The 144,179-nt window shown below is 41.7% G+C and overlaps 1 protein-coding gene and 1 pseudogene across 1 annotated transcript; both read left to right on the top strand.

Annotated features, from left to right (window-relative positions):
- Positions 1 to 12,903: 12,903 nt before the first annotated feature.
- On the top strand, positions 12,904 to 13,021 carry LOC124614181 (annotated as a pseudogene).
- Positions 13,022 to 35,747: 22,726 nt separating this feature from the next.
- LOC124613373 lies at positions 35,748 to 109,361 on the top strand. The gene is made up of 3 exons (XM_047142074.1): positions 35,748 to 35,989; positions 109,082 to 109,192; positions 109,249 to 109,361. Exons 1-3 carry the CDS (start codon positions 35,857 to 35,859, stop codon positions 109,359 to 109,361), a joined length of 357 nt encoding a protein of 118 aa, XP_046998030.1. The 5' UTR covers positions 35,748 to 35,856.
- The last annotated feature ends 34,818 nt before the right edge of the window (positions 109,362 to 144,179 follow it).

The following is a 144,179-nucleotide window of genomic DNA, read 5'->3' as shown; positions in this document are numbered from 1 at the left end:
GCCTAAAGCGACTGCAGCCCCACACCACAGTGTCATCAGTACAATGCACTTCGGCGAGAGCAGACCACTAGGCGGTCAGCATTACAACAGAGCGCGATGCAGGCATCCCTCAGAAAAAAAACAAGAAATAATGAGAAAAGCTCTTTTACAAATGTGATAGCTACACCGCAGTATGACTGAAGCTCCAAATACTCATCGTTATAAGCATTAATTACATAGAGAACTACTATGCGGTTATGTGTGCTTGAATTTCATAACTGACAGGAAGCATTCTATGTCTGCATAAAATGATTAATGGTAAAAACTTTCTCCAAGGTGTTGGTGTGGTTACTGCATATCACAGCCAAGCAGAGGACAGAGATGTAACATCTTTGATATAACAGGAAAGTCGAGCTGTAGCGGTTTAGTGATTCAACTGCTACATGCCTGAATCGCGACATGGATCAACAACAAGCCAACACCTCTGAACTCTACTTTATCAAGGCCAATACAGCTGATTCCACACTCTCAGACACAGTCATTCTACATACATTTTAAATGTAACATTCACAGAAAGGTATTAAACTGTAAACTGTGGAGCTTACATGCCAAAAAAGGAAAAAGAAAACTATATACTGATGCTTTCTTAATCATGACGAAAAAATACTTTCACTGCAGATTCTACAGGCTTCCAACACACAATGAAGTCGAGAGCTCACGTTTAACACAAGTTGTAACATGTCCATGTTGATGGAATGTCACACTCACCTTGTCCTGGAAGTAATTTTACACTGACAAGTCCACTAAATCACATGCTATTCAGTGACACTGCTTTTTTAGGAATATTTGTTGTAAGTTTAATATTAGATGCATCGTTTGCTGTATTTATCACTTTTTTTTGTTCGACAGATATCCATAAATCAACATTCTTTACACAACTAAGAAACATGCATTTGGAGAACCACAGAGCGTTTGCCATCCATGGATTATACAGTTCATGCCAACACTTCAAACATCTACCTCAATGAAAACATATTGGTTTGAAACCATTAATAGGGTAAAAGTACCCTGCTTCACTTAGAAAGTAACATTCTGAAGTGTCAGTAAACAATCTTGATGAAACTTGGCTAGAGTGTAGTGGGGTTGAAATAGTACAATATATATATTTTTTTCGTGCCCAATTTCACTTTTAAGGGATGAAAACTGTATAATCAGCTTTTGTAATAATCTGAAATTTTACAAAATACCCAAACACCATTATTCACAGTTGAAAAGTGAAAACTTTTGTTACAACATAAATTAAAGACTCTTTCAAGCCACAATCCTCTATGTGTAATAACGTTGGTTTCTGGAATACCGTTTTCGTAATATAAGCTACATACAATGTCCTGCTGGAGTATTTTCAACACACCTAATTAAAATATCTAAACATTCATTACTAGCTGGCCGCGGTGCTCGTGCGGTTCTAGGCGCTGCAGTCCGGAGCCGCGGGACTGCTACAGTCGCAGGTTCGAATCCTGCCTTGGGCATGGATGTGTGTGATGTCTTTAGGTTAGTTAGGTTTAAGTAGTTCTAAGTTCTAGGGGACTGATGACCTCAGATGTTAAGTCCCATAGTGCTCAGAGCCATTTGAACCATTCATTACTATTCTAATTATTTATTTCACTTATATTTGTTTTATGTTTTAAATTATTCTTTTATGTTTTACATTCATTGCTTTCTTGTTTTTTAATTTACATTACACATATGTGTAGCTTGTTAATTGAAAATAATGAGTAATTCATTATTATGATAGAAAATAATTACAATAATGATAATATGTAAGAAAAGTTTAACATATAACAGTTTTTTACACGACATACTTAAAGTGAACAAAATTTCTTCTTGTAGTATATACAACACAGAAGTCAATTAAATCAAAATTCAGCAGGATTTCAAATTGTTATTGGTGATCCTCTACATACCCTGATTTGTAGTAGGCATATTTCAGTACATTGGTAAACATTGGTGAAGAGAACTGTACTGTACAAATGACTGCAGCTTGATTATACTGTTTCTGAAGGGGAGATCAATATCATAATCATTCAACAAAACTATATACATGTGTGAAGATAAGATATTCATTACGTCACATCTTTCCATCAGTGGTAGTAGTCATTAGTATTCCTTACTGATAACAGCTCATGTTGATCATCTTTAATTGTAGGTTTTAAATTTCCATGCACAGCACACTCTCGCTGCATTTGTGCCTTGACAATGATGATGATTGCTGAAGATATCAGGTGTAACTATTTGGCAAGTTTAATATCTCACACCACACTGCTAAGCATTCAATATATTCTTATTCCACAGTATTATTTGACTGAAATGTTAGTGATTATGTGACAGCGAGTTCTATTTGCATGTTGATAGAGAATGTAAGTATAGTAAATGCATTAGCACATAAGTGTATAAAATTATGTATGTTGATCAATCTAATCATATAGTTTTTTCTCACTTTTTTTTGACAGTTCAGTATGAGCAGACATTCTAGGAAATGTAATAGAGATATTTCCACCAATTATGTAATAAATAATTATTACTTAAATATGGGTATATAATTTCCCATTCCAGAAAATAACTGCTATACTTAATGCCTTAACGAATTTTTTCTATAACGATTCTAATGCTGGGGGGGGGGGGGGAGGGTGGGTTGGGGATTTATGAAGAAACTGGGTGAGTGTTGCAAAATGGGTGTAATGTAGAAGAACAGTAGACAGTTTACAAATAAATTTTATTTCACATTTTTTGTTATATCATTTACAATTTGTATGTGTGAATTTCGTCCAAAATTCCATTTTTTAGCTATGATCATGGAACATGTAATTCCAATGTGAATTATCCACCGGCATTGAGTGGGTGGCTTGCCCGACAATACAGTGGCATACTCCACTTTTCCTCTGTGAACAGTGAAATATCGCTTTGCCACCCAGTGGACACTTCCTTATCTTTGTTGCCACAGTCATGTAAACTTCCCTGTCTGACTAGTACATCCAAGTTAGGCTTTTCTCGTAATTCCTTCTATAGTCTATACAGTGCTGCCCCTATACCAAAATTAACAGCATCTGCACCTTCAGCTGTTAGACATTAATGTATAGTGTTCACACCTGAAAAGAGGTGATGCTTAGTGTTCATACTTGGAAAAAAAATGTAATGCACTTAGGCTAGCCTACTGAAATATGTACATATGTGTAAAGGTTATATTGCAAAGTATCGTTTGAAATGGCAAGACTGCTGTTAAGGGTGCATCCTGCAATACAAAAACACATGTTCATTTAGTGGTGAAAGACACGATGTGCGTCCCATTTGCAATTCCACTGTAACACAAGTATGTAGGGCTACAGATTTTAGTGAGCATCACTGTCCTTATTTTCTGTTTGAGCGACATCAGGTAGGCCATAAAAGTATTTCATGCTGGGTGGAAGAGATCCTGGCAGGAGATTCATCGGTGGTCCAATGACACACGAATTGGCAATGTAGGTCACTATTCACAACAGTGATGATGGTCTGCGGCAGTGAGAACATTGGGTCATCATTGTGAGCATCCCCTATGTGTATTATTGTACTGTTTATGTTTAAAATGAATATATGAAAATGCATCAGTTCACAAGAAGGTCTAGAGCTTGTAAGGCCATTGCATGTCATGTCAATGTCTTGTAAATAAAAAGAGTGTTATTTAAATGTGTGTTAACTACATCTATTAAGTAGCATAACAACTGTACCAACTAGCTATACAGAAGTTATTGAAACTGGACATACTTTGACATAACATTTAAAAGTCATTGACTGATGCACTGAAGAAAGGAAAGGTCATCTATTTTAATCTTTAGTTGACCAATGAACAGTGCTCCGAAATTACTCGTAATTTATAAAATTTTGAAGTATGTTACACAGCGGAATCTATGTTTAAAGTGTTAGCGATCTGTGAAGAAGCATCAGAACTAAACTTATAGAATATTAGGAAAAGGAAAAGCTTAACTTCTTTTAAGGTGACGAACTTCGAGCGCTATAGCTAAACAGTATTTTTTTTTTAATTGAGTGTAAATTTGAACTTGGTGGTAAAGTTAATCATAGAATGTACAGCTTCGTGAACTTTACTTCCAGGTATAGAAGTCTGTGAAGTTTATTCATTAACAGTTTAAGATTAGAGGTCTATTTGACAGGAACGTGGACACGTGAATTTTAAAGAGTTCGAGTCTTACATCTCATCCCACATATTAAATGACATTGAAGAATAAACCGCTTTAAAGTTTTATACTTCAGTGTTGCTCAGCAGAGCTGTTAAAGAGTATTTGTGGCTGATCGAATTTTATCGACAAGATGTGTAATTGTTGTAGTGGAACAGAAAAAGTAATTCTTGCATGACGACGGTTTATTGAAATAAAAAAAAATACAGCCCCTTCTCAATCGGGCAGACAAAAGGCTCCTGCTATACACAAACAGAAACTGGAATCCATTTTCCATTAAGTAAGATATAAATTATTAAGATATAAATTAATTTCAGAGAAATTTTCGTGGGAGGTTTGGTTCCATTGATTAGCAAGGTAATTTCTATCAACGAAAGAAGCCTTTAAGAATACCAGCTAATTCATAACCTCTTATCTTATCCAGAATGCACTGGGTTGTCTATGGGTTACGGAAGACAGCAAGGCATTCAGTTGTCGGTGATATATCAAGCAAGAGAAAACACAGCCAATGGAGGAAGTAATTGTGTCTAGTATCGAGACACGACATCTTCTTGTGGCAACCAACGTGTACAGGAAATCACTAGAAGAGAAAAGGACTGGAAAAGATTGAGTTGTTGGCCGCTAGGGAAATACCGAGTTCGTCAGAAGGTCTGTAGAGGATGGGAATCATGCTTGTGGAGAAATCTAGAATTTCTCCAAGTGCAGTTTTAGTTGTGCACATACTGGGGGGAGGGGAGTGGGTTGGCCTATATGGGCAGTGACACGATGATGTCAGAATTCCAAGTGCGATAATGCCATGGTCTTGGTGCAATTCTCTGAGAGCAATGGTGTTAGGATTTCAGGAATTATGATGTCATGGACTTGATGCATATGTTCAGGTGTGATGAGGTCAGAATTCCAGCAATGCTGATGCTGATGTCTCACTAACCTCTCCACTAACAGCATCAGAAATTTATCTTTGGTTTATGTACCAGCAAACACGCTCATGTCTAAAGGCGAGACAGCTGGGGAACTCATTTCACCTGCACTCCTGCACAGAGAGCGGGATTAAAAATGTGGAGTGTCCAACATATCAGAAGAAAATTATATCTGAAGTTAGACTTCCTTATGACCACACAGAGTAATGGACCACCTGGGAGCCACTCGGCTGATTGTTCAGTCTCGTACACTTGGATAAGTTAGAAAAAGAACACTGGGAAAGTGCCCTCGAGGTTGTCAAATTCTGGCCTTCAAGCGTTTAGTATTTGTAAATGTTTATTTTTGTTCTTAGAGGAGTTGTATATTCATGAGTTGTATGTTGCTGTGTTCTGGCAAAGACCTATAAATAAATCATCAAGAGGAGCACAGGCATGGTTGAATCAGATACATGTATATGAAGTGTTTAATATAAAGCAGCAAATTCTCTACTTTTTATCTTTGGTTGAATTTTCCAAGGCGAAAAATGCTCCAAACTAAGAACTTTATTCAGCTGTGGTACTGCACTTTATCCATTTGGACGTAACACCTAGAACAGGGAAGTGTTTTGGGACCCTTCCTGTTCGTGTTGTATACCAGTGTTCATACCGACAATATGGAAAACAACCTCATACATTATACAGATGATTGGAAGTATCTGTTATGAAGTACTGTCTGGGAAAAGCTGCATAAATATTCATCCAGATCATGGTAATATTTCAAAGTGATCAAAGATTAGTAACTTGCTTTCGGTGTTCAGAAATGTAGCTTTGTGCCTATGACCATAATGTCAATGAGTCACAGTTGGAGACTGTCAACGCATACAAACATCTGTGTGTAACATTTTGTAGGGATGTGAATGGAATGATTACATAGGCTCAACCGCAAGTGAAGCAAGTGGCGGACATCAGTTTATTGGTAGAGCACTGGGAAAGTGCGACGTTCACAAAAGAGATTGCTTACAAATCATTTGTGCAACCTACCCAAGCACAATGCTCAAGTCTGTTGGACCCATATCAGATAAGACAGACAGGGGATATTGATCATATACAGAGAGGGCCAGGACGAATGGTCACAGGTTTGTCTGACACACAGAAGAGTGTCACGGAGATGCTCAAGAAACTGAATTGAAGGACTCTTGAAGATAGACATAAAATATACCAAGAAAGCCTACCTACAAAGTTACAACAATAGGATTTAAATGATGACTCCAGGAATATACTAACAACTCCCTACGTATCGCTTCAGTAGAGATCGTGATGACAGGAGTAGATTAATTACAGTTCATACAGTAATTTTTGCCGCGCGCTGTACGTGAATGGAAAGGGGAAAAATGTTAATAACTGGCACAGTGAGACGTACCCTCTGCAGTGCACATCGCAGTATTTTGCAGAGTATAGACGCAGATGACGTGAAAGTATTTTTAAAAGCTATAAAAAATATGTTGCAGATTAAATTGATGTTTATGTTTTGTAAAATATGTAAGAACATAGTTCAAGCAACAGTTAATTGAAGATAACCCCATTTCTGTGCCAGCTCACGTTGGACTCTTTCGCATTACCGTCGAACGTATTACTCGCAGGCATTACTATGTTCCCATCTCCACAATACCCAGCTTCGCCCATGCTGTACTGTCACACACATGCGGAGGGTGAGTCCCACCGCCACACCTTCACCTGCCTCTGTTAGGCCAAATTTTACTGCCTGACGCATGTAGTACTATCACCGTCAGAGGGTGGTACGGGACTACAAGTCCCACCGCCACACCTCCAAAGTGAATTGCAGTGACGCAGTCACTGCCCTGTGGAAATTTGCTGCCTCACCAACACAGCTAGACCGCAATAGACTGGTGATGCTGTATTGTAACATATCACCCCGGACTACAAGTCCATTAAAAAAAAAAAAAAAAAAATGCTGTATTGTAACATATCACCCCGGACTACAAGTCTATGCATTTTGTTAAACAATAGAGTATTCCGCTTCAGTGCTAAATTGCCGTTAAAACGCGCCCAGGGACCAGGGATAGATAGTCCCTATCCTTGCCCTGACAAAGGTCGCCACAGCATTGTTAGACTTACGACAAGATTGCTATGGTAACAAGCATTAAAATTTTCAGTCTATAAAACGCACTGTATTGGAATGCTCAAAAATGAGGTCGTCGAAAGCAGGAAGATCAGTGCGAAGTAAACTAAGGCCAGAAGCGGCTTGTAAAAATAAGGGTAAGCGGTAAAACACATAGAATCTGTACACTGTTCTATATCAATCATGTATGTGTTATACAAGGGATATTTCATAAATAATGCACAGGGTGGGGGGTCTAGTGAAGCAGGAGAAACAGCCCGTCGGCTTTGACCAATGACATCTTACATTACTCATAAATAATAATAACGTCACTTTCAGCCATAGATAATAAAACAGTTCTGTGTTCCGGATAAGCGTTATCATTGTACATTAAAATGATTGAATGTGATTTTAAAATAGATCGCTACATATTGCTCAAAATATTCTTCGTGCGCATTTATTTAAATTATTGGTTGTTTGCAATTCATTCGGTACTTAATTTCATTCTTAGTGATATTGAGGTAATTTGGACTATTAGTTTCTTATTTTAGGACAATTTTTAGTATCTCATTTTCGTTTGTAGGTATGGACTTATCTGTTCCGATCAACGTGGATGATTTGAGAGGGGCTATGGGCGTAGACATGTTGGCCACGATTTGCTTTTTACAAATATGTGGCCTCGTTGCCGAGTACGTTCGATGTCGTGAGTGCGGCGAACATATGGGCCTCACAAGTGTATCTCGTCGCCGTACTCACGACTTATTCGTATGGCGCTACAGCAAAGATCGGTTGTGACGGTCAATTAGACGAGGGACGTGGTTCGAAAAATCTAAGCTCGCCTTGAGGGACATTATGAAAATCATGTACTATTGGTATTTGAGATATCCTGTGTGGCTGTGTGTCCATGAATGTCGTGTGAGTAAGCGTACAGTTGTGCATTGGTACTCTTTTTGTAGGGAAGTTTGTGGGGAACACATGAAATATAGGGGGGCCGTTGGGGGAGCCGGATGTTATGGTCGAAACTGACGAGGCGCATTTTGGCAAAAGGAAGTACAACAGGGGGGGGGGGGGGGAACCTCCGGTGGGATTATGGGTTTGGGGGGCTGCAGTTTCAGATCAAGAGTGTGACGATGTAGTGTTGAAAGTAGTACCCACTCGAAGGAAGGAAGGAAGGAAGTTTTGGTTAGCTTAATTGAAGACCACGTTACAGAGGGTTCCATTGTAATTTCACATGGTTTTTCTTCATACAGGGATTTAGGGGAAAGGAGTTGTCAGCATCTCGTAGTTAATCACAATATTGAGTTCAGATCATTATCCACAGGGGCTTGCACAAATAGCATCTATAGAGGGTTATTGGTCAGTTGTGAAATCTCTTGTAGGGAAGGGGAAACGCAGTATTTCCACACTTCAAAGTCACTTAGACGAATATTCATGGAGGCGTAGTATTCCCCAAACATATCGCCCGTTTAAATGTTTTGTTAAACGTGTTGGGCAGATGTACCGTCCGAAATATGTTAGCTAATTTCACATTAGGATGGGGGGTGGGGGAGTGAATGTATGTGTCTGTGCGTGTATGTGGGTGTGTGTGGGTGTGGGGTTGCAATGTTTTGTTTGTTGTGTATGTGGGTATGTGATTTTTGTTGATGTCTTTCTAGGCGAGCTTCGGTTCTTTTAAGAAGTTCCCGAGTGGTAAGTTTTGTTTACCATTTTTTTCTTTTACTGCATTTGACTATTTTGACGTATTTCATTGTTGTATTACACCATTACGTATGTTTTCGTGTACTCTAGTACGTAACAGAAATTTTGGAGGTGTCGTTCTTCTTTCGTTTCCGAGCACTGGTATCAGTACGATTTTTTCGAATCCGTACCAGCAATATCGAAACGCCCGACGCAACTAAAATTTGTATTCCGTCCTTCAGTTGACCTTTACATTGGCACTACCTATCCGAAAAGAACGACATATGTAACACTGATGAGATTTACCTATATATGTCAACTGGAGAGCATGATACAAATGTTCTGTATAGCTATATAGCTCAACTAAAAGAATGGGATACTATTGTCATTGTCGTGATCAAAACTATAACTTTCAGTCGATACTATTAGCATCGAAGGCGAAAAGAAAAAAGAAACTGTATCCCATAGTGAAGTACGGGATACAAATTGTATATATGTCGTCTTATTGCCTTTTCAAGTAGTTCAACTGACACGGAAGGCAAAAACGTCAACATGTCAACGAAGTGTGAAGCTTGTGGCAGAGGCTCTGGAAGAAGATCCAGTGCGACTTGAGAAGAACTCTCTGAATCCACGGGAATTCCCACAACATTAGTATCCCGTATTCTTACAATTGCTTTGAAGAAGAGGAAAATTTCTGAGAGGTGGGTCCCACACTGTTTGACTGCTGAAGAATAGCAGAAACTCCTGGACATGGCAACCTTGCTCAAACGAGTCGACCGCGAAGTTCAAGGATTCTTGCATCGAACTGTCGCTATTAATGAAACATGGTTTAGAGACTCTGAACCGCAGTTGAAATCACTGTTCTATGAGTAGAGAGCTTCAGATTCGCCACGTCCAAAAAAATTTCGACGCGCTCAATCAAAGTACAAGCAAATGATGATGTTTGCTTATGATAACCAAGGAATCGTCATGACAGAGTCCTACGTGGAACAAATATCACAGCAGTGTATTATCGTAAATTCATGCAAAACTTGCACAGAAAAATGCACAAAACCCGGCCATAGTTGCTCAAGGCTGGGCCACTCGTTCTCCACTACAATACTCGTCCGCATATCGGCAATGTTATAGCCCAAAAATGCACGAATACGGATGGGAAGTGTTGCATTCTATCTACAGCCCGGACATGAGTCAACCAGACTTCGACTTGTTCCAGAAGTTGGAAAAACCTATACGTGGACGTCATTTTCTTCCCGTGGAACAGCTTTCTACCACCGTTATCCAAGCCATTCGATAGATGAACAGAAGAGGTGTGCTGGATGGAATAATAGAGCTTCCAAGACGTAGGGATTCAGTCATAGAGAGCAGGGAGACTATATAGAAGGACTGTAAAGAGATATTGAAAAAGTAAATAAAATAAAAAAGAAAGAAATAATAGAAGAAATTACGACAATCAACAGCAACAACTGGACAGAACTGTCAGAAAAAGTGAGAGAACTGATGAAATGAAATGTCGTGTGGCTAGGGCCTCCCATCGGGTAGACCGTTCACCTGGTGCAGGTCTTTCGATTTGACGCCACTTCGGCGACCTGCGCGTCGATGGCGATGAAATGATGATGATTAGGACAACACAATACCCAGTCCCTGAGCGGAGAAAATCCCCGACCCAGCTGGGAATCGAACCCGGGCCCTTAGGATTGACAGTCTGTCACGCTGACCACATTTTTCTTTTCTTTTTTTTTTTTCGCTGTAGTTCGTTGCATCTGCTCGGGGCGGACGTCGTAAGACATCCATTTACGTTCGTTGTTGATCTGTTAACTCAGTTTTTTTATTACAGAGGGCGCATTACCATCTGACCGAACTCGCTGAGCTACCGTGCCGGCATAATTTATTGTCTCCTCGTAGTTCTGCGCAGTTCAAACTGTACAGAGACATGCTAATGGGAGCGGTTCAGCTACCGGGGCTGACAGAGAACTGATAAAATTGGTGCAACCACCGAGGAAAAGGAAACATCGATGGTGGAACATGACATGCGACAGAGCCATAGAAGACAGAAATACAAGCGTGGAAAAAAAATGTAACCTCCACAGAAACACAAGGAAAATGGGAAAAATTCAACAGGATACAGAAAAACACTTCAAAAATCATCTGTAGAGAAAAAAAGAGGTTACGAAAACAGCAGATTGAAGGACTTCACTAGAAACAACACAAGGAATTTTTACAGAATGTTCCGTGAAAATACGACAGGATATCAACCTCCAAGCTTATGCTTCAAAAGACAAAATGGAACACTGGAGAAAAATCCGAAGAAAAACTGTGACTTATTAGCTCAATACTTTGACACATTACTCAACGTGATGAACCAAAACAGAAATTACAGTTTACAAAACCAGAACCTAACCAGGACTCCGAGCCCCCAACACACGAAGAAATAGTTAAAATAATAAAATCATTGAAAAATAACAGAGCGCCAGGAGAAGATGGACTGATAGCAGTAATATGGAAATTAGACCATGAAAACATTACACCCAAAATACACAGAATAATCAAAAACATCTGGGAAACAGAAAAAGTGGCAGGAGACTGGAAGTCATCCCTAATACACCCCCTCCACAAGAAAGGAGACAAAACAGACCCTAATAACCATGCAGGAATTTCGTTACTGTCTGTGACATACAAAATTCTATCCAAAGCGCTGTTAAATTGCCTAAAACCTCAGATAAATACACATGTCGGAGAATACCAAGCAGGACTCAAGAAGAGAAGATCGTGCAGTGAACAGATCTGGTGTCTGAGAACAATATTAACAAGTAGGCCTACGATTCCATAGAGAAACACTTTTCAATAGCGTACGCAGGAAGAAATGAAGGTAGACAACAAGACCAGAAAACTAATCCAGGAAATATTAACAAATACAAAACACAAAGTGAAGTTCATGGGAGAGATCTCGGGACCGTTCGAAATCAAGACAGGAGTGAGACAGGGAGATGACCTGTCACCCATTTTATGTAACGCAGTTTTAGAGAAAATAATCAGGACATGGGACAAAGGAGTCAATGGGGTAAAGATGGGGAGAGACAGAAATAAAACAATAAACATAAAATGTCTGGTCTTTGCCAATGATACAGCCATCATAACAAACAACAGAAAAGAAGCCCTAGAGACACTAAATCAAATCGCAGCCAAAACAGGACTACAAATTTCGAATGAAAAAACCCAGAACGTGGACACAAAATCCACAGACAGAAACCCATTGGTAAACAAAAGTACGGAAAGATAGCACAGGTAGAAAGTTTCAAATACCTGGGAGAGATCATGCAGGAAACAGGACTAAACTCGACAGCCAATGAAGAAAGAGTTGTAAAGCTACAAAAAGCTTACAGACTTACATGGAACTATTACAACAACAAAAAAATATTTTTTTAATTAATGCCAAATTAAGACATTACAAACCAGTAGTCTCACCAGAAGCCTTGTATGCCTCAGAAACGACAGTAATCAGGGGAAGAACGAAAATCAGGAAAATGGAAAAGCAAGAGAGGAAAACTGAGAAAGATCTATGGGCCAGTTCAGAGACAGGGGATCTGGATAAAAAGACCGACAAAAGAACTGTATAAACAGACAGAGACAATTACAGACAACATCATAAAAAGAAGGGCTAAATTCTATGGGCACATTTATAGGATGAACGAAAATAGGCTGATCAAGATTTTTAACATAGTGATAAGTAATGTGATGAAAACTAACTGGGCAAAGGAAACCATGGAAGACCTCAAGAAACTAAATATCTCCACAGAAGAAATAACAAACACAGAAAATACAGAGAAAAAATCAGAAAACAGAAATTCAAGGAAACACCAAAAGAGAAGCAACCAGGAAAGAAGTGGTCAGAAGAGATGAAGAAGAAACACAGTGAATACCTGAGAGGCTTTTGGGAAGAGAAAATAAAGAGACAAAAAGAGCGCTATAAAAACTGATCGTGTTTTAATGCTCTCCTAAATGGGGAATTGGCAATGGCCGTGCCGCAGTGGATACACCGGTTCCCGTTAGATCACCGAAGTTAAGCACTGTCGGTCGTGGTCAGCACTTGGATGGGTGACCATCCAGGCCGCCATGCGCTGTTGCCATTTTTCGGGGTGCACTCAGCCTCGTGCTGCCAATTGAGGAGCTATTCGACCGAATAGTAGCGGCTCCAGTCAAGAACACCATCATAACGACCGGGAGAGCGGTGTGCTGACCCCACGCCCCTCCTATCTGCATCCTCCACCGAGGATGACACGGCGGTCGGATGGTCCCGGCAGGCCACTCGTGGCCTGAAGACGGAGTGCTTTTGAATGAGGAATTAACGATAATAGTAATAATAATAATAATAATAAAATAAACGTGTAAGTAAAAAAATAGTATGCATTATTTATGAAACGTCTGGTACAATACAGGAAGAAGCAGCCTCGTTGACAATCTATTGTGGAGAAAAGCATCATAATGAAAATAGCTAACAGTGGTAAAAATTAGCACTCGCTGTAAAAAATTAGTGAGCAGGTATTTCTCATAAACAGTCGAGTACGATACTACACGACATTGTAATGTTCCTCAAAACTAATGTTGCTGGAAATCCATTATTTTTATTCATATCCAATTTCATAACCATACCTCATTATCACATTTTAGACTGTCCTAAAAATTTAATTTGCTGTTTCGATTCTGTTGGACACTGAATACCGAAAATTAGCCCTACTTGAAATTGTAGTTCTAAGAACAGGCGAAATTAATTGATTCTTTATTTGAGGCTAGTAATTTCCTGTCGAAATCTCTTCACACTTCCGTTGTTGGAGCCACGCTCAGCAGTAATCATTTAAAAGACGCTGGAGTAACCCCTAGAACAGTCCAAAACGTTACTCTATTCGCAGCAGTTGTCATCAGTGACGTAATATCTACAGTGGGTCCCGCAGTTCCATCTCTAAGTAGATGATCTTCGTATTCATTACAGTAGTGATGATGATGACAACGATATATGGTGGTATGGACGAATGACAGCACGATTTTAGCACCCATACTAAAATTTTATGACACCATTGTGAACAAATGTCGCAAAATTATTAAAACATGAACTGCACAGAAAACCATGAAGAACACCATAAAAACATGTGTACACACAAACACACAAAATGACGAAAATCACGTTGCCATATCTAAAACTTACAGTGAAAAGGAAAAAAGCAGTGGACAGAATTAATATAATACATCAGATAACTCCCGCTGGCTGATCGCTGGAATACAAGGGATGAGTGGGCAGCTTTACACATCTTCAGCTAAAAGCTTAGGCCGTAGACCAGACACTTTACAAAATTTTAAAGGCTTTACCACATTCGCATCATCGTTAGCTAAAATACTCACTGTGATACACACTCCAGAGGCATCACAGACTGTGGGGTAGCAAGAAGGGGGGTCTTCTCGCCAGAGTAAGAAGCCATTAGCAGACAACTCCCAATTTGGAAGCAGATCAGCATTCACTTCAGAAATGACCAACATGATGGATGCCTTAGCTGTATAGCTGGCTTCACCAACCACACCTTATTGTTCGTCACTGCCAACAACTCCTCCCTCCATAAATGTATGACTCCCTGACTCACCAGTGGAATGACAGCCTCCAGGAAAATAGCAGACTGTGTCATGTCATGCACCCTGTAGGCCTCCTTGATGGCTTGGTCTTCTTGTTCGTCTCTCAAAATTCCTACTCGCCCTGGTAACCAATGGAATGAGATCTGCTTCCCGTGCCATTGACAGAGACACAGGTGGTCGTGTATTAGCTGGACCAGTTTTTCTGCTGGGCACATGTGCTGCTATGATTGTAGGGCGCTAAGGGAATCGGAGCAAATGAGAAATGGTTTGCCCTGAAGAACCTCATCTGCTCCAGTGGCTTCAGGATCGCACGAGATCTGTGATAAATACAGCAAATTCGCGGGGAAGGCGAGTCATGAAGACAAGGATGGGGAACACTACTGAAAAGCCAATGGAGGCCCACTGTTTCGACACAATAGTGTACACAACCTTAAAACTGTGATGCCTTTGTTAAAAAACAGAGATCGAAATGTAATATCTGAAGTGCAGTCTTATAGCGCCAGGGATACACTTCAGTGATTAAGATATTCTCGCTTATTGTTCCGTCTCAGTTGCACATTATTAATTAGATTACGTGTTTCAAACACTCTGGATCATCTTCGGATCTAAAACAAAGTAAAACTAAATATGTAGCATCTAATATTTTAAATAAGTAGAAGAGAAATAATTGTACATAAATGTAGAATTTACCTAAGTAGTTGTGTCAGCAATCCGTCTTTTCTAACCAGAACCACATGTCAGAGTAACGTGTTTTTCAACTGAGGTCGAAGTTTTAAATAGCTGTAAGTCGGAGACAGGCGGAAGGTGAAATGGAGTGAGACTGATTGGGTGAGGGGAAAGAAAATAGCGAGGTTGTCGTAGGGATGTCAACAAGAGAGGTCGTGCTAAAATATAGAATATACACACATCAAAAAAAGTTTTGCATCACCTCGATTCCGAGAGTTCTGGAAACTGTACAGAAAACTGGAATATAGATGAACATAAACATCATTTCCGCTATTTTCATTGCTCATGAAAACCACTCATTGCATGTTGTACCACCATACAGCGAGACCTTCAGAGGTGTTGGTCCAGACTGCTGTACACACCGGTACCTCTAATACCCAGTAGCACGTCCTCTTGCATTGATGCATGCCTGTATTCGTCGTGGCATACTATCCACAAGTTCATCAAGGCACTCTTGGTCCAGTTTGTCCCACTCCTCAACGGCGATTCGGCGTAAATCCCTCAGAGTGGTTGGTTGGTCACGTCTCCATAAACAGCCCTTTTCAATCTATCCCACGCTTGTTCGATAGGGTTCATGTCTGGAGAACATACTGGCCACTCTAGTCCAGCGAAGTCGTTACCCTGGAGGAAGTCATTCACGAGATGTGTACGATGGTGAAGAGAACGTGATGCCAATCCTGAGCGGTCCATTTGGCATGTTGTTGGGCCCATCTGTACCGTGCTGCATGGTGTCGTGGTTGCAAAGATGGACCTCGCCATGGACGTCGGGAGTGAAGTTGCGCAACATGCAGCCTATTGCGCACAGTTTGAGTAGTAACACGACGTCCTGTGGCTGCACGAAAAACATTATTCAACATGGTGGCGTTGCTGTCTGAGTTCCTCCGAGACATAATCCGTAGGTAGCGGTCATCCGCTGCAGTAGTAGCTCTTGGGCGGCCTGAGTGAGGCTTGTCATCGACAGTTCCTGTCTCTCTGTATCTCCTTCATGTCCGAACAACATTGCTTAGGTTCACTCCGAGATGCCTCGACACTTCCCTTGTTGAGAGCCCTTCCTGGCACAAAGTAACAATGCGGACGCCGATCTAACCGTGGTACTGACCGTCTAGACATGGTTGAACTACAGGAAACATGAGCTGTGTACCTCCTTCCTGGTGGAATGACTGGAACTGATCAGCTGTCGGACCCCCTCCGTCTAATGGGCGCTGCTCATGCATTGTTGTTTAGTGACATCTCTGAACAGTCAAAGGGACTGTGTGTGTGTGTGATACAATATCCACAGTCAACGTCTATCTTCAGGAGTTTGGGGAACCGGGGTGAAAACTTTTTTTGACGTGTGTGTAATCATGTAAAAATTTGCATTGAAACACTAATAGTGTTGAACATTTGATACATAAAATGTAAATAGTATAAAACAGTGAAATTATAAAATGGAGCGAGGGGAGATTAAGAGTCGGGGCTGAAGGCCACGGAGAAGAGGGGGGAGGGGGGGGGGGCAGGAAGGGATAATGGTAGGGATGTTTGGGTTAAACGAGAGAGGGTCTTACAAAATTGCAAAACGTCAATATTATGAAGAAACATTCTGTTAATATGCCAGAATGGATGTATAGACCTATAAAATAGGGATAAAATAGTAGATTATAGAAGTGTAAATAAGGCACCAAAAACTGAATGAATAACTGAAGATATTTGAAGTGTGTAACTTGGAAAATATAAAGTCATAACTTCTTACTATGAAAGTATAAAAATAACATTGTATAAAGCTTTTTTTCGTAAAATATTAAAAATGTAGGCCTAGAACAATGGATGTATAAGTAGTGAAAGACATCAAGATTGTAAAATTACAGAAGTGGTATTATGTGGAGGAACCAGAACTGTAACAAGTGTCATTAAATTTTATGAATTTTAATAAACATTGGAAGGTCGAAGCCGTAAAAATATAAAAAAGGGAAACTATGTGCAGGAACTAAAGTTATAGCAAATAGGAGGTGACAGTTATGGTTAACTGCATATGCTTCTGCTTGGTGGCGTTCTAGAGCGCGCAGTTTTGCATTACGTATGGAAGCCACTCAGCGCACCAGCCTGCTGCTAGGACTGTGTGTGAGCTGATGCACTGTGAAATGTGACTACCCTCCCATCCCGATCTGAAATTCCTCCCTCATGTCAACTCTCCCTGAAGAGGTCATTTTAGCCCGAATTTTTAACTGTCTGGACTTTACACCGTTATTTCTATACCCAGTTCTCACCCAGTAATAATTAGGAGTTTTTTTAAAGGCATAGGACGTCAAACCGGCCGACTGGGAGCAGGAGAGGTACCACGCTACATTTTAAATTTCCACTGTCCTGATCACAGATCTGATTGGCTTCCATTATAAAATATAAACGTTTCAATTCCACAGAGCGAAATATATTGATGTCCGATTCAAGATTGCTGTGTAAAGAGGCGTGGCACAGCACTCTGGCACACTTAAGACCTAATAACTTGCGTTACATTTCCTCGAACAGCTGTGTTTTAGCCGGCTGCTGTGGCCGAGAGGTTCTAGGCCCTTCAGTCTGGAACCGCGTTGCTGCTACAGTCGCAGGTTCGAATCCTGCCTCGGGCATGGATGTGTGTGATGTCCTTAGGTTAGTTAGGTTTAAGTAGTTGTAAGTCAAGTGGACTGATGACATCAGATGTTAAGTCCCATAGTGCTTAGAGCCATTTGAACCATTTGAGCCATATGTGTTCATATTCTTCGGAAAGGTGTGCGCCACAAAATGAACTTTTTTTTTTAAATTTATTTTCTTTAAATTTTTAACTTCTTATCTCAAGCGCTTGGGAAAGGGGGGGGGGCGCCTCTATCAAGTTTTTGACCCGGTTCAGAAATATCTTAGATCCGGGGCTGCCTCTAAAGCCATTCTCAATTGCGAAAGTGTTGCCGGTGCAGGATTTTGTGCACGAACTGAACTCTCGATAATGACCTATAAATCTCGATTGGACTCATATCGGGCAATCTAGGCGGCCAGATCATTCGCTCAAATTGTCCAGATATTCCTCACACCAATCGCGAACTGTGGCCGGTGTAGTGGCGCTTTATCAACCATAAAAATTCCGACTTCGAATGGCTGCAAATGGTCTCCAAGTATCTGAACTTAACCAATTCCTGTCAAAGGTTCAATTGGACCAGAAGACTCAATCTGTTCCATGTAAACGCAGCCCATACCATTATGGAACCACTACCAGCTAGCACAGTGCCTTGTTGACAACTTCGGTCCATGGTTCTTGGAGTCTGTGACACATTCGATCCCTGCCATCAGCTCGGTTTCCCAGTAGTCTTGAGTCCCACCCATATCGTCGCGATCGCAGAAGAGGCACTGTAGGCTATGTCTTGTTGTTCGCAAATGTTAGCGGTATTCGCCTAATGCCAATTTTCGCCGTACGTCCCACATTGATTTCTACGGTTATTTCTCACAATGTTTCTTGTCTGTTAGCACGGACTACTCTACACAAACGCCGCTGCTCTTAATTGATAAGTGAAGGCCGTCGGCCATTGCGCTGTCCATGATGAGAGCTAATGCCTGAAATTTGGTATTCTCGGCACACTCTTTACACTGTGGATTTCGGAAAATTGTAATCTCTAACGATTTCCAAAATGAAATGCCGCACGGGTCTAGCTCCAACTACTATTCCGCGTTCAAAGTCTGTTAATTCCTGTTGTACTGTCATAATCACGTCAGACCCATTTTCACATTAATCACATGCATCAAATGATAGTTCCGCCAATGCATTGCCCTTTTAGACCCTGTGTACACGATACTGCGAGTACATCCACCTGTATTTGTACATGTAAATGCATATGTGCATATCGCTATCCCACCTCAGTGTGTTTCAACTTTTTGTTTTTGTAATAAGGTCATTTCATCATAACTTCGCTTTCACCATTGAGGTGTCAAACTGCACAGCAGACAGCTCTCACCATACAAGCAAGTTTGCGCTGACTTAAAGGGAGACGGAAGGCAATTTTTATCCCTATTCTGCCAATACTATTTTACCCTTTGAATAGGTACACTTTTCAAAATAACTATAAGTGGTAAAACAGTGAAATTTTTACTGCATATATATAACATATATGCCTCAATTTACACGTAAAATGAACATAATACCTCTTATGGTTTTGAAGAAAAAAATTGTTCTTTCACTACTATAATTTAACTTTTTTGTACATTAATTATTATGAAACAGTTTCTGATTGTTTGGTGGTTCCCAAATTACTTGTAATAACTTATTACCATCTGCAGTACAAAATGACCAAATTTCATGTTTCTAACCCCATTAATTTATCAATTAATGGTACCTGAAAGCAAAAAAAAGTAGTTTTGAGAAAAATCCATTTAAAGTTTAATATTACAATTCTGGTATAGTTATTGATGAGAATTACTTACCACTGATTTTTTCCTGCACCATACTGAGCATCATCTGAATCATACTGATCTTCTTTTCTTCTCTTGGTCCCTCTTCTTTTCTGTCTGCCTTCTTTTGTGCATTTTAAATTAGCAATATCTGCTTTGCGGATTCTCTCTTTATCAGTTTGCACAAAGAAGAATTTTGCAGTATTTCCACTAGATTTGATGTCAAATAATTCCAAAACATTCAGTCTTCTAGTTACACCATCATTGAAGAATAAAATAGCATCATAAACACCAAATTTGAGGGTTATAAGCTGAACAAATACAGTTTTCGGTAACCGGTTCCAAATGACAGAATTCATACATTCATTTAAATTTTGGGTTTTCCCATGAAGACATGTCTCCAACAAGGTCTCTTTACGAATGTCTCTAAATATGGGTTTAATTTCATTCATTACTGATGCAGGTAAAAAATGTTTGTGGTCATATCTCCTGTACTTGCACCAAGTATCAGGATAATTTAAGCAAAGACCGTGCACTGGATTTTCATTTGTGGAAAGCTTATGGAAAAAGAAAGTCCATACAGCTTTTTTCATGTTTTTTAAATTCTCTACATTTCTTCTTATGGCCAAGCCATAATAATTCTGTAATCTATCTATTTCAACATTTGTCAGACGACCTTTACCACCTATCTTCTTACTATCTTCCAATACTATTTTTGACTTTTCTTTCAATAATCTTCTCAAACTGGACCCCATTTTCTTCTGAACATGCCCAATGCATTCTAATTCAGAAATTGTGACATTAGGACCTAGAGTTGTTCTGCACATATCCGGTCATAAGCCTTGCTGTCACCGTCCCCAGATTGCACAGCGTCAGCAAAACCATATCGCACGAAAAAAATTTCGTATTTATATAAAACAAAAACTGTTTCACGCAGGAAAGACCAGGCATTTCAAATATGCTAAAATCTAAAAATCGAATTTTTTAAGCCCACTTGCCTTCCGTCTCCCCTTAAACGAAAACAACCACTCGTGACAAGCGAGACTCGGCACAGGAGTGAAAGCCAGGGTCACTGCAGTATACTCAACTACCTCGAGTAATCGGTTGAGACAAGGAAACTGCTCATCTAAAAGGGGCGAACTCTGAACGACTGCCTCCATCCCGGACCTGTAGCTCCGTATTCAAATCGTGAGACCCGAGGACTCCCAGAGTGCAGTGACGGGAGCGGAAGAGATTAACACAGGCGAGAAGATGTTTCCACAAATTTCCAAGCTGTATTCTACAGCAGACGTATTGTTGTTGTTGTTGTGGTCTTCAGTCCTGAGACTGGTTTGATGCAGCTCTCCATGCTACTCTATCCTGTGCAATCTTCTTCATCTCCCAGTACCTACTGCAACCTACATCCTTCTGAATCTGCTTAGTGTATTCATCTCTTAGTCTCCCTCTACGATTTTTACCCTCCACGCTGCCCTCCAATACTAAATTGGTGATCCCTTGATGCCTCAGAACATATCCTTCCAACCGATCCCTTCTTCTAGTCAAGTTGTGCCACAAACTTCTCTTCTCCCCAATCATATTCAATACCCTTATTAGTTATATGATCTACCCATCAATTCTTCAGCATTCTTCTGTAGCACCACATTTCGGAAGTTTCTATTCTCTTCTTGTCCTAACTAGTTATCGTCCATATTTCACTTGCATACATGGCTACACTCCATACAAATACTTTCAGAAACGACTTCCTAACACTCAAATCTAACAAATTTCTCTTCTTCAGAAACGCTTTCTTTGCCATTGCCAGTCTACATTTTATATCCTCTCTTCTTCGACCATCATCAGTTATTTTGCTCCCCAAATAGCAAAACTCCTCTACCACTTTAAGTGTCTCATTCCCTAATCTGATTCTCTCAGCATAACCCGACTTATTTCGAGTACATTCCATTATCCTCGTTTTGCTTTTGTTGATGTTCATCTTATATCCTCCTTTCAAGACTCTATCAATTCCGTTCAACTGCTCTTCTAAGTCCTTTGCCGTCTCTGACAGAATTATAATGTCATCGGCGAAGTTTTTATTTCTTCTCCATGGATTTTAATACCTACTCCGAATTTTTCTTTTGATTCCTTCAATGCTTGCTCAATATACAAATTAAATAACATCGGGGAGAGGCTACAATCCTGTCTCACTCCCTTCCCAACCACTGCTTCCCTTTGATGTCCCTCGACTATTATAACTGCCATCTGGTTTCTGTACAAATTGTAAATAGCCTTTCGTTCCCTGTATTTTACGCCTGCCACCTTCAGAATTTGAAAGAGAGTATTCCAGTCAACATTGTCAAAAGCTTTCTCTAAGTCTACAAATGCTAGAAACGTAGGTTTGCCTTTCCTTAATATAGCTTCTAAGATAAGTCGTAGGGTCAGTATTGCCTCACATGTTCCTATATTTCTACGGAATCCAAACTGATCTTCCCCGACGTCGGCTTCTACCAGTTTTTCCATTCGTCTGTAAAGAATTCGCGTTAATATTTTGCATTCATGACTTATGAAACTGATTGTTCAGTAATTTTTACAGTCCTGACAAAACTCTACCATCTGGTGAGCAAGATGTATGAGACAGGCGAAATACCCTCAAACTTCAAGAAGAATATAATAATTCCAATCCCAAAGACAGCAGCAGATGTAAACGCATAAGAAAACACTTCCTTACGTACGTTTTTATCTCTACTTCTATGCCTGGCACTTTTCTCACAACATTACGTAGTCCACTACCTGTCTGTTACAAACTTGTCTGATTTGTGATATTATCATCTAACGCATCATCAGTTTTGTTCTTTCCGACCCTGCGACAAAGGCACCGCTCTCTTGTGGTTTGCCGTTGCTCTGGCATTGCAGGCGGAATGCGATGAGGAATTTTCTTTTCTTCCACTGAAAACAGTCACTGTTGCTGCCTCTTATTACATCTTCCGATTTTGGCATATGTGACTTACTGTTCCGGCTGCTTTCTGCAGCGAACACCCCTATTAAGCAGACTGCGTGCTTCTCGAGGCCGTCTGCTTTCTTAGTTGTAGAGTTATCCCCAACTAAATCTGACTCTTCAGAAGCGATTCTGCTGCTTCGTTCTGTCGACGTTATAGAACATTGCTTTGATATTTTGGGACCTGCGCCCGTGAAAATATTTCTGCTCTTCCGTTGGACGCCGACAAATAACTGCATCAGTGACTCATTACTCTAACAATGCCCTGACGATTTTACACACTTTGCCGTTTTTACCCTTGGCCTCGTCCTTCAATGTTTACAGTTCTTCTTTCGGCCCTCTCTAAGTACCATATACAATTGATGCTTCCATTGTAACTTTCCTTCGATCAAAGAAAGATCTTCCAAGTCTGTCGTGAAAAAGGTATCCAATTCTTCCTCAGGATTATGTAAATTGAAGGGGTAGGGGAGAGAAAGGAAAGGCAAGTGAAGGGACTAACAATGCCGAAAGAACAGACATCGCACATTCATATAAAGTCTTCCTCAAGAGCTAAATCAGTGAAGATAGTGATGTTCCACGTTGTGATGTGATCTGGAACGCAGTCGACGTTCTAACTCATCCCACATGTATTCCATTGAGTTCTGTCTGGACTATGGGCAGGCCTGTACAATGCAGCAATGTTACTTACTTACTCCTTGGCGCTACTGCCCATGTAGGGCCTTGGTCTCTCTCATGATCGCAGTCCAATCCTGACGATTTTCTGCTCGTTTCCTCTATCTCCTGACTCCAATTTTCCCAAATGATTTTCCACATTCTCCAGACATTGTTTCCGGGGTCTCCATTTTCTCCTTTTGCCACCTAGATTTCCTGCGTAAACCTTCTTGACAGCTCTACGTGGTCCAGCCATCTCAATCTGTTACACTTAATTTCAGCCACCAAGTCAGAATTTCTATACAGTTCTTCCAATTCCTTGTTTCTCCTTGTCCTCCATTGCCTCGCCTCATACATGGCTCCAAAAATCTTTCTTAATATTTTCCTCTCCCATCATCTCCAGAGATCTTCTTCTGCTACAGTCACTGTCCATGTTTCTGAGCCATACATTACCACCGGTCTTATGACTGTTCGATAGACAATCACCTTCGATTTTCTGCTCAGGCCTCGTGACTGAAGGATCTTGATCAGGGCCAAGTAAGCTCTATTTTCTGCAGCAATCCTAGATTTTATTTCTTCTCTTATTCTGCTATCCTCCGAACCAGCGCTCCCAGGTATTGAAACTTCTCACATCCCTCATAATTGCCACCGTTCAACTTAATATATTTCCCCTTAACAACAGCATTTTTTTCTGGAAGCATAGAGATACTGTGTTTTTGTGTTGTTTAAGTCCCAACTGATCTGCCTCCTTTTCCAGTCTGCCAAATCCTACAATTTCTTTCAAACTTCTAGATAGCATACACACATCATCGGCATAAGCTAGATTTTAGTGCATGCGGTTAAACAGAGTGCCACCTAGGTTATCAATCTCCACCCTTCGCATCACTCTCTCCAACACTGTGTTGAAGAGTAGAGTGGATAATACATCACACTGTCTTAACTCTTGGTTGACCTCAAATTCCTTACAAAGTTTTCCACTACTATTACCTGGCATTTAGTACCAGTCTGATAAGTTTACTTGGGAATTCCATCTCCATTAACGTGTCATATAGCTTTTTCCTTTTAACAGTACCAAAGGCCTGTTTAAAGTCCACATAACGCTGGTGTGCATTCACATTATATTCATAACACTTTTCCATTATTTGCCTTATAATGAAGTTCTGTTCAGTTGTTGATCTGCATCGCACAGGATTAGCCGAGCGGTCTGGGACGCTGCAGTCATGGACTGTGCGGCTGGTCCCTGCGGAGGTTCGAGTCCTCCCTCGGGCATGGGAGTGTGTATTTGTCCTTAGGATAATTTAGGTTAAGTAGTGTGTAAGCTTAGGGACTGATGACCTTAGCAGTTAAGTCCCATAAGATTTCACAGACATTTGAACATTTTGTTGATCTGCCCCGTCGAAAATCGCGCCGTTAGTCTCCCAGTATTTCTTCTGTAATTGGTGCAAGTCTCATAGTAATGTTACTGTGGACAAATCATTGCCTCACAGAAACTGCGTTATGGCAAAGTGCATTTTCACGCTAATACAAACAATCATTGTCTCAGAACTGTTCTCTACTATATACAGCACACTTAGAATAAAATGTAGTTATATATAACCGCATTTAGCATTCTCTTAGGCTTCGTAAGCGAACCACACCTTAACCACAAAAAATACTCCCATGTCGTAACACCACATCTTCCCTACATTGCTATTAGCAATAGACATTATGGCAGATAGCGTTTCTAGGCACCTGTCAACCTCAAACCTTTCTACAGAATTTCCACAGGACGTAGCGTGATTTATCACTGGAAATCAGTCGTTTCCAGTCGGCTCTTTACACTAACTGAAGCTTCTCTTAGTCTGACGGCAGAAACGTGTGGCTTTTGTGATGCTCCTCGCCCATCGCACACCATACTTTTTAACTCCCTACGCACAGTGATTGTGTTAGCTGGACTCCTAGTACCACTTTGGAACCCACTAGTGACTTCTGCGGCTGATTCCACGTAAGACACTACTGGCCATTAAAATTGCTGTACCACGAAGAAATGCAGATGATAAACAGGTATTCATTGGACAAATATACACTCCTGGAAATGGAAAAAAGAACACATTGACACCGGTGTGTCAGACCCACCATACTTGCTCCGGACACTGCGAGAGGGCTGTACAAGCAATAATCACACGCACGGCACAGCGGACACACCAGGAACCGCGGTGTTGGCCGTCGAATGGCGCTAGCTGCGCAGCATTTGTGCACCGCCGCCGTCAGTGTCAGCCAGTTTGCCGTGGCATACGGAGCTCCATCGCAGTCTTTAACACTGGTAGCATGCCGCGACAGCGTGGACGTGAACCGTATGTGCAGTTGACGGACTTTGAGCGAGGGCGTATAGTGGGCATGCGGGAGGCCGGGTGGACGTACCGCCGAATTGCTCAACACGTGGGGCGTGAGGTCTCCACAGTACATCGATGTTGTCGCCAGTGGTCGGGGGAAGGTGCACGTGCCCGTCGACCTGGGACCGGACCGCAGCGACGCACGGATGCACGCCAAGACCGTAGGATCCTACGCAGTGCCGTAGGGGACCGCACCGCCACTTCCCAGCAAATTAGGGACACTGTTGCTCCTGGGGTATCGGCGAGGACCATTCGCAACCGTCTCCATGAAGCTGGGCTACGGTCCCGCACACCGTTAGGCCGTCTTCCGCTCACGCCCCAACATCGTGCAGCCCGCCTCCAGTGGTGTCGCGACAGGCGTGAATGGAGGGACGAATGGAGACGTGTCGTCTTCAGCGATGAGAGTCGCTTCTGCCTTGGTGCCAATGATGGTCGTATGCGTGTTTGGCGCCGTGCAGGTGAGCGCCACAATCAGGACTGCATACGACCGAGGCACACTGGGCCAACACCCGGCATCATGGTGTGGGGAGCGATCTCCTACACTGGCCGTACACCACTGGTGATCGTCGAGGGGACACTGAATAGTGCACGGTACATCCAAACCGTCATCGAACCCATCGTTCTACCATTCCTAGACCGGCAAGGGAACTTGCTGTTCCAACAGGACAATGCACGTCCGCATGTATCCCGTGCCACCCAACGTGCTCTAGAAGGTGTAAGTCAACTACCCTGGCCAGCAAGATCTCCGGATCTGTCCCCCATTGAGCATGTTTGGGACTGGATGAAGCGTCGTCTCACGCGGTCTGCGCGTCCAGCACGAACGCTGGTCCAACTGAGGCGCCAGGTGGAAATGGCATGGCAAGCCGTTCCACAGGACTACATCCAGCATCTCTACGATCGTCTCCATGGGAGAATAGCAGCCTGCATTGCTGCGAAAGGCGGATATACACTGTACTAGTGCCGACATTGTGCATGCTCTGTTGCCTGTGTCTATGTGCCTGTGGTTCTGTCAGTGTGATCATGTGATGTATCTGACCCCAGGAATGTGTCAATAAAGTTTCCCCTTCCTGGGACAATGAATTCACAGTGTTCTTATTTCAATTTACAGGAGTGTATTATACTAGAACTGACATGTGATTTCATTCTCACGCAATTTGGGTGCATATATTCTGAGAAATCAGTACCCAGAACAACCACCTCTGGCCGTAATAACGGCCTTGATACGTCTGGGCTTTGAGTCAAACAGAACTTGGATGGCGTGTACAGGTACAGCTGCCCATGCAGCTTCAACACGATACGACAGTTCATGAAGAGTAGTGACTGGCGTATTGTAACAAGCCAGTTGCTCGGCCACCATTGACCAGACGTTTTCAATTGGTGAGAGATCTGGAGAATCTGCTGGCCAGAACATTTTCTGTATCCAGAAAGGCCCGTACAGGACCTGCAACATGCTGTCGTGCATTATCCTGCTGAAATGTAGGGTTTTGCAGGGACCGAATGAAGGGTAGAGCCACGGGGCTAACTCATCTGAAATGTAACATCCACAGTTCAAAGTACCGTCAATGTGAACAAGAGGTGACCGAGACGTGTAACCAATGGCACCCCATGTCATCAAGCCGGGTGATACGCCAGTATGGCCATGACGAATACACGCTTCCAATGTGCGGTCACCGCGATGTCGCCAAACACGGATGCGACCATCGTGATGCTGTAAGCAGAACCAGGATTCATCCGAAAAAAAATGACGTTTTGCCATTCGTGCACCCAGGTTTGTCGTTGAGTACACCATCGCAGGCGCTCCTGTCTGTGATGCAGCGTCAAGGGTAACCGCAGCCATGGTCTCCGAGCTGATAGTCCATGCTGCTGCAAACGTCGTCGAACTGTTCGTGCAGATGGTTGTCGTCTTGCAAACATCTCCATCTGCTGACTGAGGGATCGAGACGTTGCTGCACGATCCGTTACAGCCATGCAGATAAGATGCCTGTCATCTCGACTGCTAGTGATACGAGGCCGTTGGGATCCAGCACGCTGTTCCGTATTACCCTCCTGAACCCACCGATTCCATATTCTGCTAACAGTCATTGGATCTCGACCAACGCAAGCAGCAATGTCGCGATACGATAAACCGCAATCGCGATAGGCTACAATCCGACCTTTATCAAAGTCGGAAACGTGATGGAACGCATTTCTCCTCCTTACGCGAGGCATCACAACAACGTTTCACCAGGCAACGCCGGTCAACTGCTGTTTGTGTATGAGAAATGGGTTGGAAACTTTCCTCGTGTCAGCACGTTGTAGGTGTCGCCACCGGCGCCAACCTTGTGTGAATGCTCTGAAAAGCTAATCATTTACATATCACAGCATCTTCTTCCTGTCGGTTAAATTTCTCGTCTGTAACACGTCATCTTCGTGGTGTAGGAATTTTAATGGCCAGTAGTATATTTTACAACCATCCTCCACAAAGCTCGATGGTCCCTGTCCGTCAGTTCATGAGATCTGCTTGGTCTTGGTTTTAGATGTGGTAGGTCCTTCATTTTTCCGCTTGATAACCACATCACCAACAGTCGCTCTGGACAGCTTTAGAGGCGATGAAATGCTTTAGAAGCGACAAAATGTCCTTGGTGGACTCAATAAGTCAGGTGACATCCAGTCACTAGTCCACCTTCGAAGTCACTGAGTTGTCCTGACTGACCCAATCTGCTGTTAGAGTCCACACAGGATACAGTGGCTGATGTGCAGTGATCAGTTTTCGTCCAAAGCGCTGTGTGGTGTCACCGCCAGACACCACAGTTGCTAGGTGGTAGCCTTTAAATCGGCCGCGGTCCGTCAGTGTACGTCGGACCCGCGTGTCGCCACTATCTGTGATTGCAGACCGAGCGCCGCCAGACGGCAGGTCTAGTCTAGAGAGACTACCTAGCACTCGCCCCAGTTGTACAGCCGACTTTGCTAGCGATGGTTCACTGCCTACATACGCTATCATTTGCAGAGACGACAGTTTAGGATAGCAATCAGCTACGTCATTTGCTACGACCTAGCAAGGCGCCATATTCGTGTACTATATGTCTTCTGAACAGATAATATTGTGAATCATGTACCGTCAAGAGCGACATTCCTCATTAATGGATTAAAGTTAAGTATCAAACTAATTATGTCCGCTTTCTGAATTCTCATTCCTTATCATGTTCCAGACCTCACGTAAGTATAGTTCTTCCCTCCTCACGCCAGCCTGCGTGAGCTAAAACGCGTGCATTTCGGCCTCCATTCATAACACGGTGTTGGCTCTTCTGCCAACACAATACGCTGGGCGAGGTCATACATTTGTTTGCTCAGAAGGGGCCATTTTCAGCCAGTCAACGACGTACTGCGGTGACAGAACAGAGGCGGACGCCCTGCAATCTTTCTCAACCGATTCTATGGAAACTATTCGGTAAAAAGATTCTACTTATAGTTTTACACGTCAGCTTCCTGCATATGCGCCCATCATTTTGTATAATGGACATAGGTATTGTGGTATTCGTGTTTAAGTAAGATATTCTGCGAAATTTGAAAAGTTTGCAATGGAAAACAGTAGTCTCTAAGATTTTGCGTTTGAAGCATATTACATAGTACGTTGCTGCGTTTGAAATTTAGTTAACGCATCGAAGTTTTCTTTAGACTTGGGAGTAGGTCTCCACCTTTCACCAATCTCGAGAAAATTGTTCTGATATAGCACACTCATTTGTGATCGCATGTGCCAGCGATAAGGTTAGAATGAAATCTTATATTTCATAAACAGTTTGAGGTATCTAAATGAGATTTTGGCAAGTTCAAAAAAATGGTTCAAATGGCTCTGAGCACTATGGGACTTAACATCTGAGGTCATCAGTCCCCTAGAACTTAGAACTACTTAAACCTTACTAACCTAAGGACATCACACACATCCATGTCAGAGGCAGGATTCGAACCTGCGACCGTAACGGTCACACGGTTCCAGACTGAAGCGCCTAGAACCGCTCGGCCTATCGCCTGCTTTGGCAAGTGATAGCATGCAAAGAGGAGATTATTTTTGCATGTGGTTATTATGCAAATATTCGTTATCTGACCTTTATACCATGAATTACATTTTTTCTCGGTGAAAGAATGTAAATTTAAAGGCTATCGATAGCTCGCGAAATGAGAAATGCTGTGTGTTTTGGAACAACATAAGTGAAGACATAAAACGTTTATTTTTGTGCAGAGGATGTGCTTTTTCATAAGCTATTGACCTAACTTTTCCACAGCTCCTCACTTAACACCGAGCGAGGTGGCGCAGTGGTTAGCACACTGGACTCGCATTCGGGAGGACGACGGTTCAATCCCGTCTCCGGCCATCCTGATTTAGGTTTTCCGTGATTTCCCTAAATCGTTTCAGGCAAATGCCGGGATGGTTCCTTTGAAAGGGCACGGCCGATTTCCTTCCCAATCCTTCCCTAACCCGAGCTTGCGCTCCGTCTCTAATGACCTCGTTGTCGACGAGACGTTAAACACTACCCACCACCATCCTCACTTAACAAACTTAATGACCCACTGTTGCCCGCCCAATTAGACGCGCAGTCCAACGAGCTGCTTCCCTAGCTGGAAAGCGTGCCGGTCCCCGGCACTAATCCACCCGGCGGATTAGTGTCGAGGTCCGGTGTGAGGGCCAGAAAGTGGATGTGGATGGTTTTCAGGCGGTTTTCTATCTACCTCGGTGAATGCGGGCTGGTTCCCCTTATTCCGCCTCAGTTACACTGTCTCGGCGATTTCTGCGCAAACACCGTTTCCACGTAAGAGTACACCAGAATTACTCTACCAAGCAAACATTTGGGGTTACACTCGCCTAGTATTAGACGTTCCCAGGGCGTCCACTGGAGACCGAACCGCACAGTAACCCTGGGTTCGGTGTGGGGCGGCGGTGGGGTGGGTGGACTGTTGTGGGGTTGTGAACCACTGAGGGCTACGGCGGGACGAAGCTTCTCCGTCGTTTCCAGGTTCCCGGTGTAATACATACATAATAACACACTGTTTCAAAACTCTCTCAAAAACACATCTGCACAACACGGCCGGCCGGGGTGGCCGAGCGGTTCTAGGCGCTATAGTCTGGAACCGCGCGACCGCTACGGTCGCAGGTTCGAATCCTGCCTCGGGCATGGGTGTGGGTGATGTCCTTAGGTTAGTTAGGTTTAAGAAGTTCTAAGTTCTAGGGGACTGGTGACCTCAGAAGTTAAGTCCCACTGTGCTCAGAGCCATTTGAACCATTTTTTTGCACAACACGTTAGCGAGGAGACATTGTTTGAACTCCACTGAGCTTTGACAAAAAAAGCAGATTTCAACATGTTTAAAGGAGAACTGTAAGCTTTTTTTTTCAAAATTCGCCTCTCACAATGCTTCTCTGACAGTTGCAAATGGTTAACAAGTTAAGCGAAAATAAGACGCTGCTTTTATTGCTTTTTTTAGCGTAATTCTTTTTAGGCACTAACCAAAACAGAGGCGACAGTACATCGTTTTGAATGGTCACCACGCAAGTCTGGACATGGGGGGATTGCACTTAATACAAAAAATATGAGCGTAGGCTTCAGTTTACAACTGCATTTTCCCTACAGCGCTTGTTCGCAATCCCCCCCTCCAACACTTACCCCATGCATGCCCTGTCGATTGCGGATCTTCAGGCCACGTTATTCAGCGCCCAGTTTTACTGCTTCACTACTGACAACCCTATAGTCCCCTCCTTCTGTACTATATTTCGTTTATCATAAGAATAAACCTGATGTAAACAAACACAAACGCGATGACTGGTCAGCAGCCGTAGCTCTCGTGCACTGGTGTTGTTCCGCTATTAGAAGCAGGTCCAGCGTATGTATTAGATATATTATTACGTAATTGCAAATGAAACTTTAAAGACATTCTAATGTATTAACAGCCATCAACGTTTCCCTTAATAATACTTTAGCTAAGTAATTTTTATTTAAAAAATCGCGTACAGCTACAGTCTCTGTCAATGCAACTTGTGCTCTGATTGTCTCGTTGTTCATACGTACCGTGGAAACGGATTAAAACAGCTTCCTGCTTCGTAGTGAATGGTTCAAATGGCTGTGAGTACTATGGGACTTAACATCTGAGGTCATCAGTCCCCTAGAACTTAGAACTACTTAAACCTAACTAACCTAAGGACATCACACACATGCATGCCCGAGGCAGGATTCGAACCTGCAACCGTAACGGTCGCGCGGTTCCAGACTGTAGCGCCTAGAACCACTCGGCCACCCCGGCCGGCCGCTTCGTAGTGAAACATGCGCACTGAACGCCGTTAATGGCGAGAAAGTAGTTGTTGTTAAGCTTTTCACAAGATTACAAAGAAAAAGAAATTAGCTTTGACGTTTTTGGAGAAACACGTAACAAAATTCAGGGAGTTTGACAATTTATGCCTGGCATAAATTAGTAGCGTCTTACATGGGTAAACATGCGTACGTGCGGCGGCGGTTTGCAACTCGTTGAGGTTTGTAATATTTTTTGTGTTCGGTTTGAATACCTAAATCGCTAAAATATGGAATTCATCAATTATGTGGTAATTAACTCATTCTTAACCATCATTTTTCAAGAAAAATGCACGTCCTCTAATTTCTAATTACCTGTCGCACGAAAAATTCTGGTTTTCACTGCAAATGCGTGTTCTTGATTACCGATATTTTATAAAAGACTGTTAAAGATTGTTGAAGTTAAGAAAACATTACACAACTGAATTTTTTGGAGAAAAATGAAAAATCAAATACTCTTTGTTTGAATAGGCTTTGTAGGAGAGGTGCGGTGTCACACGAGCCAAAGTGATAAGCGTCATAGAAACGTGGAAAACAATAATTTTCACGGCGTCGAGCACATGTACAGTGTGTACGCTGCATTTTCACAGTTTTCACCTTAACACCGTAATCTGAACCCAACAGAATGTATCTGGAGCCAAGCTAAGTAATTTGTCGTAATGAATAACAAGACATTTAAGCTGCCAAACGTACTGGAACTAACGCACAAAGCCCTGCGACACGTAACTGCCGGACGGTGGCGAAATGCAGAGCAGTATCTCATAAAAGAGGAGGTGGGAAACGTGTTTTGCTGGCTTGGGATTCTGTTGCTGATCGCCTCGTTGAACTGGAACAATAATGAAATGTATTCCTCGCAGTGCGATATGGAAGGAGTTCAGAGATTGCCAGACCACTGACTGTAATACCTTCAATATTTAACTACATGGTGAAATACTAGCAATGCGCTTTTACACCGTACGCACGCCATGCAGAAAAATTATCCTTGTACAAATCAGGAATTTTCACCACTCTTGACTTTAATTACAATACTTCGTTAGCTAAGATCGAGAGCATGTTATGTTTTCCGTCTGGTCACCTAAAAAGCGCATCGCCTGAGCTTTACCGTAATTATTTCTTTCTATTTAAAAATTAAATGACTTCATTGTTCTCTACTCGCCATTTTTCACGTCTTTACTAACACTGTTCACATCTCTGTAGTTTAGGTTGATTACTCGCCCGGCCAGTGCTGTCCAAGTTAAATGCGCCGGTACAGCTGTTGCCCCTTATTATCGCTGAGTCGATGTAGCATAACGCACAGCATGAAACGTATCCTCATTATCGTACCTGATTGTACTCGAGGCAGCTTGGCTTTCGCTCCACGTGAAACGAAACCTGTGACGAAACCCAATGAGGTTCTAGGAAACGCGAAAGAATACATAGTGTAATGTTTACATGAGGTTTATTCTTATGATGAACGGAGTATAGCAGGTCCACCTCTAGTTGCTTTTGGTGGTCACTTACGCATTAAAGAGGGGTGTGCGAATACTTGTGATCAGCTAAAGTGCGTGTCATTTACGACGGCGGCCGAGTTTAGCTTCGTTCTGCCCATCTGACGTCACATAACACAGTCAGCCAATGAACAGAGAACGTCGTTGCCAGAGCTTGACTGCAATGCAGACCACGGACGAGTGGCTTCAGTTTTAGAGACGTTCAGTCATAAATAAAGTAATTGAACAAAAGCAATGTCTTGATAGCAGACTTTCTTTTATAGAAAGTTTGGAAAAAGCATTCTTTATACCAATTGTTTCATATTCTATTAATTAATTAAACCAAATGTGGTGTCACCGCCAGACACCACACTTGCTAGGTGGTAGCCTTCAAATCGGCCGCGGTCCATTAGTATACGCCGGACCCGCGTGTCGCCACTGTCAGTAATTGCAGACCGAGCGCCACCACACGGCAGGTCTAGAGAGATACTGGCACTCGCCCCAGTTGTACAGCCGACGTAGCTAGCTACAGTTCACTGACAAATACGCTCTCATTTGCCGAGACGATAGTTAGCGTAGCCTTCAGCTACATTTGCTACGACCTAGCAAGGCGCCATAGCTTTGATAAGTAATATTGTGAAGCCTGTATCATCATGTTCTACAAATGTGGATTAAAGTTAAGTATTCCAGAAGCTACGTACTTTTCTTTATAGCATTCATTACGTATCCTGTTTCAGACCCCACGCCAGCTTGCGAGAGTTTGAGCGCGTGCCTTTCGGCTTCCTCTCATTGTGTCTAGGCTGTCTTGCCTAGACACAACACCAAACAAGCAATAAGCCTCCTAATTCAGGCGATAGCAAGGAAAGGTGTTTGTATCATTCTCACGAACTGCTTTTTCGCAATAAAGGACAGCGGTAATTGTTTATTTCCTGTTGTACTTCGACGAAACGTGAATAATTCATAGTCATACCAACAGTGTTTTTCGGTATTTTGCGTGATGTTTTAGACTCCTTCAGGCAAAGGTTTAAGATATGGCTGCGTTAGTGTAATGGTGAAGATGTTTGACTATAAAGCAAAATGTTTTGAGTTCAAATCTTGTTAGGTGCTTAATACTTTGTTTACTTAAAAACAATATCGAAGTGTCTTTTTTGAAATTTCTAGTTCTTTGTCTCTTCATTATAATCATAATAAGTTTTCGGTTTTTCTAATTTTGTCCTCCAATATTTCTTTTCACAGCAATTAAAAACAATGAGAAGGCACACATACAATATTCATGTTATCTGTTTTGTTTGTATATCTTCTCTTCCGCAGTCGCTGTTTCACTATTCATATTGAAACATATTCTTTGACACAGTATTAAAAGTATTATTTAGAGCAGAATTTCGGCTCGTACGTTGCCGAGCTACGCAATTCTCTGCTTTGCTGCTTTGGCAACATCATCATATTCAATGTTTTCGTCAACTGATCTATGTTTTGGCAAGTATTTGCTGTCCGTTGTGAGAAACACAAATTTTTTGCGCATTGCGCTCACTGACAATATATTTTATTTTCTATGTTTTATTATGTCCACAATTCAGTTTTGTGTACTTCAACAATTTTAATCAGAACTTTTCAGAAAAAAGTGAAATGACTCTGGTATAAATAAAACTTTTATTGCAGTCGCGAAAGACGGAATATTTCTCAATATTACATACGACACCTATCTGGTACTTAAATTAAATGAGATATTGTTATACAGTAAATTTTATATGAAATTTAGGTATATTGTCCACATTTCATTCTCAACATTGTGGCAACTAAAATCGACCATACGGAAAGTATACGATATGGACTTTTACCTCTGCAAACCATTCAAAATTTCGTGCAATGGTTTACTACATTTAATGCTGCACAGTAACTGCGTTGAACATCGAAACAAAATTAAGTAATTTATGGGGGGCAGGTATCAGTCAAGAAGATGTGTAAAAATCAAATTTTTTGGACAAATAGTTTTTGTGCAATCGAGTGATAAGTGTGTCAAAGAAATCGGAACACCATGTGTCAGTACAGGCGAGCAGTGCAGTGATGACAAAATCGCGCACAGCGAGGAATGCGGGGAGCACGTCTCTGTAGCAGCGAAAGGGTTGATGCGGCCATGGTGGCTTTATTTCGTAAACTGCGCGCTCCCTCCTAAACGTAAGTTTGCAAACAATACTATACTACGACGCTGTTTCTCTTGGCGCGTGCAACTGGCAACGCAGCAATGCGCGAGCCGCCAAGATAAAAGAATTTAACTATAGTGTACATCGAAACTGACGACCTGTCCGCGCCAGTGTGTGGCCTGCGGCCTGAAGCCCTAGGAAGCCGTCTACCGCTGACGTCACGTGTCTTGCAGGCCCCGGGCCGGCGGCGTACGCGCTGCCCGGTACGGTGGGGCTGGAGGACCACGACCCGACACGTCACCGCGCGCCCGGCTACACCATGGCCGGCGTGCAGCAGAGGAGCTACGAATCGGTAGGGCCCGGACCTGCGCACGGCGTGCCTCAGGGCATGACGAGGAACGGGCCGGCGCCACACGTCGGCGTGCCCATCTCCGGACCCTGGACCATTCTGCGTGAGTAGCCGCCACCAGTCTGCACGCACTCTCCGTACACCGAGGTGACACAAGTCATGGGATATCTCCTAATATTGGGTCGAACCTAATTTAGCCCATTGTAGTGGAGCAGCTCGACGCAGCATGGACTCGAGTCATTGGAAGTCACCTGCAGAGATACTGAGCCGTGCTGCCTCTATAGCCTTCCTCAATTGCGAAAGTGTTGCCGGTGCAGGATTTTATGCACGAACTGAGCTCTCGATTGTGTCCCACAAATGTTCGATCGGATTCCTGGAAAAAACAAACGAATACGGAGCTGGCACGCGTCACCTCTTTATAGATTTCAAAGCAGCTTATGATAGCATAAATAGAGAGCAGTTATATCAAGCTCTAGATGAACTGGGACTCTCTAGAAAGTTGGCAAGGCTGGTGAGAATGACAATGAGCGAAACACAAGGTAGTGTAAGAATAGGAGGAAAGATGTCCAAAACATTGAGTATTAAAAATGGAGTGCGACAAGGGGATGCATTGGCATGCCTTCTCTTTAATGCCGCCCTGGAGAAGGTGATGAGAAACGAAAACCTTCTGAACAGGGGAATGATCTTCTATACTACACACCGGAAGCAGCTACTAGGGTAGCAGAGTACGTGTAGCGTGCACACAGGGGGTTTTTTTTAGGTTAGAGGGACCCCCCCTTGGGCGAAACGATAAAATACCTGACGGCTTACCAGAGAGGACATTATCATCGTTGATAAAGAACGTCCATCCTCAGAGACCAAAAACAGGAAAAGTTAACGTAATATTGGTAAACTGCAGGAGTATCCAGGGCAAGGTTCCTGAATTAGTATCTCTTATTGAAGGAAATAGTGCGCATATAGTATTAGGAACGGAAAGTTGGTTAAAACCGGAAGTGAACAGTAACGAAATTCTAGACACAGAATGGAATATATACCGCAAGGATAGGATAAACGCCAATGGTGGAGGAGTATTTATAGCAGTAAAGAATTCAATAATATCCAGTGAAGTTATTAGCGAATGCGAATGTGAAATAATCTGGGTTAAGTATCAAAGGTGGGTCAGATATGATAGTCGGATGCTTCTATAGACCACCTGCATCAGCAACCGTAGTAGTTGAGCGCCTCAGAGAGAACCTGCAGAACGTCGTGAAGAAGTTTCGTGATCATACTATTGTAATAGGGGGAGACTTCAATCTACCAGGTATAGAATGGGATAGTCACACAATCAGAACTGGAGCCAGGGACAGAGACTCTTGTGACATTATCCTGACTGCCTTGTCCGAGAATTACCTCGAGCAGATAGTTAGAGAACCAACTCGTGAAGCTAACGTTTTAGACCTCATAGCAACAAATAGACCGGAACTTTTCGACTCCGTGAATGTAGAAGAGGGTATCAGTGATCATAAGTCAGTGGTTGCATCAATGACTACAAGTGTAATAAGAAATGCCAAGAAAGGAAGGAAAATATATTTGCTTAACAAGAGTGATAGGGCACAAATCGCAGAATATCTGAGTGACCACCATCAAACGTTCATTTCTGAGGAAGAGGATGTGGAACAAAAATGGAAAAAATTCAGAAATATCGTCCAGTACGCCTTAGATAAGTTCGTACCGACTAAGGTTCAAAGCGAGGAGAAAGATCCACCGTGGTATAACAATCATGTACGAAAGGTACTACGGAAACAAAGAAAGCTTCATCATAGGTTTAAGAGTAGTCGAATCATAGCTGATAAGGAAAAGCTGAACGAAGCGAAAAAGAGCGTAAAGAGAGCAATGAGAGAAGCATTCAACGAATTCGAACATAAAACATTGGCAAACAATCTAAACAAGAACCCAAAAAAGTTTTGGTCATATGTAAAATCGGTAAGCGGATCTAAATCCCCTATTCAGTCACTCGTTGACCACGATGGCACCGAAACAGAGGACGACCGAAGAAAGGCAGAAATACTGAATTCAGTGTCCCGAAACTGTTTCACTGCGGAAAATCGTAACACGGTCCCTGACTTCAGCCGTCGCACGGACGCCAAAATGGAAAATATTGAAATAAACGATATCGGAATTGAAAAACAACTGCTATCACTTAGTAGCGGAAAAGCATCCGGACCAGACGAGATACCCTTAAGATTCTACAGTGATTATGCTAAAGAACTTGCCCCCTTTCTATCAGCAATTTATCGTAGATCGCTGGAAGAACGTAAAGTACCTAGCGACTGGAAGAAAGCGCAGGTCGTTCCCATTTTCAAGAAGGGTCATAAATCAGATGCGAATAATTATAGGCCTATTTCGCTTACGTCAATCTGTTGTAGAATAATGGAACATGTTTTGTGTTCTCGTATTATGACGTTCTTAGATAATACAAATCTCCTTCATCATAACCAACATGGATTCCGCAAACAGAGATCATGTGAAACTCAGCTCGCCCTATTTGCCCAAGAAATTCACAGTGCCGTAGACACTGGCGAGCAGATTGATGCCGTATTCCTGGACTTCAGGGAGGCATTTGATACGGTTCCGCACTTACGTTTAGTGAAAAAAATACGAGCTTACGGAATATCGGACCAGGTTTGTGATTGGATTCAGGATTTCCTAGAAGAAAGAACACAACATGTCATTCTTAACGGTTCAAAATCTGCAGATGTAGAGGTAATTTCGGGAGTACCGCAGGGAAGCGTGATAGGACCTTTATTGTTTACAATATACATAAATGACTTAGTTGACAACATCGGTAGCTCCGTGAGGCTATTTGCAGATGACACGGTTGTCTACAAGAAAGTAGCAACATCAGAAGACTCGTACGTACTCCAGGAGGACCTGCAGAGGATTAATGCATGGTGCGACAGCTGGCAGCTTTCCCTAAACGTAGATAAATGTAATATAATGCGCATACATAGGGGCAAAAATCCATTCCAGTACGATTATGCCATAGGTGGTAAATCATTGGAAGCGGTAACGACCGTAAAATACTTAGGAGTTACTATCCGGAGCGATCTGAAGTGGAATGATCACATAAAACAAATAGTGGGAAAATCAGGCGCCAGGTTGAGATTCATAGGAAGAATTCTAAGAAAATGTGACTCATCGACGAAAGAAGTAGCTTACAAAACGCTTGTTCGTCCGATTCTTGAGTATTGCTCATCAGTATGGGACCCTTACCAGGTTGGATTAATAGAAGAGATAGACATGATCCAGCGAAAAGCAGCGCGATTCGTCATGGGGACATATAGTCAGCGTGAGAGCGTTACGGAGATGCTGAACAAGCTCCAGTGGCGGACACTTAAAGAAAGGCGTTACGCAATACGGAGAGGTTTATTATAGAAATTACGAGAGAGCACATTCCGGGAAGAGATGGGCAACATATTACTACCGCCCACATATATCTCGCGTAATGATCACAACGAAAAGATCCGAGAAATTAGAGCAAATACGGAGACTTACAAGCAGTCGTTCTTCCCACGCACAATTCGTGAATGGAACAGGGAAGGGGGGATCAGATAGTGGTACAATAAGTACCCTCCGCCACACACCGTAAGGTGGCTCGCGGAGTATAGATGTAGATGTAGATAAATCAGCGCAGATACTGGCTTACGCAGAAGACATAGATGTAATAGCAAGAACCCAAAAAGCAATGGAAGAGACATTTACAGCTCATGAACAGGCCAGTAGGAACATGGGGTTAATTATTAATGAACAAAAAACAAAATATATGACAGCTGTAAAGCACATAGAGAAAATGTGCCAAATGCAATATCAATGGGCAATTATACATTTGAGAGAGTTGAATATTTCAAGTACCTGGCCTCGATAGTTACACATCTAAATGATACCTCCTATGAAATTAAGCAGAGATTAATACTAGCCAACTATTTTGCCCTAACAAGACTTCTATCCTCAAGGCTCCTGACTCGTACCACGAAATTAACTATGTATAAATCACTTATACGACCAGTGCTTACATATGCCTCTGAAGCCTGGAGATTAGCAACTAAAGATATTGAAACACTGGATGCAGTTGAAAGAAAGGTACTTCGACGAATTATCGGCCCAATCTGTGAAAGAGAAAGATGGAGGAGGAGATACAAGCATGAGTTGTATGTCATATACAAAGACCAACCCATCAGAAGGATAGTGAAATCATCCAGATTGAGGTGGGCGGGACATGTGGCTCGCGTGAATGATACAGAAGTACCAAAAAGTATATTACAAGGAAAGCCAGGAGGGCAGAGAGGACGTGTCGACCAAGAGCCAGATGGGAAGATGGAGTAATCGAAGATCTTAGGAAGATGGGCTATAGAAACTGGAGAGTATTGGCAAAGGACCGAGAGAAATGGAAGGAAATTGTAGAAGAGGCCAAGGCTCATCGTGAGCTGTAGAGATATTCTTCGAACCAATTGCGAACAAATGTTGCCTGGCGCGCAGTCCGGAACCGTGCGACTCCTACGGTCGCAGGTTCGAATCCTGCCTCGGGCATGGATGTGTGTGGTGTCTTTAGGTTAGTTAGGTTTAAGTAGTTCTAAGTTCTAGGGGACTGATGACCACAGCAGTTGAGTCCCATAGTGCTCAGAGTTATTTGAACCATTTGAACTGTTGCCTGGTGACACGGCACATTGTTATTTCGGAACTTCAAGTGTATAAATGGCTGCAAATGGCCTTCAGGTAGTTAAACATAACCATCCGGTCCATGATCGGTTCATTGGATGAGAGGACCCAGTCCATTCCACGTAAACACAGCTCACCCCATTAAGGAGCTGTCACCAGGTTACACAACGCCTTTTTGACCTTTGGCCTATGGGTTCGTGGGTTCTGCGCCACACCCGAACGCTATCATCAGCTCTTACGAACTGAAATCGGGACACATCCGACCAGGCCACGGTCTTCCAGTCGTCAAGGATACAACCGATATAGTCACGAGCCAAGAAGAGGTGCTGCAGACGATGTCGTGGTGTTAGCGAAGGAACTCGCGTCGGTCGTCTGCTGCCTTAGACCATTAACGCGATATTTCGCCGCAGTGTCCTAAAGGATACGTTCTTCGTACGTCCCACGTTGGTTTCTGCGATTATTTCACACAGAATTAATTGTCTGTTATCACTTCAATTCTACGCATAAGCCACTGCTCTTGGTCGTTAAGTGAAGGCCGTCGGTGGTGCGAGGTAATGTCTGAAATTTGGTACCGTCGCCACGCTCTTGACACTAGACCTTGGAATATTGAATTCCCTAACGATTTCCGAAATGGAATGTCCGATGCGCCTATCTCCATCTACCATTTCGCGTTCAAAGTTTGTTAATTGACATCTGACATCTTTTCACATGAATCCCCTGAATACAAATGACAGCTCTGGCAGTCCACTCCCCTTTTATGCCTTGTGTACGCCATACTACCGCCTTCTCTATATGAGCATACTGGTATCCCATGACTTTTGTCACCTCGCTGTGCAGCATGCATTTTTATTCGGTACGGATATTAGAGATAATGCATTTCATTGATGAAAGGAGAAAATATAAAAATGCTGTGAATAGAGAAGACGAAAGAAAATACAGACAACTAAAAATGAGAGTGACAAAGAGCAAAATGGCAAAGCTGGGACGGGCAGGGGATAAATTTAATACTTTAAAAGCGCGCATGGGGAAAGATAGAAGACGCCTACAGGGGAATGTAACAAAGATTTGGAGAAAAGAGAAATAGCTATATGAATTTCAGGAGCTCAGACAGTGTGCTAGTGCTAAGTAAAAGCCGCAATATACAGAGTGGTCAGAAACAGACTGAGAAGCTAGTACATGTGTTGCAGTGTAGGTTGTGCTGAGACATAATTGTTAAGAAAAAAATTCGATACATTGACCCGTTTCCAAGTTGTCCATATTCTAACTGCGAACACGTTTCACGTGTTTCATAACGGCTGTAGTCGCCGCAGTGTCTGTTCCTTTGGGCATGCATGCATGTCCGAAGGAGACTGCATCGTACTTCTGAGCAACACTAACATCGTATTTATCCGCCGACGCCGGGCAAGCAGCTTTCAATTAAATTGTCTACATTGCACGGGTATAAATACAATGAACGTGCGAGTGAATGTTGTAGACACATATTTTACAACATGGGGAGGTTAGGGTCTGGCCATGACTTGTACTCTGATAGCCTAATGGTAAGGCGGCCGCTCCTGATAAGCGTGAAAAATGGGTTCGAGGCTCTGTGCGGAATAGATTTTCAGTGTCGTCATTTCCATTATACAGGTGATGTGCCCATATTTGCAACTGCGAATACATTTCATGTATTTCATAACGCTTGTAGTCGTCGCAGTGTCTGTTTTTTCATCGCACTTCTGAAGGACACAGGTCCTGCAATATCGTTCTCACAACATAGATGATAGTGCACGGGGCTGCTCAGCCCTTGGCTCGGGTTCGATCCTTACTATCGTCCCATGTCTGATTTTTGTATATCGCTCTACTGGTCGATTTTAGGAATCCAAAGAAGGACACGTTTCGCTATATGGTCTCTGGCGGGCCGCTTGAATTTGCCCGCTCAACGGCCTTATGGGCTAATTTAACAGTTATTTCTCAGCACAACCTACCCTGCAACACTCTTACAAGCTTTTCACATTTCTCACCACCCTCTATTGAAGGCCTATACAAGGGAAGTGAATCTGAAGGCAATATTGTCACATCGAAACCACAATCAAGACCAAGTCCGAAGGCAAAGTCGTCAGTGAAGTATTAAACTTAGGAATATAAACATGGAACGAATGCAATTAACAAATTTTACCCTCTCATGTGGAAATTAAAATGTATTTCTTTCAATGTTTGTTCATTATTTCTCTTCCTCATCTCCTTACAAATGTTTCCACACAGTTTCAGTCTCCTACGATCAATCTTTTATTATGGGAGACCTCTCAAGTAGTGAAAGTTTAGTTATAACCAACTTGCACAGGATGATTCAAATAGAAAGAAAATTTCAATTGTTTATTACAGAGGAACTATGAGAAACAGGAACACATTGCGTATGTCACTGGATAGAGGAATGGTCAACGTCTTATGTTCTGACAGATACTATACCATACACTCGACATGAGCACCATCCATTGCTCGAGAAACATCGGAACGGTAGTCCATTTCATTCCACACACGAATCAACAAGTCACTGTTTATTAAATCGACAGCTTCAACAATTCGATTTCTCAGCTCTTGAGGAGTAGCTGTCATAGGTGGGACAAAGATTCTGTCTTTTACGTATACCCACAGAAAAAAAAATCGCAAACTGTGAGGTCTGGTGACCTGGGAGGCCAAAAGCAATGAACAAGATCTAGTTCTCCACCTCTTCCAATTCAGTGTTGTAAGAAAAAAAATCGCGAACTGTGAGGTCTGGTGACCTGGGAGGCCAAAAGCAATGAACAAGGTCTCGTTCTCCACCTCTTTCAATCCAGTGTTGTAAGATGATGTTAAGATAACGCCGCGACTCAAGGTGAAAGTGACGCGGGACGCCATCATGCATAAACATGGAATCGTTGCAATCTTCGTGAAGTTGAGGAAACAACCAGTTTGCAGCATGTCCAGGTACGACATTCCTTTGACAGTTTTCTCCGCATAAAAGAAAAATCCATAAACTTTGTGAACAAGAACGGCACAAAACACATTCTGTTTCGGTGAGTCTGTTACATGTTCGACGACTGCGTCAAGATTTTGTGACCCCCCCCCCCCCCCCACACACACACACTCACAAAAAGATCCTTACATTACGGCGGTTTACTTTAACCAATAGATGAACCGTCGATTCCTCTGAAAAGATGAGTCGTTCGGGAAAAGTGTCCTCTGCCATATCCTGGAGTACTGTGCTGGCTTTCAAATAAGAAAATTAAATGAGAGGTGATGTGGGGTGGCCCTCAACTACGTACCCTCAGACTCAAACTTGAAATATTAAAAGTTTTGGCTGGTTTCGTTGTCTAGGGGTTGGGATACGTAAGTGCCGCATTGCAAGCCAAATGCTGCTGAGTCTACAGTATATAGTATGAATACGAGGGGGGGGCCAAAAGAAACAGGATTGTTGTCATAAAAATTTATTGATGAACCTTTTTACAAAATTACTTCAGTCACATTCAAAATACTCTCCATTACATGCGATGCACTTGTCAAGTCTCTTTTCCCACTGTTGGAAGCATGTTTGGAACTCTTCAAGTTTGATATTGTCCAGTGTCCTTTGCGAAGCTGTTTTTACCGCCTCCACATCGTCATAACGCTTCCATTTTAGCGTTGTTTTCTTTCGTGGAAATAGGAAAAAGTCGCACGGGGCTAGGTCCGGTGAATACGGAGCGTGGGGAACGACAGACCACCTCTGAGATGCCAAATAGTGGGTCAGTCGTAAGGCTGGCCGTCTGTGCTGGAGTGTTGTCGTGATGCAGAAACCAGTCACCTGATCGGCAAAGTTTCGGGCGTTTCCTCCTCGCATCCTCTCGCAGACGCCTTAAAACATCCAAGTAAAAGTGCTGGTTAACAGTCTGGCCAGGGGGTACGAATTCACGATGCACAATTCCACGAACATCAAAAAAGACAATGATCATCGTCTTCACATTTGACCCCACTTGCCTTGCTTTTTTTGGCCTGGGAGAGTTGGAAGTCCTCCACTGGCTTGACGCTTGCTTGCTTTCTGGGTCCTCCCCGTAACACCAACTCTCATCCCCTGTAATGACTTTGTTCAAGAAGTGTGGATCACGTGCAGTCTCTGTTTTCAAGTCCTGACACACATTCATGCGGATGGTTTTTTGCTCCTGTGTGAGAAGGCGCGGAACAAATTTAGCAGCAACACGTCTCATGTGCAAATCCTCACTCAAAATCCGCTGGCACGAGCTCCAACTAATTCTTGTCTCTGCTGAAATTTGGTCGATCGTTTGGCGGCGATCCTCGTTGATCTTTTGGCGGACCTTTTCAATGTTCTCCTCATTTCGCGATGTTGAAGGGCGTCCAGAACAAGCTTGGTCTTCAACACACATCTCACCACGTTTAAAGCGCCCAAACCACTCGAAAACCTGTGTGCGGCTCATAGCGTCCTCCTGGAAAGCTTCCTGAAGCATTTGGTGTGCCTCCGTTGCAGTTTTTTTAAGCAGGAAACAAAATTTCACACACACACAGTCTTTGTTCTTTTAAAGTTGCCATAACGACTTCGCAGAGGTAACCCGCCAACAATCAGAAACGCAATACCACACTTGCACGTTCAGCTCTACTCTGACGCCGTCTGAACAGCTGTTTCATGAAGGTCTCTACTAACACCATCATTCTAGCGTGAGAGCCCTGCACTACGTCTACGAGTGGCAGCGCCCTCGGAGTCCGGTTTCTTTTGGGTTCCCCCTCGTATACACATGAATCGAATGGTCGAAGGTTCCTATCACTCGGCAATCGCGAATGTAACGTAGAAATTTATAAATAAAAGATTGCAATAAATAAAATCTGCAGTTACTATCTTAACGACTTTATATGATGAGTACGATAGTAGAAGTACTTTTGAGAATGTGGTATATTTCTGCAAGACACTTATTGGTGTCGATGGTCCAGCAATTAAATAAAATATAAGTTAAATAACAGGGAAACAATAGATTTCTACTGCACGTAATTAGTTATGAACGACAACATAGCTCGTGAGACATTCGCTTATCAAAGCATACTACGTCTTCACTGCAGGAACCTCAGAAATCTCACAAGTTCACAAGTCCGCACTCCGAAGTATCTCTCGCGACCACCCGCAAACCACTCCACACTCCAAGTCTCTCTCGCGGCCGGCCATAGTGGCCGTGCGGTTCTAGGCGCTGCAGCCTGGAACCGCAAGACCGCTACGGTCGCAGGTTCGAATCCTGCCTCGGGCATGGATGTGTGTGTCGTCCTTAGGTTAGTTAGGTTTAAGTAGTTCTAAGTTCTAGGGGACTAATGACCTCATAAGTTGAGTCCCATAGTGCTCAAAGCCATTTGAACCATCTCTTTCGCGACTGTACGTCCCTCGCCGTACTGTCCCCGGACTCACCATGTCCTGTCCCGTACTGTTCTCACACTTCCATCCAATCTCCCCATTCACGAGCGCTGTGATTGGCTAGAGCGCTCCCGCCCTGTCTTCAAGCCAACGCACACTCACAATCATAATGAAACACATTCGAAATATTAGATTTACATTTAAATAACTTGAAATTAAATAAATATTCCTACGGGTAGACCAGAAACACGCTCCAACATATATTATTAGATACATAAACAAATTAAATAAACATATATCAAAGGAATAGAACAAAAGGCAGGCCAGTAGCCTAATGTCTCTGTGCTTTCTAAAACACACTAAATATTTAACCAATTTCTTCATGAATAGTATATATCGGATATAAACAGAGACATAGATGAATAAATATATTTATAAGCATGCTGCTACCATTTTTTCGTGTAACTGTGGAGAACTTATGGCCTGACACTATCGACAGTAATCGGTCACTTTGATCTCCAATAACTCATGTACCATTCAAGTTACATGCCTGTAATTTATACCAATTTAGGTTTACACTAATAGCATTCTAAAGACACGTTGTTCGACAAAATCGGATGAACCCTTTACTCACTCACTCACACTCATTCATTGGTCGTACCAGACTCGAGAGTCCATTACCGCTGCAACGTATTTTCGGCATCTGTCCCTGTCTTGGGTTATTTCCTTCCATTCACCTCCAATATCTAGGCTCCTCAGATCAGCCTTCACATTGTCCTCCCATCTACGCCTCGGTCTCCCCACAGGACGTTTTCCCTCTAAGCGCCCTACCTGTACTCTGAGCGCTGCCCTGCCCTCATCCATTCGAGCTACGTGACCCGCCCATCGCAGCCTACGTGATTTAATAATACTGATTATGTCAGTGCTTGAATAGAGTTCGTGAACCTCTTCGTTATGCAGTTTTCGCCACTCTCCGCAGATTTCATCCCTTTTTGCTCCGAAAATTTTCCTCAAAATTTTGTTTTCAAATACTCGAAACGGCTTTTCATTTTGCACGGTGCGAGACCAAGTATCACACCCATACAGTATAACTGGCAGAATAATAGTTTTGTATATTTAATCTTTAAATTCCTAGACAATATCCGTGATGAAAGTAATCTATTCAGTGAGAAGTAGCACGCATTTCCCGCCCGTAATCTCTTCTTCAGTTCGGATTCAATCTCATTTCTCGAAGTGATGTCCACGCCTAGATACTTAAATGTGTTCACTTTTTCAAACCGCATGTCTCCAACTCTCAACATTTCCTATCTACTGCTGTTGGCATGGATGAACCGATTAGATTCTGGAAATTCGTTGCTGGGCGTTACTTGTATAATTTACTGCCAGATAATGAACTTTAAACTAATAAAGTAATTGAAAATCTGATTACACCATCAGAATAGTCGTGCAAAAATGGTAATGTATATGTTTCTTTTTGAGGTATCGTGATTCATCTGGCTACTATTAATTTCTATACGAACAGTGAAACGTCTGCCATGATGGTTTCACAAAGTCCGCCATCTTTGGCCCTCTCAGCATACAAGTCTCTTTCGTCGACACAGCGTCACCTTGGAATTCCCAACCACGTGCTCGGGTTGGACCCCTCTTGCTTGCGCCAAGTCACGGCCGCCTGTATTAGAGGCCGGAGTCGTCAAGCTGACAACGACGTAGCCTGTGACGTCAGTAGGCCGGCTAGCGTGACCAGCTAGGCCGAGACTAAAGTTTAGATTTCGTCGAATGGAGAAGACGTGTCAGATATAAATACGGAATCACTTTTTTTTTGTAGATTTGGTCCCTATAAATAAGACAGTAACCTAGAAAGCTAATTTGTCGCAGTATTACGCCGACTTTATGTCGGAATTACGCATTTTATTCTCGTTTCCTTGCAACGATGAACTTTTCAATAACTCACATGTTCTTCATATTATGACGTTTCTTACCCGAGTTTTGGATATACAAGTTCAACAAACAATTTTGTGAGTTGCCTACTAACATTATTTGCAGACTTGCAATTATTTCAGTCTGTTATTTGGAATGTATTATGATATTACTTCCTATATAAATGACAAACATGACAAACACCTTCTTGGAGGCTGCACCTTACTTAAATACGATAGTAACCCAGGGAATATTTTTGGCACAGCTTCTGGTAAAAGCTGGCCTTTGACGAGGAAACTCGTGACAGTTCCCATCAGAATCCTTGTAAATCTCCACTCTTGATACGTTACTTTCTTCAAAATGTTTAATGCAAACAACACTTCCATTGATGGAGTCGAGTCCTTTCTGGGGATATTTCTTGTCCATCGTTTTCTGTTTTGCTCTTCAGTAGGGAATCTGAACACTGAGATGTAACCCTCTTCATTGCTGGATTCGTAGTTGCTGTTGCAACCAGGAACACAACATTTTTCTGGCATCTGCAAATAGAATGATGCATTAATTGCTAACATCTTAAATCAAAATACTATTATGTAAAAATAGCAAATGAGAATTTAAGTGGACTGGTTTTTTCTACTGCTTGGACATCACGAAACACAAGTCTGGTTCAAATGGCTCTGAGCACTATGGGACTCAACTGCTGAGGTCATTAGTCCCCTAGAACTTAGAACTAGTTAAACCTAACTAACCTAAGGACATCACAAACATCCATGCCCGAGGCAGGATTCGAACCTGCGACCGTAGCGATCTGGCGGTTCCAGACTGCAGCGCCTTTAACCGCACGGCCACTTCGGCCGGCTAAACACAAGTCTACAATAGAATCAAATGTGTAGAAATATTCATTATATTAACACAAATCACTTAGGAGAAGATTCTGATACTAACCTTATGAATTCAAAACTTTATTTTCGAATTGTATCTAGAATATAGTAGAACATTTGTTGCAATTGTGTAGACGAAAGTCGTTCACGTAGCACACTTGCACATATACATGTAAAAACACTACAAACTTCACAGAATTGTATACTTACATTGTGTTATATCTTCTACTGTAGTCACGACTACCTGCTATAATTTTTGCAGAGTCCAGTATAGCATAATTTCACTGTAATGTCGCATAAAACAGACACCGCGAAAGTACGTAAACAACTGCTTCCGTTCGCTACCTTATAGCCACAGCCATGCGGTAGGCCTTAACGCAACGTTGCCACATTTCAGTCCTCCGGCCGTGGCCAAGTCCAGCACTACGTGGCCTGCCGAGCGGCCCGTGCGGCCACGCCAGCTTCGAACTTAGTCTATTTCCAGGGCGCGACAACTCGCCCGTTACCTCCCAACCGAAATGCAAAATTCGTAGCTTCTGTTGTGGTTGCCGGATCGCAACTGCTGCAGTAACAGCAACTTGTAAGGCTTCATATGCAGGCATCGTTTCAGAACACCCCACACCGTTGTTTGAGGAAGCTGGTTTTACTGGGCTGCCCGTCTCGTGGACTTCCGAGGGCTCCGTGCGAAAGCAATTCGGATATGCTCGACATTTTCATCAGACGTGCGTGGCGACCAGAGCTCTTCCTTTTCCATGTGCAGCCAACTTCCAAGAATTCTGTATGCCAGCCATAAATCTTCTTGTGGAGAGGCTGAATCTACGGCAGAATGCACGTTTCACATCAATAATGTACTGACTCGTTCCAATTGAACAGTGGATTGACTTCGCACAAATTCCAACACACAAAATGATTTTTCTGTGGTGCAGTCGCCATGTTTCTACCAATAAACAGTATAGCTGGGTCAAAATTTTGAACCTTTCTCTATACAGTGACATGCGCAATGTGTTTATATGTTTTACAGCTCGTAATACGTAATTGAAAGCTATTATTTCTTTTTGAGTCACCCGGTACTTTGGATGAACAACTCTCCTTTTATTGAAAAACTACCCCTAAAGTTCAGCACCTGGAATCGACTCTCAATTGTCGTGGTCGACAGATAATTGAAAACCGAGCATTTTTCATCGACATATATGGGGTCAGAAAACTAATATTTTCCTAGAGATCGACAGAAGTAATTTTTTCGACTGCCGCTTAGGTACCAATAAGGTAAGAAGTGTTCAACGAAAGCGCCGCTTGTGTATCGACCCAAGGCATCTGGCCTGTGGAGAAAAGGACCTAGTTACTCGTTTTGTAAAACGGTATTTCTTGCTGCAACTGTAATTTATTTTTCGCAGACGCGTTTCGCCTTCTTTTTACTCCAACCTAGTTAATTCTGCAGCTTTTTTATCTGTATTTTTTCCCGTTTCGAAACTGGTATGGACAGCAGGATTAAAAAGGTGAGTAAAGCAATAAGGAATAGGTACAAGATAGGCAAATAAATTTCTCGAACCACTTGGATTAGTAACGAATTAAATATTTAATCGTCATCGCTTTACAATGGCTCTTTCACTCACTCTGTTATATGTCTTCAGTTTCCTTCGAACAACTAGGTGGATGGTAACTGTCATATTGAACATTCGTAGCAAACATACTCGCGGCACCAAGGACATCTAACGAATGCTACCTTCGCGCATCTACTTTGTTAGTTGCGAAGAGCTGCGTGGTTTAAGGCCCCTGCCACGATTCACGCGGCTCCCCCCGTCGGAGAGGTTCTAGTCCTCCCTCGTACATATGTGTGTGTGTGTGTGTGTGTGTGTGTGTGTGTGTGTGTGTGTGTGTGTTTTGTCCGTGGCATTAGTTAGTTTAAGTTAGGTTAAGTATTGTGCAAGCCTAGGGACCGATGACCTCAACAGTTTGGTCCCATAGGAAATTACCACAAATTTCCAAATTTTACTTCCAAAGATCAGAGGAAAACAAACTTAAGCTTACATTTAAAAATACTTCTTTTTCAGGAATTAATTTCGATGCATACCACGCACACGACAACATTTTTTGAAAGATCTGTGCTGAAAGTTAGACATGAATTAGGTTTTGATTATTTATTGTATCCGCTCGGTTGTGCTATTCTCGCTGGGTTTCCAGAAGTAGATTGTAATTCTGTAGCCTCGCGATAAAATTCTTAACTTGGTGATAAAAATAAACTCACATGTCTGGCATATAGACGTGCAGTTTGGCGGCATTACTTCTACCATGCAAGTCGATTAACCCTCGTCATTTAAACTTGCTGTCATACATGACAGTGTTAAATTATCTAGCCGAGGAATCCAATTCAGCGAAACTTTTATCACCAATGTATGGTTTCAAAATTTTCTCAAGATATGTTTTGTAATTTGAATTCTTCTATTTCGCGGATTTGGAGTAAATGCAGTAAACATTTTGAACAATTCGATTAAACGACTGACCTCTTCTACGTTCTGAGGACCAAATTAGTCATTAGTTTCTTATAAGCACGGGAAAGCTTTATGCAACAATTTTCCAGACGATATGCTGGAATATTGAGCCGTTTGTGAATGAGATACTTTGTGTACAGTACCAGCTGAAACAAGGGTGTTTTTCTCCGTTATGCGACAACGTGCGCCGAATGCTCGTTTCCGCAGGGACCTTAGTTGGATCTGTTTTCACACAACAAGGCTTCAGATTTTAATTATTTAATAATCCACGTCGTTTGAGGAATTTACTTACGTACTGTGATGTTATTACTTATTGATTTACGCCGGTCTGTGTGGCCGTGCGGTTCTAGGCGCTTCAGTCTGGAACCGCGTGACCGCTACGGTCGCAGGTTCGAACCCTGCCTCGGGCATGGACGTGTGTGATGTCCTTAGGTTAGTTAGGTTTAAGTAGTTCTACGTTCTAGAGGACTGATGGCCACAGATGTTAAGTCCCATAGTGCTCAGAGCCATTATTGATTTACTTACCTTAGTAGCCCTCCGATTCCTACCAGTGCCTATGTAGAAAAAATGCAAAAGGAAAAAAAAACCTGCAGAATGCAACGTGGAATCAAATACAGGTTTTGCTTCTGAGCCAGATGCCTTGGTCGCTACGCAAGAGGCGCTTTAGTTTAGCAGGGTGTACATTATGGACACATAAGTGGAGGTCGCTAAAGTTTCTTTCCTCGATTTCTAGGAAAACATGCATTTGCAGACCCCGTACATATTCATGAAAACTGCCCAGTTTTCAATTATATGTCGAGCCGTCGGTTCTGAGTCCATTGCGGGTCATGAACTATAGAGGCCGTTTTCTCAAAAACGGAGAAGGGAGCGTAGGGCGGGCTGTTGAGCCAAAATATCTTACAGTCGTCCTTTTTAGGTTGTATACAAGCGACCTTCCAAAGGTGAGCCGAATCGATTAGCCATATGTGAGGCCTTCTCTTTTTCAGGATTAGGGATGCCCATTGTGAGAAGCTATTCCACCTGGTGCTCAAGGTATATGAGACAGAAAAAATGCCCTTTGCATTCACAGGTGTGAATATTACCAACCTATCAGTTTAATAAGTTATGGTTGCAAAATTCTGACACAAATTATATATAGAAGAATGGAAAAACTAATACAAGCCGGCGTCGGGGAAAACATTTTTGGACTTAGAGAATGCGACAATGTTGAGTGGAACACACTCTTAGACATTCTGAAGATAACAGAGACAAAATATAGGGAGCCAAAGGTTATTTACAACTTGTACAGAAACCAGACGGCAGTTGCAAGTGTCGAAGGGCATGAAAGGGAAGCAGTGGTTGAGAAGGGAGTACAATGAGCAAGGAGTAAAGGAAACCAAAGAAAAATTTGCAGTAGAAATTAAAGTTTAGGGAGAAGAAACAAAAACTTTGAGGCCCGTGACATGGTAATTCTGTCAGAGACAGAACATGGTAATTCTGTCAGAGACAGCAAAGGACGTGGAAGATCTGTTGAATGGAATGGGTAGTTTCTTGATAGGAGGATATAAGACGAAAAACATCAAAAGCAAAACAAGGTATGGGAGCATGAAGTACATGAACGGCTGTAAATGGTCTCCAAGTATCGGAAGATAATCGTTTCCAGTCAGTGAACGGTTCAGTTGGACCAGAGAACGCAGCCCATCCCATGCAGACACAAGCTACACTTAATGTAGCCACCACCTGGTTTCACTGTGCCTTGTTGACAACTTGGGTCTATGGCTTCATGGCGTCTGTGACGCACTTAACACGCTACCATCAACTCTTACCAACTGAAATCGGGACTCATCTGACCATGCCACGATTTTCCAGTCGTTGGGTCCAACCGATATGGTCACGAGCCCAGATGAAGCGCTGCAGGCGATTTCGTGCTGCTAGAAAAGGCAATCGGGTCGGTTGTGTGCTGCCATAGTCCATTAACGTTAGATTTCGTTGCACTGTCCTAAGAGATACGTTCGTCGTACGTCCAACATTGATTTCTGCGGGTATTTCACGCAGTGTTGCTTGCCTGTTAGCACCGACAACTCCACGCAAATACCGCTGCTATCTGGCACTGCTTTGTCCGTGGTGAGAGGTAATGCCCGAATTTTGGTATTCCTGTCACACATTTGACACTGTGGATCTCGTAATAGTGAATCCGTAACGATTTCCGAAATGGAATGTCTCATGCGTCTAGCTCCATCTACCATTCCTCGTTCAAGGCCTGTTAATTCGCGTCGTACGGCCATAATCACGTCAGAAATCTTTTCAAATGAATCGCCTGAGTAGAAATGACAGCTCCGCCATCCGTTTATGTGCATGTCGCTATCCCATGACTTCGGTCACCTCAGTGTATGAACACTCGTGGGTCATTTGCTGCGGGGCCCTATGTGCACCGAACGGCGTGTCTGCAATACTTGGGTGTGCACATCAGCAGTGTGAAAACAGCCGACTAGCTCCACCGTAAAGCGTGATGATTGTTCCCAGTTGTCAGACAATAAAAATCAGCCCTATGTCAAAGTCTCATGCCAGTGTACAGGGTGTTTATAAATGTATGGTGCGGTTTTAAAAATTAATTATAAATCTTTTCATTTCTTTATATGGGCAAACCTTGCAATTTAAGCAGCGCCAAGCGTCCAAGTTTTTGATGCATTAATCACAATCATTCAATATGTATACCCTTCTTCACACGACACACATCTACACATTAACCAAACTCTTCCCATACCTGGTACACCGCGCCATCTGTGATGGTCTGCAGTGCATGTTTTACCAAGTCACACACTTCCTCAAGTGATACGGGCACTGGTGGTACATGAACTCGGGCTTTCAGAAACCCCCGTAGGCAGAAATTGGAGGGTGCTAAATCCGTCTAATGGGGTAGCCAGGCGAGAGGGTTAGTGTCTGCCGTTGCAGCAAGTTCTGTTCAGCGCTGGTGAGGAACGCGGTTAAGAAACCCTAGTACATTCCTGTGAAAATGAGGCGCAGCACCATCCAGTTGCAAAATGTAATCATCATAACTAGTGTTCAGCAGGGCCGGCAACTAGGTTTCCAACGCGTCACGAAATGAGTTCCCCATCGCTGTTCGTTGTTCAAGGAGAAATGGGCCGTTGAATTTCTCGCCCGGCACCGCTCAGAAAACTTCAGTTTTGGAGAATCACGATGATGCCGTATCAGCAAATGTGGTTTGTCGCATCCCCAGATACGGATATTATGTAGATTCACCTTGACACTTACACGAAAAGATGAGTCTCTCTAAAAAAAAACCGGTGTCCTGCATTTCTAGCTGCACCTCCTTACAAAAGTCACGGCTCTTCTCTCTGTTTACTGGTGTATGAGCCTGCACTAATCCCTCTTTCTACGACCTAAAACATAGCGTCTTACGCAACACCTACCACACCGTAATCTTTGGCATGAACAATTCGCTGCTTGCTTTACTGAGTGACTTGCGAGGACTTCGGTGGAACACCCCACACTCTCTTTCGAAGTTTGCATCGGACATTCGAGTTCAACCAGGACTCTTCCCCTTATAAAGGCATCCGGTTTCCACAAACTGTCGGTACCACATGCCAATGTTGTTCTTGTGAGGTGGGTCTTTCCTATACTGTGCGCGAAACTCACGCTGCGCTGTAACCACACATTTTGACACTCGAAACGGAGCACACAGAAGACCTTTTCCTGTTGCGACGCAATCTTGGAAACAGACGCTACGCCGTATACAGACGGCGGTAGTACCGCTTACACAAGGTATAAAAACGCAGTGAATTGGCGACGTTGTCATTTTTACGCACTCCGCTGCTCGACTCGCTGCGGCTCACTTCGTTAGCGTCGGTCGCGCGCGCCAACGCCACTAGCCCAGCGCCATGCCGAGAAGTAGGAATGGAGGAAGAGGCAAGATTGCTGCTGCTGTTGAGCTCCTGCTAAACGCAGTCGAGAACAACGGTTGCGGCAACAAGAAGAAGAAGCGGAAGCCTGTGGCACAATTACAATGCTATGAGTGCCGAAAGCTGGGACACATAGCCAGGAAATGCGACGGTGTGGTTGCGTGTGTTAAGTGCGGGCAACCGCACGACACGCGGAACTGCACCAAACCAAGAGGTACTGCAGCGGCGTGCGTAAATTGCGGTGCCTCGCACGCCGCAAACGCGCGCAGCTGCAGCTATCTGAAGACGTGGAAGCAGTGGAAGTTGGCCACCACACACGAAGAGGTGGCCCAACAAGAAGAAAAGGTTGTCACCCCGCCCTCCTGCATTAGAAGGGAAAGCGGGCTGCGCCACCAAGACGACGTGGACGCTTTCCGCCAAGCACTGCGGGAAGCCAACGAGGACGCAATCACCGCGCTCAAATCCACCATGGCGGAGGAGAGAGCGGCCCTGAGAGCGGAACTAGAAGAGACGCGTCAGAAGTGACTCAACTAAGGGTCGCCTTATACCTCGCGTCCAGCACGACGCCGGACGTGGCACCGACCCCCACCAGTACGGGGGTAGACGCGGCAACACAAACGACCACCTCCCTGGCCGACGCGGCAACGCAGGTTGCTAGGGAGGTGGTCATGCAGTCGGGGAAAACCACAGACAACAAGGAGACGATGACCATAGATGTTAAGTCCCATAGTGCTCAGAGCCATTTTTTTTCTGCGGAAACACAGCCGACACAGGAAGTGCTGATGGAGACCGAGGGAGAAGAAGAAGACGAGCCGTTTGAGTGCCTCCCCCTCCCCAACAAGAACTGTGTGAGGGAGGTGCTCACCAAGATCGCAGATTCCCTGCGCGACGGTAGCTATCCCCATCATGATCATCCTTACCCTTTCACGGTAGACAACATCCCTCCCCTACCTCATAAACCTTATCTATTCCACTGGGGGTGCGAACCCTTGAACCAGAACCTTCACGGGAGGGAACTCGTCAGGCGTGGATATCTGGAGCTAATAAACAAGCACCCGATCTTCACGGACGAGGACTGGCTGTACATGACTGAGCAAGCAGTCATGTGCATCCAGCAACAGACGCCGCCAGTGGACTTCTCCGCCTGAAGAAAATAGAATTCGTGCAGCCAGGAAGCAGTAAGAAGAAGAAGAACAAGAAGCCGCCGGAATCAGATGGCAGATAAATTCCTGCATCCACAGAAACCAGAGGCCAATCCAACACGCGAAGAAACACATTCCCAACAGAGAGAACTTCAGGAGGAACAGCTCAACCAGCTTAAACTCCGTTACCTCGGGCCCAAGGCAGGCCCATCAATATAGTGAGTGAGTGAGACGTTGTCATTTGCACTCAGGCGATTCATGTGAAAAGGTTTCCGACGTGATTAAGGCCGCACGACGCGAATTAACAAACCTTGAACGCAGAATGGTAGGTGGAGCTAGACGCATGAGACATTCTATTTCGGAAATCCTTAGGAAATTCAATATTTCGATATCCACAGTGTCAAGAGTGTATGAAAAAAAAAAAAAACACATTTCAGGCATTACATCTCACCATGGACAAAGCAGTGGTCGACGGCCTTCAATTAACGACCAAGAATAGTGGTGTTTGCTTAGAGTTTTCAGTGCTAACAGACAAGCAAAACTGTGTGAAGTACCCGCAGAAATAAACATGGGACATACAACGAACGTATCCGTTAGGACAGTAGGTCGAGATTTGGCGTTCACAGGGCTATAGCGAGCAGACGACGAACGCTAATGCCTTTGCTAACAGATCAAAATAGCCTGCAATGCCCATCCTGGGCTCATGACCATACCAGATGGACCCTAGACAACTGGAAAACCGTGGTCTGGTCAGATGAGTGCCAATTTCAGTTCATAAGAGCTGATGGTGTGGGTTGAGTGTGGTGGAGAACCCACAAAGCCATGGATCCAAGTTGTCAACAAGGCACTGAGCAGGCTGGTGGAGGTTGCATAATGGTGTGGACTGCGTTTACATGTAATGGATTGGGTCCTTTGGTCCAACAGAACCGATCACTGACAGGACATGGTTATGTCCAGCTACTTGTGGACCATTTGCAGCCATTTGTGGTCTTCATGTTCCGCCGGCCGTGGTGGCCGAGCGGTTCTAGGCGGTACAGTCTGGAACCGCGCGACCGCTACGGTCGCAGGTTCGAATCATGCCTCGGGCATGGATGTGTGTGATGTACTTAGGTTAGCTAGGTTTAAGTAGTTCTAATTTCTAGCTGATTGATGACCACGGAAGTTAAGTCCCATAGTGCTCAGAACCATTTGAACTTCATGTTCCCAAACAACAATAGATTTTTTTATGGATGGCAATGCGCCATGACACCGGCCCCAGTTGTTCGCGAGCGGTTTGAAGAACAGTCTGGATACTTTGAATGAGTGATATGGTCACCCAGATCGCCTGTCATGAATCCCATCAAACATGTGTGGAGTATAATCGAGAGGTCAGTTCGTGTCCAAAATCATGCACCAGTATCACTTTCGCAATAATGGACTGCTATAGAGACAGCATCGCTAAATATTTCTGCAGATGACCTCCAACGACTTGTTGAGTCCATGACACGTCGAGTTACTGCACTATGCCAGGCAGAAAGAGGTCCGACAAAATATTGGGAGGTATCCCATGACTTCCGTCATCTCGGTGTATGTTATTCTTGTGTGGTGGGTCTTTCCTGATCATGCACAAAACTCACGCTGCACTGTTGCCACACATCCAGACACTTCAAAACGGAGCACGCAGAATACCTTTTCAAATTGCGACGCCATCTTGGAAACAGATGGTACACCTGCACAGCAAGCATAACAAGCGAACAGCGAATAGCGCATCAAAAACTTGCACAGTTGCAGCTGCTCATGCTGTAAGCTGTAATGTTTGCTCATATAAAATAATAAATCGACATATTATTAATTTTTAAAACCTCGTCATTCATTTACGAACACTCTGTATTTCCCTATTTGCGGCCCGTTAAACCCGCTGGAATCATTCTACGTTCATCTCTGCTCCACCTACATAGTTCCCTGATCGCGTCACGTGCCCACAACACCACGAGACGGCATTCAGTTTCCCGGTGGTTGGTGATCTTTAATGTTTTGGCCCGTCATTGTATTCACAAATACTAGAATACACGGTAGGGATCATGAGGTGCATCTGCTGTAGCAAGCCGCGCCATTGACTGACGTCAGAGTGAACCCAGCCAGCACTCAGTAGCCCGCAATCGCCATATTGCATTGTGTTGTAATATCGTTTACGAGCGGAAACAAGGTTTTTTACAGCAGTGTGAATTTTTATTAGTAACCGGCAATTGAGTACAGAGTTACGTCGTAATTCTCAGAGTATTGAGGGATTTTTTTAGAGCAGGTTTTCAACTGAAAAATAATGATTCGTTGCGCGATCGCCAGTTGTAGTAACCATAGCAGACAAGTAAGTAAGTTAGTAATTATGTTTCATATAGTTTCAAAAGTAGTGAGGCGAGATGAGAATGGATAAATGCTTTTAAACGTTCATATTCGTTTTCAGTCGAATACTATTGTGTGTGCTCAATTAATTTTCCTAATTTGGATTATGAAAGAGATTTGAAAAGCGAACTGTTGAATATTCCTTCAAAACGCAAGTCGAAGACTGATGCTGTTCCAACGCTAAATCTGCCATCCTTGTTGCCGATATAGGCTGTGGAAATGAACTTAGTAATGAGAGGAATATTCGGGCACAGAAACGAAGGTACCATAAAGATGAAAGTATTTTACAGGTTGTAACACCGAAAATGCAGATAAAATACCTTCTGCACCATCCAACATTTTTCGCCGTTTAATATCCGTTGATAACTTGTACCGTACTTCTGATTCTGAATCTGTAAGCTTCATTACAAAAACTATGTTTAATAAGTAATCGATATATTAGTGTATTTATTTCTGACTGTATATAATTGATCGTAATTATAATGAAAATATTGTAAATTGGTGGGTAATAGCCAAGGGAACTTCATTTAAATGTATCAATAGCAAAGACGAAATGGCAGTAGCTGGTCTTTGCATATGGAGAGTCTCTGTTGCGTTGCAAACGTAAAAGAAGCAGAGCAGTTTGAGTGATGAAAGATTGCGGAAGTTGTTGGGCGCTCCTGCCGGCGCGGTGTACAGCCATGCTCACGCCAGTATAGACGGGCCTTATTCGTTAACCCCCGAGTATAGAGAGCACGGCAGGAGTGGACAGGCGGTGGAAGCTGCAGTTCTAACTGTTGCCTACCCCATAATTATCCGTCGCCCTGGAGACGACTTAGCGTTCTCAAACAGCAACAGCGCAGGTCAGCATTGTCGTCGGCTACATTCTTCGTCGTCCGCACAGCTACAACATCGTAAGACTGTTAACTCTCAGATATAGTACTTGTAGAGGCTTTACCAGTTGAATTTCTTTCACAAAGTGTGACTAACTTGAGTAATAACGTGCAATAGTTAAAACTTGTAGGGCACCCGTGTTGTCATTGTCCTCAGACATTACTACTACCAGGCAGGGTCCCTTTCGTTTCCGTGAAGTCACCGAGTGTTGTTGCCTCAGTAACTGTTCATTCTTGAACTGCATAACAGAGGCTTAAATAATTTGTAATTTTGAATATCAACTTCTTTCACTTAAAGTAAAGTAAAATTTCACAGGGAAAACTAATAACTAAAGATACAGCACAAATTAAGAGTGTGCAATTTCATTTATTACGCATCTAGCTTAGCGAGTGACTTCTGCTGGCTTGGTATGTATTTTATTGTTGTCATTTTAAAAGTAATATAACTCCTTTGCGTAAAGTAATTACAATTCAATCTTTCAATAATCAAAAGTAAATAGCTTGCATTTCCTAAATTTTGCATTACGTTGCACTGAGGTTACTGAAAGTCATCTTTTTTACATAACAGAGTTTAAGTTAAACCAGTAATTTATTTAACCAGTAAGTACATTTAATTTTACTTTCAATATTTAGTATTTCAGCATAAGTAACTACAAACTCGGTGCTTTCTGATTCATCTATTTTCTTGTGAACTGTTGTGCTGTGGAAAAGCGTGACAACCTTCTGTTGCCACGCCAGTGATTATTGCTTAAATTTCTTTGCCATTACCTTTCGTAAGATTCTGGAGATCCATTGCCCTAGCGGGCTGGCGACCGTTTAATTATACTCTTTTTAGCTAATTACTGTTTTCTTTGTATTGTCAGTAATTTTTGTAGTAAATATTACGTGGTACCCTTTTTCCCCCCTGCGCGGTTCGTGAGCGATTGCACTATATTCCACCCATTTCAAAATTGAATCACTGATTGGAAAAAGGAAGAAAGCCCAATCACCTCTGTTTAGAGAAAACTAAAAAAAACTTGTTAACACTTACAATTTTGTTCCTACAGTTTTGCAGTCCATTATAACTTGTAGAACTAGATTATCTATACACAGTGATGAGTTGTTCCAGCGCTTTCGATAAATATATTTGAATCTATCTTCTTTAAAAGTTGGTGGACATTCATCCCTTTTCCAATAAATGATCCTCTCGTGGGGAATTTGCAAAGAATGTCACAGTAGCATAGGTTTACATAGCTATTTATTTTTATTTATGTTACTAACCATGAGAAAACACTGATATTTATTTAGTAAAAAATCTTGAGAATAACAATGTACTGTGATACGGCATAAAAATTTTAATTAACAATATTCTTTAACACCTTTTAATCTTCTTCATCAGATTGAACTATGTCGTCCTTTTGGAAGTCCTACTCTTCTCCATCAGACTGGAAATCATTATTTCCTGTGGGCCACTGAAGAATGTTCTTAAAAGTCTCTTGATGTATTTCATTATTTTATTAAGATCTTGCAGCTTCTTTGTATTTATGGGAATCTTATTGTTGTATGCCATAGTTCTGGGATAATCAGGCATTTGTTTTCCTTTAAAAAGCCTGTACGTATTGCGAAGCAGTCCATCTATCCATTCCGAACAAATGACATAACCTTGATGCTGATGCTTATAGGTCAAATGTTGAAATGAAGCAAGCGGAAATCTTTCCATTGCCTGACAACTCATGGCAAACGAAGGTTTTTTTATAGTGAGCGATTACACTATATCCCACCCATTTCAAAATTGAATCACTGATTGGAAAAAGGAAGAAAGTCTAATCACCTCTGTTTAGAGAAAACTAAAAAAAAACTTGTTAACATTTACCATTTTGTTCCTACAGTTTTGCAATCCATTACAACTTGTAGAACTAGGTTATCTATACACAGTGATGAGTCGTTCCAGCCACCATTCCTTAAAGTCAATAATATCTTTATGTTCAATAATCTTGACTTGGAACGAATTCAGTGTTTTTCTTGGATTAACTATCATTTCAAGGTACTGTTAGACAGAGTAGATTCCTTAAAGTCAATAATATCTTTATGTTCAATAATTGTGACTTGGAACGAATTCAGTGTTTTTCTTGAATTAACTATCATTTCCAGGTACTGTTAGACAGAGTAGATTCTATCTTGTTGTCGTATGATTCTCTGGATTAAGTCAAAATCCCTATCACGTGGGAGGAAGGAGTGACCTCGAACAGGAAAATAGTGCTGAATTATTTGAAATTTCCCAGTCATTGCGAAACACATCATGTACAGTACAACAGTGTTGTCTTTATTTTTCCCGCCACAAGAATCACTGAATACATGTAGTTCTTTCACTGAGTCAGGTAGTTCACGTACGTAGTCACTGAGAAATGTGCACACTTCATTGGGACCTCGATTGCCTTGTTCTTCATGGTAGCGGTAAAACTTTGCTGCATTGTTTTTCAGGTTATGGATCCCTAATAGAGAAAGCCACAGTATTCGTAAGTAGAACATTTCCTGTTCAGGAAGACAAGGAAGGAGAACATTTTGCATGTAATCAAATACCAGGCCAACTACATCATTCCTTTCAGGACACAATTTTGTCACCTCTTGTTGTATTTTTTATAAAACTTAGATGCTCGCTGCTTGTGAACCATCAATTCTGCGACAGCCACTCGTTTTGCAACTTCATTCAGGAACAGACATTTAATTTTGGCTAGACGTTCCTCACAGGCAGAACATACATCTAAATGTGGGCGACCGAATCTATAATTAAAATTTACATTGAAGTATTTGAGATAATATTCATACTTCACTGTCAATTCTGGGTTTTTATCACAAAACAAGTCGCGTATCTTTTTCACATTTAAGATGGAATCCAAATATACAATACTTTTGCCACTGTAGTGTGACTGGTTGGTTCGGAAAGTTCGAATATGAGCATCAATCTTAGCAATGACATCAGATCCAACTGTATATCCCCTGTTGATATGCTTTTCTCTACGGTCATCTGGAGACTGGCCATTAGCAAGGAGCGATGTTAAACGTACAACAGCCTTATCACTCACGGTATGCAAAATGCTTTGCGACATACTGTATCCTTTTGGTCTGTTTCATAACAAAAAAATTGTATGTACCTTTCTTCACAAATGTCGGCTTTTCTTATCTGCTCCTTCTCCTTTGTACAGGTGAATACTCCATAAGTCCCATTTAAATGCAGATCTTTCTCCCTCTTAGTTTTATCATCGTACAATCTTCTAATTATTTCTATTTGATCTTCATATTTGAAACTGCAATAAAACAGAATGTTGGAGCAAGATACAGTATACTTCACTTAAATATTTAGCAGTAAAATGAAGACAAATATCACATGAAAACATTTATATAAAACGTACTTGCATGATGGATCAGACCGTTTTGCTGGCATAAATAATCCTTTAGAGGTTACGTATTCCTATCCTAGTGATCTAGCTCTCCTACGTCTTTCTTTGACATAGTCATCTACACTCCTTACACCTTTTCTTCTCCCATGCACTTTTTTCAATTTCATAGTCACTTTCACACATTATGCTACGAGTCTACAAACAGCAACTTACTTAAACACACTGACAATAATGTGGGATAGCAAAACTGAAACAATGTGTTTAAATGTCACTTAGTACCATTGCTGTAACATTCTCTGCCTGACATCTGGTGATGCTGCTTACACTAGTGAGTGGAAAACAGAAGAATGTCCGGACATTCTTCCTTATTCCACTAATTACAAACTTTAAAAGGCTGTACTTTCCGTATTATTACTGGTTTTTTCCTCCCGTTTCCACTCATCGATGAGTGGACAGCTGGAAAATTAAATGTATATCTCAGCTTATTTTCGAAATAAATTGACTTTCTTCCTTTTTCCAGTCAGTGATTCAATTATTATCAGTATTCAGCTTAAGTTTAGAATCGATTCTTCCTTCAGAAGAGTCTGTTGTATACTTCCCTCCAACTAGCCGGTGTAGTTTCCTTCGGTAACGATAGCCTCACTGTAAAACTTCATTAGGCATGTGCGATCACGGTCAGTTATATCGTCGTCCGGCAGTCCGATAAGGAAGGAGGTTACAAGGTAAATCTGTTACCAACTAATGAAGAAATTACCACTAGACAAAACTTTAGCCATGAAAACGATCACTGCTATGAATGCGACAATAAGAGCTTACGCCAACAATTACAAGTTATGGAAACAGATATGAAAGACCCTAGGCAGTAGGAATCAGATTTACAGGATTGTCTCTCTCCGAGAAACTGAAATTAAAGTATGTTAAAAAATCATTCGACGATATTTTTCTGACTGTCAGCAATAAGTTATTGTGAAAGGATGGTGTACTAACTGTTCATTTGCAGATATTGCAAAGGCAAGACATTGCAAAAGCTGAAATGATAATTAAATCAAGACCCTAAGCTGTCGACAGGCGTTGAAATACATCAACGGGGACAACTGAAGATGTGTGCCCCGACTGGGACTCGAACCCGGGATCTCCTGCTTACATGGCAGGCGCTCTATCCATCTGAGCCACCACTGGCACCGAGGATAGTGCGACTGCAGGGATTTATCCTTTGCACGGTCTCCGTGAGACCCACATTCCCAACTTAATGTCCACACACTACATGCGTAGTGTCTCTGCAAATTACACTCATTACTCGCGGCAGACAATCTTTCCGAGTCCCATAAGAGTTCGGGCAATGCATGTGCATCCAGCACAGACGAAGAAGAAGGTCAATGTCCTGTCCGAAAGAACAGATACCATCTTCATATAGTTAAGGCTAACCGACCATTGACCTCCTTCTTCTTCTGTGCTGGATGCACACGCATTGCCCGAACTCTTACGGGACTCCTTAAGATTGTCTGCCGCGAGTAAATGAGTGTAATGGCCAGGGGCACTACGCATGTAGTGTGTGGACATTAAGCTGGGAATGTGGGTCTCACGGGGAGCGTGCAAGGGATAAAGCCCTGCAGTCGCACTATCCCCTGTGTCCCCGGTGGCTCAGACGGATAGATCGTCTGCCATGTAAATAGGAGATGCCGGCTTCGAGTCCCAGTCAGGGCACACATTTTCAACTGTCGCCGTTGAGGTAGACCAACGCCTGTCGACAGCTTAGGGTCTTGATTTAATTATCATTACATTCTAAGAGAGATGCATGGTCACCGATGGTATCTGTTCTTTCGGGGATGTCTAAAAGAAGTGATACCATCTTCATATTGCAAAGGCTAAATTTTATGTTGCTTACCTATAAAGCGTTATATTTGTCAGAGACATATTGAAATATCCTCTACCTAGTGAAGTCAGTATTAAAGGAGACTCAGGCAATTGAACGTTCCACCAGTTTTTTGGTTTAAACCTTTGTTGTTCTGAAAACTCAATTAAAGTTATTTACAAAACTTGAAAAAGATGAAAGAGAAGGAATGGAGGACTTTGCTGTAGTGCATTTCGTAAGGACACGCACTTTCATCAAATGAAAGCTATCAACAAGTGAATAAAATGCAAAGGTAGTGAGCATACAGAGAGTGAACGAAGGCAAAAACTGAAAAAAATGAAAAAAGTTGTAACATTTTTCCAGAATAGAAAAAGAAGTTAATACAATTAAAGAGTTTAAAATGACATTTTAGGGCTTTTTCCTTACTGTAGGTATATGTGGTAAAAACTGTGTGTCTCTCTTCTCCCAGAAAAAAAGCAGTGCCCTCCGAATCGGTGAAAGAGACTGACGTCCTTCAGAGGCTTTACACTAGAATTTCACCGAGAATTGAAAAGAAAGTTGCCTAACTAACATGAAGCCTAATAATACACTACTGGCCATTAAAATTGCTACACCACGAAGATGACGTGCTACAGACGCGAAATTTAACCGACAGGAAGAAGATGCTGTGATATGCAAATGATTAGCTTTTCAGAGCATTCACACAAGGTTGGCGCCGGTAGCGACACCTACAACGTGCTGACATGAGGAAAGTTTCCAACCGATTTCTCATACCGGCGTTGCCTGGTGAAACGTTGTTGTGATGCCTCGTGTAAGGAGGGGAAATACGTACCATCACGTTTCCGACTTTGATAAAGGTCGGATTGTAGCCTATCGCGATTGCGGTTTATCGTATCGCGACATTGCTGCCCGCGTTGGTCGAGATTCAATGACTGTTAGCAGAATATGGAATCGGTGGGTTCAGGAGGGTAATACGGAACGCCGTGCTGGATCCCAACGGCCTCGTATCACTAGCAGTCGAAATGACAGGCATCTTAGCCGCATGGCTGTAACGTATCGTGCAGCCACATCTAGATCTCTGAGTCAACAGATGGGGACGTTTGCAAGACAACAACCATCTGCACCAACAGTTCGACGACGTTTGCAGCAGCATGGACTATCAGCTCGGAGACCATGGCTTCGGTTACCCTTGACGCTGCATCACAGACAGGAGCGCCTGCGATGGTGTACTCAACGACGAACCTGGGTGCACTAATGGCAAAATGTCATTATTTCGGATGAATCCAGGTTCTGTTTACAGCATCGTGATGGTCGCATCCGTGTTTGGCGACATCGCGGTGACCGCACATTGGAAGCGTGTATTCGTCATCGCCATACTGGCGTATCACCCGGCGTGATGGTATGGGATGCCATTGGTTACACGTCTCGGTCACCTCTTGTTCGCATTGAGTGCACTTTGAACAGTGGACGTTACATTTCAGATGTGTTACGACCCGTGGCTCCACCCTTCATTCGATCGCTGCTAAACACTCATTTCAGCATGATAATGCACGACCGCATGTTGCAGGTCCTGTACGGGCCTTTCTGGATACAGAAAATGTTCGACTGCTGCCCTGGCCAGCACATTCTCCAGATCTCTCACCAATTGAAAACGTCTGGTCAATGGAGGGCCAGCAACTGGCTCGTCACAATACGCCAGTCACGACTCTTGATGAACTGTGGTATCGCGCTGAAGCTGCGTGGGCAGCCGTACCTGTACGCGCCATCCAAGCTCTCTTTGACTCAATGCCCAGGCGTATCAAGGCCGTTATTACGGCCAGTGGTGGTTGTTCTGGCTACTGATTTTTCAGGATCTAAGCACCCAAATTGCGTGAAAATGTAATCACATATCAATTCTAGTATAATATATTTGTCCAATGAATACCCGTTTATCATCTGCATTTCTTCTTGGTGTAGCAGTTTTAATGGCCAGTAGTGTAATAATAATAATAATATAATAATACACGAAAACGTGGAAAATCTGAACTACGTTCATACCTGTCTATGAGTTAAAATGTGCTCGCCATGTGTCTATCAGCTGCAATGCAGAACGGCATGGCAAGAGGGTTCACGGTGAAGTCACAGCTCACAGCCCACCTGGTCGTGACCCCTACCGTAGCATCTGTCGTTGTAATAACTGTGGATGTAAGAGCCTTGCGGATGCGGCCAGCACTTGCACGGTGGTGCAGGCACGCTGTCGGTGCCGGGCCCGGGCGCCCACCGGCCGGAGGACTTCCCGCCGCAGGGCCGGCGCGCGCCCGCCTACAGCCTGCGCTTCCGCGAGGGTCCGCGCCGCAAGCGCGGCCCCGCGCCGGCGCCCATCGACTACGCGCTGCCCTCCTGCCTGGGCCACCACGTGCCCGACAAGCCCTCCTCGCCGGCCTACACCATGTCAGTACCGCGTCTCACTCTTCTCTCTGTCCGCTTTGCGAATAACAAAGAAGCTTCGGTGAACTGTCTTCACACGAGTAGCTCAAGTCACGCAATGGTTCCCGGCATACTGCGATGGCGCCGTGAGCTACCCTTTATAACAAACCAAAATTATAGGACTGTCTATATCCGAATCCCGCTCCAACTACTGCCGGGTCTGGTTGCTGACGAGTCCTCTCCATTTGGCTCGGTCCTCCCACCACTTTTCTTCCTCCACTTGCTGCCAGGTCACACCTCTCCTTTCTACAGATATTCTCACTCCCATTTTCCATCGTGTTCTTGGGCGCCCTCTAGGTCTTTTCCCATCGATCTTTAGTTCTTCCATAATTTTGGGGAGTCTCTGCCCATGCATCCTTTTAACATGCCCATACCATCTTAATGTCTTTTTTTCAATTTCTTCTCTCATACTTTCTTGTTTAGGGTCCTTCCTAATCTCTACATTCCTTACTCTGTCCGTTCTTGCTTTTACCTTAACTGCTCTGAGAAATTTCATTTCCCCTGCCCGCGGTCTGCTCCATTCCCTTTCTGTCATTGTTCATGTTTCTCCACCGTAGGTGGAGGTGATAGGCACCTTTGATTGTGGCACCATACACAGTCGTTAACCCGGCTCCAGGAAGGTAGGGTCCCCTTCCCTATTCCTCCACTGGGGTAATTCCTGTCTGGCGCGTCCACGTCGCGGGGGTGGGCATCCTACACTTCAGTAGGCCGGAGTGCTAGGATGGCTGAGTTCAGGCAGGGACCCAATCCCATGGGGTATAACACAAGAACCCATGCCCAGGGTTACGGGTGAAGACCTTAATGGCAGCGACGGCAGAGAAGGAAGACTTCAGAACGACGTAGCTGGCAGATGAGGCAACCCTCCTTTCTGGGGATTAAATGAGAAGGGAACCACTGCCTTGTGGTGGAGGAGAAACTCCAAAGGCTAAGGGAGACAACCCCAACAGAAAATCGTTTCTTGCGTTAGGCCTAGCAAGCCAGTACGAAAGTCTTCATATATTGCTTTCAAAACACAGACGAGCCTCGGAAATTTACAGGACTACCACGTCAAATATAGTTTGCAATGCCAATTTACCAAAAAATTCGATCTTACCCTTCTTTTGTCGGTGTTCATTCTAATTGCAGCCGGGCGCTGTGGCCAGTCGGTTCTAGGAGCTTCAGTCCGCAACCGCGCTGCTGCTGCGGTCGCAGGTTAGGATCCTGCCTCGGGCATGGGATGTGTGTGATGTCCTTAGTTAGGCTTAAGTAGTTCTAAGTCTAGGACTGATGACCTCAGATATTAAGTACCATAGTGCTCAGAGCCATTTGAACCATTTTTCTAATTGCAGTTACAAAGTACAGGATTTACACTGAGATGACAAAAGTATTGAGATACCTCCCAATATCTTGCCGGACCTCCTTTTTCCTGGCGTAGTGCAGCAAATCGACGTGGCATGGACTCAACGACATGTTGGAAGTCATCTGCAGAAATATTGAGCCTTGCTGCCTCTATAGCCGTCCATAATTGCGAAAGTGTTGCTGGTGCAGGATTTTGGGCACGAACTGGCCTCTCGATTATATCCCATTCATGTTCGGTTGGATTCATTCCGGGTGATCTGGGTGACCATACTGTTCGTTTGCAGTGTCAAGAAAGTTCTTCAAACCAATCGCGAACAACTATGGCCTAGTGCCATGCTGCAGTGACCGTAGAAAATTTTAATTTTTATTCTTGCTTTTGTGACCATAATAAGAGTCCAGGCTCCATAGGCAAACAGCCAGCCGACATTAAGAAATAGTCCACCAGGACGTAGGGACAAGATAAGCGGCGGAGGCTGTCAGGTATGGCTTGTTGATCAAATAGCTTAGTGTTTGACTTCCTGCCAGAGGAAGCAGCATGAATCACACTTGCGCAATGGAAGACGCAAACACCAGGGCGATAATACAGCAAGAGAGAGGGTCAGTCACGTGCGGAAAAGACTCGTGTGGAACCAAATTAACTTGTGTGCAGCTAGAAACGAAAGTGTCGTGTGGAACCAAAGGCATTCTTGCGCAAGCCGACCAATTAGAAACGAGAGTGTCGTGTGGAACCATAGGCATTCTTGTGCAATCAGATCACTTGGAAATGAAAGGGTCGTGTGAAACAAATTAACTCGTGCACCCAAGTACATGAGAAATGAAATAAAAGGCCAGGCAGCGGAATAGCTAGGGGCAGAGATGCAGATGCAGACGCAGAGTCAGTGCCGGCAGTTTGGAGATTCCGCAGCGAGACGCCAGCAGGGCCGAGTAGGTCCATAGCAGCCGATACAGCTGATAAAGACTCCAACTACGAGAAGACGGTGATAGGCTCTGGTGGATACTCAGGAACTGCAGGTCAAGTAGGATTTTTAGGGTTTCATTGGAATAGTGTTGAAGAGAGGCTGTCAGTCTTTGTCTCAGTTACCTAGAGAGTTTTCAGTGCTAACCAAGAACAAGTGATTGCTTTGTACTTGTTTCTTATATGTACCGGCAATTAGCTTTGAAGTAGCAAGTCCGAATAAATAAACTTGATAGAAACTAACCAATCTTTTCTGCCTATTGCATTTCTGTAACCTATTTTCAGGAAACTTATTTGCTTTAAACCAAGGAGATTCGGTCCCTCTCATCTCCAATATAAAGGTTGACAGCAATTTATAACTAACCCATTATCGTTCACGTCCCGATTGCGCTATGCAGTTCGCACTTACTTCAATCTGGTATAGTGAGGCTGTGCTGGGACACGACAATGCCACATTGTCGCCCATAAAAATTCCATCGTTTTGTGGGAGGGTAAGGTCCATGAATGGTGCAAATGGTCTCCAGATAGCCGAACATAACCATTTCCAGTCAACAATCAGCTCATTTGGACCAGAGGATCCAGTCCATTCAGTGTAAACACAGTCCACACCACTGAGGAGCCACCACCACCTTGCAAAATGCGTTGTTGACAACCTGGCACCAGGGTCGCGTTGAGAATGCGCCGCTCTCGAACCAGCCATCTTTTACTTACTGAAACTGATTTAAAAAGAAAAAAAAAGATTTCAGTTGTTTATTACAAATATACTCTACTGGCCATTAAAATTGCTACACCACGAAGATGACGTGCTACAGACGCGAAATTTAACCGACAGGAAGAAGATGCTGTGATATGCAAATGATTAGCTTTTCAGGGCATTCACACAAGGTTGGCGCCGGTGGCGACACCTGCAACGTGCTGACATGACGAAAGTTCCCAACCGATTTCTCATACACAAACAGCAGTTGACCGGCATCGCCTGGTGAAACGGTGTTGTGATGCCTCGTGTAAGGAGGAGAAATGCGTACCGCCACGTTTCCGGCTTTGATAAAGGTCGGATTGTAGCCTATCGCGATTGCGGTTTATCGTATCGCGACATTGCTGCTCGCGTTGGTCGAGATCCAATGACTGTTAGCAGAATATGGAATCGGTGGGTTCAGGAGGGGAATACGGAACGCCGTGCTGGGTCCCAACGGCCTCGTACCACTAGCAGTCGAGATGACAGGCATCTTATCCGCATGGCTGTAACGGATCGTGCAGCCACGTCTCGATCCCTGAGTCAACAGATGGGGACGTTTGCAAGACAAAAGCCATCTGCACGAACAGTTCGACGACGTTTGCAGCAGCATGGACTATCCGCTCGGAGACCATGGCTGCGGTTACCCTTGATGCTGCATCACAGACAGGAGAGCCTGCGATGGTGTACTCGACGACGAACCTGGGTGCACGAATGGCAAAACGTCACATTTTTGGATGAATCCAGGTTCTGCTTACAGCATCATGATAGTCGCATCCGTGTTTGGCGTCATCGCGGTGAACGCACATTGGAAGCGTGTATTCGTCATCGCCATACTGGCGTATCACCCGGCGTGATGGTATGGGATGCCATTGGTTACACGTCTCGGTCACCTCTTGTTCGCATCGACGGCACTTTGAACAGTGGACGTTACATTTCAGATGTGTTAAGACCCGTGGCTCTACCGTTCATTCGATCCCTGCGAAACCCTACATTTCAGCAGAATAATGCACGACCGCATGTTGCAGGTCCTGTACAGGCCTTTCTGGATACAGAAAATGTTCGACTGCTGCCCTGGCCAGCACATTCTCCAGATCTCTCACCAACTGAAATCGTCTTGTCAATGGTGGCCGAGCAACTGGCTCGTTACAATACGCCAATCACTACTCTTGATGAAATGTTGTATCGTGTTGAAGCTGTATGGGCAGCTGTACCTGTACACGCCATCTAAGCTCTGTTTGACTCAATGCCCAGGCGTATCGATGCCGTTATTACGGCCAGAGGTGGTTGTTCTGGGTACTGATTTCTCAGGATCTATGCACCCAAACTGAGTGAACGTGTAGTCACATGTCTGTTCTAGTATAATATATTTGTCCAATGAATGCCCGTTTATCATCTGCATTTCTTCTTGGTGAAGCAATTTTAATGGCCAGTAGTGTACTATAAAAGGTAAAAACACGTTGCACGTGTTACTGGATAGACGAATGTACAAAGTGTTGAAACATCTGCGCTGTTTGTCTGTAGCAGCATGATGAATACAGCACAAGAGAAATCATTGTGCGTGTTGGAACTAGCGCGAAGTCAATCCATTGTTCAAGAGGAACGTGCATTGCGCCGTCTATTCAGCGAGAAGACGCCTCTCCACAAGCAGATTTATGACGCATTCAGAATTGATGGGAATCAGTTGCATATGCAAAGGGAAGAGTACTTCTCGGCCTCGCACGTCGAATGGAAATGCCGAGCGTATCCGAGATGTGTTTGCATGGAGAGCTCTCGGAAATCCACAAGACGGGCAGGTCAGGAGCCGTAACTTCCTCAAACAACGGTGTAGCATGTTCTGAAAAACGACGCCTGCATATGAAGCCTTACAAACTGCAGTTACTGCAACAATTGCATCCCTGCGACCAGAATAGAAAGTACGAATTTTGCACTTCAGTTCTCCAGGATATGGCAGAGAACACTTTTTCCGAATGACTCATCTGTTCGGACGAATCGACGTTCCAACTAATGGGTAAAATAATGTAAAATTTGGGGGTCACAAAATACTGCCGTCGTGGTCGAACATGAAAGAGACTCACTGAAACGGAATGTGTTCTGTACCATTTCTGTTCACAAAGTTTTCAGTCCTTTCTTTTCGGAGAAAACTGTGACCGGAATGTCAGACTTGGACATACTGCAGAACTGGCTGTGTCCTCAACTTCACGACGATTCCAGTGTTTTCAGTTTTATGCATGATGGCACCTCCTGGAAGTACGGCGTTATCTTATCAACACAATCCCAGAACTACGGATTGGAATAGGTGGACGACAAGATCTTGTTCACTAGACGTCACACCTTGTGCTTTTTTTCTGTGGAGGATGCATAAAAGACTTCACCTACAGCAGCTACTACTCAAGAGCTGAGAAACCGTAATGTTGGAGCTGTCGATTCAGTAAACAGGGACCTGTTGATTCGTGTGTGAAATGAAATGTAATACCATTTCGATGTTTCTTGAGCAACACATGGTGCTCATGTTGAGTGTAGGCTATGGTATAGTGTCTGTGCGATCATAAAACTTTGACCTTCCTGTATCCACTGACATGCACAATGTGTTTCTGGTTTTCATAGTTTCTCTGTGATAAACAACTGAAATCTGTACTTTCTTTTTGAATCACCCTATGTAGTGGTCGCCAAACTGCGGACCGGCCTGAATCAAGTATTTGTGCAGCCCGTTGTTCTGAGCCATATTTTATAATAGCCTTGCAACTAACAGCCAAATGCAAATAGTCTACTAACATTAAGAGCTCCTGAAGAGTGTAGTTTTCCTGCCCAGTAGGAAACAAAAATATTTACGGAGACAGTAATTTTAAGATGTGCTTACGTTGCTGTTTCTGAATTTGCCCATAAGCTAAGTAAAGATGATTACTTACCTCAGACACAGACGGATAAGTAGCACTGCAGTGTTTTATGATGTGAGAGGGGGAATGTTTATTGTTTGTCTTCCAGCACTGACAAGTCACGGCCGTGCGCGATTCGTTGAAAAACCAATCAGCTGCTATGGTATAAATTTCGATACGGGAGTGATACAGACTCGTAAATCCGATTTACAGAGACGAATTTCTTCAAGCGTGGTATTTATTTGTTGCGAGGAATATGAAATCAAATTAAGGCTCTCTGGTGCAACACAATGAGTAGAAGAAAACTGCCATTCAAATCATTTAGTAAATATTTGTTATCGAGACTCACAGCGCATAACCTGTTTAAATCTTAGCATAATTATTGTTATTAATCAATTAAGACAACACTTCGTCAGATAATTACAGTGTCACAATTTGGGATTGTAAGGTGTCAAACAAATAACATACCTTATATTGAATTCCTGAAACAATTCCCGTTAACTCGATATGTCACATTGCACTTACGTGAAATTGAATGAATGTTATTAAAATGCTGATGTAATAAATAAGCTACATCTCATGAATATAAACCAGTAACGCTCACACTAGTAGTTGCATGTTGGTAACTTCCCCTACCTGACCTACGAGATGTAGTTCTGAGGGAAAGAGAATTTTACGACGGCAATTCCCATCCCATGTAGGCCGACACCTTCCCCCCCGCCCTCGGGCATCTAGCGGACATAATGAGATGCGCGCCGCCACTGTGTAGGCCATCGGCAAAAGCCGCCCCTTGTCCCTGATTTTAACAATGACCCTTCGGAAGGCCTTTCCCCAGAAACACAGAGATGCCAGATAAAACGTCCGGAGATAAAACGTCCAGTGAAACCCAACTCACAACGTAGATGACCCATTGTAGCCACCTGCATTACAAACTCGCATGAATGAAAAAGTTGTTAATCTCTATATTATATAGGAAAAGTTAAACTCTACCCTACGAAAGAAACGACGCCTGTCATAGGCTACAAAAACTCTAGTGGGTGGAGTTATAACACAGTACAAATGCTCTGACTGGCCAGAAACAAAAACGCATGGCCACCAGCTTTGATATAGGCAAATGGTGGACAGAGTAATTGGCTCTTCTCTTGCAGAAATCGTAGAGTGATTGAGCAAGGCGACTCGCGCCGTGCTGAGACGATTGTGAGAGGCATTATGTGAACACTTGTGCACAGGCTGGTCTTAACTCGTAAGGAATTAAACTGCAAAGTCTCCTAGCAAGGAGACTCGCACCGAGCACTGACAGTTAACGCTTGTGAGCGGTTTGAGGGCAATGACGTATGCGTTATTCCAGCCAAATAGCGTCTACTATGCCAATTATCTTAGCTAGGGAATAAGTAGGAGTTTCGGCTTCACCAAAGACACAGGAAATGTATCCGACTGGTGTTTAACAGTCGAGAGAGATTTAGATTAGATTGTCAGGTTTACAGCTCGCGCCGATAGCCGCCACTGCCGCCGCCTACGCAACGCGCGCTCACTCCACGCTACATTCAACCATGACGTGTAATTAAAGACATTCATGATTTTTGGGCTTAACTGAAGCAGAAACGGCGCGAGATGTCCGATCTGACGAAAAGGGCTGATCATCCGCTGTAGAGTTATGAACTGTTTTAATTGTGCACTTCTTTCTGATTGCTCATTACCGACCCCCATTCAATTTTTAATATTTTCATTGTGCATTTTAGTGTAATTAATATCTCTGGCCCCAATCATATTTAATCTGTCTGTATTTTTATCGATTCCTAGACATGGCCATCAACCATCTTACCATTAAAGAACCTTATAATTGCTACGAATTTCGCTTCACCTTTGTGAACACCCAGTATCAATATTTTACCAAAATGTACATAATTTTGCTAACGTTGCAATATCATGAAGTCATAGTTAGAGTAAAAATTAAACCTTAATATCGATAATATAAGATTTTCATTTTTTGCTAACATATAGTTATGCCTGAACCCGTACACTAACTCCTGTAAGCGATAACGTTTCCTTCACAGGGAGTGTAGTGGAACCGACAGTGATGTCATTGTCTGATTACATCACTGTCAATATTGCTTCACTCTTCTGAAATCTGTATGTGTGACATTGTGTCTTCCTACCTTGCAGGCCGTAGGTTCAACACCAAATTCCTAAAACACTCACAGAGCGTCCTCGCGCAACTGTGGTAGGAAGATAGATCAGAAACAGTCACACACGTGTTAGAGCATGGCTGAGGTAGCAGCAGTCTACAGCAGAACAGTCAACACGAAGTGTTCCGAATGGTGCCGACTTGCAACAGACATTACTTGGACCCCTGTAGCCAACTCATCGCACACTTTCTAGTCCATTTTGGGCTCATAACTCACTAATTCAAGTAGGTTACCACTTAATGATAATATCGATACATATGAGTCCGAGGTACCGCCTCATCGAGTCAGTATTGGCTCTGAAATAAAAACGTTTGATTGCCACTAGTTCCTAACAAACGAAAATTATGGGATTCCTATGTCAAATATAGTTTGCGATACCAGTTTACCAAAAATTGTGATACTATCCCTTCTTTCAGCAATGTTCACTCTAACTGCAGTTATGATGTACAGTATTCACGTCACTGTACTTATGCATTATACTAAAGCATTTAAAAAAATTCTACATTTTTCCAAATTATGTCGCAATATATTGATACATTATTTGTATCTTTCGATGTAAAAGTTTTTGGTCATAAAAATTAGTTAAAAAGCTCAAAAACAATAAGTCATCGAGAGAAGATGGAATTGTAGCTGAACTAGTGAAGAACCTTGGTCCAAATTTCTTAAAAGAGATCACTCAAATCATCAAAGAAATTTGGCAGACAGAAAAAATTACAGAGGCTTGGAAATGTGCACTAATTCACCCATTGCGCAAAAAGGGAGAGAGGTCAGATGTAAACAGCTACAGAGGCGTTTCACTTTTGCCGATCACTTACAAAATTTCATCCGCGTGTCTTCTAATGAGACCACAAGAACAGCTAGAACATACAATTTCAGATTACCAAGCAGGCTTTCGAGGTAATAGATCATGCCCGGAACAGATCTTTAATCTTAAAAAACTTTATTAAAAATTAAAGCAATCAGTTCGGAACCAATTGTCTGCACATTTGTTGATTTTGAGAAAGCATACGGTTCTATAGATAGACAATCTCTATTCAGTATTCTAGAAGAACGCGGACTGGACACCAAAATTCGAAAACTGATCGAACAAACACTTTCAGAAACCAAATCAAAAATTAAATTCATAGATGAAATTTCGGAACCATTCTTAGTTAAAACAGGAGTAAGAGAAGGAGATGGGATCTCGCCACTTTCGTTCGATATAGTTTTAGACAAAGTAGTGAAAGAATGGGAACTGGAACTAAGAAAACAAAACTTTTGGGAGCCAATCGAACCAGGAAGAGGTCAAGGAAAACTGAATGTCCCTTACTTAGCATTTGCAGGCGACTTGGCGATTCTAACCGACAGTGAAGAAAAAGCAGTAAAACAAATCGAGACCCTCAAAGAACGTGCAGAGACGTTTGGCCTACAAATCTCCTTTGAGAAGACTGAATTTATGTGTTACAAGTTAGATATTCTGAAACTCAAAACAAATTATGGTGAAATCAACAGAGCCAAACACTTTCAGTACCACGGTGTAGTTGTTGAACCATCAGGACTTGAGAAAATAGCACAAAAAACAGATTGCAAAAATTCAAGAAAGCCTGTGGACTTGTTTCAGATTTGTATAACAAAACAATGTTTGTCAACAGGCACTAAAATCAGACACTATCACACAGTAATCAAACTGATGGTCACATATGCAAGTAAAACACTCTCATTGAATCGAAAACTAGATTTACAAGAAATTAAGAAAGTAGAGAGAAAGGTTATTAGAAAAATTCAGGGTCAACGATACACACAAGATGGATGCAGACTGCAAGCCATCGCCGGCCGGAGTGGCCGTGCGGTTCTAGGCGCTACAGTCTGGAACCGAGCGACCGCTACGGTCGCAGGTTCGAATCCTGCCTCGGGCATAGATGTGTGTGATGTCCTTAGGTTAGTTACGTTTAATTAGTTCTAAGTTCTAGGCGACTGATGACCTCAGAAGTTAAGTCGCATAGTGCTCAGAGCCATTTTTATTGCAAACCATCGAGACAACAGATTAAGTGTCAAACATCGAAAGTGTCATCAGAAAGAGGCGAACGAAGTTCTATGGACACCTTGACAGATTACCTGGAAACAGACTAACTAAATGCCTATTGGACTATGTGACATCACTTAAAGCATCAATACCTTGGGTAATTGAAGTTAAGAAGGATTTGACAAAAGCAAAGCTTGACATAACAAACACATCAGACAGGGATACATTCAGAAGCAAAATTGATAAGTGGAAGTTTGTTCCAGAGATGGAACCAAAACCATACCGACCAAAGTGGTTGGAAGACAGAAAGAAGGCCTTTGGGGAGAAAATAAAGAAATACTGGGAAAATAGGAAGAACCGTAAGAAAGATTGATAATCGTCTGCTTATCGTTCTCCAATGGGGACATTAGCACTAAAAAAATAGTTGTCTTACATATTTCACTTTACATGGGTTATAACAAATTCCATTTGGTTCCAATATTTTTGCAAATGTAATTTATGTAAATACCATGGAATTTTATTGTTCACTAAACAAAACTCAAGTCTTAAAAATACACTTCCTCGTAAATAATTCAATATTCTGTAAAAGCTGATTATATTATGCCCTTTTCACGTGGCATATTTTAGAATATCAAAGTTTCGATTTTGAAACTTTATACAATAACTTTCACTATTGGTAATTTATTAATTAAGATTTCCTTCAGTGTTGAAAATAATATTTTTATTAGTACCCAGTTTCGAATGATAGAGCTAATTATGGCCATATGTAAATACTGATCGGTCTGATCACCTGAAACGCTCATATAGTATGTTATAATTGTTCTACAGCACATGTGAATTGTGAAGATGGTGAGTTGCTGGAGAGACTAATTGACAAGCTGGTATCATTACATGTAACTATAAAGCATTCTAAGGGTTGTAAATTTTTGTGTACGACTTCATACACAGCTGTATAGAGAGGTGGGCTACACAGTGGTACGGCAAGTATCATCGCGGGAAAGCTGGTCAGGGGCAGAAATGATTAGTGAACAAGGAACACAGCAAACAGAAGATTTACTTTATTTGTACTTCTCCAAGCATAAGAAGATATTACAGATAATACAACATGAAACAGAGTCCAGCTATTACAACAGTAACATCACTGGTGACAGAGCCTCGACTAGAGAGTGTTTGCATGGTGTCCTGTAGAGAAGTGGCACCGAGTGTGAGGGGGCAATGTCGCTGCTGCCGGCCGTCCTATATTGCGGCGGCAGAGGGCGCTCGAGGTACCGAGCTGCTAAAGCTCTTTATAAAGGGACATATGGCCATCCTATTCCCTGACTTTTCCTTTACCATCTGCGCACGTCCTGTCCGCCTCTACCCCACCCTCACCTACTTTGGACTTACCATTGACCATCTCCTCACCTGGATCCCTCATCTCTGCTCTGTACAATCCAAAGCCCAAAACCACCTCTGTCTTCTTAAACTCCTCTCTGGCTGGACATGGGGGTTGAACCACTCTACCATCCTCGACACCTACAAGTCTTTAATCTGTCCCATAATCTGTTATCCCGGCTGTGCCTCGATATCCGCCCCCCTCCCTCCCAAATTCTATAAGTCACTCTAGATCCTCAAGTGCCATGCATCCTCCTCGCCTTGCGTATATGCCTCCTATCCCCCACGCAGATCCTCTATGACCTGATTCCTTTCCCCCATCTGCTCCTTTTCCTAGAACATATCCAAGTCCTCTACATCTCCTGCCGACTTGATCGCCACATCCCCTTGTTGCTCCTCTCCTCTCCAGCCCCCACCCACTGCCGCGCCTTCACTGATGTGTCCCTCTACCCTCCAACTCTACACCCTTCATCTCCTTTCCCAAGGTGGCTTCTGTCAATTCCCCCTCCTGGATGATGTGCTCTCTCCCTCCATTTATCCCCCTATCATCTCTGATCCTCACCTCGCCCTCTCTCCCTCTGTCCTTTTCCTGAGCTCCCTCTCCTCCACTTCCACCCTGTTTTATTTTTCCCTGCCTACCCTCTCTTTGACTCCTTTCTCTCCCCAAAGTCCTTTTGCTTTCCCTTCCACTATCCACTATCTTCCCCACTACTTCTCACAGGTGCCCTGCCCCCCCCCCCCCCCCCACTTTTCTGTGTCCTTATCCTCCATCGGCTCCCCCTCCTTTTGCTTTTCCTCTCCTCCCCCCCCCCCTTTTTCCGATCGTGGGACCTTCTTCAGCAGAGGCTGCTATGCCGTCATCTGGAACCTGTGATTGTGCTTTTTATGGGATGCCACTTGCCCAGCTTAGTCTCCATATCCGCAGAGGGCAAGATCAGTAGTACTGACAATGATGGTAGGCGACACTTTTCACACTGTCTTTTACAACACTCGACATAGCTTTCTTAATTGTACGGTAACTTTTCTGACAACTTCCGATATAGAGTACGACATGGCCGCCCCGAAACAGAGATACACGTCCAGCTCTCAAGAACGCCCGAAACAGTCTTACATGTCCGTCATTCCAGACCGACCGAAACAGAGTTACGCGTCCGTCCCTCTAGGACGCCCGAAACACAGTTACATGTCTGGTTCTGAAGAACGCTCGAAACAGTGTTACACGTCCAGCCCACCGAACGACAGAAATAGAGTTGCGTGACCGGACCTTCAGAATGCCCAGAACAGTCTGACTAGTGCAGCCAAAGTACTTTGCGTCCCAGGCGCGCCAAAGCGACCCGAACGTGTCCGAAGCACTTCAGGTGCAATGTCGTTACTCTCATGTTTCTCAAAACTAGTGAATTTTGATAAAAAAAACGGTAAACTCGTAGGGTAACCATGAGAGATTGTCACACTGAAAACTGGATTAAATACAACGAACAGTATATAAACAATTAATATGAGAAGTTTGGCGTTTTGGCGCCTAGCACCTGAATGCGCCGACCAATCAGAAGCAAGTTCGATACAATTGGTAGACTCTCCCACGGAGCTGGTACATACTGTACCATCTGTCACTTGTATCTCGCTCCACGTTTGTACCAAATGCTACTTCATGTGTATCAAGCTGCATCAAGGCGAAAAAATGGTTCAAATGGTTCTAAGCACTACGGGACTTAACAACTGAGGTTATCAGTCCCCTAGACTTAGAACTACTTAAACCTAACTAACGTAAGGACATCACACATATCCATGCCCCAGGCGGGATTCGAACCTGCGACTGTAGCAGCAGCGCGGTTCCGGACTGAAGGGCCTAGAACCGCTCGGCATCAAGGCGAGCTTCTAGCAAAATGAAATACTGGCGGCCTCAGCCAGGAATATCACACTGCTGACTATTGGATGGGACCGATTTGACCCTAATCACGAAAACATGTGTTCAAACACGATACCGCAATAAGAACCGCGAAATCTGCTTTCGTTATTAATAAAGGATAGCAGGGAAAAACTGTGTTTCATGCTCGCCACCACAAAAGCTTTTCGACTCATTTAGCTTAAATTTGTTGAGACTTTTTCTTGCTAAATATCCGCCGTGTTCCGTTTTAAGCCACTGATCAGTTTTAGCAGTGCATTAGACGGTTGAGCGCACTTATGTAATATGCTGCAGAAGAATGTATCACCAGCGGTGCGGTGGGCCCAAAATGGCAGCCAGTGGCAAGTTGCCTGTACTTTCTCTATACACAGCTTTACGAGCCACTGGTGATTGGGCTCAGCGATCGTGCACGATTGGGTCCGCCAGCTCCCGCGCGACTGCTACTGGTGTTAGACGGAAACTTACAGTTCCGTTGCTATGGCACCTGTGGGGTGATATCGATATGTGATGACACAAAAGGTCTCCTAGGAACTTGAAATACTTAAAGCATATGTGATGTGTATATGGAGACTGAAGCAACGAGTGAAAATTTGTACCAAGGCCGGGATTCTAATCTGAGTATCATGCTCACTAGGCAAATGCGCTAACCACTACGTCATCCTGGCACAGTGGCTTTGCACACTAGCATTCCTCCCTCGCCGCGCGGGGCAGCCGCTTGGTCCGGGCGCCTTGCCACGGTCCGCACGGCTCTTCCCTGTCGGAGGTTCGAGTCCTTCATCTAGCATGGGTGTGTGTGTTGCCCTTAGCGTAACTTAGTTTAGGTAGCGTGTAAGCCTAGGGATCGATATCCTCAGCAGTTTGGTCCCATAGGAACTTACCACAAATTTACACTTCTCTATGGATCGATGACCTCAGCAACTTGGTCCCATAAGACCTTACCACAAATTTCCAAATTTTTCCACTCCTCCTCAACCCAAATTCCCATTCACGCCTAAGCCCACTTGGTATTTCTAGTGAGCAGGAGACCTGGATTCGAATCCCGGGATTGTAAAAATTTTCATTCATCGCTTCAGTATGCAAAAATACATTACAGATGTTTGAGACTTGCAAATATCTGTTGAACCATACAGTTTCGTTTGACAAAAACATTTAGTTACTTAGTGACTATCTCTTGTGAGATAATAACAAACAGGTTTCAATTGAAGCCAAGTAGCTCACACAGAATATCGAAAGTATTAACATGTGCAATGTGACAGCATTCGTATTTGACGCGATATCAAATGCTGTTAAAAAAGCTTAACAATTCCATAAAAAACTACAGTTACTTCTATACCTCAACAGATAAAAAGTTTCGAATATTAATCATACAGTAAAATACGCATCTCTTTCGTGCTGTCACTTGCAAAAAATATTGTTCGATATCTTGGAATGTTTATGAAATTCGATAGGTACTATAACCAGATAACTCACACTGCATACGGCCAGAACTGAGTGCATTGCGGCCGACCCTCCAATAGATATAAAAGCCAATATCTTGTGAACGGAAATACATTTCGCGCTGCTCCGAGTTTTAAATGCAATTTCGATGTGTTAAGTCCGTTTATAAGCAGCTATACTTGAGGTAAAATGAACCATACGCAAATTCTATGAATGCTTTTTTACCTCTGCAGACTCTTAAAATTTCGTGGAATGATTTGCTTAATTTGATGGAGAACAGTTACTATAACAAAAAACAAATAGAAATCCAGTCTTTTATTGAGCGAAGAGATCAGGCTGTAAGATGTGAAAGAATCAAATTTTTTTCACCACATAGTTTCCTTAACAGATGATAAGTATATCATAGCGGTCGGCATATCTGCTTAACCGTTCCGCCGACAATTCATGTAATGCGGCTGCACTGCACACGTACACTATGTGATCAAAAGTACCCGGACACCTGGCTGAAAATGACTTACAGGTTTGTGGCGCCCTCCATCGGTAAAGCTGGAATTCAGTATGGTGTTGGTCCACCCTTAGCCTTGATGAAAGTTTCCACTCTCGCAAGCATGCGCTCAATCAGGTGTTGGAGGGTTTCATGGGGAACGGCAGCCCATTCTTCACGTAGTGCTGCACTGAGGAGAGGTATCGAGATCGGTCGGTGAGGCCTGGCACGAAGTCGGCGTTCCAAAATATCCCAAAGGTGTCCTATGGGATTCAGGTCAGAACTCTGTGCAGGCAAGTCCATCACAGGAATTTTACTGTCGTGTAACCACTCCGCCATAGGCCGTGCATTACGAGCAGGTGCTCGATCGTGTTGAAAGATGCAATCGCCATCCCCTAATTGCTCTTCAACAGTGGGAAGCAAGAAGGTGCTTCAAACATCAGTGTAGGCCTGTGCTGTGATACTCCCACTAAAAACAAGGGGTGCAAGCCCGCTCCATGAAAAACACGATCACACCAGAACACCACCGCCTTCGAATTTTACTGTTGGCACTACACACGCTGGCAGATGACGTTCAAAAAATGTTCAAATGTGTGTGAAATCTTATGGAACTTAACTGCTAAGGTCATCAGTCCTTAAGCTTACACACTACTTAACCTAAATTATCCTAAGGACAAACACACACACCCATGCCCGAGGGAGGACTCGAACCTCCGCCGGTACCAGCCGCACAGTCCATGACTGCAGCGCCGTAGACCGCTCGGCGAATCCCGCGTGGCATGACGTTCACCGGGTATTCGCCGGTACCCACACCCTGCCATCGGATCGCCACATTGTGTACCGTGATTCGTCACTCCACACAACGTTTTTCCACTGTTCAATCGTCCTGCGAGGCGTGGTGTGTGGCTTATCAGCAGCCGCTCGACCATGAAATCCAAGTTTTCTCACTTCCCGCCTAACTGTCATAGTACGTGCAGTGGGTCCTGACGCAGTTTGGAATTCCTGTGTGATGGTCTGGATAGATGTCTGCCTATTACACATTACGACCCTCTTCAATTGTCGGTGGTCTCTGTCAGTCAACAGACCAGATCGGCCTGTACACTTTTGTGCTCTACGTGTCCCTTCACGTTTCGACTTCACTGTCACATAGGAAACAGTGGACCTAGGAATGTTTAGGGGTGTGGAAATCTCGCGTACAGGCGTGTGACACAAGTGACACCCAGCCACCTGATGACGTTCAAAGTCCGTGCGGCTGAGCGCCCCATTCTCTCTCACGATGTCTAATGACTACTGAGGTCGCTCATATGGAGCACCTCGCAGTAAGTGGCAGCACAATGCACCTAATATGAAAAACGGATGTTTCAGGGGGTGTCCGGATACTTTTGATCACACAGTGTAGGAGAGAGGAACCACATCATACCGCTTTCCGCTTTACTTAGGATTACTGGAACATTTGCACTGTCCCGTAGCGCGGCGCGGCGCGTTCGCATCAGATTGCCCACGTAGGACGAAATGTTAGGAACATATCAGTGGAGCAGAGGCGAATGCGGATCGTTCTAGCGAAGATATGGGCTGCAGCTGGGGGAAGCCTCTTACGTAATCTATTTTGATTAAGTGCAGATTGTAGTGAGCCAGTGTCTGAGAATGAGAATTTCGGAAACAGTGAAGCTCGTCGGCTGTTCGCCTGCCCCAGTCGTGAGCATTTGTGGGATGTGGTTGAAGGCCGGTGAGACCACGAGCAGGCGACAATCTGTTGAGCATCCACGCCTCGTCAGGAATACGTAGATATGAGGCTAATCCACTCGGTAAAGCTGGACTGACGACAGAGTACAATGCTGGGGCAGGCACAAGTGGTTCGGAGCACACCATTCAGTGCACAGGGTTGAAAATAGGAGTTTGTAGCACTCAACTTCTTCGTCTTCCCATGCTGATCCAACGATTTCGTTAATTACGATTGGAGTTGGCGCAGTATCATCGAGATTGCACCAAGGATCAATGGTAACGTTTCACATGTTCAGACGAATCTACTTGTTTGTTACACTAAGTCGAGGGTTGTCTACGCATACGCTCCCACATAGACGAAGAGACGTTCAAAACATGCACTGCGCGACAGCCTTATGCTATGGGTCTTCTACGGGAGCTGTGCTAATAAAGGAATGACTACCAAATTCGTTAGATTTGAACCCGATAGAACACAACTGGAACCATATCGGCCACCATCTCCTCACTCACGAATCGTTGGGCTGTGATTTATGGGGATGTCGACTTGGACGTAGACGTGTGGTGCCACATAGCTCTGGAAACCTACCAAGGAACTGTCCAATCTATACCACACAAAATCGCTGCTGTGTTGCATTCGAAAAGTGAACCAACATGTTGTTAAGCAAGTGGTCATAATGTTTTGGATCATAAGTAATGTAGGTTTTCCATCTTCCTGCTTCAACTTACGGACAGTATTCTAGAATTCAGTAGGATCTGTGCTGTTCATTCGTACCTCTGTATTCTCAATAACCTCCAAAAGTGTGCCCATTTTTAACATCATTTTTAATTAAACTTAAAGACTTTTTAGCAAGCATGGCAATAAATGAAATTCTCTATCTGCAACGTAAATTGGGTTAAATATTCCCAGATCAGTTACAATAGGGATGCACAGGCCCACATTTGATCCGATGGCGGCCCGCTTTCGCGGTCCATTCGTGTATTTTTTTTTTTACTTAGTTTTCATTGCTTCCTGTAAAGGAGAGGGCGGGAACTTGTAGAACTTAGTTCTTTCGAGCCATGCCCGCTTGGCTGGCGTCGGGACACAGTGATCCCAATGCGTAATACTAACTTGTCTCAGAGCAAGTTAGTTCTTTTTCCCTTACGTAGTCACAGTGAGGGGCTTACAGCCCATGGAACGGGCAAGTCTGTGCTCCGCTGATTTAGAACGTTATCATTATACGCTTACAGTAAAAAAAGTCTAAGTACCAAAGTTTAAAAATGGTTCAAATGGCTCTGAGCACTATGGGACTTGACTTCTGAGGTCATCAGTCCCCTAGAGCTTAGAACTACTTAAACCTAACTAACCTAAAGACATCACACACATCCATGCCCTTGGCAGGATTCGAACCTGCGACCGTAGCGGTCGCGCGCTTCCAGACTGTAGCGCCTAGAACCGCTCGGCCACACCGGCCGGCTAAAGTTTAAAAAGTCTTCGGTTGGTCACACTCAGATGGTATTTTTATCAATGTTGAACGAGACATTTGCTCTTACATATACTTCTTCAAGAAATTAAAACTGCGAAGGTTTCGGTACTGAACGTCTTTTAAGGGAACTTTTTAGCCAGTTGTCCAGCATGTAACACTCTAATACAGTTTTCAATGTGCCTCAAAGTCACTATACATGCTGTGGATTTGAGTAGCCTCATTAATCTTAACAAAGACAGATAACATAAAATCCAATAAATTAGGAAAGAGCCTTCCATTATCATCACTTAATTTATGCAAGGCACAAGTCTGTTATTAGCTGCAACATCAATTACAAAACTGATCTGAGGCAACTGTAAGTAAAAAATGTCAATGAGTCTGGCCTGTTAAGAACTAATTACTGTGGATTCACATTTACATAGTTCTAGAAGTCTTTCAGTTCATTAAGACGTTAGCGATCACATAAAAAAATTATAAACATCCCCCGCTACATCTGCTATACATCAATGCAGTGTTGCCAGTGTTGCCTTACAACTTATTTCTTTTCACAAAGTAAGATTGCAAAATTTACATAGAATTTTGTGTTTCTCGGGAAAGTTTAAAAACTCAGAAGATCTTCTGAAATCTCAAGACCCTGGCAATCCTGCCGCAGTGACTGCCGTTGTTGATCACTCGCCATACTCTCGGGACGGACGAAAATTCGTTATTAACAGTTTGCATGTGTAGCGTGACCGTCATGGCGGTAGGCGATTTTCAGTACCAGGTGGGGCGCAATATATTTGTGTAAGCGAGACGGCCCAGCTCCAAAGGGTTATTTAATTTTACATTTTGCTTGCAAGTTACAAATTTTGTGCAGAAATGAGAGCTCTGATGAGGACCAACTCCTTCTCGTATTTGAGCTATGAAATGGTACGAAGTTTTGGTGATGCTAGACGCATCACATTATCACGAGGAGAGAGAAGTTAGTGCAATATCTTTATGCTGAACTAGATACTCCAAAACATAGGTTTTCTTCAGTATTTTCGGATGTCGCGCCATTGTTTTGAGTTACTCAGTTACTTACACTCCATATACTTAGTATTCGTAAGAGATATAGACCTCATTCCATGATTAATAACTACTGCGACTGTTAGGTGGTTGATCTTGTACTGGCCCATGGTAAACATTTCCTGATCGTCCGCAAAATTCTGGTGGTATATAAAGACTGTTAGAGGCACCGAAGTTAGAGTCCAAACACTCATGGACGAGACAGGAACTGAAAATGTAAATAGCCAAACAAAAGCAAAAAAGCCTAACTCAGTTTTCAAACGTTCCTTTACAAAGCAAACCCAGAAGTATTACTCCAACTTAATTCTCGAAACGCTGAAAAGATGAGTGAAATAGATTTTAGTGTTAGTAGCGTTGAGGAACAGCTGAAATCGTTAAAATTGAACAAAGTCCCAGAACCCGATAGAATCCGTATCAGATTCCGTACTCAATTTGCAGCAGAGTTAGCCCCTCTCTTAACTACAATCTATCATAGATACCTCGAACAAAAAACCCTGCCTAGTAGTCGGAAGAGAGCACAGGACACACCCGCATACAAGAAGGGGTAGCAGAAATGACCATAGAATTACCGCCCAATACCGTTGACATCCATTTGTTGCAAAATCATTGATCATAATTCTGAGCTCAAACATAATGAGCTGTCTCTTACAGAATGACCTCCTCCATGCCAACCAGCGTGGATTTCAAAAACAGGATGATCGTATGGGATTTTTCTGGCGTGACGTCTTTGTTCATCACATCTGTCTTTAACAGCGCGACATGTCTGGCCAATGTATGAGTTACTACACTTACCCGAGATCTCGCATGTTCCATTGGCCTCTTTAAGTCGAGATCCTCTTTTACGGTCCCAGCATCGTTTGTATTCCCTAGAGATTACGGAAGATACATTTAATTCCATGTTTCTTGAAAGGCGCGGTGAATGACACACCACCAACATAAGGCGAGAAAACTACCCTAGTCATGTTCTCCGTATCTTCCTGTTGCTCATGGTGTTTAACGTGTGCTGTTCCACAAGCGCGAAATGCCTACAGAGCTCTCCTGACAAAGTCACAGTACCGTATTTGACACTTTTCGCACTATATGAACGATGTCTGTACTTGAGACGGGTGATGATAGCTAGTAACCCAGTCAGCCTAGGTTGGTTTGCGATGTACAGTGTCACTCGTCCCGTCCACTTTTCTAGCTTAGTTAGAATATAAAATGTTCGCTACTACAGCATCTGAAAGTCGTATCTGCACCAGTCGAGCAGATGTCTCTTCGTTGTAGTGTGCTGATTCCGCGCCAGCAGGTAAACTTTGCTCACTAAGTTGAAACGCTGTTACGGCATTATGCTTGTAATGCACAGCTTTAACAACCCTCGAGTTACGTCCTCCTCAATGCAGAGTTCTCTTATCTTCTTCAGGCGACAGAGTTATGGTTTATGATGAAATCTTAATGCCCATTTAAAGTAATTTCTCACATTTTGCTCAGTGCTAAACGTTTGGACACTAGTGTAGTTTGCGGTAGGAACGGGTTAAGTACAAGCATGTAAAACTGCCCAAGGCGGTGCGTACCGTCAGGGTTACACCCACTGAAGTGCCCAATAACGTTTGGCTCTTAAATTTGTGACAATTTACGTGGAATACGCATGTCAAGAATGCTATCTGTTTGCAAAGGGGCCAAAACAGAAATTCTTCCCCTAGCTGGGGTCAAAATCTGGCTCATAGTTTATACACCCTCTGTTTTTTAAAACTGATGTAACAGTTTCTTTCAAAATGGAACTAACAATATTTGTTTACCTTTCTCAGTAATATTGTGTTTCTGATTGCAGACATGAATTACAAAATATTGTACCACAGTTGTAATAGTGTATATGTAAGTAGACGGACGATGAGGAGATGCGCAGTGGCAAGGAGCAGTATTCCGTATACTCGGAACGTGCCTAAATCGCCCAAGGGGAATAGCGGGATGGTTCCCTTGAAAATGGACGGCCAATTTCCTTCCCCCATCCCAAGTTGTGCTGCATATCTAATGACCTCGTCGTCGACCGAACTTTGAACGCTAATCTTTCTTTCTTTTGTACCCTCAGAGAAAAACAACCGAAGAAATGTGATACATAGATTTACACATATGTGTGCAAACTACATTGAAAATTCTCTTAAGTCAACGCGGAGGGTGACAAAACATCGATTAGTCGCGCACTGCTGTGCAAAACGTATGGACGAAAGTGACTTTCGAATGATGTATCACTATAAAGTAAAACATCTGGATGAAACTTGGACAATACTTAGAAAGAACTGCCACAGTATAGTACGGAAGATAACTGAAAGAAGTACGTAGTGAGGCGAACGGAAATGATACTAATTGATGTGCGCACATCAACCTAGCGGTTATCGATCCCGTCTGGCGTAAAGTTTGCTTATACAGCGCGCGCCTGAGGCGAGGAACGTGACTAGAGTGTGAACACGGAGCCGTTAGGAGGCGTGAGTCGCGCATGCACTGTGTTCGGAAGCGCGCTGGGCGGCAGTATAAGCTGGCAACGCGTAGAACTGAGACTTTTGGGACTGGCGTTGGTGATTCTGACGTTTATTGGTTGACGGAACTCTGAGTGGGCAGCCTTGTTTCTGCTCACGACGGCATTGGAACAATGGATAGTTTTTTTGGGGTGAGCAAAATTTCAGCTCCTGAACTGTGGCAACAACGTGATTTAACGTATTGCTGCCTCTAGTTGCCTCATTCGAAATTCTCGACAGCTACTTCAATCTGTGCTATGGGTATTGCCAACTGCCAGTCCTGAACGATTTCCTCAGTAGTGAAATGCCGGTGTTTTGATGGTTATCAAGTGTGGTTTTTTTATTATTATTATATTTGCTGGACCAATTGGTTGCTTGAAGTTTTTCAGGCCATAGTTTAAATTGTCATTGTGGTCTGGCCTGTGTTCCCTGAAGCACGTATGAACATGTTTTTGAGACTTGTTGAATTAATACCGTCTGTTTGTGTGTTTAAGGAGCCTGTCTTGTTACTTTATGTTCTCTCCCGTGTGTACAACGACCTGCCTGAGGAGACGGGTGAACTGGGCCTGTTGATTGTTGCAGAGTAAAATGGCTCATACCAAGAGCGGGCAGTTCATGTGTAATGAGAGGAAAGTTGTGTAGTCCTGCTTTGAGTATATGCCTCCAATTATAACCACTGTCTCTTGATGCATTTGTAGTTGCGTGACTGGTGGCTTAATTTTAAAACCACGAGTTTGTTTCTTGTTGTTCAATGATCCTGTGTTGAACTACTGCAGAAGGCAGAAGTTAACTCTAAAGTCATTTACTTGTCAGCTTATATTATTTCTATATTTAATTAGAGTAATGATTTTAAGAGAAACTTTGTCTTAAAATTTTATGCTCTGCTTTTTTTTTTTTTAAAAAAAGTACCAAGGAATGAAACTTGCTCAGAGAGTTATATTGTAATAAAGTCAATCATGTTTGAGAATCGTGGCCTAGTCCTTTCATTAACTGAACCACTCCTGTGCTAGCGTAAAGTTGCGCTACACTAATATTCAAAGATAATAATTACACTGAATTCACCGCGGTTTATAATGATCCCCTCGACACGAAAAAAGGCGGGACATGGATCTTAATAGGGTGTGTGATCACCAGGGACAGCAGTGTATGCTGTGCAACGTGCTCCCATGTTGGTCACAAGGTTGGTAGGGAGTTCCTGTGGTAGGGCGTTCTATTCCTCCATCAGTGAGGTTGACAACTGTTGGATGGTCGTTGGTGCTTGTGACCGTGCGGCAATACATCTCTCCGACGAATCACACACGTGCTCGATGGGATTTAAATCGGGGTGGCCAGTCCATTCGCCCAGTATCCTCCCATTCCAAGAGCTCCCCACATGCACTTTTAGATCCAGTTGCCACTGTCATCCACAAAAACGACGTCATTGCCGAATGCACCTACGAAAAAACGCGGGTGGTGAAGAACTGTGCCACAATAACGTTGACGAGTGAGTGTGTTCAAAGATTTGCAATGTTGCCGAGAACTGGACCAGACAGGAATGAGGTTGCGTGTCCTTCTTGGATGAGAGCAGATTTAGTCTGCATAGTGATTCAAGACCTACCCTCGTATGACAAGAGGTGGGACTAATGCACCCTGGAGCATTATCAAACATGATCGTTTTCGTGGTCCAGGTGGTACAGTGTCAGGAGGCATAATGTTGCACGGACGTACTGACCCCAATTCTTTGGACTTGGAGTACTCACCAGTCGACGTTATGACTCTGTACTCCTTCCCTACGTGCGTCTTTTCAAGGGTGCTTTCAACCCTGACATCGTTTTTATGGATTAGAATGCTCTATGGCATCGAACAGCGCATGTGGAACAGTTCTTGGAATGAGAGGATATTCGACAAATGGACTGGCCTGTCCGTTTCCCCGACTTAAATCTCATCGAACACATGTGAACTACGTCGAGGAGACGTCTTGCAGCACATTCACCGGTACCAGCGACCTTCCAGGAATTGTGGAGGAATGGAATGCCATACCACAAGAACTCCTTACCAATCCTGTGGCAAGCACACTGCCATCTGTGGTGGTCACACACCCTATTAAAAACTACATTCCGCCTTTTGTAACATTCAGGGGATCATCACAAATCGTGCTGACTTCAGAATAATTATTATCTTTGAATAAAAGTGTCATTTCTACCCTGCCCAGTTAGCCGAGAGCGCTAATGTGCTGCTGCCTGGACTCGAGTAGGCGCGCCGGCCCCGGATCGAATCCGCCCGGCGGATTACCGACGTCGGCCGGTGTGCCGGCCAGCCTAGATGTGCTTTTTAGGTGTTTTTCCACATCCCACTAGGTGAATAACGGGCTGGTCTCCACATTCCACCTCTACACGACTCGCAGACATCTGAATTCGTTTGCACTATTCCATGGGTTACAGTAGGTGCAGACAGCTGGGGTACACTGATTCCTTCCCGGAGGGTGCGGGGTGGCAGCAGAAAGGGCATCTGGCCACCCCTTAAACTAACCTCGTCAAATCCATTCCTAACCATGCCGACCCTGCGAAACTGCAGGACAAGGCACAAGCGAAAGAAAGAAAGGAAAGTGTCATTTCTGTTCACCTCATTGCGTACTTCTTTCAGTTACGTTCTATAGTGTACTGTAGCAGTTCTTTCTATGTATGGTCGAAGTTTTATCGAACTGTGTTACTTGGCAGTGACACTTCGCCCTCAAGTTTTGCGTACCAGTGTACATCTATATGTAAAAAAATGTATTTACAAAAACTCCCTATTTTTAAGAGCTTTTTCATTCCATGCAGACTAAACAAAGCACACCATAGGATGAGCAGCAGTCTGAGGTTGTTAGCTGATGGCGATGTAGTGCACGGGAAAATTTCGTCTTTGAGTGACTGTAGGAGGATACAGGATGACTTGGATGGAATTCCGAATGGTGTGAGGAATGGTAGCTTGCCATAAAAATGGTTCAAATGGCTCTAAGCACTATGGGACTAAACATCTGAGGTCATCAGTCCCCTAAAACTTAGAACTACTTAAACCTAACTAACCTAAGGACATCACAAACATCCATGCCCGAGCGAGGATTCGAACCTGCGACCGTAGCAGCCGCACGGTTCCGGACTAGAACACCAAGAACCGCTCGTCCACAGCGGCTGGCTAGCTTGCCGTAAATGTGGAAGAATGTAAATTAATTAGGATCACTAGGAAAACAATCCTGTAATGTTCGAATATGGTATTAGTGGTGTGCTGCTTGACTCAGTCACGTAGATTAAATATCTAGACATAACATTGGAAAACCACATGGAAAGGGAAGGGAGGTCATCTGTAGGGAAGGCGAATGGGCGACTTCGGTTTATTGGGAGTATTCTGGTAAAGTGTTACTCATCTGTGAAGGAGACCACGTAAAGAATACTTGTGCTAGCTGATCAGAGACATGCTGCTAACTTCGTCACTGGTAGGTTCGATCAAGACTCGAGTATTACCGATATGCTCTGGGAAGTAAAATTGGTGTTCCTGAGAGGAGAAGACGTTCTTCAGGTGAAACACAATTGATAAAGTATAGAGAACCAACATTTGGGACAGCCTGCAGAACGATTGTACTGCCGCCAACATACATCCCGTGTAAGTACCGTGAAAACAAGAGAAATCAGAGCTCTAACGGAAACTTGTTCACGAGGGGTGCTCAACTATTTTAGGCTTGAGATCTAATACATGCAGTTTAGTACACTAACATATCTGCTGACTTAAAAATTCATAAAAGTTTGAGCACGGTACAACATCTCAGTCAAATTATCCATTTTAATTACGAAATATACGTAAAAGGTAATTTTCTCTCGATCGAAATTTGTAGGCCTACTACTCAATTTTCAAGATATTAGAAATATGAAAAAATTATACGCCTTCATAAAGGTGGAAAAAAGTTTAGTGAGACGCTTGTCTCTCCATATCATCGGTGACTTTATTGTAATGTGGTGAATAATTTGTTACATCTAACCTTACACAGCTGGGAGATAAGAACCAGTCAGTTCATTTCTACACTTAGACTTCACTATGTTCATCGTTGAAAACGTTGCCTCATACACATAAGTTGACCCAAAAAATGATAAAACATTCGATGCCTCTTTTACAATGTTTGCGTAGGTTTTCGCACTCGCTAATTTCCAAGAGTTATCTTCATTGTATTTTGACTTTAAGCAAATGCCAATATTAAATTTTATTTTATCCTCTTCAACTTCATTCTCACCAAAAGATAAAAGAATGCTCGTATTACTTCAAATATCTTCCGCATCCACTTATTTTGAAAAACTGAACTGTGAAAGCTAGAACAGGTTCCGTTGCCTTGAAATCAGAAAATCGGTTTTCAAAGTCCGTCTTCAGTGTTGACAGCTGCCCGTAAACTTCTTCGCAGTTTCGTGATTCAATGATGTTCGTTGATCCGACAATTCTGACTGTATTTGAGGAAGGAGATCGCAGTTAATTTGTGTAAGTGTGCTATCTGAAGGTAGCAGTAACCTCACTATGCAGGAGGAAACTGTTGCTTGGCGCGAGAGTTAAAGGCGGCGAAATGCAGATGGAGGCGAAAGAGACGGAGACAGTGTTCAGATTTACCGCCAACAAATACCGTGCGAAACACTAATTGTCAACAAAATGGTATTTTACAAACACAGCTCCTTTAAAGAGATTCGAACAAAGATTTTGTAAGATCGACTCGTAAATCCATGGCGGCACCGACAATTCGACCGGGATCGACAGATTGAGCATCTCTGCCATGGAGGGAAGTTCAAATGGCCCTCAGCACTATGCGCCTTAACTTCTGAGGTCATCAGTCGCCTAGAACATAGAACTAATTAAACTTAACTAACCTAAAGACATCACACACATCCATGCCCGAGGCAGGATTCGAACCTGCGACCGTAGCGGTCGCTCGGTTCCAGACTGTAGCGCCTAGAACCGCACGGCCACTCCGGCCGGCCTGAAGGGAAGAAGACGTTCTTCTGGCGAAACACTTCTCAGGAAATGTGAGAACTGACATCTGTGACAGACTACAGAACGATTCTGCTGCCGCCAGTGTACAACAGTTGTAAGGACCGTGATGTTGATGAAGTCCCATACTCCGAGGAGCGTAGGGAACGATGCGGGAGACCCGCACCGCCGACTACGCAAGGTCGCAGCGGAGGTCGTTCGCCATTGCCTTCCTCCGACCGTAATGGGGATGAATGATGATGAGTTAGACAACACAACACCCAGTCATCTCGAGGCAGGGAAAATCCCTGACCCCGCCGGGAATCGAACCTGGGACCCCGTGCGCGGGAAGCGCGACCGCTACCGCAAGACCACGAGCAGCGGACAAGGACCTGAAGACAAAAGAAATCAGGGCTCTAACATAAGTCGTGTTTCCCTCGTTCCATTTGCGAGGGGAGCGGGAAAGGGAGTAACTAGCAGCCGTATACTATGCAGTTCTCTGTGCATCATATAGTGGCTTGAGAAGCATGTACAGTCATGGAAAGAAGTATTCATACGCCTTTGTTCATTCAGAATAACTTCATTTACTAGAACGGAAAAGCCGGCCGGAGTGGCCAAGCGGTTCTAGGCGCTACAGTCTGGAACCGTGCGACCACTACGGTCGCAGGTTCGAATCCTGCCTCGGATATCAATGTGTGTGATGTCCTTAGGTTAGTTAGGTTTCAGTAGTTCTAAGTTCTAGGGGACTAATGACCTCAGAAGTTAAGTCCCATAGTGCTCAGAGCCATTTGAACCATTTTGAACTAGAACGGAAAACCCACAACCAGAGATGTTGTAATTTTTTTCCTCCTCCTATCTTTTCTACGTAATTATGTAGATCTCAATTCGTTCGAGCAATCAATCATTCATGATAGGAAACACAGTCATAGCTCAGTCACTCAAAATGATTCTGAAATTTTACTTGTTAGAATGAAATCAGGTGATGATTCTTCTTCTCTGCAGGCTCGTGCTTTGCGGCAGTCTGCTAATCTGTACAAATAAAATGCCTCGTAATTTTGGGAGCGTTGTATAATCAGTCAGGAAACCTCATATCAAGCGGATATTTGGCTTTGATGAAGTTTAACCTTCCGAAGAAGTAATGGAGCTCTTGGATTGTTAAATGCAGGTTCGTATCCAGTCTTTCGGAAGTTCCCTTCTGATTAACAACTACGCAATATATCGATAAATATCATTAATTCTCAAATTTCAAATACACACCTTTTTTGTGAAGGAGCAATCTATATATATTTCCTCTTAATCGTACAGTTCGTATCAGTTATCTTCTGTGATAAATCTCAATAATCAGATTACAGTTCATCCAAACCAAGCTCAGGCTAATCGGCACGAAGACAATCTCGGAAGCCCCCCTTCTTTTTTTTCTAACAACCACCAGAGAGAGTACTACAAAGAATACTTATGCGCTCATGGCATAGCTGTCGTATGAAACTATTTTGCGCATTGATTCTGCGAGTATGAAGATAGAAAATTAGTAAACGTCATTCAAGTGTAGAATTGTATCTGAATAATTCATCGAATATAAAGAGATATTACAATTGCCCCTCGCAGCGAGCAAAGTTAATGATAATACACTTTGCGAGCTAACAGAAAAAATTTGTTGGGTTGTTTATTCAAAAGAGGAATATTTTGAATTAGTAGAATTTTACTGTAGAGAGTATGGGTAACATGTTAAGACAATAAGTTACGGGAATACCTAAGCTGTAGCTTTTACATGTACCGGGGTATACCCGCATCCCGAGTACATAACCAGGGAAGATGTAGATTGGTGTAATTACGAAAAAGGTCTACCCATTTGGGAACTGGCCTTCACAGGGAAACCCTGGAAAACCCGGAAGAATAGACCCCAGCTCAGGTATTAAAGAAGATAGGAAAGCCTAAATCCAGTAATTTTGAAATATATAGAAGCTCTATAGATTAGATCGAAGGAAAAGTGCCTCATAGCCAAAAAAAATTTTACAATATTGCTCAAAAAAAAAAATTTTCAAAATTCTTCTTTCGACGATGTAGCCGGCGATCTCGTTGTGAAGTCGATGGAACAGGAACACTGGGTACGGACACCGGGTAGGCGACGTACAGCGTTTGGTGGAGGCGGCACAGAGGACAGGCGATGGTACAGGATAGAAGCTGGTAACGTGCCGTAGAAACACGAAGATGATCTCAGGAACAGATGGTCAGGGAAGTGAACATGAAACAGGTTTAAAGCGGAATAAGAAAAGGTTCTGACTGAATAAATCCCTGGAAGAGAGTGGATTAAGGCAATGAAGTCCATATTTCATCGTTGAACTCAAAATCGGAGTGGATTCTTATATTCTTCTATCTGTACTAGACTGGAACATCCATCAGTCCTGACAATCGCGAATTTTTTTTTTTTTTTTTTTTTTTTTGTAGTCCTCAATACCAAAGTTGTTTTGCATTACAACTGTTGATTGTCCACAACATTGCCAAATAGACTGTGGGCATTTAAATTTTGTTGTAGCTCACATCGAATGTATTCCTGTCAAAAAAAAAATTTTAATCTAATCTTCGTTTTGTTATAGTGCAGGTGGAAGTAGAGCACTGAATCTGTCCGAGGTTTGCTTTCAATTACGAAATTAAGGATAAAATTTAAGTTTACACTTGATGAAAAATTTTAAACATAGGCATATGACACTGACTCCACAAAAAGAATAATTTGAAAAATTTTCATTATTCTTATAATTAATTGATTTATAGATCCACTTGCAAATAAATATCATTAATGATGACGTATGTTCATTTAACAAATCATCCAATCGCAGAATCTTCTTCATCCTCTCATGAACATTTATGGAAATATATTTCAACAATTATGTCCATAACATGAAACACACAAACTGCTATTCTTAAAATGTTAGTTAAAATTCTTAAATTAATTCTCCTGGTAAAGAAGGCATAATTAAAAATCTAAAAATTATAATAATTTTCTCTCGCGCAACCAGAGAGTATCTTCAATTGTTTGCAACAGTGACATTATCGACTGTTGCTTCATTTCACAGTTCATTTGTTTTCTTGCGCGAACAGCGCACATCATACACACAGCGTATTTACCTACATATCCCACACTGTTCAAGTTTCACACGCAATTCTCACATAAGTGCCGTGTCTTGAGGAAATGTAGATGCACTTTCATTGTATATCACCGTGGCTTCTGCTCATAGTCCACACTTACAAACACTAGTAATTAACAAATTCTTCTACCTATCTTAAAATTTTTGTGCTAAACTATCACAGGAGTAATCTCACTGTCTCTTAACCTATCACAGGAGTAATCTCACTGTCTCTTAACCTATCACAGGAATAATCTCACTGTCTCTTAACCTATCACAGGAGTAATCTCACTGTCTCTTAACCTCTAGACAACATAAACTTCTTGATATTTATATACACATTTGACTCATAGTCAAATTCCACTCTAAATTCTTCTCCATATTTGGTATCACAGATCTACGATCCTTCAAAAAATTTCTTAATATCATTATGCGGGAATAATCCCTTTATTCTTTTCGATTCGGTATATGCCAACAAGTATGATCCAGGATTTGGTATATTTACAATAACATATGGTCCGGTATAAATAAGATTCCATTTCTTTATGTTCTTCATCAGTTTCGAGGAATAGATGTGTCGCCTCAATAAAACCTTTTCTCCAAGACGAAACGTCTGAATCCGGTGAATCCGTTTATCGTATGTCAATTTCCGTTGTATTGCCTTTTTAGTTAAACTGACAAGTGCGCGTCGAATCTTTTCCTCGCATTTTAAATTCTGGTCTTCATACTTTTCTTCCGTTGCCTCCAGGTTTAGGAACGACTAAGAGTGGAGAACAATATGGACTAGTTGATGGCTCAATCAAGTTCCATTCTAACATTATATTTATCTCCCTTTGAACGGATTGTTTTAAGCGCCAGGGGATCGGGTAGTGCGTGTAACAGTAAGTCTGATGTGGCTTCACTTGTAGGTGACAAATATACCCTTTAATAATTCCTGGTTTCTCATCAAAAATCTCTTCATATGCCTCTAACAAATAATGAAGCTGCTGCCTTTGTTCTCCGGTAAGCTGATTTGATTCACTAGCTTTTATCATTGTTGTTTGGTTAAAGTCCTCCTGTTGTATCAAATCCTTTGAAAGCTCCGTCCAACGACCGTTTGTAGTGTCAATTAATTGAATTATGGCACCGCCACAATATTTCTCATGCACCGTTTCCTTTCTATTTAAATCCAGTGCTATCTCTTCTCCATTTAATCTAAATTTAACTATTCCTTCCAAAAAATCTATCTGACAATCGTATTCCTGCATACTCCCAATACCAAGAATACAGTCCACTAATAACTTCTCCACTACAAGGAACGTGCATTTTATTGCTACATTTCCCATTTTCATCTCTAATTGTTTTTGTATTTTGACATTGGGAGAGCGTGCTCCAACAGCTCCGATGATTTTGCAGTTCTGTACTGGCAAAATTGGTACCTTCTTCTTCCTAATAATTCTCCGAAAAAGAGCGCCTGAGATGACATTGGCGGAAGCGGCGGTGTCCAATATCACATTCGTTGGAACTTCCTCTATTTCAACACATACTTCCGATACCGGAACACTCGATCTGTCATTATGACAAGTTATTAAATCCTTTGTTAACTCTTCAGTCAACAGCTCACCATCATTATATCTTAACAATTGTAATTTTACTGTTTCGCCCCTAACAGATCCCCTGACCGCTCCTCTGGGGCACGATGCGGTCATGTTTAGTTTGACTGATTATTGGTCCGATTGGTATTTATCTCTTCAGCTACTTCAGTGATTATCGGTTGTTGTGGTGAATTCGGTCTATATTGTCTTGCTTGATTTGTGTAATTATTGTTGTTGTTCTGCTGGTGTTGGTAGAACTGTCCTGTGTTGCCATAAATCGGATCATATCGATTAAAATTCCTACTGTTCCTAAAATAGCCCCTCGCTGCACCATTACTAAAGTTTCCATTATGGTAATAATTATTGTTTGCATTTTGTCCATTTCTAAGTCTCCTCGGAGAGTGTAGTTGGTTATGAGTATTGTTACTGCTGCCATTACTGCCATTCCCATTCGAGTTGCAGCTCGGATTCGCTTCTGTTACTCCTCTTTGATATGACATTTCTCTTGCCCTTTTATTGTCCTCCTCAATTATATCAATATGATCAAGCGTAGTCATAAATGAGTCTATATCCTTATCATTTATATATAACAGCTGATTCCTTATACTGGTGGGTAGTCTGTACTTGAGTATTCTAAGTATATCCGGCAAAGGAATCGGTACATCCCAATACAAAGATTTATTAATGTATTTCTCAAAATATCTCTTTAGAGATCCTCTAGAAAACGAGAAAGGCTCAGGATATAATACTTCCTGTCTAAGTCTTTCTTGTATTCCAGCAGACCAATATTTTGCTAGAAAAGCCTGCTCAAATTCTTTGTAACATTTACAAGAAGATGTTTGTTCGGATGCCCACAATGCTCCTGTTCCTTGTATATATCCAGATACAAAACTAATCTTTTGCCATTCTGTCCAAGATCGTGGAAATAGACCATTGAAACTTCGAATAAAGACTACAGGATGAACATTCTTTTTGTCAGGGTTAAAGATTTGAAATTGTCTCTGTTTAATCATCTTCTCCTCAACGCTACTACGATTCCAAAAATCATCCTGTTCGTACTTTTCCCTGTGGCTATCCGTTATATCGTATCTTACTTGTGACGTTCCAGTTCTGTCTACATCGGATCTTGACGTGGACGGAATGTCACGCACAGATTGAGAGTTTTGTTTCCTACTTCTCGGTGTTTCTAAATCCTCCTGCGAGAGATTTAGTGATCTTTCGATATTTTCTTTCCAACGCGAGAAATCGTCGCCAAGTTGTTCTCGAACTTCCTTTAACCCTTTGTTAAAAAAATTATCCTCGGAACTCTCTGAAATGGACTGTAAAGCTACTTTCACAGTTTCTTCTATGGTTTCCGAAGGAGAATTTTGCCGCTCTAATGTCATTTCTGAAAACTTTCCCGCAAGTACATTCATTCTATGTTCCACTGTCTCCTGTTTTTCCTTCACTTCGTCAAATTGCTTCTTTAGATTATCTTGGGATTCTGTTATTTCTGGTATCATAGCTACGGAACACTGTATGTCCTCTTGAGCTTGTATTACTTGAGGAAACAGTTCTACTTGTTTTTGTATCGTGTCAATTTTGACGGATACATATTCGGTTAGTTCCGCTTTTAATTTACTATTGTTTTCTTGGCATTGTTGGCGGACCTGCTCAATTCGAGCAATAAGATTCTGTTCGGTCCTTTCCGCCTGTTCCTTTATTTCCTGTGTCTGGGTATTTAATCTCTGATCTAATTCGGTAAAGGTTGCTCTTAACTGATTTTGTAATTCTGTTTGATTTTCGGCTAGTTGATTTTTGAATTCATTTTGTATAACGGATAAGTCTCGTTTCACCTCCGCTTGGCCTTCGGCTAATAGAGACAACTGTTGCATAATAACAACTAATGTGTCAACAACAGTCTGATCAGCTGTTGTATGAATGTTTTCTGAACCAGCGGGATTATTTATATTGCTACCGCTAGCCACAACAGTCTCAGAATTGTTATCCGTGGCCTCTGCTCCTGCGCAAACAGCTGAAGGCTGTTGCACGTCTCGTTGCTGATTCAATGACATTTTAAATGCCGCTCTAGTTAATACAATTAAATAACTGTCAATATCAGGTTCCAGTCACTAAATACAGTTTCAAATTTACTGTCGTAGACACACTTAACTTTCAAATTACTTCACAGATGGTATAAAGTTCAATGTTCAGATACGAAAATCACACAATATACAGTTCTACAATCTAATTACTATCTGGAAAAAAGTTCTTTCTAAATTGATTTCAAACTATTTTAACTACAGGATAAAAAAAATTAGATTTCTCTGGCCTTGTTCTGTAGTCTCGGTGTTGTCCAATAGTTGAAATCGTTTCTTGGTATCAGCAATCTTTTACTATGGGCACCGAATCTCTCTTCAGATTAGTTACCTCTCGTTCTCGTTGGTTTTCATGAAACAAAAAATACATATATTATATAACAATCCAAGAGAGTCCTGTCACACTGGCGCCACTGTACTTTTTCCTCCTATCTACGTGATTATGTAGCTCTCAATTCGTTCGAGCAATCAATCATTCATGATAGGAAATACAGTCATAGCTCAGTCACTCAAAATGATTCTGAAATTTTACTTGTTAGAATGAAATCAGGCGATGATTCTTCTTCTCTGCAGGCTCGTGCTTTGCGGCAGTCTGCTAATCTGCACAAATAAAATGCCTCGTAATTTTGGGAGCGTTGTATAATCAGTCGGGAAACCTCAGATCAAGCGGATATTTGGCTTTGATGAAGTTTAACCTTCCGAAGAAGCAATGGAGCTCTTGGATTATTAAGTGCAGGTTCGTATCCAGTCTTTCGGAAGTCCCTTCTGATTAACAACTACGCAATATATCGATAAATATCATTAATTCTCAAATTTAAAATACACACCATTTACTTGAAGGAGCCATCTATATATATTTCCATTTAATCGTACAGTTCATATCAGTTATCTTCTGTAATAAATCTCAATAATCAGATTACAGTTCTTCCAAACCAAGCACAGGCTAATCGGCACGAAGACAATCTCGGAAGCTCCCTTTCTTTTTTTTTTTTTTTTTTAACAACCACCAGAGAGAGTACTACATAGAATACTTATGCGCTCATGGCATAGCTATTGTATGAACTACTTTTCGCATGGATTCTGCGAGAATGAAGATAGAAAATTAGTAAACGTCATTCAAGGGTGGAATTGTATCTGAATAATTCATCGAATATAAAGAGATATTACAATCCTGCCTCGGATATCAATGAGTGTGATGTCCTTAGGTTAGTTAGGTTTCAGTAGTTCTAAGTTCTAGGGGACTAATGACCTCAGAAGTTAAGTCCCATAGTGCTCAGAGCCATTTGAACCATTTTGAACTAGAACGGAAAACCCACAACCAGAGATGTCATTTGGTAAACTAATTATTCATACGCCTTTGTTCATTCAGAATAACTTCATTTACTAGAACGGAAAAGCCGGCCCGAGTGGCCAAGCGGTTCTAGGCGCTACAGTCTGGAACCGTGCGACCACTACGGTCGCAGGTTCGAATCCTGCCTCGGATATCAATGTGTGTGATGTCCTTAGGTTAGTTAGGTTTCAGTAGTTCTAAGTTCTAGGGGACTAATGACCTCAGAAGTTAAGTCCCATAGTGCTCAGAGCCATTTGAACCATTTTGAACTAGAACGGAAAACCCACAACCAGAGATGTCATTTGGTAAACTAACAGTGTGGGTTTTCCTGTATATACATATAAACATATTAACTAAATTAGCCTTCTGCAAAAAGTAAATAAAAATTCTGTACCAGCTCCTTTCACAAACTGGGGGAAAATATTCACACATTCAAAGAAAATTACAATGTACGTAACTATAATGACAACGTTAATACTCTGTAGGCATTCCTCTTCTGTGTATTACTTCTGTTAACGTCTTTGGGATGGTTTGAACCAGTTTTTTGGCAGTCTTTGAAGTAATACATTGCCATTCTTGTTGTAGATGTTGTTTCAGGGCCGGCTTACTTAGTACTTAATGTTTTCTGACTATTCTTTCACGTGCCCAATTGGATTAAGGTCTACTTTCTGTGCTGGGAACTTAAGAACTTGGGCACTATTGTACAACAACCACAGATCCGTGTCTAAGCCCAAGCTATCAACACTTTTTTTGCATATTTCCCTTTAGGATATTAAAATACTGAAATCTATCAGTGTTACCTTCAACAAAAACAAGATGCCCAACTCCAGATATAGTCATATATCCCCGTACAATAATTCCTCCACTATAGTCCTCTACGTGAGTTGAATGTGTTTGTGTCCCAGCTCGGTATTTGGTCGTCTCCATAACAAAACTCTACCACCATTTACAAATGTCTGAGATGCACTTTCATCCGTGAACAGAACCTTGTCCCAGAAACTGGTGTTCTTGCTTGCATGCTCTCGAGCAAATTCAAGTCTCAGTTTCTCGTTCTACTTGCTGATTCGTGGTTTTCTTCTTGGTACCCTAGCTTCAGAACCAGCCCTGCTTAAAATATAGCTCACAACAGCTGGCGTGATTTCCTTCTCCGATCATTAACATGCGCACACAATGAAGAAGTCATCAGTTTAGGACCTTCCTTATTAACATATTACGTTCTCTTTCCGTTAGCTTCTGTGGTGGATCTCTTCTTTCGCTGTTAATCAGAGTATTTCTTTATGTAAATCGCGATATTACGGACAGCACGGTTACCTTGTTTCATCCAGTAATATCAGATATTTATACGGCATTCCCCTTATATAAGAACCAACATGCAGGAGATGTAGCTTTTAGGTAAAGGCGTACTTTGCCGCAAGCGGTTCTTTAGCCATTTCTATGTTTACATTTCAGTAGTGTAAGAATATGTTTTTCCCCACTGTGAGGCCAGCCGGTACAGAATTTTTGTTTACTTTTAGCAGAAGGCTAATTTAGTTAATGCTTTTATACAAACAGATTAGGAAGGAAACCACATACCGTTAGTTTACCAAAAAATATCTCTGCTTGTGATCCTTAAGCCTAGTTTCACGACGACATTGGGTTGCGCCACTCGTTGCATGGAATGAGTTGCACCCAAGTGGTTTCATATATGACTGTAGACACGGTGACACCAGTATACACTTCAGTTTCGTCGTTTTATCGGTCCCTTAGTCGTATCCGAAATGAAAGTTTTGGCATTTGCACGTCGCACGAGTTGTGATGGAGTTAAAGCTTGTTGCGTGGAATCGCTGCATGTTGTTGTTGTTGTGGTCTTCAGTCCTGAGACTGGTTTGATGCAGCTCTCCATGCTACTCTATCCTGTGCAAGCTTCTTCATCTCCCAGTACTTACTGCAACCTACACCCTTCTGAATCTGCTTAGTGTATTCATCTCTTGGTCTCCCTCTATGATTTTTACCCTCCACGCTGCCCTCCAATACTAAATTGGTGATCCCTTGATGCCTCAGAACATGTCCTACCAACCGGCCCCTTCTTCTTGTCAAGTTGTGCCACAAACTCCTCTTCTCCCCAATTCCATTCAATACCTCCTCATTAGTTATGTGATCTACCCATGTAATCTTCAGCATTCTTCTGTAGCACCACATTTCGAAAGCTTCTATTCTCTTCTTGTCCAAACTATGTATCGTCCATTTTTCACTTCCATACATGGCTACACTCCATACAAATACTTTCAGAAACGACTTCCTGACACTTAAATCTATACTCGATGTGAACAAATTTCTCTTCCTCAGAAACGCTTTCCTTGCCATTGCCAGTCGACGTTTTATATCCTCTCTACTTCGACCATCATCAGTTATTTTGCTCTCCAAATAACAAAACTCCTTTACTACTTTAAGTGTCTCATTTCCTAATCTAATTCCCTCAACATCACCCGACTTAATTCGACTACATTCCATTATCCTCATTTTGCTTTTGTTGATGTTCATCTTATATCCTCCTTTCAAGACAATATCCATTCCGTTCGACTGCTCTTCCAAGTCCTTTGCTGTCTCTGACAGAATTACAATGTCATCGGCGAACCTCAAAGTTTTTATTTCTTCTCCATGGATTTTAATACCTACTCCGAATTTTTCTTTGTTTCCTTCACTGCTTGCTCAATATACAAATTGAATAACATTGGGGAGAGGCTACAACCCTGTCTCACTCCCTTCCCAACCACTGCTTCCCTTTCATACCCCTCGACTCTTATAACTGCCATCTGGTTTCTATAGAAATTGTAAATAGCCTTTCGATCCCTGTATTTTACTCCTGCCACCTTTAGAATTTGAAAGAGAGTATTCCAGTCAACACTGTCAAAAGTTTCTCTAAGTCTACAAATGCTAGAAATGTATGTTTGCCTTTCCTTAATCTTTCTTCTAAGATAAGTTGTAAGGTCAGTATTGCCTCACGTGTTCCAATATTACTACGGAGCCCAAACTGATCTTCCGCAAGGTCGGCTTCTACTAGTTTTTCCATTCGTCTGTAAAGAATTCGCGTTAGTATTTTGCAGCTGTGGCTTATTAAACTGATTGTTCAGTAATTTTCACATCTGTCAACACATGCTTTCTTTGGGATTGGAGTTATTATATTCTTCTTGAAGTCGGAGGGTATTTCGCCTGTCTCATACATCTTGCTCACCAGATGGTAGAGTTTTGTCAGGACTGGCTCTCCCAAGGCCGTCAGTAGTTCTAATGGAATGTTGTCTACTCCCGGGGCCTTGTGTCGACTCATGTCTTTCAGTGCTGTGTCAAACTCTTCACGCAGTATCCTATCTCCCATTTCATCTTCATCTACATTCTCTTCTATTTCCAGAATATTGTCCTCAAGTACGTCGCCCTTGTATAGACCCTCTATGTACTCCTTCCACCTTTCTGCTTTTCCTTCTTTGCTTAGCACTGCGTTTCCATCTGAGCTCTTGATATTCATACAAATGGTTCTCTTTTCTCCAAAGGTCTCTTTAATTTTCCTGTAGGCAGTATCTATCTATAGTGAGATAAGCCTCTACATCTTTACATTTGTCCTCTAGCCATCCCTGCTTAGACATTTTGCACTTCCTGTCGATCTCATTTTTGAAACGTTTGTATTCCTTTTTGCCTGCTTCATTTACTGCGTTTTTATATTTTCTCCTTTCATCAACTAAATTCAATATTTCTTCTTTTACCCAAGGATTTCTACTAGCCCTTGTCTTTTTACCTACTTGATCCTCTGCTGCCTTCACTACCTCATTCCTCAGAGCTACCCATAATCTTCTACTGTACTCTTTCCCCCATTTGTGACAATTGTTCCCTTATGCTCTCCCTGAAACTCCGTACAACCTCTGGCTGTATAAGAAAAAAAAATGAGAAACGTGTTTCGATTCGTGACTCGATGAAGAAAAGACGTCAGCTCGGTTGCTCAGCATCCTCGCTGGAATAACTTATAACGGAAGATCCAAGAAGTTTTTTAATTATCTTAGAATGTCACCAGAACTGTTCACATTTGTTCTAAATAGTTAATTATGCAATAAGGAATAAAGGTACTGTAATGGATGAAGAACTGTCGCCAGAACTGAAAGTATATATCTTATTGCGTGCATTAGAATCGAGAACACTCGGCATGCTATAAGATACGGTTTTAGTTGGTGATGACGCTATTTCATTAGCAAAAAAATGGTTCAAATGGCTCTGAGCACTATGGGACTCAACTGCTGTGGTCATAAGTCCCCTAGAACTTAGAACTACTTAAACCTAACTAACCTAAGGACATCACACACATCCATGCCCGAGGCAGGATTCGAACCTGCGACCGTAGCGGTCGTGCGGTTCCAGACTGTAGCGCCTTTAACCGCTCGCCCACTCCGGACGGCTTTTCATTAGCACCAGTAATTATTAACATTAACAGTTATAGTTATTAACATTAGTAACAATAATTATTCGAAGCAGGCCGCATTAAGAAGAGAATGGTTTGCAAACTACTCTCTACTCTCTTGAAGATCGATCTGTACAGTGGCAATATTTCAAAATTCTAACATATGTGAATGAGGAGCACTGCAACGACGTTTTGAATAGATAAATATTGAATAAAGAATGCAGTTTCTTGAATTTCTATAGCCTTCCCTCCTGTCAACAATATTCCTTAAAAAGAGTTGACCAACTCGAACGATGGGATTTTAGTCTTGTAGACGAGAGCATTGCCACAGCCAGAATTACATTTGCTTGTATTTTTCTTAATTCAGTTATACGTATATGTGCTCCTAACTATAAATTTTGCCCTGCAGCTCAGATATTGTCAAACCATCTACGTTACGATCGCACATTACGGTCTCAGCGGCAGCAATATGTTGCTTATTTTTGTAATCAGCATCACTCAAATCCCACAAACACCTATGCATAGCGTAGATATCCAAAAAGCGAACATTATTCTCAGTTCCCCACCTCATATTTCAGTTTGTTTACACTCTACGAACACACATAACCTCAAAACTCATGCAACTAGTGTCGCCAAAGTTGGAACATGCATTTGTCAAAAAAACAATATACTGACTAAGTCTCAATATGGTTTTAGGGCCCAGTTATCAACAATTAATGCTGCTGAAAATGTTGCTTCTATTGTGCAATCTTCTTTTCAATCCAAATTATCTGCTGAAGCCACAATAGTGGACTTAAGTAAAGCATTTGATTCTGTAAACCACACAATACTGCTGTAAAAACTATGGTGTTATGGCATTAGGGATCTGTAACTCTCCCTCATTAAATAATATCTCAGTAACAGAAAGCAAACTGTAAGCTACAAAGATCAAAAGTCACAGTTACTGAATGTCACTAGAGGTGTTCCCCAAGGATCAGTGCTTGGGCCATTACTGTTTATAATATTTATAAATGACCTGCTCAGCAATATGCCATGCAAATCTGTGCTTTACGCAGATGATACAACTTTCATCAATTTATGTAAGAACATAAATAAACTGAAGTAGCAAAGTAAAGATTTTCTCAAATTATCCAATATGTGGTTCAAAGCCAATGAGTTAGCTATTAACTATGAAAAGACTGTAAATATATCCTTCACCTTATCCAATGCTGATTTTGAGTACAGTTCTACCAAACTTCTTGGCATATACTTAGATACGAAATTAACCTGGCAGAGTCACATAGGCAACATATCTCGAAAGCTTTCGCGAGTTATCTATCTACTGAAAAAATTACGCACCTGTGTTTCTGAAAGCCTGCTGATTAATTCCTATGATGCATTCTTTCATTGGCATATTAGCTATGGTATTCTTCTATGGGCTAATTCTCCATGGTCCAGGAAAATTGTTATTTGGCAGAAGAAAGCCATCAGTACCATCTCTGGGATTACCAAAAATAACGTATCATGTAGGTCATACTTCAAAGAATTACAGATAATGACAGTCCCTTCTCTTTTTATATACATCTGCCTTTTGTACATAAAAGAAAACTTTAACAGTTACAACCTTAGGCAGTCCGTTCATAATCATAACACTCGTCAAACATTTAAGATAGACATACGAACAACTCGACTCAAGAAAACACAAGACAGTTATGAATACATGGGAATAAGGCTTTTCAACACATTACCTGTGCAGGCACATTGTGTCTCTCTTAATATATTTAGAAGTAAGACTAAAAAATGGCCAAAAGACAAAGCTTTTTACAGTGTTAAAGAATTTGAAAACTCTTCAAAAATAGACCTGACTTACGAAACAACTTGGAACTCTGTTTGTACCTCTTCCTAAGCTTTTTTTGTCTCTGTAGTTCCACATTTAACTGTTAAACACGTAGAGAAATCCTTATGTATGAAATGTGTTCTTTTATTATCCACATTCTTTAAAATGCACACTTTAGTTATGTGGGATATCTTTATGTATCAAATGTATTCCTTTATTATGTATGTTATTTTAAAATGCATACTTTAGCTTTGTGTGATACCTCACAATAGTTATATTTATTAATATGTAGATTGTACATTACTCATGACGACATCGATTGCATGTAAATGCTTAAAGATGGATAAATAAATAAATAAATAAACACTCCGAAAGTGTTTAGTTTCACCAACGAGTTGCGCAAACGCATAGCGCGCATGCGCACTGGCCTCTAGCGCAGTTGCCTGCAACGAAGTGTCATCGTGTAAACTAGGCTTCAGTTCTAACAAATAAAGTTATTCTACATGAACAACGGAGTATGAACACTTTTTTATAGGAGTGTGTGGAAGTGTGTCTGCAGTGAGGGTACTTGTTGCAGGTGCCACGTGCCCCGCGCGCCCAAGTACGCGCAGACGCCGGGGCCGGACGTGTACTACCCGCAGCTCGGCCGGCGCGGACCCCACTACACTGCGAGCGGGCCCAACTACCCGCCGGGCGACAAGACGGTCAAGCCGGGCCCGGACACTTACCTGCCTCCAATGGCAGGACGGCGCGCGCCGCGCTTCTCCTTCGGCGTGCGCCATTCCGAGTGCATCAACTCGCCCGCCTCCGGCATCGACAACGTCTACCCGCCTTTTTACTGCCCTCCCACCAGTTAACTTAGACTGGAATTTACTTAGCCTAAGAAGCACCTGCTTGTCGGTGATCCGATAAACACAAATACTTGCTTCTCGGGACGGTATTTAAGTTAAGCACTTAGACTAATAATAAAATTTTCAAAATAATCCTGCGTGCTTTTTTTTCACAACAATGCTACGTGGTTTTAATTGCAAGCGAAACTTTTAATACAGGACTGACCATTACATTTGCAACATCAGGAAGCACAGCAAATACTGAATTTTACTTATTGTGTGTGTGTGTACGTACAGTATATCAGGACGAATATAATTAAATTTAAAGGTAATTTTGAAGTGGAATTTAGTACAAATAACTCCCAACTCTGGCAGCAACGATTCTCTCAGTTGAGCATCTGGTCGAACTGAGCTTGGCTTATCGCAAGAGTATGTCACTCCGCGCTGCTTTTAATTCTGCGCCAGATGACCAGATGATGTTTTCAGTGGTAAGAGATTAGGAGCATATACTGGTCAGGGCAACAGTCGAACACACTTTGTATCTAGTTAGGCCGAGACAGCGTGGACAACGCACGATGTTACGTTTTATTGTTGTTGTTAGATAACTTCGCAAAAATCGCAAAGATAGGACACAGCCACTGGACTTAACACATCACAGGTTGGAGCAGAAGTAACATGTCTTTTTCAGTGCTGAGTGACTGAAAGCTGTTTTTATTTTTAAAAATCTTGCATAAGTAATAGTACTTTCATCGCATTTTTGAAATCTACATGCCTAAATTAGGTTCCGAAAATAATGTGGTTGAGATGAAGTCCTTCTTGGCGGACACAAATTTAAATCCTGTCCTGGAACTTCCGCACAGCTCTCTCCAATGCTTCACTTGGCATAGCTTCAGTTTCCTGACAAATGAAAATATTGAGGTATCCGATTATGGGGAGCTTGTTCAAGTGCACCGTTTATTTCAAGTAGTCCTGTAAAAAGAAGTCACAGCTCGACAGGTCGCGCGAACGTGGTGGTCAAGGAACATCACAAAATCGTGAAATGAAATGTCCTAGGAACATCTGTCGAACCACTTTCATGGTCGCTGTGTGAGCTGTAGCACCATCCTGCTGAGATCACATTCCTTTCATTTTCATGAGGCGTGTTTCAAGTTCTACGTGAAGAAAGTTAACATTTCGACAAAGCACGCTGATGTCACAGTAACTGCGGTTCCTCCCTCTTCAAAAAAGTAAGGTCTAACAATCCCTTTCTTAGAGATAACACATCAAACTGATACACTGGAGCTGTGGTGAGGTTTTTGGTGTAGTTCATGTAGTTTCCCGACGCTCAGTACTGACAGTTCGGTTCATTTACAGAACCATTCAAATGAAAATGGGCTTCATCGCTCATAATACTGGGACATTTGCATCATCCGTAAGAATAGCATCCATGTTGCCAAAAAAATTCTCTGCGCTGCACAAAATCCATTTCACTCAGCTGCTCGACAACCATTATTTTGTATGGGTGAAATTTGTGATCATAATGTAAGATGAGATGAAGCGAACTATGTGACATACCCACCGATACAGCTTTTCGCCTAGTGGATCGTTTCAGTCTAGCAAAAACTGCCATTCTCACACTCTGACTACGTTCCCGGAGTTCAAATTGAATCTGTTTCAACAAAGATCCAGTACTTCTAAACACTGCATCCAGTCGTAGTATAATGTTTCGATCTGGTACTGCACCTCGACGTCCAACATTAAACTTTCGACTGAAAAGACGTTGAACTGTGACCACAGAATCATTGTTTCTAAAGACCTACTCAACCACGAAAACACGATGTTCTACACTCCAGCTCACCATAGCGACTGAAACTGCGTTGTCACAGTCACTTCTCTACGAGACATCACGCAGACACCGACTAGTCGAGGCTCTGTCACCAGTGTTGCAGCTGTTGTAATAGCGGGACTCTGTTTCATGTCGTATTGTCTGTAATGTCTTCGTATGCCTGTAGAAGTACAAGGTGGAGCTTTTCTTAGCGTGAGATATGGACTAGAGTTCCAGTTATGTAAGCGTTGTGTTGTAACAGTGGTTCCAAAATATAACGCTGGATGGTCTGCTTGAACATCGAAGTTTGATCCCGCAATTCTGTTGCGTCTGTGTCTGAACGCATCTGATCAGAGACGTGTTAGTTTGAATCCCATAGACTTCCTTCTTCCTGTTGAATACTGATTGCGGACTGGCTCCGTTCTGCAGCTGTTGAAGCCTCATTGCCTCTGTGTCAGTAGACAGTCGTTATGCCCCTTCGAGAATCCAATTATTTCGGACATTGCAATGTCCAGTTTGTCGGAAGTAAGATATTTAGATTAAAACCTTGGGTCGAGTAATGTCGCAGCAGTCTGTGAAGGATGTCATTTAACATAGGAGAATTTATTGTTCCACTGTCTCATCGTCTTTTTCGCATTTGCGGTTCAACAAAGATAAAAAAGGTATTGCTACAAAAATACATGGTTCGTTGGGAGATAAATCCAACCTGGCTTCGTAGAAAATTTCAGGACGTCTATGAGACTTCTTATAATATTCCACTCAGAATGGAAAAGTGTGGTAATTCGCAATGTTCAACACTACGTAAGTTAACTGGCCTTTATGTTCCAAAAGTATTTGTAACATCAAGTTATGTGCTGTTACATCATGATGAAATGCCCTGTAAAGCTGACGAGTGAACATGTTTTGCTCGCATTGCTCCTTTTGGCAGTGGTGGCAGTTAACCAGTCACATTTCGCAGTCAGATTCTTTACGTTGGCTTTCACTTTGTCGTAGGTCTGCAGTATCTAAAGAATTTTTCACATATGAGCCGATATTTGTGAACAACTTGTAGATCAGTATAATTGAGCTTCCGGAAGCATCGCCATCTATCAAACAATATGGCAGCATGCCAACAATTATAAAATCCATAATAGCTTTATCTGTTGTTTTCGTAATTTCATGGTCGTCTGGTCAGCGTGCAGATTTAGTTGTCAAACTCGGAATGGCTGAATGAATTAGATTGGGGTTTTCATCCTTCTCGGTACCGGTACTCAAGAAGATTATGGAATCCATCCGCTTTGAGTGGTTTCATTTTTCAAATTTTCCAATTCTGACTGACGTTTTAAAACCTGTTTATATTCTGAGCTATGAAAGTTTGATAAATGTTGCTTCAGTTCATGCAATGATTGCCTTTTACGTTCACGGCTGCTCAACGAAAGTGTTTTGTTGCAAACCGTGCAAATGGCTTTAGATAAATCGGTGGTACTTTTACTAAAGTACTTCCAAATAGGAGTCTTTTCTCTTTGCTGTAACATTTTACACCTAAAAAATTAGAGTAAGTTAGGGAATAAGTAAACTGAACTATATGCAGCTACCGCAAAAAATTCCACATCATATTGAAAACATTACAGTCCTACATGTCTTCTTGCAGGAAGATATTCTGCCAAGTAGATACTACGAAGTGCGCTATAGCCTGGACATGGCTAATGGTCTGCCACGTCACAATTCAAAATATGCAGAAAGGAACAATTTGCTTCCACAAGTGGCTTTAACAGGGCCGGCCAGAAATTCTGCACGCGTGCGATGCTCCTGCACATGTGCAACTTCCGGGCCACAGCGTGCACGCCGCAGCCGTCTGCGTTCATGTAGCGCATGTTCCTATGCACAGATGTCGCTTTATCCACTTGCTGGGATACTCTGTACCGGCGCATTCTAGTGCTCTTTCCACAGCTTGCAAGCCAACCAAGGGAAGGTATTTCGCGTATTACACACAATATTGTCACAGTCTACTCATTGAGACGTCTACTTTTATGTTAACAGTTTAACCCAGTAAGACAAGTAATACGGTTAACAATCGTGTGTTTTTATTAAGGCAGCTTGACTGATGGCACGTAAATACGCGTAATGTTTTTGATCTAGTGTTTAAGAAAGAGAGCACTTAGCAACTTCGCCCGCATCTCGTGGTCGTGCGGTAGCGTTCTCGCTTCCCACGCCCGGGTTCCCGGGTTCGATTCCCGGCGGGGTCAGGGATTTTCTCTGCCTCGTGATGGCTGGGTGTTGTGTGCTGTCCTTAGGTTAGTTAGGTTTAAGTAGTTCTAAGTTCTAGGGGACTGATGACTATAGATGTTAAGTCCCGTAGTGCTCAGAGCCACTTAGCAACTTCCAACGATCCTTATTAATGATTTCAAATAACATTAAACTAATGCAAGGTTTCCTATAACTAATTCTCGGCCCCCTTAGTTACACCCACATAATTTCTGTCTCACTGACCTCTGAACAGAATGATAACCGCAGACCTCTCGATGATCACCTGTTATTTCGATACCATTATTGCTGTATCTTTCATCAGTTCCGTCTGAAATCTGCATAATAACCGACAATTACATGAATGTTATGTTTTATCGACTTCAGCTGAGCGTAACCCTTCACACATTTAAAAAAAAAAAAAAAAAAAAAAAAAACCACCTAAATGTAAGTATACGTTGAAACAATCGGTTTAATGACCAATTTTCGTTATAATAAAGTAACATGGAGCATAATGAGGCAATAATGCACAGTTAGTATACAATAATTTTTAATTATGAAAGGAATAAATCCAAACACGTTTATCGCTGGTCATGAGAAATGATATAGTTAATATCGGGCACAAAAGCACGGCTCATTGACTAACGCAAGCAGTTGCGAAGATTTCCATCACTTATGCTTGATGGAAACCTTGATTTATTCATTTTCATCACCGAGAAAAAATCTTTCACAAACAGATGTCGACCCGAACATGGACATAACTCTCGGTGCAGGCGTGGAAATTCTTGTTGTGAAAAACTTTCGTAGAATTCTTTTGTACTTCGCACTGCGAACAACTTGTCCTTCAGTATTTGCACTGTAGAGCGATCAGTTCCACCTGGCCTAGCGGTTCTGGGCGCTTCAGTCCGGAACAGCGCTGCTGCTACGGTCGCAGGTTCTAATCCTGCCTCGGGCATGGATGTGTGTGATGTCCTTAGGTTTAAGTAGTTCTAAGTCTAGGGGACTGATGACCTCAGATGTTAAGTCCCATAGTGCTCAGAGCTATCTGAACCATTTTGTAGATCATTCGGAGCATCTTCAACTGACGACGAGAACGGTCGAGCAAAGAGGCGAATGACAGGGGACAAACTCGTAACATCCGCAAATCGTGGTCGAAATTGTTCCTTAATTTTTACGATTATTGACACGTATTCTTGAAATCAAGCGAAACTGGCGATGCGTAAGCCCACGTGTCTTCAGATAGTTTACAGTACGCACAACAATTTGCATGACTGGGAACTGTAATTCTTTTTTGTAGCCGCTGGTGAAAACTCCCTTCCTTTGCTTTTTCACAGTACCTGCCATTTCTCAGTACTTCTCTGTTAAGGTTACGGTCACCAGGGGTAAACGAGACTGGGTACGTTGCGCTCTTGCTTGTACCACATAAACAAGGAAGTGGAGCCGCGCCGTTCATTTAGGACACATGTCTAATTACAGATGTCGCTGTCGCACACGTGCGCACATGTGCAGGACTTCCGCACGTCTGCACACTATGCAGCGTTTAGCCAGCCCTGGGCTTTAACAATTCCTTTCTTAGGAGCGCTAGCTACATACAGCTATCTTCGCTTCCGTTTTTGCAATCGACAAACAACCTGACGTATCTCCTGTTTATCATTCCTAATCATGCAAATCGTATTAGTTACAGTCAGTAAATCAACTTCAATCAGTGCTGCGGGAAGTGAGTCGAAAAATAACATCACAGTTCCGACTAACAGTATGACTGTTATCAGTGTAAAATTATGCACACTGAGCCAGAAAAGCTGTGTACCACAAGACCAATGTTTTCTAAACCCATCCTGGCTGTTAAAAAAAAAGCCCCGCCCCCTTTCAAAGGGACTCATTAATAAAATCTTTCAGCATAACAATATGATAACCCATTCCATTAAGTGCAATATTGACTAAGTTAATTGTTATTAACTCAATATAAGAATATCACTATCAGATACGATTACATTATGTTGTGCTTAACAACAAAATACACTTATGACGCTAGTTAACCTGCGCCCCGCCGGTTGATGTGACACACTATTGATGACTGAATCCATTCCGAACGCGATCCGACTTCATCCGTGAGTTCACAGAAGCTGGTTCCGGCCAAGCCGAAGATTCGGTTGATTTGAGGCCAAAACCAGAACTGCGGTCGAAGCTAGTTTTTATTGTCGGAACTGGCCGAAGCCGAAATTTCTGTCGGTCCTTAGAAATGTCTGTATTAAATGATATTTTTAGAATAATGTTCTGGACTGAGAAAACTACGTCTCTCCCTCTTTAATATAATACTTCTGTGTAATACATATATCGCCTTTGCTGGAGGCAGCGTTAAGAATCTCCACATAGTTTACAACTATGAGCAGAAAGAACATAATTTATAATTTTTGTCGGTGTTAACTATCTGGAATGTTTACCGTAGTACTCGCATTTTCAGCGGAGATAACCCCGACCAACAGCTTCCATCGATGACAAGTACCGGCTCGAACAACTAGAGTTCACTTGTTAATGTGTCAAGCGTTGTGACCCACGACACTCAGAAATTATTTCGTTGCACGTGCATGTTCATGTCACCCCACTTGACCTTCCACTTGTTGAAAGACACATATAGCCGTCCAAAACATACTACAAATTGCTTGTCTTTAAAGTTCATTTCTTCATATGGAGTTTGGTTTCCAATGAAAATTCATACAAGTATTGAGTTACAACAATATACACAACTTGATAGCTGATTCCTATGGCTGACATTCTATCCATCGCTTATACTACGAACATAAATTTCTTAAGTTTTAAAACGTCATAAAATTTTCATTGGCTGGGTTTTGTTACTACAGTTTATTTCTTGGCTTCTACTTATCTTCTTTCACATCACATATACAAATTAATTACATACATAATATCATTATACAATACAAGCATATGATAGATTTATGCTTCATTTTATAAATAGGCTTTTATCACTTACAGAAACTCATTTTTACTTAGGTAGAGGAGAGAGAAAAACTTTGAAAATAGGACCAAAGCATTGGTGGCCTAACTACGCAGGCGCCGCCTCCTTTGTTTGGGAGGTAGGAAAGGAAATATTCGTCTACTGGTTCAAGGATTTATGAGGAAATGTTACTCGTACAGTCATTGGCTAGTTGCCAAGGAACTTTTGTTTCATGGAAATAATGTGTACTGACCAATCATTCATGTAGTATCATGTTGTTTCTTCATGTGCTAGTGCTATTTACTTCAATTCATGTGTAGCTTAGTGTGAAATACGACATTTTAACCATCATAGACTTATCTTTATCAAATTCCTGGAAATGTAATTATTCAAGCTTTCATGTGATACGATAAAAATTAATTGGTTTTTGTAAAATCTCATGCTTAAATGTTTACGTGTACTCTGCAGCGAATAGGTACCGATAATTGTCACGGAGATACACTACGACGATGCATATTTCATTTTTCATTTGCCTTATGACCTTTGTATAAATATCCTTATATTAGCTAGGTTTAACTAGTTCTAAGTTCTAGGGGACTAATGACCTCAGCAGTTGAGTCCCATAGTGCTCAGAGCCATTTTTTTTAAATATCCTTATAACTAAATTGTTTACTCGAGGTGCGGCCTGTTTCTTCATTTGGTACCTGCTACTCTCGCCGTGATTCTCTTCTTCTGCTCCGTGATGATGCACTGATCGCTGAAAGAAAAAACTTAAAGACTAACTTAAAACTAATTGCATTACGTAGCTCGAAGGCCACTGATACGTATGGTCATTACATCTGTCCGCAGATATTTCCATACTTTGTTTAAATTCATAGACATTCGTCTATTCTGTTACCCATTATGATAATTTTCTCTACGAAGAAAATTATTTGGCATTTCTTACAGCATTTTGTCGTTTCTCCTTAGCTTACACGTTGAAACACGTATGTAACGCAGCAGCGATGGCGAGGCATTGTAGCATCTGTGACCAGAGAGTATGCGCTTGACCGCGCGAGTGTTGCGAGCGGTTCTCAGTCAGTAGTAGTCTTTGCGAGTTAGTTGTCGCTATGCAGAGTAGCAGTCAGTGAGTCGTTGCGAGTCTGTCAGTCAGTCGTTGCTCAGTCTGTTAGTAGCTGTAGGCCAGTGCAGTACAGTAGTCGTTGCGAGTCTGTAGCTCTGTCTAGTTGAGAGCAGTACTCGAGTCTGTAGTCGTCATGCAGAGCGGTCGGTCAGTAGTAGCAGCCCAGTGCGGTTGTGTGATGTAGGCGGTCGGCAACAATGGTCAAGATGAGGAATAAGGTATACTGTTAATTAATATAATCATTAGATAATGAAAAATTTTATTTATTGTAATTATTCTCCAACAAGTCTCCCAATAATAATTTTTTATTTCAAAAGTATTTTTCTCAAAAATTTAATTTTTTATTGAACTCAAGATTTCGTTGCACTTCCCATTTCATTCCACTTCTTTTGAAGAAAAATTCCACTAAAATCACAAAAAAAGAGAATATTATTATTTGCAATGCAGTTCCTCCAAGCGGTGCGCAACAACAAGAGCAGATATGTGACATCCATTTATTCTGAGGTAAGACTTTAATTCTGATTGTTTTTCACAGGGCCAAAGACCGATGTTTCGGTTTAATTGAATTTTCTTGTCACTGAATGGACTTTAATTTTGAAGGATTTATATTTGAGTCAGATTGCGTATTTTCACATTTTTGTTGCCATTGTCAGTACATTTCATTGTGGGCAGGTTACGCATAGAGCCATGTCGATCAGCATTTCTAATTAGTATCGTCCTTTTTCTTTAAAAATTACGGTGGGGAGGTTACACTTGGCCCCACATTTCTATTAAGTATTGTCAATTTTCTTTCTTTAAAAATTGCGGTGGGGAGGTTACACTTGGCGACACCCAGTCCAGGATCGTATTTCGTTGAGAGTCTTTTGAGCGACAGTCAGATATCTGCTCTTATTTGCTTAGATAATTAGGATTTGGCGCAACGCTTTTAATAATATTGTGACTTTCTTTCTACAGGTCAACGGCAATTTGCTGCTTTGTTGTATTTGTGTGTTGCTTTTGCATTGTGCTTATTTGTTTTGTGAAAAATTTTGACTATTGTAAAAATGCCGCGAAAGACTGTGAATAGTGTATCGCGAAGTATTGTGAATGAAATTACCGACTTAAACAACGTGACCGATAGTAATTGTGATACGCAACGTAATGATGACAATCCTGCGTTCACTAACAATCAGTGCATTCCAACCACTAATGATGACTTTCACCTTAATGATGAACAAACGAACTCAATTGTCTCGTCTGTTAACTTGACGACAATTGATGACGCAGAATGCTCTATGGTAATGAGCGCTGTAGAGCTTAACACACCCGATTTGGAAAATTCAAGTAATGTACAGTCAAATCTGTCTAATGAAAATGAACAGATCACACAAAGTAGGACAGATGTATTTAATTCCGAAACAATGACTGATAGTATACATTTGACTGACAAACCCTTTTGTAAATTACAGAATGACCAAATGGTCACGGAAAGCGAGAGAGTTCTAGATCCACCACTAAACAGCACAGAGAATATAAACGCTAATTTTGACTTGGTACGAATTATGACAAGTTTGATACAACAGCAAAGTAAAGAGTTCAAACAACAATTTAGTGAACAGAACGAAAATTTCAAACAACTTAGTGAACAAATTACAGCCGTTGCCGCGCAGTGCCATGACACTAAGGAACAGTTGCGCGTGGAAATTGAGGCTTGTTCACAAAAAAATAGCGAAGAAATAAAGTCGGTTGCGCAAGAATTAAGGGAAATGCAAACAGCCGCGACAGATACACTCAGAGACGAAATTAGCGGAGTCGCCAAACAGTGCTCTGAAAAAGCTACACAATTACGGGACGAGTTTAGAGCAATGACGATAGAACTTTCGCGCACTATGGACGCAAAGATAGACGCGAAATTCGAACAGCAGAACACTCAGATTAACGAGCGCTTTAATCAGCACATACAGAACAGTGATACGCGTTTCCGCAGATTTATTCAAGATCAAAACAAAGTAAAACGACAAGTCATGGAAACAATCACTGCACAGAGACAAGAGGACAAACGTAAAATATTCGCGAAAGCGAAGACGTATGTAGACAATAATATTACTACAGTGTCCGACAAAATTAATACCATAGAACAATTGAACGCGGAATTACGGGATGAAATTTCTGATCTTAAAGCAAAAACGGATACACACACAGTAAATATTCAAACAGTGACAGATAGATTCGAACAACTAGATCTAACACAGGATTGCGATGTCATCAAAGCTGATGTTAAAAAACTGAGCGAAACTACGCGCAAGTTGCAAAAACAGATTAATGCGTCTGATTCTAAAACCGATGATCAGGTTAAAATACTGACTGAAAAATGTGATGAATTGGCCAGTCGTATTGATGCTATCGAAAATACTAATGACAATAAATCAGACGATACTGCACCGGTTTCATTTATCCAAACGCCTGAATTTCAAAATTTACAGCAGACAGTTAATGAGATCGATTCATCTAACAACACGTTACGTAGGAAGTTATCAAATTTACAACAAGAAGTAACAGAAATGAAAAACACTTCTGTTAATAATACACAACAGACGCCACTTTATGAACATGTGTCAGAGTCACGCAGCGTGTATAATGTGAGCAATTTACAGCAACTACGCGACTTAAAATCTGAAAAGCTACGTAACTTGAAGTACGAAACGACACAGACGAACAGATTCACACACAAACCCGAACGTGTTATTAAACCGAGTGAGGAGAACGTAGATTTCGAGCAATTTGCATTTGTAAGAAAATGTAAGGAATTTAATAATGACAGCGTACAGGTACACGATTTGCACTGTATACGACAATTTATCTTTGTACATTCACCGCTATTACCTGTAATGCAGAAACTAGCTTTGAACCAGATGCGACAATTTATTTTTGTATTTACAACAGCATTGCCTATAATGCAGAAACTGGAATTAGCACGGATACAACAATTTGCCTTTGGAATTTTTCCGCTATTGTTTGCAACGCAAAAGCTAAAATTTATTTGCAGTGCGTAATAGACCTCAGGGGATTCATTACGCTTTAATGAATATGTGCCGTAGCGAGCATAGGGCCCCGAGCTGTAGTAGTGCTGTTTCATCTTTAGTTTTCTGCACTGCTGCCTTTTCTTCTACTATCCTTTATATCTATCCAAACTGCTCTTTAACTATTGCTCTACCTAGAATTAAGAAAAATGACAAAGAAAACCCGATGTGACAAATTTTTACCGAATGTGACAATTTTCATTAGGCACTCCAGAATCACGAGAACTTAAATAACAGATAAAAATCGTAATCATCAGTATGTGTAAAATTAACAGCAAACGCATTTTTTGGTAACAATAGACGTTTTCCACCACAATAGCATGAAAGTAAGCCGCTTAGCATACGTAACCAACAATGCAGTCTACAAGGTCAACCAAACTTTAATGTTTCGCCGCGTGCACGTATAGTCCCAGCCCCAACCAATAGTAACGCATGGCAGCAAAGAAATAACTACGTACAGACAACACACTATTTCAACTCGCATCGCTATGCGCCGTATAGAAATTACTATCATGACAGACGTAAAAATGATGAGCACAATTTTCAGCGTACATTTAATAACAGTCAATCTTATGAGCAGCAACAACATCAGCAACAACAAATAATCATGAATGAAACAGACAATAGGTGTCATCCGTAGCGTAATACGTCAGTAAGAGTTAACAGAGCAGTTCAAATAGTGGATATGTCACAGCATCCTCCCGTAAATAATAACACGTACGACAGAATTTAACCAGATACAGCACAGATTGCATAGTACAGTAACGCAAACATTACTTTTGACAAGCAGAATTTTGCTCACGAGAATGTTATTTGAAGCATGCTTTGTTGAATGCTCCACTATTATCGCACCCAGATCTTACTAGAAATTTTTCCATTGCCACTGACAGCTCTAACACCGCTTTAGGTGTACATATTTTTCAGGAAATTGAAGAAGATGGTTCAATAGTAATCAAAAACATCGCATTTGCAAGCCGCATTCTGTCACCTGCTGAGCGAAATTACTCTGTTACAGAATTGGAAACATTATGCGTTGTCTGGGCTTTTACGAGATTTCGGCATTTTCTTTACGGCAGACATACCACCGTCTACACAGACCATAGAGCGATACAATTTTTACTTTCGGCTAAATTTACTCACGACAGGTTAAGTAGATGGAAACTATATTTACAAGAATTTAATTTTACGATAGTTCACATTCCCGGCACACAAAATGTTATAGCAGACGCACTATCGCGTTCTCTCGGCAACAATCAGCAAGACGTAGCAACCAACTTCTGCAAAACAAATTTCAGTGTCATGTACATTCAGCAGGTTGCATTTGAAAATTTTATTTCATCGTCATTACAGGACATAGCACAAGAACAAAATAAGGACAATGTGTGGAAAGAAATTAAACACCTTTGGCAAGATAGGAAAAATGTTACGATTAGGAACCACTACACTGTACGCAATGACATTCTGTTTCGCCGCTCTCATCCTGACAGCAACATTTGGTTATTATGCATTCCTGACGAACTGGTTAACAAACTAATTTGGTACACTCATTTAAGTTACGCACATTACGGAGCACGAAAATGTTTTCTTATACTGAGACAGAACTGTTATTTTACCAACATGGAAAAACGTATACGACGAGTTTTAGCGTCTTGTAAAATTTGCCAGAAAGCTAAATCAGACACCACTTCACATATTCCTCCTTTATATCCCATTATACCTGTGAAATTAAGACACATGGCCGCAGTAGATATTTTTGGTCCGATTCCGAGAACTAACAGAGGTTTTTGCTACATTTTTGTCGCTGTTGAGCTCACTTCCAAATTTGTTACTTTCACTCCGTTACGCAAAGCTACTGCTAAAACTGTTTCGAAAGCATTTGTAAAACATTTTCTATCTCATGTAGGGCATGTAATGAAAGTAATTTCTGATGATGGATCACAATTTCGATGTGGCGTATGGACACGTATGTTACGAGCTAGAAACATTTCTCCGATCTATATATCCAAGTACCACGCTTCTTCGAACCCTTGTGAAAGATTAATGAAGGAAATTGGTAAGCTGTGCAGAATATACTGCCACAAAAGACATATTGATTGGGATACACACATACTCTCATTCCAAGATGTAATTAATTCCATTCCAAATGAATCCACTATGCTATCTCCGACTGTTATACTGAAAAACGTTGAACCACCGAACAAAATTAAAGAATTAATAGAATTCCCCAAAAATCGTCGCCTACGACACCACGAAATAATTGACATTGCGCTGAACAACATCAAACGTGCCGCAGAGCGCCGGAGAAGACAGCAAAAACAGGTTTGTACACGCCGCGACTTTCACGTTGGACAGAAGATATTAGTACGTACACACTATTTATCCAGCAAATTAAAAGGTAAGTGCAGTAAATTTGAACTTCTATACGCATGTCCGTATCGGATTCGCAGCATCCCTCACCCCAATGTTGTACACGTCGAAACTTTGAGAACCAGAAAATCGAAAGGCAATCACCATATCTCAAACATTAAACCGTTTATTGAGTAAAACCACTGTATGATTCAACACACTATGATGACATTTACTAATGCAATTAATTCACCTGACTAATTATTGATGATTATCGTATTTTTTCTTGGCAAGTGCCCAGCAAGGTAAGGTTAGCAGGTCGCTCTTCTTGTCGTTACACATCAGACCGTGCATATTTTTCCAGATGAATTTACACATTTACGACTATTTCTGCAATTATATTTATGTGACTACTTATTGATGATTATCGTATTTTTTTTCTTGGCAAGTGCCCGGCAAGGTAAGGTTAGCAGGTCGCTTTTCTTGTCGTTACACATCAGACCGTGCATATTTTTCCAGATGAATTTACACATTTACGACTATTTCTGCAATTATATTTATGTGACTACTTATTGATGATTATCGTATTTTTTTTCTTGGCAAGTGCCCGGCAAGGTAAGGTTAGCAGGTCGCTTTTCTTGTCGTTACACATCAGACCGTGCATATTTTTCCAGATGAATTTACACATTTACGACTATTTCTGCAATTATATTTATGTGACTACTTATTGATGATTATCGTATTTTTTTTCTTGGCAAGTGCCCGGCAAGGTAAGGTTAGCAGGTCGCTTTTCTTGTCGTCACACATCAGACCATGCATATTTTTCCAGATGAATTTACACATTTACGACTATTTCTGCAATTATATTTATGTGACTACTTATTGATGATTATCGTATTTTTTTCTTGGCAAGTGCCCGGCAAGGTAAGGTTAGCAGGTCGCTTTTCTTGTCGTTACACATCAGACCGTGCACATTTTCCATTTTTTGTGTATATGACTGTACTCCAGTTTTGTTTGTATGCACTATGAAATAGTTAAGATATAACACACACCAGTCGACTTTGACATTTTTTTTTGCCTTATGACATCTCAACATCGTGACTGTTTCACATTTTTTTGCTACTGCATTGTATTATTCTGTGTACATTTTTTCGCATCCGAACACTGTCAATGTCTTGGACATATTACGTTTTCTGTCATGTTATGCTGTATGGTTAATTGTGTCACCATAAACCAGTCATTATTTAGTGGGTATAGGATTTAAATGCAAGACATTAATCTTTGTTCATCAATTTCAGAAAGGAATGATGATTCTAAGAAATAAATTTAACATAAATGGGAATTTCACCTACGGAATAAACGAAAGGAGATGCAATAACTTTATGAGGAAGAGTAAAGGGATCAGGATTAACAAGCATTAACAAGACTATACTATACTCATCATAGAATAGCAGTCTTAACTAATTTTTTCTTTCAGAATACAAGGTGATTGATGCAGGCTGTCAGACTGAACTACACATCTTAGTTTTAGTGATGAAATATGCTAGAGATAAGGAATAGTTATGTAATGAGTAATGAAGTGATTTTTTGCAGATGATAGTGAATACTGATGAATAATGATGAAGGATATGGTATTATGAATAATGAAGTTTTTCTTTACAGGTGATGATAATAGTGAAGTTATGATGATATGGATAATGAAGTTTTTTCTTTACAGATGAGGATAATGTTGAAGTTATGTATTTATGCTACGTAGTTATTTAAGTATTGGTTGCGGTTTGCTTTGACAGCAGGTGTTACATTGCATAGTAGGATGACGGAAAGTTTTGGAAAGGACAGCTATGGAACACATTTTATACACATTTCACTACTTGTTAATTCGAAGTTCACTACTTTTCAGCATAGTGTGCGTTTCTTCTTTCAGGTCAATAATCCGTTTTTGTATTTTTTCCAGGAGAAGTTTTTCATGACACTTACTAAACCTGTTACTTATTATACCTGTTCTAGTACTTGCATTTTTATATTTTTTACCCATTTGTGTTTATCATTTATAAATGTGATCACATGTACTGCCTTGTTACATAATCTTGCTACAGCTGACTCATGACGAATGACGTTACCTATCCTCATTTGCAGCAATAGGTCAAAAGCAAAAAGTATTATGCCTCAGCAATTAATTATCGATCCCAACGCAATGCATTGCTACCAAAAAAAATGTATTACCAGTCCCACATAATGTCACTAGTTTATGATAATTCTGAATAATACTGATCAACTCTGAATAGCATGTCACTCGAGTAATGACCTCTTAATGAGACTATATTCAAAATAATGCTTTGTCACTAGCTAATAACTGCCACTGTTTATTGTAATGCCTGTGATTACTAATGATTTGACTGTAATTAACTGATTTTTAATAATGACTTTGTAATGATCTGAATAATACTGAATGATGATTTTATTCATTACTTGCTGGCCACTGAGTGCCAATAATTAATGTCACTCCACGAATTGTTATTAATTATGCCATTGATTAGCTCTTGTTTCCAATGTTGATACTTTGTTGTTGGAAATGAATGTGACTGTTTCATAATGCTTTGTAATTAGGAAAAGACTAATGATTCTTAATAGATTGGAATGACACATAATTAATTAACTATGGTACTGTTTAATAATGCTTTGTAATTAATTAAGGCTACAAATGATTAATTAATTAACTGTAATTAGACAAATGATTAATTAACGACAAATGATTAATTAACTGTAATTATACAAATGATTAATTAACTGTAATTAGACAAATGATTAATTAAAAACAAATGATTAATTAACTGTAATTAGGAGAAGGTTAATGATTCTTAATTATACTCTGTAACTGAAAAGAATGCGATTATTTCATAATATTTTGTAACCAGGAAAAGAAGGCTACTGATTCTATGTAAAACAATTAATGAACATTTTTCTGTAATACTACATACTTGGTACAGAAATGTTCAATAACTGGGCTATGAATGCCACGAACTATCAATGAAGACTGTAATTGTCAATATTATGTGACTTGATGTCCTTCACCTCATAAGCTGACTACCCTGAATTACTGCAATGTCCATTTGTCCTGTTTATCCCAGTGATCATGGAGCACTATATTTGGTTTTGCACTAATTCTACGTTGGTGTGCCTTGTAAGAGTGTGGTGTTGACACGACATGCTGTCCACCACCATGAGCGATGAAGACATTATTATGGTCCCACTGTTTGGTGTACCTAATGTACTGCCAAAATGAAAACATGGAACATTACTACGACAGTTCAGTGTCTTGGCTACACTGATAAATTCTGATGGGAAAAGAACTTCAAGTTGTGTCACTTGGTGTTGTACTACTGTGGAAAGATATGGACTTTCAGAGCAGCTGTGTGCAATCTAAAGTGCTACAACCATGATGCAATCCTTCCCTTTCCTATCCTGATTCTTGTCACATAAAGAAAAAATTTTTTTTGGTAACATCATTTATGTTCATAGATTATACATTTTTCGATTCGCTAAACTCCAGTGTGAGTACACTTATGTCACTGGTCGACATGATGTTTGCCATTATGTTTATTTGTTGTGAAAATACTAAAGACATTTTTCAGCGCATGTGCACTTTGGACATGAATTTTTTTTTTTTGCCATTATGTTTATTTGTTCTGAATATGCTCAAGAATTTTTTCAGTGCCTGTGCACTTTGTTATCTGTCAAATAATTTGTATATACTTTTCTGATTTGCTACTATGTTTTGTACTCACATTTTGTCTTTGTCTGATATATTTTGTACTTAGTGCGTGTGCACAACATTTACGTTATGTACTACATCTAATTATTCTTGCCAGTCTGTTTATTTGTTCTGCATATGCTAAAGAATTTTTTCGGTGCCTGTGCACTTTATCTGTCAAAAAGTTTGTATATACTTTTTTCTGATTTGCTACTATGTTTAGTATTCACATTTTGTCCTTGTCTGATATATTTTGTACTTAGTGCGTGTGCACAACATTTAAATATTCTGTAAGTGGTAGGATTTTGTTAATTAAAGAAAAATTTTGCCGCGCTTGGCAAGTCCAAATGACTCACCATCGCTGCCAAATTTTTGCCCCCCGAGTGGAGGGTTATGAAACACGTATGTAACGCAGCAGCGATGGCGAGGCATTGTAGCATCTGTGACCAGAGAGTATGCGCTTGACCGCGCGAGTGTTGCGAGCGGTTCTCAGTCAGTAGTAGTCTTTGCGAGTTAGTTGTCGCTATGCAGAGTAGCAGTCAGTGAGTCGTTGCGAGTCTGTCAGTCAGTCGTTGCTCAGTCTGTTAGTAGCTGTAGGCCAGTGCAGTACAGTAGTCGTTGCGAGTCTGTAGCTCTGTCTAGTTGAGAGCAGTACTCGAGTCTGTAGTCGTCATGCAGAGCGGTCGGTCAGTAGTAGCAGCCCAGTGCGGTTGTGTGATGTAGGCGGTCGGCAACAATGGTCAAGATGAGGAATAAGGTATACTGTTAATTAATATAATCATTAGATAATGAAAAATTTTATTTATTGTAATTATTCTCCAACAAGTCTCCCAATAATAATTTTTTATTTCAAAAGTATTTTTCTCAAAAATTTAATTTTTTATTGAACTCAAGATTTCGTTGCACTTCCCATTTCATTCCACTTCTTTTGAAGAAAAATTCCACTAAAATCACAAAAAAAGAGAATATTATTATTTGCAATGCAGTTCCTCCAAGCGGTGCGCAACAACAAGAGCAGATATGTGACATCCATTTATTCTGAGGTAAGACTTTAATTCTGATTGTTTTTCACAGGGCCAAAGACCGATGTTTCGGTTTAATTGAATTTTCTTGTCACTGAATGGACTTTAATTTTGAAGGATTTATATTTGAGTCAGATTGCGTATTTTCACATTTTTGTTGCCATTGTCAGTACATTTCATTGTGGGCAGGTTACGCATAGAGCCATGTCGATCAGCATTTCTAATTAGTATCGTCCTTTTTCTTTAAAAATTACGGTGGGGAGGTTACACTTGGCCCCACATTTCTATTAAGTATTGTCAATTTTCTTTCTTTAAAAATTGCGGTGGGGAGGTTACAACGTCTCATATAATTTTTCATAATGCTTAATTTTGCGTGTAAATATATTGTATATAGCTTAGTATTCAATTAAATCCCTGTGTACATATACTAATAGGTTCCTTAGTTCTTAGACAGTAAATGTATTTGCGTAGTATTTCCATTTACTTTGTATTTAAGTTAAGTACTTGTACATATCGCATTCTTATTTGGTTGCGCCTTCTACCAATCTGTCGCGCATGCGCTCAGGTAAATGTCTTCTCGCCTACTATTGATGTCAGCGCGAATTGTTGAGTGCGGACAGCTGAGCCATAAGCTAATTTTGTTTGTACTTTCACTTCGCATTAAGTGGTGCATTACTTCTCATTGCTGTTAATTTTATGCCTACGTGTACAAATCAAAAGAGTTACTCATGCCTATACACATTACTTTATCTTAAAATACGCCCCTGGAGAAAAATTACACTTAGAGTTATGTACACTATATACAATTATAAAAGCTGTAATGTCCTTGTGAGGGTGGAGACCCTTGTCTCTCCCTGCTTTCTCATAGACCAGGGCTTCACAACATACGTGCTCGCGGAGCAAGCTGTGAGCAGCAAGGCGCGAGCACGGAGCAGCGCGAGCACGCTACCCCCACTACCGGACCAGAGCGGAGAGTGGAGAGAGTCACGTGGGGCACACAACAGCTGCCGCCAGTCAATGTAAATCCGCGGCCGCCTGCAGGGATATCACTCACGAATTATTACTGCGACAAATGAAACAAATAAAGGAGAATGTACACGTGCCACATAATTTTATTAGCTTAGTGTATGCCTCTACATTCGTATTAATTTGTGAACTGTTACACAATAAAAGGCGTCACCGAAGTGTGGGTTTCTCGGTTATCTTGCACTTTTTGCCCTTTACAATTGCGTCTATGTTCGGAGTAATTGTTCTTGTGCATTGTAGGCGCAGCGTGCAGTTTAAATTTCGATCAGATAATGCGTTTCTCAGGCGCGTCTTGTTACATTTCATTGCAGAGAACAGTTGTTCACAAATATACGTGGAACCGAACATTGATATTATTGTAGCCGCCAGTTTGTGCAAACGAGGAAATCTATCCTGAGGGAAGTGTCTGTAGAATTCCAAAAAGTTTTTCTTGTTCTGAAATTTGTCTCTGTATTCTCTGTCACACTGCAGGTCAATACTTTCTAGTTGCAGCTCAGGACGAATCTCTTCAATATTCGCTGAATATGGAGAGGAGGGCAGATCAAAATCACTGTCTAGTGCTGTCAGATCTTGGAAGCGTTGATCAAATTCTTCAAGGGCAACTAAACTATGTGAATAACGTTCACAGTCTTTGTGAAGATCTTGCATGGACGATAATTTAGGAAAATGAGCTAGATTTCCTGTTTCCAGCTGACTCACCCAAAGTGTCAATTTCATTTTAAAAGCTCGTATTCGATCTATGAAATGAGTAATTAGCAGATCTTTACCTTGTAGTGAAATGTTCAAAGCATTCAAATGGCTAGTTAAATCTGCTAAGAACGCGAGATCACATTTCCATGAAGGCTCTTTCAATTCAGGAACACACATCTTATTTATTTCCATGAACATATTTATATCATCTAATAGGCACAAAAATCGATTTAATAATTCGCCACGACTAAGCCAGCGGACCTCGCTGTAATAAGGCAGGCTACCATACTGGCTATCTACATCCTCAAGAAAGCTTTTAAATTGCCTGTGTTGTAGCCCATGCTTCCTTATATAATTGGTTGTACGAACAACAACACTCATCACATTTTTTAGAGTGATACTCTTTGCACATAAGTTTTCCTGGTGGATCACACAGTGAACGCCCCTTATTTCATTCGGCACGGTCAGTTTTTGCATTTTCTCCTTCAACAGCGCAACGAAACCTGATTTTTTCCCTGTCATCGCTGGTGCACCGTCTGTAGACACTGAAACTAAAGAATTCCACGACAATCCTATATTTTCAACACTTTCTTCAACACTACTTAAAATACCACCTCCGGTGGTGGTGTTCTTCATGGCTACTACATCGAGGAGCTCCTCCCTCACCTGAAGATCTCTATTAACTCCTCTAATAAATATGGCAAGCTGCGCTGTTACAGTGATATCAACACTTTCGTCCAGAGCTAGAGAAGACGCCATAAAATCTTTACAGATGTTTGCAAGCTGCCTCTGGACGTCGTATGCCATGTCCTGTAGGCGACGCATAATGGTCATGTTAGATAATGGCACAATCCGAAACTGTTCAACTTGAGATGACACAAATGTTCCGCTGCAATTACCAAACATTCTTTTATTAAATCGCCATCAGTGGAGGGGCGCAGGGATTTTGCTAAAAGCAAAGCAATTTTGTAACTCACTCTGAGAGCTGCCTCAGTTGATTTTTCTTCGTCATCCAGATCTTCTTCGGATAGCTTCCTTTTAAGTTTAATAACTTCCTGTGGACGATCTGGTCCATCACATTTTCCACTTCCGTAGTCTTTCGTGTGGTACGACATATAATGTCGCTGCAAATAAAATTTCCTAAAAGAATTCAGTGTTTTGTGACATACTAAACATTTTGCAACACCATCTTTTTCTGTAAACAAATACAATTCCTCCCAGTGGGGGTTGAACTGCGAAAGCATGGTTGGGGTTACACAACGGCGACTTGACATGATTCTTAACCAGCGAAGTGAGTGTTAGAGCTGATAGCAGTACTTTGAACGTTACACAGTCAGCGCGAATTCAATAGGCACGCTGCAGCCCTATTCAAACGTGCGCGCGCATTTCCCCTCCCTCCCCTCCCACCCTACTCAGCGACCTTGCACCTGCTCGCGAGCACGTGCCTGAGCAGACGCGAGTACTCGCGCTCACATCCGGCCAGTTGTTAAGCCCTGTCATAGACTAATCTGTACGTCCCAGAAAATTATATATGTCCATGAATAGAATAATTGTCACTTCTTATTCAGTTTCCAAAATTTTGTCGATTTAGGGTGCTTCCGTAAGAGGACATGTTGTCCTTCAAAAAGTCGTGTAACACGTTTCAGTTTCTTATAATAAAATTTCTTTCTATACTCGGCCCTGTTTTCTAAAGTAACCATGGCTTGTTTGAGTCTGTCTTGTAGTGTCATTTCCGTAGTGGGTACCTATGGTATGGGCGACTCCCATTCATTCGTTTGTTTTGTACGGAACATCAATTCGTTAGGTGTGAAACCTGTTGAAAAATGTGGATATCCTAATAAACCGGCTAAATTCTTTAAAAACTCGTTCTACTGGGCTCGTTTCTGGGTGAAAAAGGCTTACTAATACATGTTTTATTCCCTGTGAGGTCAAAAATCGTTTATACTTTTGCTCAACGAAATATGAAGCATTATCAGTTAGTAGTAACTTGGTTTACCTACTCTTCTCTAATAGTCTCCCTCAATTCTTTTTCTGATATTTGTGGCTGTTGCATTTTTAATAGCATACATTTTGATATGTTTCGAGAAAATATCGTATATTGCTAGTACGTATCTTACTCCTCCTTCACTTCTTGGACATAGACCAGCTATGTCCAGGGCTACTTTATCCAGAGATTTTTTTTTGAGTATTGGGTGTAGCTCAGTATTTTTTGACACAGTGGACTGTTTTGATTTTTGACATATTGCACATTTTCTTAATCCTGTAGGACTCATCTTCTCAAATTTGGAAAATGACTAAGTGTAGCATTTTTTTTTTTTCAGAACATTTGCCTACTCCGTAATGTTCCCATACTTCATGTGTGTGTCTTATAAATTCGTCAGTATAATCTGCAGGAATACACACACACACACACACACACACCATTGATCAGATTTTTCCTGTTTCCTATGAAACAAAACCCCCTTGTGCTCCTGATACCATTTACTTACCTTTCCACCTTCATCCTGCTTAAGGTTTTGCATGACTTTACTTCATCTGCGACCTTGCTGTTGCATAATTTTCATTTGCTTACAAAACTTAGGGTAATCACACTGTTGTGTTGTACCTAGCATTAATAACGTTCTGAGTTCTGCATCTGCTCTGTTAATTCACCAAACTACTCTAATCTTTGTGGTAACGTGGACAAGGAATCTCCAATAGCATTCTGACTTCCTTTAATATAATTGATCTCGAAATTGAATTCTTGTAAATATAGACACCGACTAGCTAATCTACGGTGCAATAGTTTACATGTTAAAAGAAATGACAGTGACTGATGGTCACAGTAAACTTTGGTATTCTTAACCCACAAAAAATATTCAAACTTTTTAAATGCCCATATTACAGGTAAACTTTCTAATCCTGACACAGAGTAAGATCGTTCTGCTTCTGATAATGTGCGTCTAGCAAAACCGATGACCTTGGGCACTTCTTTACCTTCTTCTTCTCGCATCTGGAACAAGCATGCCTCCAGCCCCTCAGATGAGGTCAATAGCCTGGGGCTTAACTACGACCGGTTGGTGTTTTACGACGGCGTAGTGCGATTTAATTCATTACCTGGAGCAATTTCAGTTAGTTGCACTGTGTGGGTACTTCGCCAATTTGTGTCGTTAGCTGCTGCGCAGTTATTTTTCTGTCCAAAGGTCGGCTGCGGTACAGTGTAGGGCATGACATTGTTGCCGCCCTTCGGCCACTGCTGCTGCTGAGTGCTTCTGTTCATGTTCGGCATAGGGCCTTGTGATGGTGGATTCTAATTCGCTCTTGCATTGAAATTACTCCAGTTGTTTTGAAAATTTCTTTTAAATCGTTTGTTTTTTCCATTCCCCTTACCGTACTCGTTACTTCTGGGTATGTAACTTTGCTGTTGTGTGTACCATCCTTGCTATGTGTTTAGATCATGTTTTACTGATTGGTTTACATTAGTATGTTGTTGTTGCGCCTGATTTTCTGTTGCTCTGTTAGGTACAGGTCTTTCCTCATAGATTAAGACAATAGAATCAAGTTCTGACAGAAAATATTCATTGTCGTACTCGCGTTGTGACTAATTTTTCTCTAATGTGCCATGGTAAACGACTTTTCAAAATTTTTAACACGTATACCTGTGATACGGTTCGTCCTGTAGCGTGTCTTGTTCAGATATTTTTCAAAGTAAACACCCAGACTACCGTATTTGCCATTGAATGGTGCGGGGTTAAAAACCTCGCGCCTGAGTCCTTGCACTGCCTCAGAGCAGTATTTGTCGAGGAAAGCTCGCTCAAATTGGATATAGATGCTGCAACGTCCGACCACTTCAGTTACCCATAAAAGAACGTCACTTTCCTCATATCCCACGACAAGTCCGAATATCTGTGCTTCCGTCCAGTTGCGTGGAAATACATGACAAAAAGCACTGATAAACACTACTGAAGTCATTCTTTTACCTTCGGTAATGAATAGGAAATTGTCGATGTCTCAACAGACCTTCGTCTGCAAAAATAGTTTATAGACAAATGGCATTTTCGGTCTTATTTATGTTTTTATTGTAGTCACCTGTGATTCCGTTTGGTAACTGCTCAGGTATTGGAGTTGTGGGTATGTTTACATTTTGCACTCTACAACTGTCACTAGTACCTGCTGTGGGACTCGTGACAATTTGTGGATACGTACCAACAGGTTGTGGCTAGTTCACTGTAGTCTGTGTATTATTTACGTGCATATTTCAAGATCCGGTAATATTTTCTTCTAAAAGATTGCGGATCCCATTTTCCGTGATTTGTAGGTTAATGTTTACCTTGTTCGCGATTTCGTTTTCTTTTTATCTGTATAGCCCTTTCTACTACATCTGTGTATAATTTACAATCTTTTACTAACTTCTCTGCAATGGTATTACCCTTATCTTGCGTACCTGCTTCAGCTAGACTAATGATATCACTCAGATTTTCATTGATCTTCTCTCTCTCCTTCTTAGCACATACCGAGTAAACTTCTAATGTTGCTACTCTTAGAGTAGGCTCTTCTACAGCTAGAGGTACACCTTCATAGTCTTTACTTAGTTTGTTAACGACAGTGGTTACCTTTTTTACTGTCGAAGACAACTCGTTTTGTGTGGCTTCAATATCTGTGTTTGCATCTGTGATTTTCCTTATCTGTTATTCTGCTCGATCACGATTGTCGTTAAAAGAATCTACCTTCTGTTTAACTTTGTAATGTTACTGTTAACTTCAGAACGTACTTCATGCTTTACCTGTTTTTCGTCGATTGCAGTGCGAAAATTTTTGACTAAGTCATTGAATTTCCGTGAAACCGTGTCTTACAAATCCTTGAATACTTGTTTATGTTCTTGTTTCATTATATTTAGATCTAATGTGACGGTGTTCAAATTGTGTGTCAAAAAATTGTTCAAATGGCTCTGAGCACTGTGGGACTTAATTTCTGAGGTCATCAGTCCCCTAGAACTTAGAAGTACTTAAACCTAACTAACCTAAGGATATCACACACATCCATACCCGAGACAGGATTCGAACCTGCGACCGTAGCGGTCGCGCGGTTCCAGACTGAAGCGCCTAGAACCGCTCGGTCACACATGCCGGCCAAATTGTGTGTCAAATTATCAATTTTGGTATTCATATCCTATTTCATATCACTAACATTGGTGTTCATATTGTGTATCATATCACTGAGATTGGTGTTCATATTATCAAATTTCGTGTTTATGTTAGATAATAACTGACATAGCAGTGCGTCACTACTGTGGTTGCCGTCAGCTGTACTTTCCAAGGTAATGTTTGTGTTGTGGACAAGAGGTGTTTGTAACATGTTGTCAACGTTTGTAACGTGTTTGTTTCGCTCTCCGATGTTTCATTCATGAGCGGTATATCACTTTGGGAGATGTGTGACATTGTCTCGTCAATTGTTAGCACTGCGTCGTCAAAAGTTTTTCTGCTGTGGTGCGTCGCGATCATTTGTCACACCTGCGACGCTCATCTCTTGACCTACTTAACTTTCTGCGATAGGCATACACGGCGCCTGAAATTCAATTGTTCGATCGCGCAATTCTACGCCATCTTGGCTGATTGCGTTTTCGCTATTGCTATCAACAATGGACATATTTTTTCTGCCATGTTATATGAATATGCGAAAAATAAAATTTTAACAAAAAAGCTAAAATCGCATATACTAATTATTACACTTGACAATTGTAATTTACGTGATGTCAAAGCCTGTTTTACTTCTGTTATGATGCGCAAACTATTGTATTGCAATTCTTTATGTTTTACCGACAATGAGTATCACACTGAAAAATTCCTGTAAATTTTTCCCAAATGAAATTAAGGAAAGGGAGCACTGAGGAAAAGGTTTCTATTTACATCAAAAGAGGCGCTACCTAGCGTAACCATGCAAGGAACTAGCATAGCCATCCTACCTTTTGCTGTGTCGAACAAAACAGCTTACTGTGGAAAATTTTACGTAACCTGGGTCCAATTCTTATTTCTTTCCGAAATTTCTCCTCAATTTTTGCCTTTTTGATTTACTTGTTCCCCGTCGTGATTTATGCAAACAAAAAACACAGACAATTAGTTTTTATGATTCGTAACAAGGCTATAGAAATTTCTTACTGTAACAATAGTTAACAGACCCTACTCACAACTGGTGCCCTTAAGTACTGGCACACAGGTCGACATTTGTTTTATAAAAAAATAATTAATAAATAACATACACATATGAGAACAACATTTAAAAAGGATAATACAGTTCCGTTATTAGAAATGCTGTGTGCTTGTACGAATTTTTCGTCTATCGGACTTCTTCTCTTACATTTCCATTATAGTTTCAGGCAGCGGACTTCCAAGTACACCACTGTGTGTCATAAATACGAAAATCCTCCTTACTTGGTTTCATTTCACTTGAATAAAAAATACTTAATACTGCTATCAAATCTTTCTTATTTCGAAACATGCATGGTACAAAACACTCGTAGCCCGTCATATTCCGAACGGCGGTTCTTAACAGAACTTCTACATACAAGAGAGTGAGAAACAAAACTATGTATAAAGAAAAATGAATTAAGATTTTTTTTATTTATCCACACCTTACCGCGCATTCATAATTAACGTCTTTAACAACGCTTATGGTCGATCAGTGTTTCATTTTTTGTTTTTAATAAATTTTAACTTTACGATATCCTGGGGGTCTTTCATCATGTACCTTCAAAAAGACTAATCTGAAGAAATAAGGTATCAGTGATAGTGAGCTTTGTGAGTTGGGAGCAAAATACTGCTCTGAACACTATTTGGTTTGCAGTAATCTGAAAGAACCCAGTGACATTGAAGCCTTGTCTGCAGCGTATGATAACCTGAACATTTGACTTACAGAGTATGGAATTCTCCGAGCTATTAATGTTAGACTGTAGTTTTAGAATATATTGTAGTCTTCATCCGACTGTCTCAGGATTTTCATGGTTTCCCTAAATCAAATAAGGAGGATACCGGGGTGCCTCCTTAAAAAAAGATATGATTGCTTTCCTTTCCCATACTTGCCCTGTCTGGACTTGTCTTCCATCTCTAAAACTATAATATTTTTGCATTCTTTCCGTTTTCCGTTGTTCCTTAGTTGCTTCAAAATTCGTGGGCGTATGATCTGTCTTTGCAACTGAATGAAAGGCAATCCGGTTTTTGCCATACGCATTTCTCTTCTTTTATTTATGAAGCACCTTCAGTGGCTTGTAATTCATGTTCGTTTTTATACGAAGGTTATTCAGAAAGTAGGGAACGTTTTGGCATTAAAAGAACTAAGTACAAGAAATACATTTTATTATATACATCTGAAAGAGCGACTGACATACTACTTTTCCACATAGTCACCAATCACATTGAGGCACTTACCATAACAGTGGACAAGCTTTGAAACGCCATCATCGTAAAATTCTGCCGCCTGCGACTTTAGCCAGTGCGTCACGCTCGCCTGGAGTTCCGCATCGTCATCAAAGCGCTGCGTTGCAAGCCAGTTCTTTATCTTGGAAAACAAGTAGAAGTGGTTGCAAGATCGGGGCTGTAAGGCAGATGAGGGAAAATTTCTCATTTGAATGAATTGAGGAGCTCTTTAGTGCGGTTTGCTATGTGAGGTCGGGCATTGTCGTGCAAAAACAAAATTTTGGACGTCAACTTTCCACGGCGTTTGTTTTGAATGGCTCTTCTAAGGCTGTGCAAAGTTTGATAGTACCGGGCAGAATTTATGGTTGCTCCACGTTCGAGAAAGTCAATAAGAAGCACACCTTGCCTATCCCAAAACACTGTCGCCGTCAACTTCCTTGCTGCAAGGTTTGCAAATATTTTCTTGGTTTTTGGTGAGACCTTGTGTGCCCCCACTCCAAGGACTGTAATTTTGTCTCGCAATTGACGTATTTCACCTAACAAGGGAACCTCCCCATCGCACCCCCCTCAGATTTAGTTATAAGTTGGCACAGTGGATAGGCCTTGAGAAACTGAACACAGATCAATCGAGAAAACAGGAAGAAGTTGTGTGGAACAATAAAAAAAAGCAAAATATACAAACTGAGTAGTCCATGCTTAAGATAGGCAACATTAAGGACACCGCCATCTCAGTAGCGCTATGGTCCTGCGGTTAGTGTGAGCAACAATGGAATGAGAGGTCCTTGGTTCAATTCTTCCCTCGAGTGAAAATTTTAATTTTTTATTTTCAGAAAATTATCAAAGTTCAGGCACACACACACAATCAACTTCGCTCTCCAAAGTTCCAGGACATGTTCAGATTTGCTTGGACATATGCAGGATTTGACGGTGTACACACGGAAAAATTTGAAAACGTTAAAAACATATGTTTTGACAGAGCACAGGGAAAACTGTGCGACTGTGAAACTGTTGCATTCATTTGTTGCAGTTTATGAGACAAACTTTTGTGATTTCATCAATTTTTTTGGGAGTGATTATCACATCCACAAGAAAACCTAAATCGGGCAAGGTAGAAAAATCTTTTTACCCATTCGCCAAGTTTACAAGTTAGGTGGGTCGACAACATATTCCTGTCATGTGTCGTATAGAATATATCAGACGTGTTTTCCTGTGGAGGAATCGGTTGACCTATGACCTTGCGATCAAATGTATTCGGTTCCCATTGGAGAGGCACGTCCTTTCGTCTACTAATCGCACGGTTTTGCGGTGCGGTCGCAAAACATAGACACTAAACTTATTACAGTGAACAGAGACGTCAATGAACGAACGGACAGATCATAACTTTGCGAAAATAAAAAAATAAAAATTTTCACCGGAAAGAAGACTTGAACTACGGACCTCTCGTGCCACAGCTGCTCACGCTAACCACGGCGCTCCTGAATTCACACTCTTCTTGATGTTGAATATCTTTGACATGGACTACTCAGTTTGCATATTTTACTTATTTTTTTCATAGTTCCACACAACTTCTTCCTGTTTTCTCGATTGATCTGTGTTCAGTTTTTCAAGGCCTATCCACTGTGCCAACTTATAACTAAATCTGAGGGGGGTGCGATGGGGAGGTTCCCTTGTAAGTCTCGTCACCAGTTACGACTCGATCCAGTAATGAATCATCATTAGCGCTAATATAGATCCGAAAAAAAGGTAGTGATATTAGTAGTAGGGAAGGAAAAATGAGCAACGACTGTAAAATTTGTATTGGGTGCTGAAGCTGACGAACGCATACTTAACGCAGAACAATATAATATGACAAAGAAATACATCAAAATTGACAAATTCAGTACAACATGAATATAAAAAACTGAACTTACCATAGGGAAACTCCTCCGCAAAAGACCAAAGATCGCCTTGAAAGACTTCAAGAAAAATCACATGCCCACATACACAAGAAACATCACATCACAGAAAAACGCACATACAGAAATACATACAAACATATTAACCCAGACGTTCACATCAACGATATGAACTAAAATAATAAAAATATATCCACAGAAGAAAATTACCTAACACAAGAAAATGAAGGATGATCAACCCCAAAAAACTCAAATCAACATTTTAACCATCCCCACCACACCCACCCTTTTACTTAATTATCACCGGTGGCCGAGCGGTTCTAGGCGCTACAGTCTGGAACCGCGCGACCGCTGCGATCGCAGGTTCGAATCCTGCGTCGGGCATGGATGTGTGTGATGTCCTTAGGTTAGTTAGGTTTAAGTAGTTCTAAGTTCTAGGGGACTGATGACCTCAGAAGTTAAGTCCCATAGTGCTCAGAGCCATTTGAACCTTAATTATCATTCCCCCATCCCAACCGGAAATTGACTAACAAATTTTGGAGGATGCATTTGCCCAACACGTTTAAGGAAACACTTAAACGGGCAATATGTATCAGGTCCTACGCCTCCATGAATAGTCATCTAAATGGATCCGTAGTGTCAAAATGCGTCGTTTCCCTCTCCCTACAACAGATTTTACGGCTGACCAATAACCTTCTATACTATTGGTACAAGACCCAGTTGATGTGGATCTCAATTCAGTATTGTGATTGACGACAAGATGCTGAAAACCCCTGTTCTCCAAATCCCTACACGAAGAAAAACCATCGGAAATAACTACAGAACCCTCTGCAACATGATCTTCAATTAATTTCGCCAACACGTTTTTCTTTCGTTTAGGAACTACTTTAAAAACTTCATCATCGCATTCTGGACCTGAAATTACAGCCCTCCAAACCCATAACCCCACAGCAGGTTCCCTCCTGTTGTACTTGGCTTTGCCAAAATGAGACTCTACGGTTTCGACTATAACTCCCCCCCCCCCCCCCCGCCTCCCTCAAAGGCCCCCTATACTTTATTTATTCCCCACAAACCTACCTACAAAATAAATACCACTCTAAAACCTAAAACGGTACACTCACTCACACGACATTCATGCACACACAACCACACAGGATGTAATTTCTATTATATCTCTCAATACCAGCTTCGATTTCTCAAACCATGCTCCTTGTCTAATTGAGCGCCATAGTCGATTCTTGCTACACAGCCGTATGAGAAAATCGTGACTACGACGAGCAGACATACGTATCAGGTGCATATGTTCGCTGCACTCACGACATCGAACGTAATCAGCAAGAAGGCCACACATTGCAAAAATCCAATGGTTGCCATATTGTTTACGCCCAAAGCCTGCTTTAAATCTTCCATATTGATGGAAACAGATAAATACATACCCACAAATGAAAATCAAAAAGTAAAAATTCTTGTAAATGAAAAACTATTCTTCCAAATAATCTCAAACTCACTAATAATGAAATTAAGTAGCGAACGGATTGGAAAGTACCAATTATTTAAATGAATGCAAACGAAAAACGTCTCACGTAATGTCTAGCGCTGTCTTTTAAAAACACATTCATATATTCCAATTTACAATGACGGCGCTTATCCACAGCAGATGACCGATTTATTATCTATGGCTCGAAAATAAAAACATTAATATCTATGAGTAAACTATGACGTCATTGATCAACGCCGACGGGTTGTATCCCGTTCTTCAGTTGACCCCGTGCATGTTACTAGGACGTAGCTGAACTCATTGTTCTCCTCATTTGTTCAAGTGTAGCAACAAAGGTATATATACACACATCGTCAGCATACTGAAGTACTTGCACAGCTCTTGACAGCTTAAATAGTAGTGAGGTTAACATTGATCCCTGTGGAAGACCAACAGTGGCATAACTAGCGTCTTCAGTTCAATTTTTTAGGCTTCAGAGGACACTCATGACCAAAAATTTGCTTTACCTTAAACAAAGTTCTAGGATAGTCCAATTTCTATCATTCTTTCCCATAACAAGGATTGACAACTTTATCGTGCACTCAAACATGGATGTAACATGCTGTCCTTCCATTTGACTTTTGTCGTACCTGATGCTACTACAGCCTTGTAGTCACTGTTAGTCTGCTCGACATTGAGTGAATCGCCAAGTTCTTGTCAGTTCGCCACCGGTACGATTAAGTGCACTACATGCTGGAGCCAATTTTTGGATAAGAAGTTTTGAATGATTTCACACGAATCCCTGCCCAAGCTCCCTGCTCTAATCAAGCGATTTTCGGCATATAGTTGGTAAATTTAAATCTTCCCCTATTACCACGGTTTTATCAAGGAGTTTGCGTGCTCTGTTCTCCAGGCTTATCTTGATGTATTTGCTGCCAAAGCCCTGGAAGCAGGTGGTCTTTCAAAGCATTCGATTACTATACTATACCCAATCCTGAAGTTTATCTTCATCCAGATGGCTTCGCTTTCGGTTTCTGTAATAATCTTACTTCACGTGACCTAATTTTTTACATTAGTAAATACTCCGCTGCCACTGGTGTCCAGCCTAAATTGGTGGTAAATATTCCAATCAGAATAAAAGTTTCATTGACATTGGCTTTAGGTATCAGTCAGCTTTCTTTTTTAATAGTACATGGTCATTATCACAATTAAAAATTGATTAGTAAGCAAGAAAAATAGTGGCACATTTCCTTTTACCGTCATACAATTTACAAATATTTCACACACACGTTTTCTCTTTTTTACCTGAAAGGAAAATGTTATCCCATGTAATTAATGTAGCTGATATATGCTACCCTCTGAATATGACACATAAGTGATCATTGAGTCTGGGGAATTCTCTGTCTCCGCTTTCTGTGTGTAGCACACGCCCTAACTATTACGCAGGGCCCTGCAACTCTCAACTTGGTAGTGAGGTCAAGAAATCTGTATCGAAGATCGTCACAGAAGCGTTTGAGCCTTCGGTTTAAACCAGCGATCAGGCTGGAAACCAGAAGATTGTGATAATTTTATACATAATGACATTTGGAAATCTTTTGAAAAATACATTAAAACGTAGCCTCTTCGATAACAAAAGTATATGGATCAGGTGGTAGAAAAATAAAATGAAACTAGTTCTCAATCTGCAAGCAAAAAAAAAAAAAAATATTCGGAAGGAGTTTGGTTTTTTAAATCAAAGAACTATTAGGTATGTGATCTCGTCGCAGTTACACTTTCAAACAACGACCTTTAGGCGTATAGAGAGCTTCGATAATGACACATTTGTGGCAGCAGTTGATATAAACGCTTCGTTATGTAGCGACTGGACCACATTGTGATTATTGCGGGGATGTCCTCCATTTGTCTGCGTAAGTGTTCCGTTGTGAAACACGCATGTGTAATAAGGTTAAAAAGGGCCGAGAAATAGGCTGTTCTTAACGTTTTTCATAAATTTTTAAGGTGATCGGCTTTGAAGTTTTCCCAGCCACTTGTGGAAAACAGTTGATACTTAAACCCATCTCGTAAGTGTTGCGCAGTCGGTAGCGTAAAGGAATTATTTCTTCCCAGTGTAATTTTTTTCTCGTTCAATTTGAAATACTTACATCTCGTACTTACAAAATTCATCTTCATTTTTTATGAATAACGCGCACCTTCTTGTTTCTAATTATATATTGGACGCGAAATTCCTGTTTTCATTTCCAATACAAATTCTTAATTATCGTTGGTTAATGAAAGACTTCATAAGAGTTGCTTAAATTAAGAACCCAGAACAATTCAATTTTTAAGGGAAGAATGAAAAACCAAATACTCTTTACTTGGACTATGTCCATCGTTTTACACCACAGAGATAAATAAGTATCGTAGAAACATGAAGAACAATCATTTTCACAGCATCGAGCACACAAACACAATTTATGCTGCATTTTTAGATTTGCTGCTGTATCATTACAATATGAACCCAACAGAATTTATCTGGAGCCAAGTTGCGGGATTTGGCCCGAGAAGTAACAAGACCGTTAAGCTGCCAGACGTACTGGAACTAAAGCACGCAGCTTTTTCACATGTCACTGCTGAACGCTGGCGGGATATACAGTAGAACAACCCGTCGTAAAAGAATAAGAGAAAATGCGGCGCCTAGTTGGCTTCGTGGATTCTGTTGTCGATAGGCTCGTTGCAGGTGACATTCCCAGAACTGAAATGTATTTATTGGTTTCGGATAAGGAAAGAGCTAAGAGATTACCTTAAGTGACTTTGGTATTCAACAGCATGGTGAAATCCCTGCAGTATGTTTTTGTATTACACACAGCTCGCTCACAAAAATTATCCTATGCTTAAGTTAAAAATTTTCATCACTCTTGTTTGTAATTAGATCACTATGGTTGATGAGAACGAGTGCAATAAATGCTTTCCGTCTGGTCACCTAAGAAGCGCGCGGTAGTGCTGGAGTTTCTACGAATATTATTTCATTTTCTTTAAAAATTAAATGACATTCGAAGCGATATTGCTTCTTTGCTCGTCTCTTTTTACGTCTGAACTGCAACTGCTCAAATCATTGCAGGTTAGTTGGACTGCTGGCTGGCCAGTGCTGTCCAAGTTAAATGCGCCGGTAAAGCTGTTGTCCCATATTATCGCTCAGTTTATGTGCGTGTGACACAGCATAAAATGTATTCTTATGATCGTACTTGATTGTACTGGTCACAGCTTGGCTTCCGCTCCACGTGAAACTAAATGCAATGAGATTCAAGCAAACGCGGAAGAATACATGGCGTAATGTTTACATCAGATTTATTCTTATGCTGAACCGAGTACAACATCTGGAAGGAATTAAAAACTTGTCAGACCACTCACTTTTACGTCGCTTGACCTAGATACTGGGATGATTCCTTAAAAAGGACACGGCCGATTTTCTTAGTTTTCGTCACATCTGACCATGCGCCCTTTCACTATTGGCTTATTCGGGTCTAGTGCAGCAGGGGATACAACCCGTCGGCTTTGAACAATGACGTCATTCCTTAGTCATAGATCTTAATGTCTTCACTTCGAGGCATAGATAATAAAGCAGCTCTGTGTTCTAATAAGCTTTTGCTGTTATGTTTCAATTTCGTTTTTTTGCTGATTGCTTAATAAAGTAGGATCAGTTTATTCTATCTCGTGAGATTTTTTTTTTAAAGCCAAAAAACACTTATCAGCTACTGAAGGCAGCTACAACACTAGAAGAATCGCTTCTCGGCTTTTGACAAGATATTGCTTAATAAAGTAGGATCAGTTTATTCTATCTCGTGAGATTTTTTTTTTAAGCCAAAAAAACACTATTGCTTAATAAAGTAGGATCAGTTTATTCTACCTCGTGAAATTTTTTTTTTTAAAAAGCCAAAAAACACTTATTAGCACTGAAGGGAGCTACAACACTAAGAAGAATCGCTTCTCGGTTTTTGACAAGATATTGCTTAATAAAGTAGGATCAGTTTATTCTACCCCGTGAGATTTTTTTTTAAAAAGCTAAAAAAACACTATTGCTTAATAAAGTAGGATCAGTTTATTCTATCACG

This window comes from Schistocerca americana, chromosome 4 (assembly GCF_021461395.2).
Source record: "Schistocerca americana isolate TAMUIC-IGC-003095 chromosome 4, iqSchAmer2.1, whole genome shotgun sequence".
Classification (NCBI taxonomy): Eukaryota; Metazoa; Arthropoda; class Insecta; order Orthoptera; family Acrididae; genus Schistocerca; species Schistocerca americana.
The sequence above is the reverse complement of the archived record's forward strand: the minus strand, read 5'-3'. Positions and strand labels throughout refer to the sequence as shown.

Bases quoted from the DNA above. Each gene is read 5' to 3' on its own strand.
- LOC124613373 (XM_047142074.1), top strand. From the start codon at position 35,857: ATGGCCGGCGTGCAGCAGAGGAGCTACGAATCGGTAGGGCCCGGACCT. The intron at 35,990-109,081 runs GTGAGTAGCCGC...TACTTGTTGCAG, and splicing joins CGGACCCTGGACCATTCTGC to GTGCCACGTGCCCCGCGCGC. The intron at 109,193-109,248 runs GCCGGGCGACAA...CTCCAATGGCAG, and splicing joins GCGAGCGGGCCCAACTACCC to GACGGCGCGCGCCGCGCTTC.